Below are 144,179 nucleotides of genomic sequence, written 5' to 3' on the forward strand. Positions count from 1 at the left end.
TTAAGAATATTGGTGAAATAATCAACTATATACTTGTGATAACTTGCTAGTTTTATATATTTAAAAATAGAGATAGAAGAGATTAATTTAGAAATATTGTTTTTTTTTTAACCTAGATACATGTTGTTTTTCTAGAGTACAACACTTTCACTACTGCTTTATTATAGAAGATATCATTTTGTTTATTTTTTCCTTTTTAGTTTTTTGGTACTAGGGATTGAACCCAGAGGGACTTAACCACTGAGCCACGTCCCCAGCTCCCCCCACCCGCTTTTTTAAAATTTGAGACAGGGTCTCACTGAGTTACTTAGGGCCTTACTGCTAAGGCTGACTTTGAACTCGTGATCCGATTCTCCTGCCTCAGCCTCCCAAGTCCCTGGGATTATAGTTGTGCGCCACTGCGCCCAGCTGAAGATATCATTTTGAATCCATGTGTGATGCTGTTAATGGACACCTTATCTCAGATTATAAATTCCTACATGAATGACATTTTAATTTATCCTCAATGTATGGTGAGAACTGTACAATGTAGCCACTCATCACATTGCTTTTGAAGTGATCTTTTAAACATTTATTTATAAAACATCCAACTAAATTGTGTAACATGTATTTCCCCCCCTTTAAAACCAATTCTGTCAGGTGATCATACATTACAAATTAACATTGACTGAGGTAATGTCAGGCTAATGTGTGTGACAGGAGACCATAACACACATCATATGTTGCCTCTCTTTTCCTATGCTTCCTAGCACCCTTGCAAGCAGATGAGGTTCCCTGAGGAGTTCTGTGAAATTTAAGAGGCAGCAATTGTATCCCTTCTCAGCTAAGGTAGGAAAAAAAGCATAGGTGCAGGTATGTTTCTAGTACCACTTTGACAAGCCCCCATTCCACACAATGTGCTTATAAGATGGTGGGACCTCTACTGTCCTGGATTCCTGAGTGACCAGGTGCAATTGGCATCTATAAACCCATGGGGCGGGGGCACAGAACAAGTGAGAAATAAACATGTTGTAATTCACCACAGAGACTTTGGGGTTATTTTGTTATCACAGAATGATCTTGCTTACCTTCACTAGTTATACATCTTCTCTAAACAATGGAGAGAATGTTCTATCACATGAACTATTGTGTATTCTTGAATATAAAGTCACTCGCCTCGTATTAAGGGGCAGCTTGAGAATATCCTTATATTTCATGTATGTACCTTTTGCTCAAACTGGTTGTTTCTTTAAGTTCATGATAGGGTTCAGAATACACTACCCCTAGTATGGCAACTTGGCATTTGATAACACAGCAAGATCAAAGTCATGCTCTGGACTTTCGCCACCCTTATTCCCTGAAGCAGGCCACAAAACCTAGAAGGCATTTTCCAACTTTCTCCTGATATAGTCTGAATATCTCATATGAGAGGTGCCCACCCTATACCTGGAGGAAAAGAGCACCTTACCACCAAAGACACAGAGAAACCAAGAGGAATCTGAACCAACAGGCCTTGCTGTGTTCCCTGCAGCTCATCGCCATCAGATCACCTTACCTCAGTTCCATCACACTTACCCACAACTGTCTACTCTTCATCAAACTAGCATAAAAACATACAAGTTTACCTGTTCCTTTGGGTCTCCATATCCAAAGGTGTCACTGTCACATAAACTTATGTTAAATATAATTGTATGATTTTCTCTTGTTAATCTGTTTTTTTTTTTTTTTTTTTTTTTTTTTTGTTATAGGGGCCTTAGTCATGAACCTAGTGACGCTTCTGAAACTGTTACTAAAAGCCATAATCTTCATTTTCCTAATAGCTGGGGGTTGAAGTAGGAAGCTTAAAAAGAAAGTGCATATCATCCCCTGAATCTTCCTCTGCAACTTTTCCCTTTGTAAAACACTTTCTTCAATTATAAAGCAAAGCCTGAAACATAATAATAAATGAAAGAAGGCAGATACAGAAGGACAGATATTGTATGATTCCACTTACATGAAGTACTTCAAATAGGTAAATTCATAGAGAGAGTGGAAGAGAAGACACCAGGAGGTGAAAGGAGAGAATGAACAATTGGCTAATGGGCACGGGGCCTCTGAGATGATGAAAAATTCCTGGAAGTGGACAGTGGTAATGGTTGCACATTGTACTGAATGTTGCTGATTCATGAACTTACAAATGGTTAAAATGATAAATTATATGTGATGTAAGTTTTCCACAATAAATAGTCTAGTAGACACTAACCCAGGGAATCAAAGGATACTCATTTGGTCTTGCCAGATTATAAACTGCTTGAGGACAGGAACTTTATTTTGTCACTGTAAATATCACAGTGTCTGTTATAGTGTCTTGAACACAGTAAGACTCAATGAATCGGGGCGGAATTGAATTAAATGATGGCCTACAGGATTTTTCAATTTTATTCATCCTTGGAGGAAGGGAATAAGTGAATTTTCTGATGGAATTCAGGGGAATGCTTTTAAAGGCTTGTTTTCTTGGAACAGTTTGTGTGGACTTGCCAGTGTTTGACTGCAGGCTGACTGCTTTAAAAGCTGGGGAAAAAGCCAGGCAAAGCAATAAGAGAGAATTGATAGGTTGAAGGGTGAGTGATCAGAATTCAATCTGATGTGTGGCTCCGGCAAAGGGATGTTCAAAGGTTAATAGCACAAAGATATTGGCTTTGAAAAAGAACATTCTCTGAAAGAATTCAAAAGGACATGGGAACAAACTTGATTGAAATTGATTGTACAGAATCTCCAATGTGTGAAGAGAGGAGACCAGGGGAAAGCACTTAGGATGGATAATGTTCCTCTTTCGCTGCAGAAAAACAAGTGACAAAAGTAGCCCCTTTCAGAGCTGCTGAATTTTTCCAAAATTTATTCAAAATGACTTTTAGAGTCTTTCCTTTGACATCAGTGATATCTCTACATGCAAAGAGAAGGCAAAGTTGTTTTTCCGGGAGCCTACACCCTTGGGAAAATACACTACAGAATTTAGATTTTGCAGTGTAGACTGAAACACTATTTTATAATTGGAACTTAATTGAATAATAAGTTTCAAATTAGGTAATTTCTTACAAGTCATACACAAACATTCTTACTCTTAAAAATGTGCACAATGATGCAAGCACATTGAGTTAAAATGAAAAACTCCCTCCTGTCCTGTTTTTTTTTTTTTAAAAGAACAAGCTGAATAATATATTTCTACTGGACTACCCAATACAGAAGATAGTGTGATGTGGATGGAGAGTATGAATGACAAATAATACAAATATATTTTATTTGAAATAAAAATGCTTACATAGCTTTCTCTTGGAAACAAACTCTGGCTTGACTGTATTAAGCAAAAACAAAGCTGAAGCACAAACATCATTCTTGTTTGATACGTATTTGGAGACAGGTAGGAAGACACTGCTTGGTTTTACAAATACTGACCTTCCCTTAGGGCCTGGTCATAGAAGTGTAAACACTGTAAGTGAATCTACCCTTACCAGTGGTCCTATCACATCTAGGTTACTGATGTATTCTGGGACCACTCATATCTGCCAATATACCTGGGGAGGGCTGCTGTACCACAGTTATATTTGATTTCTTGGCAGGCAGGGCTGAAGAAGAGTAATTCGGAACAAGTTTCACATCTTATTTAGAAGAAAACACTAATATTCCCTTAAATGACTTCTTATAATAAAAATATGCTGTCTGGAAGTTATCTTTTCATTTTGTTTCATCTTTAGTTTTTGTGATTACAGAGTTTTTAGTACAATCCTGCCACAAAGTATTCAAGCATGATTTACCTATTATTCCTTTAGCACTTGGATTTTTCAAGCTTTATACTCTACTACAGGTACAGTATGTTAGCTCTTCTCGAATATCTAAAAAATAATAAATGGATAAAACTTGTCTAAAAAGGCAGATGTCTATAACTATAATGGTGCTAAATGGGAAGGAGACATTGTGGGAATGATAAAAGCAAATGTGTTCATGTTCAGGGAATGTGGTTCAAGACCTTGGATTTAAAAACAAGTTTCCTAGAGAAGCCAGTTATCATGGAACTTTCAGAAAACTCCTTTTGCCATCTCAAAATAAACCTGAAAAGCCTCAATCTGAAATTTTGAACATTACAGTTATGGGATGTTATAAATGACGATCAAAGCAGTTGAGGGAGAAGGATGAAAGCATCTTCCATTTAGCTAAGAGTTGTAGAATAGCCTCCTTAGCTGTTGGTGAATCAGCAAAAAGCATCAAAATAACAGAAATGCCTTGGTGCACAGGTAAAAAAAAAAGTACTGTGCATATTCTCTATCTAAATCAGTAACAGGACTTCATGCTAAGAAAATTTTTCTCAACAGTAAAATGACTCCAGGATAGATTGATCTCTCCCCTACACGAAATGTAGCAGAATCAACAACAAAAACACAAACGAAATAAAAAGAAAAAGACATTTACAAATAGATATAGTGACAGCAGAAAAGTACAAGGCAGAGAACACAAAAAGATTGAGACAATGCTATAGGTTCAACAGTGTTCCAGGAGGCTAAAAAATCTGTTACCTTTGAAAGCCCTAGCAAAATATCACTCTTATTTATAAATCATTTACTTATTACATAACCACATGTTGAATCCTTTTCTTTCTATGTATGAAAGAATCCTACACCAGCCTTTAAGCAGTCTGCATTTCTTTGCCAGTCTGGTAGCTGAGTTGGTTTGGTGTCGGTAACTGGAAGCTGCAGGCTCAAGGCCCTGAGTGTGGTTTCTGATGTTGTTTGATAGTTTCCATTAATTGCTATCTGATACCCATTTTCTGCATTCTTTATGATTTTAATAAACTCTTTGACAGTTTACTGTACCTTGTATATCTCTATGACTAACCAACTGAACATTGCCATCTTCCTGAGACTGAACCTGAATTTTGAGTCCCCAGCCACCTGGGTTATAGGTGGTGTGATAGGGAACTTCCACTCTGATCTCCAACAATCATTCCAGAAAATTTTAGACTAAAACTGGTGACTTTCAATACATGCAATAATACTCTGTTGCCCATCTACAGTTTCAGTGCAGAAGTTCAGGATTCTCTCCAAGACTTCAAACCTCCATCTACATCCTCTGATTGGGAATCACTTGCTTCTTTCCATAAGTGGTCAAACAAAGGAAATTTTGTTTCTCAGATCTAGAAATCTGCTATTAGCCAGGTTGGCATGCTCTGTTATTAAAAGCTGATCTTCATACATTATCTTTACAGGTTTGAATTGATTCGTGTTTTACCGGCAAGTGCATGTGCTTCTCCTCCATGAGATTGTCCTTATTAAGCATTGCTCAGACATCATTGAATACTTCATTAAACTTCCCTAGGGGTGCATGATGAATTTAGCAGCTGTAGATATCTTCTCCTCATCCGACAACCCTTGATCCTCCAAGTTGGACGTGTTGTATTGTCTTCTACCCTGTTAATTCTTCTTCTTCTTTTTTTAAATGGGGTGTCCACTGGTAAGATTTTGAGTGTATTCTTACAGATGATTATCTTATGTGTAAATATATAAATAGATTTTATTTATTTATTTGACACAAACTGAATAAAACTTTGCCTTTTTCTGAAATCCCACATTTTTTATTTTTTGTTACTAGAGATCAAACGTAGGGGCACTTAAACACTGAGCCATACTCCTAGAGCTTTTTCTTTTCTTTTCTTTTTATTTTGAGGCAGGGTCTCCATTAATTGCTTAAGAGCCTTGTTTAAGGCTGACTTTGAACTTGCTGTCCTCCTGCCTCAGCCTCGTGGGCTGCTAGGATTACAGGTGTGCACCATCATGCCCAGCTGAAACCCACTTTTTGTTGGAGTTTTTAAAAGTGTTTAATATAAGGAAAAGAGTAAGAACATCATCTCCATGACTAAAAACCCAATGTTTGTATAATAAGAAACTGAGTATACTTGGTTATTTAAAAGGATGAAATTCTATCAGATGATTTTCAAACTTTCCATGTAAAAGATATTGAAATTTTGTGATCATAAAGTAATAGTAAAATTTCGACACACTGCACATTAAAAAGTTTCACCACTTTGAAGTCACATCTTTATGTATAACACCATGAGTGAGGCAACTTGCTTGTTTTTCTTTGGCTAATGCCTTAAGAAATTTACTTTTTTATTAAGTATAAAATTTGGCATTTTCTTTCATCCTTTGTTTTGTGAACTGAGGACTCACACTTAGTTGAATTAATTGGCCAATCTAAAATATGCATAATATTGAAGTAAGATATTTTGAAGCTCTAAAACAATTAAATTGTTTAAATTTAAAAGACAATTAAATTAGCTGCAGAATTTTTATTTAAGTCAATAACTCTTGAATTAGAGCTGGGTTATACCTGTGTTACAGTGGGGATGGAAAAGAGGTGTTTCCTTCTGAGTTACTTTCTAATTGCTATGTTACAGATTTAAAAATATTTAGTTAGTTCTATAGATACTTGTGTTTAACTTGACAAAACCAGGCCCTTTAGGTTGTTGCTTGTTTTGTTTGAGAAAGGCATTCTGAGAGTTTGAACTACAGAAAACAGACGGCTCTGCTAGGCTATTCTCAGCCACAGAAGGCCTTCCCCACCTAATGTCATGGAGGCTCTAACAGGGTTCCTTGCCTCCTTGGATCTCAGTCTCCCCAGAGTTCAAAGGGCTGAATGGAGGTGGGGACAGAGGGCTATGGCTCTGGGAACTGGACTCTAAAACTGATACTGTGTCAGCTGACTTTTCTGTGAAAGGATCATCTGCATCTGGCAAAATATAAAGTTGACATCAATTTCAGTTTTGTTGCCTTCCTCTTTCTTGCTTCCTATGATTCTGATATAGGTGGTTGGCAACATACAGTGTTTCATTCATCAAAAAATATTGGAGGGCTGGGATTGTGGCTCAGAGGCAGAACGCTTGCCTTGCATGTGCAAGGCCCTGGGTTTGATCCTCAGCACCACATAAAAATAAATAAATAAAAAGGTATTGTGTCCAAGTATAACTAAAAAATAAATATTAAAAGAAGTATTGGTTGCTAATAATGAAATGTATGGCTATTTTTTGGTGTGTGTGTATGGCTGTTTTTAATTGTTTTAAAGTTAGACCTTATCCATCAGCATTTACTAAATGACTTATTTGTGTAAACAACTCAGCATTTATTTCCAGTTTTTCTGACCAGGGATAAACACATGTTTTGTATCCTTAGCTTTGAACTTCAGCCGAACCAGATAAGCAAAGAGATTTCAACATGACAGGTGATTGAGTGGCTTTTTTTTTTTTTTTTTTTGTCCTTTAGCTGAACTATCTGAGGCCAAAGGAGCTGATTCTTGAAGAGCTGATTTAAAGCTGTCAAGGTGTAAGAGGCCAGACTGAAAGGCAGATTAAGCAAAGCAAGTAAACCTGTTAATGATCTCTGCATCTGGTATTTTATAGCTTCCATAATGTATCTAATGGCTTTACTTTTCATGAGCTACAATCTGAAGGATGATGGCAAAACCAACTTGACTGGGAAAAGATGGATTCTGCATTCAACCAAGTGGGTCTGGAAATGTCTGAAAATGCAAATGACTACTCCCTTTGTTAATGAGGTTGCTATTTTTAAAGACACACACTAATGCAACCAAGCTGCTTCATAGTATAAGGTGACTTCTTTGCCATTGCTCCTTCTCATCATTTTTTCTTTTTATCACTCTTTTCCTCTTACACATTTTATTTTCTTCCTTCATGGAACATGTTTTATACTGTTGAATCTTGTGATTGTGTCATCTATTAAAATTAAATGAAATAAAGTAGAAAATAAAGTTGAGGGTTAATTATTAAATTACCTTAAATTCCACTAAATTGCAATACAATAGTAATTCTATTCATATTGTCTCCTAAGAAAATGTCCCCAGATTGGTGCAATATTGCTGATGGCTGCTCAGGTTAAAGACCTTCTGCAATGGAGTAGCTTTCAAACTCTCTGATCCTCAATCCACAGGTGCTTCTAATGCCGATTTCAACTGGCATTTGTCCAGAGCTAAAAATACAAATTTTATCTAGAGCCCAACACTATTTTGACAATATCATTTTCAATATTGTGACTTTTTAGCATAGGTTTTAATTGGAAAGCCTATTACTTTAAAAACTATTCTGCTCCTGCCCTTTAACATGATTTCTATCAAAAGAGTCCTATATTTTTAGAAGATTATAATGATTATTATGATTCATCACTGTCAGAAAGATCCAGAGTATCTCAAGGAGAGTGTGGGTAACTCCAGGGGACTCATAGGATGTCTACAGAGCCTTGCCAGACTGGAGCTTAAAGATCTGTTCTTGGGGTTAAACGGTTGAAATGACAAAAGAAAAGTGGTGAAGGGAAGAAGAGACAATTTTGTAAACAGGGTGAGATTGAAAATGACAACTGACTCCAGCAGTTTTTTTTAAAAAATAGTATTATAGTTTGTGTTACCTTTTCATTTTTTTTTAAAAAATAATGTTTGGAGGGAAAGCAATAAACTAAAAGGAAAGAAAAAAAGAAATGATGCATGCAGGATGCTGTGGGTCAGCAGTATGAGAGGTAGACACGGGCTTCCTACTTTTGGTAACCTATGAGTTGATAAAGGAGAAATTTACCAATTGCAATCATTCATATTTTATTTTTAAGTATCCATGACTTTTAGGAGCATCATTTTTATATAATTAAATCTGAAAGTAGAAAGAAGTTTTGAATTTTCAGAGCATTGTAGCTTAAATTTACATTGCATGTTAATACTTTGACATCCACAGTTTATTAGAGGTTCTCAAATATATTCTTATGCCTGATATTCATTATTTTCTATGTATGGTAAAATTAACAAGAGTATAGCTTTTCTTTCCCTCAATAGTTTTTTTTTCAATCAGTTAATATTATTTGACACTTACTTACATCTTTCAGGCTCAAGTAGTTATCGTATTTCTTATCACTCAACATCAAACCCAGTTACATATTCAAGAGACTTTTTGAAACTGGTCTCCATCTGTTAGACATACCCTCACTTGGCTGCGTCAATTTAATTTGTTATTTATGGATCTTTCTCTTCATTCATAATCATTTTGGTTTTTTTTCCACTGTCAAAGGCTGACATTTTTATATTGGCATGTGGAATTAAAATGTCTAAAATGTGGGTATTAGATTTTCCTTTGTGGTTAGAAAAGTGGTGGAGTTGGAATTCTATTTATCCTGCCATTGATTCTGATGAAAACCTGAAGCGCTGAGGCCCCTGCTCTAGACTAAAGAATGCCCACTGCTGGTCCAGTCAGAACAGGTCTGGAACACTCCTGAGGCGGCCTTCAGGGAGGGTGTTTGCATGAGGACTGAGGTGACTTCTTGGGAGAGTTCATTCTAAGGGAAGAAGAATTTGAATACTGCCTAGAATCTTCCTGTGTCCTCCTCAGCCTGTGGGTATGTACTGCTTCTTTGATATTAGAGGAGAGGTTCCAATAGCAGGGAAATCCATGGCCACAGATCACCATACTGCTTTGCACCTTGGTGGATCTGGTGAGAAGTGGTGGAGGTGCTTGTGGACATCACTGGGTTTGCATAATTGAGGTGGCTCTGTCTGGTGGTTACTGTGGCGGAAGTGGTAGTTGTGTGGTGGTGAATAGGACCTCATCCTCAACTTTGCGAGAAGATGCCCTGGTGTCTTCCAGAAATAATATGGGAGACTATGTAGGAGGCAGAGATATCGAAGAGGAACAGATAAGAGTTTGGAGTAGAATACTTGTTAAGATGAATTTACTATTCTGAAAAAAGAAATTGTTTAGGTACCATCCATTTCTTGGTATGGATGGTAGGTTGGGCTGATTTACACTGGCCTGAACATTAGAGAGATTTCTGAATAGGAATCTCTTAGGAACTGGTTTCAGTGAATGAGATAAACCTAGTTAACACTAGCTTTAGTGCTAGAGCACCAAAGTTTTAATAGTTTATCAACAGCTTACATTTCCAACAAGGAGTTCTTAGAGTGGGTTCAGTGGAAGCGGTGGTGAACTCCCCAGTGGCTACAGAAGAGCAATGTGGTTTTCTCAAGGGGGAAGTCAGTTCACCAGACCTAGAGCATACACGGGGGTTCCCACTGAGCAGAACTGCAGGCAGGAACCATGAAAGGCTCTCTAGGGACATACAGGAGACATGGCAAATAAAATAAAATAAATAAGTAAATAAAATAGCTTCTGAATTTTTAAAGACCAAAAGCACATAGGATCTTTTTAAGTGCAGATTTTTTCTTTTCTCACTTCACTACTGAATTTCTCAGCTATTAAAACAACAACCACCACCCTCAATTTTATATCCATGGGAAAAGGTATTTAGCGCTCCAAACATTTGATGAATAAATAAATAACTGTTGTTCCCTGAGGGTCTCTTCCACATTGTGAGATATGAAATCACAAGAGGCCCATCTTTGCTGCCTGCTTTGTGTTCATAAAGCTTCTCTTCCTCAAAAGGAATGTTTTATACTGACTGGTTTAGCTGCTACTGTGCTTGAAGCTAGGAGTTCCAGTACATGCGGTGCAACCTATTCCGGTGCTGTTACTCTAGTTTTTTCCTAGTACCCAACTTCTGTGTTCTCCTAACCTTCAGGGTCCAGATGTTCCTATCACCCCACTAGGGAGGGATTTGGAATTTTGGTCACATTTTGGATATTTTCTTCATGTGACCTAGAATGTGAGGAAAAAGCAAAATCTACCCTAACATTACGCACTCACTTATTGAAAAACAGTAGAAGCTGACAAACGTTTGGTTAAAAAGTTGGCCACTCAACAATTGATTTTTTACGTAGTCTTAGTCCTTCTACTCTTATTCATTCATTTCTTTTATAAGTGTGTGTGTGTGTGTGTGTGTGTGTGTGTGTGTGTGTGTGTGTTAGGGGAGAAGTTATAACTGGAAACAAGGAAGACATGGTCTCTGCTCTCTGGAGCTCTGCAAGCGAGGCCGACCATCGAGGACTTTGAGAAGGGGCAACTTGGCGTGCGCTGGAAGCTCAAGGCTAAGTCACTTAGCTCAACCTGTCTCACACTAAACTTTTCATTTCCCTTCCTATAGTTTCTCCCTCTGCTGTCCTCTGTTATTGTAGTTTTATTTCTCAGGGAGTGAAATCTTCAAGCCACCTTGGATTCTTCTCTCTTCCCTATCCCATAATCTCACCAGTCACTAGATCCTATAATTTGGAAAAGTGTCCCAGTGTGGTGCTATCAGGAGGTGCTGAAACCTTTAGGAGTGGAGCTTTGAGGGAGATATTTAGGTCATTTGGGGCATGCCCTTGAAGGAAAGTTCTTTTACTTTTGCTTCCTAACCATGAGATGAGCAGTTTTCTCCTGCACACGCTCTCTACCATTGCCATCCATTACCCCCACCAGAGGCTCAAAACAATGGGCCCACCTGATGGACTGGAACCTCCAGAAGTGTGAGCTAAATGAAAACCTTACCTCTTTATAAGTTAATTTGTTCAAGTATTTTGTTATAGTGATAGAAGGCTGATGAACACACTAGACATTCATTTTTATTAAGATATTGCAATTTAGCCAACAAATAATTTTGGTATTTATCATATACAAAATTTTCTTCATAGGAAACATTACTATATTCTTTCATTTCTGTGAATAGTACTTAGCTTGTTTGAGGGTTACCATGTACTAGGCACCATTTTAGGGGGTGTAAATATATTATTTGATTTTTGTGGCAACACTCAGACTGACACCCTTCTGATCCCCCTTTTACAGGTGAAGGGACTTATGTTTATTTTTATTCTTATTTTTTTAATTTTTTACTTGTTCTAATTAGTTATACATGGCAGTAGAATGCCTTTTGATATATCATGTATAAATGGAGTATAACTTCTCATTCTTCTGATTGTACATGATGTGGAGTTACACAGGTCATGTAACCATTTATGCACAAGGGGAAATAATGTTTGATTCATTCTACTATCATTCCTATCCCCCTTCTATCTCCCTTTCCTTCACTCCCCTCTGTCTAGTCAAAAGTACCTCTATTCTTCCCTAGAACCCTTCCCCCCTTATTGTAAAGTAGTATCCACATATTAGGGAAAATATTCGGCCTTTGTTTTTTTGGACTTAGTTTATTTCACTCAGCATGATATCCTCAAGTTCCATCCATTTACCTGCAAATGTCATAATTTCATTGTTCTTTAAGGCTGAGTAATATTCCATTGTATAAGATATACCACAATTTTCTTTATCCATTCATCTATTGAAGGGCACATAGGTTTGTTCCATAGTTTAACTATTGTGAATTGAGCTGCTATAAACATTTATGTGGAATGAATGTAGTATGCTGATTTTACATCCTTTGGGTATATGCCAAAGTGTGGGATAACTGGGTCAAATGGTAGTTCCACTTCAGTTTTTCTGAGGAATCTTCATACTTCTTTCCATAGTGGTTGTACCAATTTGCAGTCCCACCAGCTATGTATAAGTGTACCTTTGTCCCTCATGCTTGCCAATATTTATTGTTGCTTATATTCTTGATAATTGCCCTTATGATTAGAATGAGATGGAATCTTAGTGTAGTTTTGATTTGCGTTTCTCTAATTGCTAGAGATGTTGAATATTTTTTCAAATATTTGTTGATCAGTTGTAGTTCCTGTTCTGTGATGTGTCTGTTCTATTCTTTAGCCCATTTATTAATTGATTGATCTGGTGTTTTTGTGTTAGGTTTTCTGAGATATTTTTATATCCTGGGAATTAATGCTCTATCTAAAGTACTGGTGGTAAAGATTTTTTCCCATTCTGTAGGTTCTCTCTTCATGTTCTTGATAGTTTCCTTTGCTGAGAAGAAGCTTTTTAGTTTGAATCCATCCTATTTAGGGATTCTTGATTTTACTTCTTCAGGAGTCTTGTAAAGGAAGTCAGTTTCTAAGCCAACATGGTGGAGATTTGGGCCTACTCTTTTTTCTATTAGCGCCCATTTAGAGGGCCCACTGATGAGATGCTGAGGCAGATCTTGCTGGCAACTTTCCGTGTCCCTCATTGTGTTCTTCACTGTGTTCCTGTCAAACCACAAAATACTGGGCTGGCTGTGTACCCCAGGAAGCAGCCCACAGTCAAACAAATCCTTCAGCACCTATGGTTGAGGCAGGATGAGCAGCATGATTCTAGTGGGGCACCCCTCAAGTACCCAGACACCAAAATAATGTCAATCCTATTTGATATGGGTTATGACCCATACAAGACCTGGGGGTCCCTGGCCAAGAGGATGTCTAATACAGCCATGGCGACCTACTTGATCCTCTAGCACCAGAAAAGCCAGGGGCCAGGCTGCATGTTCCAGGGTTATGACTTCCCCATACCCATGGATCTTTCGCATTCCCCTGCCCTCCAAAAGAGGAGCCCCAGTGAGCCTGCCCTCCACACCCTCACTTTGCCCTGTGAGCTCCAGTGCCTGAGGAGCCCAAATAGTCAGGGCAGAAGGGCATCAAAAGGACCAGCCTGCCTGCCATCTACCTCTGCTGCCTGCCTGCAAGGACCCCCACACCTGATGTAGCCTCCAAGCCTGACTCTGGGGAACCTCATGACAACAGAAAGCTCTGGAAGTGGGTAACTGGGAGGATTGCTACCTGTGTCTGACAACTGTGCTGTTGCATGCCACCTGTCAGCAATAAGGTGGCTCCAATGTAAGAGGGCAGAAATGTGCCAGATTCCTAAACAGTGTGGCTCCAATGAGGGGACAGCTGACTCAGACAAACCAGTGGACAGCCAGAGCACCCTGTGCTCTGTGGATCCTGACACCTTGTGTGGACATGGGTCATGTGGACTCTGAACATCTGCAGCAGCAAGATGTGCCAGCGACCTCAGGTTCCTCTGCACGGGTTCCAGCTGAGACCACTTGTACATCCCTGAGGACACGAGGAGTCTCCTCTGCCCCCACCTGCAGAAGACATCAGAAGACTGTTGTCCCTGGGACGCTTCCCTCTGCCCTGTTCCTCTGTCCTTTCTCCCACTCTTCTGAGATGTTTCTTAATAAATTGCTTCAGAGAAAATGTATGATAAAATTATTATTCCAAAGATTAAAAAGTAAGCTGATTAAAAACAAGGAGGGACCTCAGGGTGAAGGCAGGGGCCCACCAGCTATCCTCCAAGGCCTGGACCACTGTTCCTCCCCATCAAGTGCAGACAGAGACTCACTTACCTTTAGCCAGAATAGCTGGGGACTCAGTAGAGCCGGTGTAGGTGGTCACTCACCTTGAGCCAGTGTGGAGCGTTCACTTGCTCTGGCCTAGTGCTGACAGACTCACTTCCCCTGACCTGGTATACATGGAAACCCTCCCTGGAGCCAGTGTAGACATGATTTACCTTTAGCTGGTGACCTTGGCCAGAAGGAATCCCTCCCTCTGGTGTGTGGTGGTGGCCACTGTTGGAGAAATCACATCTAGAAGGCATGGGAGACCATCGTGTTCTATGGCAGTCTCTTCATGATACTGTGTTCAGGGAAGGAGGATGTGAGTCAGTGGGTATGAACTGACTTTTAAAAACCATTTTAAATATGTATTTCTGCTGCATTCTTATCTTCACACTGCTGTGTAATCATCACCACTGAGCATTTCTAGAAATTTCCATTGTCTTATATTTAAACTCTGTTGCAATTAATAAATCCCTCCCCACTTCCCCACTCTTCTAGCCACAGGTCATCTCTATTTTCTGTCTATGTGAATTTGACTATTCTAGGTAGCTTGTATATGTGGAGTTATATAATATTTGCCCTTTTGCTTCTAAATTATTTCACTTAGCACAGAGTTTTTAAGGCTCATCAGTACTGTCGCATGTTAATCATACAATAAGTTGTTTTAAACTATAGTCACTGTATTGTATAACAGATTTAATGAAATTATTCCCCCTCTCCCAAGTGAAGTTTTGTATCATTTGACCCAAATTTCCCAATCCTCGTAGCCCTCTTAGCCCTCATCCTGGTAACCACTCTTCAATTTTCTGTTTCTATGATTTCAGTTTTTTAAAATTCCACATAAATGAGGTCAATGTGGACTTTGTCTTTGTGTACGTTTTACTTGGAGAATTCAAACATTCAATGTTATTTTCTTTGCCCTTTGACGCTGTTGAGTATGTTTACTGGCCCTCATTATTACAACAGAATTTACAGTGCTTAAAATTTTATATGACTGTTAGGATTTTCTTCTTGATTTAGTATTCTCTCCATGTAGAATGTGACTTACAAGTGACTATTAAAGCCTGTTGAATTGTTTTGTTACTGTGAATCTATTAACCCATTGATTCAACAAATATTTATCAAGCACTTAATATCATATGCAAGGTATTTTGGATATTTTATGTATGCAAAGGTGAAATATTAAAGGATGAATAATAGTGTACAAAAACAGAATAATAATCCATGTTGGGAGAATATATATCCCAGGAAAGGAAAGTTAGTTCCACAGGATATAATTTCTTTTTCAAAGTCATAAAGAGAACATATATCTAAAAAGGAAGAAAGATAAAGTAAGAATGAGAAATAAAGAATCAGAAGAAAGGGAGGATGGTGGCACTAGAGAAAAACTGAGGGTAGGGGCAGCACCACTTAAAAACTAAAAAGAATAGCAAGGAAGGGAAGAGATGGGACAAACACCAGTCATTCCCAGGAGGTTAAGCTTGAAAAAAACCGTGGAGTATTCAAAACTGAAAGAAACACAGAAATAGCTATGGAAAGTTGCAATACCAATCTAAAATATGAAGAAACTGTGAATTGAATAATGGACAAAATTAAAGGAAGAGTGAAAGAGAGAACAACAGAGATTGGCTGTTAGCTGAAGAAAAGAGAGAATCCAGGGAAACTGATAGGTAGCAAAAAAAAAAAAAAATATATATATATATACACACACACACACACGTATATAGTAACAATTAAAAATAATACAAAATAAGACTAAAATATACTAATCAAACATACTAGTTCACAAAAAATATAATCTGTGAAAAAGAATTGACTTAAAAAATGCTAGAATTGAGAAAAAATATGAAAATATATAAATGTCCACATACCATCAAGGCCACTATTAAACAGAGAAAAAGAATTAAAAAGAATTAAGTAAAACAGAAAAAAGAAAAAAAAAGAACAGGAAAACAAATCTTGATGAAAAGTTGAAGAATTCTTTCCATTGGATTTCAAAAGGTGAGAACTTCTCTTCTCAGTAGTTTTAGGTGGGGTCATCTGAAGCGTTATGCTCCCTTCTGGATTGCTAGAATGAGGGACGTAATCCCATAGGTGGAATTCCTGGAGGCAATGTTTAGGCTTAGGTGGGCTCTAGGCTCTTCACTGAATGCCAATTCGTCTAGAGATTCTAAATCAGCATACCTCCAGTGCCCAGTACTTGTTGGTCCACGCTGGAAAGACTGTACCCCAGGGGTCTCCACTGGGTTCCACTTGTGTGGTGGAGGAGCCAATTCTTAGTGCCCTATGTCACTTGGTGACCCCATATGTCCTGTACTTTTGTTCAGTCTGCAAACAATTTCTCCTGCCCCCCCCCCCACTTCCGAATTCCCAGCTGGATGCCTCTCTTTTAGCAGGTCCAGTTGGACTGGACATGGAGCCAGGTGAGTTTCTGCAACCAGTTGTACCTTGTGTAAACCTGTCTCCCAATTTGATTTTTCTCCTGGTCACTTAAGCACACTCTGTGTCATGTAGTGAGTGTTTCCTGGACCTGAATTTCAGGCCAAGCTTGGGTGTGCCAGGAGTCTGCTCTCTCAGGTATCCACTCATGTGCTGAGGCTGCAAAACGGTTCCTTCCTTTATCATCCACAAGCCACCTGGAGAGATGGTGGTTTCTTTACCTAAACACAAATATCACAATGCGTCTTTTCAGGTTTGTTGGGAAAACCTGAAACACTCTGTACCCAGACATGCCTCGGGCCTCCCCAAAATATGGGTTCCTTAATTCCCTCTACTATATTCATGTAGGGACCTCTCTGGCTGGTGCTTTCACTAGGGCCTTGGTAGCGGCTGTGCCTTGGGGAACTTTTCCTTATTTTATTATATCTAATCTCCTATGTCCCTGGTCTGCTTTGAGTGTCCAGTTTTAAATTCTAGTAAACCCCCTGCACACACACTTTTTTTTTTTTTTTTTTTTTTTTTTGCAGAGAAGGTGCCTGTCTGTATTCTTGGCTTCTTGCCCCAGAGTAGCCAGGAATGTGACTTCCTCTATTCTGCTATCTTGAAAAATAAGTGAAGGTATTTAAGCAAAGAAGAATGACTTTTGTTATTTCATATGCAAGTACATATAAAAATATAAAATATATAAATATTTCCAAGTTCACCAGTTAGTAAATAGAAGAGTTTGGTTTTGAAACTAAGTGGTCTAACTCTAGAATCTTACTTACCATGCAATACTGCTTTCCCTGTGCCTTGGTCATATCTTGTTAAAACCTTCTTATTCAGAGACTGATGTTTTATGCAAGAACTCCTAAGGCGAAGGAATAGGGTTCTGAAGTTCTGCTATTCCAGGATTGCCAATAGTGGACTCCATGGTTCCTCTCCAGAGCCACCTAGTGGGCCAAATTCACCTACGCACTGTGGCATTGGAGTCTATGCCCTGTGTGTAGAACGCAGCCGAATTTAGATCCAGTGGGGAAAATTGGACTCTTGCAAAAGAGTTTGAGGTATTTAAATATGCATCTGAAAGTTCCCCTAACTTTTCTTTTAATATGTATTTTTTTCTTTTAGTTGTAGGTGGACGCAATACCTTTATTTTATTTTTATGTGGTGCTGAGGATCTAATCCAGTGTTTCACATGTGCCAGGCGAGTGCTCTGCCACTGAGCCACAGTCCTAGTCCTCCTCCTAACTTTTCATTCCCTCTCCTTCTCATACTCCCTAATAAATGTGGGATATACAAAACAAAACAAAACAAAACAAAAACTACAAAATAGTCTCTGAACTCAAGGAACTGGAAATCTGCATGGGGTCAGGAGAGATAAGCTATATACTTGTGAAAAGTGGCAAACTGTGAAAACTTTGAGAGGGCCTAGTGGGAGGTATTCTGGTCATAGAGGGCTGGGCTTGATGGGAATAGTAGGACTGTAGCCCCCTCCTTGCCCTCTCTTCCCTGCCTGAGCTGAGTGGTGAACAGTCTTTTTCTCTGCCATGTGCTGTTGCCAGGATGAGTTGCTTTGCCACAGGCCCAAAAGCAATAGGGTCAATGAATTATGGACTGAAACCTCCCAAACTGTGAGCCAAAATAAACATTTTGTCTTTATAAGTTGATTATCTCATGTATTTATTACAGTGACAGAAATCAAATACCAAATAGCATTTTAATAACTATACTTTATTTAACAAGTGTTGATTGGGTACTGTGTTAGGCCTTAGGATAAAGAGATACAAGCATTTTCTGCTATAAGGAACTTGCAGTCTATAAGATAGGAATAAAGCAAGTGTTGAGAAGGTTAATTCTGGAAACTAAATAATATGCTACTGAATGATGTCTTCTTGCAGAAGACATCAAGGAGGAGATTAAAAAATTTTTAGAGGTGAATGAGAACATAGATACAACATATTGTAATCTCTGGGACACTATGAAAGCAATTCTAAGAGGAAAGTTTATTGCATGGAGCTCATTCCTTAAAAGAAGAAAAAGTCAACAAATAAATGACTTCACATTACATATCAAAGCCCCAGAAAAAGAAGAGCAAATCAACACCCAAAGCAACAGAAGACAGGAAGTAATTAAATTCAGAGCTGAAATCAATGAAATTGAAACAAAAGAAGCAATTGAAAAAATTGACAGAACAAAAATTTGGTTCTTCTAAAAAATAAATAAAATTGACTGACCCTTAGCCATGTTAACGAAGAGAAGGACTAACATACACGTGATGAAAAAGGAAATATCATGACAGACACTACAGAAATACAGAAGATAATTAGAAATTATTTTGAAAACTTGAACTCCAATAAAATAGAAAATATTGAAGGCATTGACAAATTTCTAGAGTCATATAATTTGCCCCAATTGAATCAGGATGATATACACAATTTAAACAGATCAATTCTGAACTGTAGTAATTATGTAGGTATTTAGCTGATGACAATATCTTAGAGGTCCCAGGATAGTACAGAGCTAAAGGTAAAAGGGAACAATAATTACTAGCCCTCCAGGAGAGAGAGACTGCAGGAACTATCAGAGGCAGGGAAGGCTCAAGGGAGGCCCTGAGAGCTAAACACAGTTCAGGCACAGAAAGAGGATTCCCCCTACCCCCACCCCACTGCTAGTCCCTTCAAGTGGAGCACAGCAGGCAGCCACAGAAGGAGGTAAGGTAGTTTTCAAAGGCAGCTTGAAATAGAACTGATGGAGCTGCTGTTGGTAGAGGTCCGTGGGGGACCAGGAGACCTGGGTTCAGTCTCAGGCCTGATGTGAAGTGTTCTGGTGGTGGACAGTTAAGCCCGTTGCTTCTGATCTGTTCTTCGCTTCTAAAATGAGTGGGTTGCACTAAGTGATTTGCAAATCCTATGTTCAAATCTATGATTGTGTAATTCTTCACTTGGAACATATGGATAATTCAAAAGATGAGAATTTGAATGAGGCTCATGAAAATTTGGAAAATACTATCTCTTTTCATGCCAGAGCAAGCAATGTGGGGGGAACATGCAACATTCTCTTGATTTGGTTGTATTAGGTATTTCTTTGCCCTAGGAAATTTTTTTTTAAATGTCTTGCAAATGTTTCCCTGGCATTTCCTCCTCCTCATCAAGGATTTCAGAAGGGACATTTCTCCCTAACATAGCACTTGCTTTTTTGTTGTTGGTATTGTTTCCGAAGGAGAAGTCTTCAAATACTCTTCTCCTCAGACTTGGAGAAGTACCTTTGACTTGTGGTTTTATGGACCTGTCACTTGGGGGGAACTTTCTCAGTCTGGTCCACAATTGTCCTTTAGACTTCTAAGCTCAGAGACTTTTGGTTTTGGAAAGGCCGTATGCCATCTACCAAAGACTACTTCAGGCAGGGATTGGGCTTCTTATAAAAATATATTGTGGTAGCAGCAGTGGAACTGAAATTATGATTTTGTAAAAGAATGAAGGCGGGAAGGAATTCTGAGCTTTTATTGGAGCATTTTATTTCAATAACAAAAATGGCTGTGTCAATAATCATGCAGCTACATTCATGTGTCACTTCATGGCAGGGTTTATGCCCCAACAAATGCATCATTAAGTGATTTCATCATTGTGAGAACATCATAGAGGTTCTCACACTAAGATAGCTGTGATGTTGCTAGGTGACATAATTGTGTGGGATTGGAAACTAAGGAGGAGATTAAAAAATTTTTAGAGGTGAATGAGAACACAGATACAACATATCGGAACATTGTGTATGGGGTCCACAGCTGATCAAAGTGTCATTACGTGGCACACGTCTATATTCTGATCTTTGTAGATATTCAAAATGCTGAAAAACAAAAGGCTAAAAGTGTTTCTTGTAGTTTTATTACCTGATTTATTATCCAGATTGGTTGATTAGGCTTAACAGATGAACAGTAAAACTATACTCGTTTTGTGTGATTGGCAGAAAGTGACATGACTCTTCTTTGTGCCATTCAGATAGAAGTAGGTTTGGGGTTCATTAAAATATTAGTGGGAACAATTTTTTTGTTCAGCAGGGTTTTTTTTTTTTCTCTTTTTCTCCTGCAGTTCTGCAGGCTGGAGAATGGTGGTGCTGCTACCCTATCCTTACTTTCCTCTTGAAAAGAAAGCTCGGGCTTTCTCCTCTCTGGATCATTAATAATGTTTGCAGCAAGGCAGAGGAAGGAGAAAGTGCCACTCGATATCATGATCAGGAAACAAGCCTAGGACTTTTAAAGGCTAAGGAAGGGGCTGCCAGTCTTTTCCTGGTTGAGGTATGCAAGTGTCCCACAAGGTTACCAGGTGCATTGGTTGGCTCTATCACAGGCAAATGCTAGATATGGGCTTCGGCTGCGGAGGCAGACGCTGACTCTAGCAGATTGGTCAGTGGAGGCAAACTTGGAATTTATCTAATTCATTTCAGTAAGCTCTCTGCCCCTGAAGCACAAACCGGGTCAAAAGCCTGCTTTCCTTTGAAGCAAAAACCAGGGGAAAACATGAACTAACTTCTGAAGAGAAGTACAAAGTGTAGAGCTTTGTGGAGTGTTAAGGCTTCTGAGTAGGGAAACTTACATGTTTTTGCATGCATGAAGGTAGAAGCTTTCCAAAGAAAGACCAGGAATTTGTACCTCTGCCTCTAGATGAAGGCAAATGTGCTTTGGGTGGCCCCAATCAGAGAACAGTTTCCCATTTCTCCCCACTTGGGACTTGCTGCTGGGTGGACAGTCACTAGGGCGTGGCTCTCTTTCCTCCTCCCTTCTGGGGTTGGAGGGTGGGCGACGTCCTCCTTCAGAGCTGTCACTTTGGCTCTTGTTCAGTGAAACCAGGCCATCAGCAGGCAGGTGGCTCTGGCACTATCCAGTTCATCAACTGTATTCAGATCATGTTTCTCAGGGATCTTTGGAGGATCTCTGCATGAACATGGAAACACATAGCGTTGCCTGGCTTCTTCCTCCCCGGAGCTTGTCATGAGATAGCATGGTTAGCTGTGTGTGTATCTGAATTAAAGTGCTTCGTGCTGTTATGGAGCCAAAAGAATAACAACAACAATAACAAAATAATTCTGACAGCTTTGAAGGCAGACCCTCTTGCTAGGTTTAAATCACAGGTGCCCTTCTCTGGCTAGCTCTATGGAACAATAACAAGGAAAAATACAAAAAATAAAAAATAAAAAAAAGCAGGCTGAGAAGCTGCGTGTTGCTCCTGTATGTGGGCGGGCTTGTCTGGGGAGTGTTTCCAGGGAACTCTGGCAGGAAGGTTCTTGTTCGTGAAGGATTTCCCCAGCGCTGCGCCACGGCAGGATAACAGATGGGCTTCTCTGTTATTGTAGAAGGGAAAATACCTTTTGTCTTCGCCAGTGCCCTTCACTGCAGGCAAACAAATAGCAGGGTCTTGCAGGCACCCCTTCTGCTCTTGGATGCAGTCTGTGTCATGAGGAGGCATCAGATATTTTTTTTTCCTGTAAGAATAGAAATAGTCTTTTCACAATATTCTGCTTCTGAAAGCTGTCAGCCATGAAAAGTGCCATGTCCTTGTTTAGAGACGAAGCTTCTGCAATGCTCCAGCGAAAAGCCAAAGGCATTTCATTTTTGAAATTGTCAGAAATATCCACAGGCTTCCACTTATGCCTCCCCCTTGCTCAGGTTGCTAACCTCATTCTTTCTATCTTTAGGCTTGGACCATATGTGGAGACCAGAGGCCTCCGGATACAGAATTGCAATTTGCAAAGGTCTTCCTTGTTCCAACCAGACCTTGGCACACTTAGAATGGAGGTCAACGATGTCGCAACCGCCATGGAAATTTTCCAAAATAGTCTGTGCTTTTGTTGGCAATTTTATATTCATCTCGATCTGTTGTATTGGTAATCTTATACACAATTTACTAGTATGAATTCTTCATTGAATTCTCATTACAACCTGGCAAAGTGAGTATCATCCGTTTCTCAATTTTAGTGGCTAATGTCCTCTGAGAAGGCCAAACCAAAGAAGCAATCGGTTGGTCTGTTTCAGTAGAAGCCGACACTGTTTGGTCTCCTACTGTGAAATGTTATGAACCTGGGATCACTGCTGGTTCTGCCTCCCCCCAATCTCTAGCTGAGGGAAGAGACTCACTATTAAGGTTTTGATATGAGGTATCCTCCAAGTGCTCATGTATGGGACAATGCAAGAAAGTTTAGAGGTGAAATGAATGGGTTATGAGAGCTGTAACCTAATCAGTGCATTAATCCGCTGATAGAGATTGACTGGGTGGTAACTGTAGGCAGTTAGGATGTGCCTGGAGGAGAAAGGTTGTTTGGGGAGTGCCTTTGGGGTATTTATTTTGTCAGTGGTGAGGAGAGTCTCTCTCTGCTTTATTCAGTGACCATATCCTGAGGCTCTTCCCTCTACCTTGATGTTCTTGCCTTATCTCAGGCTCTGAGGAACAGAGTTGACCATCTATGGACTGAGACCTCTGAAACCAGAAGACCCCAAATAAACTTTTCTTCTTCGTGTCAGGTCTTTTGGTTACAGCAGCAAAAAAAAAAAAAAAAAAAAAAAGCTGACTAAAACACTTAACATTTAATTGAGAAGGACAAAAACCTTTTCATTTGTAGAATTCTAGTTAGTAAGCTGTTGATTTAATGTATTAATCTTTCTAGATGCTTGTAAACTAGGTGTAGAATTGAACCTGGGGAATAATTCTATTGTTCTGTTATTTCCACAAAGTCACCCAGGCTTATTTGGAGAGTTGTTGAAAACTCTTGCAAACCTATTAGTTTATGAAAGAAAATGTTCAGAAAACATGTTTTAAACATTTGCATCTAGATTTTTCTGAATCCCATGAAGCCTGAATAGGAAAAAAAAATGCATTTACTACACAAATAGTGTAGTATGATAAAAAAAAATAAAGCTAGTCTTTTGAGAGGAACAAAACAAAGAGTTAGTTTGTGTGAAATTTTGTCATTCTTATGGAATCTTTTGATGAAGTAAGGGAGTTCTTTATTTTTCTCAACCTCTCCTGTGGGGAAGATATTAAGGACTACACAGAGCAGTACGGACAATGTTTCATTAATTGTCATGATTTTATTAATAGGGTTTGCATTTTATTTAGTTGACTCCTTTCTAGGAAGAGCTGAGTTGGTTGAGCAAATAGGCTGGTAAAGTTTTGGGGTTGTAGATCTCAGAGAGCAGGCTCCAGGGCCTACAGATTTTTTTTTTTTCCAAATTAATGTTTGGAAGAGGGTAGTTTTAGGTAACTTCAAGGGTTTTGTTTTGCTCACTGTCATTGTGAGGTTGGTGCCAGCACTGAGTTGCTTATAACAATAAGGAGGATTTTAGAAGAATAAATAAATTATGATGAAGTGGTTAGTGACTAGATCAGAAGTAGATAGAAAAGTGTTATTTCAGGAAAAAAAATTCTAAATGAAATTTTGCTGCATATTGTAAATTCTTTTCTCCCCTCCCCAATCTTCATTAAAGTTTACATTACTTGTTAATAAATTGGCTATTTCTTTGGGACTGTAAGAGAAAGCTAACTGTGACTTCACAGTGGGCATAGGAGCCATGACTGCCCATGGGAGATGAGATATATCTGTATGTCCAAGGCAATCAGTCCTTCACCCTCCTGACAGTTGCTGGAGATCTAGAGAAATGCCAAACTGATATATTTAATGGCCATATAGCAAGCATTCTTTACTGGATGCCTCCAGAACATTCTTAATTTATTAAATTTTTGCAGAAAAGGTATGATAGGCTACTTTCCCCCAAAGATATCACATCTCAACTCCCGAAACCTGCAAACGTTATCTAATATGAAAAAAAAAGTATCTTTGCAAATATAATTAAGTTAAAACCTTGAAGTGGATAAATTGTCCTGGATTATCTAGGTAGGTTCTAAATGCAGTGTATCCTTATAGGAGGGAGTTTGGGAGTGGGGTGAGGAGAGAGAGAGAGGGAGCGAGGGAGAGAGAGCGAGAGAAAGAAAGAGAGAGAATGGACAGAGGAGAAGGTGGTATGAAGATAAGGCAGAGAGAGATTTGAAGATGCTGGTCTTGAAGATTGGAATGATGTAGGCAAGGAACCATAAGTTGGAAGAGGTAAGGAATGGATTCTCTGCTAGAGCCTCCAGTAGGAGCACGGAGTTGTTGGCACTTTAATTTTGTACTGATTTAAGACTTCTGGCCTTCAGAACTATAAGAGAATAAATTTCTGTTGTTTTATGCTACTATATTTGTGATTGCCACCAGACCTTGGTATTTTGATAGTTGAGTTTAATGTTTTTGATACTTTTTTTTCCACATCTTAATGTTTCACAACTGAGAATGGTGTCAATACAAAGATTTATATTGATCTCACCAATTTGGGATCTGAGCTGATTGCAGATGGCTCTGTTCATTTTATGTTTTTAGAAAAATAGATGTTAGTTCAAAGTGGCTTCCTTGAGCTGGGTGCAGTGGTTCATGCCTGTAATCCCAATGGCTTTGGAGGCTGAGGCTGTAGAATCTCAAGTTCAAAGTTAGCCTCAGCAACTTAGCAAGATAAAATTAAAAATTAAAAAAAGTGACTCCCTTGGAGAACCTGAAACATGAGGAAGTGGTCAGAAAAATTAAACAAGGACTAATTAAAACCTTGAAGTTATACTACTTAGATGATTGGTACTTAAAAAGGGTGTTAGTAACCTAATAACTCCATTGAAAATTAATCAATATATATCTCATTTTGGGCAAAGTTTTCTCAGAACTCTCAGGGGAAAAGTCATAATTTCCAACTACAGTTTTCTCTAGAATGAGTACTTCAACTGCAGTGTGATCCAGTACAGCTCAGTATCACAGTCATGCCCTGAACACCTAGAACATATCAGACAGTCAGTCAGGTGTGGAGAATGCAGGATGAAGAATGCAGGGTTCCATTTCTCAGAAAATGAGAAAAGAGTCCCTTATTATGTCATTGTTAGATTATAAAGTCTGTCATTTCTGTGAAATAACACATGAGGTCAAAATTACCCTTGAGAATGCCTCGGGGAGACCCAGTGCTCAATACATCATCTCTCAGGTTAACACCAGACATTTTTCTTCCAACATTGAATCAGGCAATGGTTTCTTGAGTTAAGCATCTGAAGAAATATTTGACTTATATTTAAGGACCATGTAATAAAATGATTCTTTTTAACATTAGGGTCATAGTTGGTGAGATTTATAGAAATAGAGATTAGTTGGAAAAAAAAAAACAGTCCAACCATGTATTTCTTATTACATTCACTTTTAGGAACTCGCTCACTATGTGAATGATGGGTGGGATTCCCCTGCCATATGTCAGTTACAATCTGCCTCTTTACTTTTTGTCAAGTTGTATAGTGAAGTAGAAGTAAGCATTCTGTGATGACTTTTTTTTGTCATTTTGTTTGTTCTTTTAACATTTACTAATAGTTAATAAGGCAGAGTGGTAGGTATTGCTGAGGAAGCAGAGTGGATGGTTCTGCTCTTAAAGAAGATTGCTGTTTAGAAGGGAGATAAAACATGAATGTATTTTAGTTTATGACACATTAGAAGGTGATTATTGTCAACAAAGTTCAGAAAAGGGAGAGATTTCTGTTGGGAACTTCAGGAAAGACTTCATGGGACAGTGGTATTTTAGCTGGATCTTATATGAAGGATAGGAATTGGAACATGTAAATAATGATGGGAAATAACTTTGGAGGCAGAAAAAAAGAGTACATGAGGTGCAGAACATAGGTAAGCTTCGGGATGGAAATAACAGTTTTAAGACAGAATGACAAATGTCCACTTCTAGTCAAAGTAGGTATCTTGGTATGTTTGGACTGCTATAACAGAACACCATAGGTTGGGTAGTTTATAAGAAAAAGGAATTTATTTCTCATATTTCTGGGGAATGGAAAGTTCAAGATCAAGGTACCAGAAAATTAAGGTGGTAGCAGATTTGATGTTTAATGAGGTTCTACCTCCTGATACATTGATAGCATCTTCTCACTGGTCTTCACCTGCTTCGAGGGATGAAAGATATCTCTAGGGTTTCTTTTATAAGAGACAAATATTATTCATGAGGGGTCTTCTCTCATCATCTCATCACCTCTCAGAGTATTCTTCCTAATGCTATCAGTCTTTGGGTTAATTTTCAACACAGAAATTTGGAGGAGGACACAAATATTCAGACAAGACTTATATTTCCACCTAAAACAACTGATAAATGGGACAAATATATAAAACAGGGGCTTTCAAAGCACCAAACTCAGGCAATAAAGAAGAGTGATTTTTGAAAGATAGGAACAAATTAGGTAGTCCCTATAATTGCGTTAGTTTATGGCCTGAAGAGAGCTTCAAGGCTGAAGTGCAGAGATACTCACACTAAGCCAGAGGTCTGCGTAAGTGGAGCGGAATTCAGGCAGGTTAAGGGGGTAGAATACACAGGAAAAGTACTGGATGAAGCGAATTACACCAACAAAAAACTTTGGAGCTCCATAGAAATTACCCTTGAGACCCCTAAAGTGCAATAAGTAAAAGCAAGAATCAATAAATGGAATAGCATCAAACTAAAACCTTCTTCACAGCAAAGGAAACATTCAAGAACATGGAGAGGCTTCAGAATGGGAGAAAATATTTGCCACATGCATCTCAGATAGAGTATTAATTTTCAGGATATACAAAGCCCTCAAAACTTAACACCAACCCCCCCCCCCAATAACCCAATAAATAATTGGCTAAAGGAACAGGATTGACACTTCACAGAAGAAGAAATACAATTTAACAACAAATATATGAAAAAAAATGTTCAACATCTCTATCAACTAGAGAAATGCAAATCAAAACTACACCGAGATTCTATCTCACTCTAGCCAGAATGGCAATTATCAAGAATACAAGCAACAATAAATGTTGGACAGGATGTGGGGGAAAGATACACTTATACATTGCTGGTGGGACTACCAATTGGTGCAATTACTCTGGAGAGCAGTAGGGAGATTCATCAGAAAACTTGGAATGGAACCACCATTTGACTCAGTTATCCCACTCCTTGGTTTAAAATCAGCATACTGCAGAGATGTGGCCGCATCAATATTTATAGCAGCTCAGTTCATAATAGCTAAATTATGGAACCAACCTAGATGCCCTTCAATAGATGAATAGATAAAAAATGTGGTATATATACATAATGTAATATTACTCAGCTTTAAAGAAGAATGAAATTATGTCATTTTGTGGGAAATGGATGGAACTGGAGACTTTCATGCTAAGTGAAATAAGCCAATCCCCGAAAACCAAAGGCCACATATTTTCTCTGATATGTGGGTGCTAACACACAATAGGTGGGGGAGGAGAAGAATAGAATTTCATTGGATTAAACAAAGGGGAATGAAGGGAAGGATGGGTGGATGGGAATAGAAAAAACAGTAGAATGAAGTGGACATAACTTTCCTATGTTCACATGTGAATACATGACCAGTGTAACTCCACATCATATACAACCATGAGAATGGAATCCTAATTAGAGTAAGTTATAATCCATGTATGTATAATATGTCAAGATACACTCTATTGTCACGTATATCTAAAAAGAACAAATAAAAATGCAAATTAAAAATAAATAAATAAAACAAAGCCCATGCACAGCTTTAGAAATTACTCTTGAGTATCCTGCAGAGTGCTGATTGGCCACATGTACAAGAGGGAACCACCACGGTCAGCAAAAGAACTACCTTAACAGATCAGAAGGAATAATACCAGGAGTTCACAATGTGCAGGAGCAGTGTCTGTTTTCAACAGCCACACTGGAAAACCCCAAATCATGGGGCTTTGGGTCAAACAGTCAGAAGGAGCTTGCCTCTGTAGAGGGCAAAACTAACGCTACCTCTCACCTAGGCCAGCACAGTGTGGGTACCTTTCTTTACACTTCAGCCTGGAAACTGTCCAGGTCGTAAGCAAGCACAGTCATAAGGACAACCTCATTTGTTTCCTGTCTCCCTCAAATCACTCTTTCATTGCCTGATGTTGGATATTTTGAGAGCCACTGTTTTATATATTTTGTCGCATTTATTTGTTGTTTTAGGTCTAAAGTAAATTTTTGCTCTGCTTTATTAAAGCTTAAATGTAAGATTCAAAAGGATCAAAATAATGCCAAGATATTTAACTTCATTTCAAAGTTCAAGAATATTTATAAATATATAAGTATTCTTTTATTTTTATAAAATATTCTTTTATATTTTTATAAAATATTCAGCACCCAACAAGGTAAAAGTGACCTCTTGTCCTGTCTTCTACCATAGGTATCTCTTCTCTCTCCTCTGTCCATCCCAGAATGGTTCTGGAGTTAAAGATCTGCCCCAAGAAAGTCACAGACTGGTGTAAGTGGCTTACTTTTAGAAATGGTGGCACAGATAATGTGTTATAGACACATTTCCTGGTTAATAAAATGGACTAACATTCTCTTCATTAGTTCTTGGCTTCTGCTATCCCGCAGGATTTTATAAGAATGTGACTCATGGAGGTGGCGTGCTCTGAAAAGGATTGAGAAAAGGAACATTTAATTTAGTAATTTATTGGTTTTGGAAATGGAAGATGCTCTGGCATAGCATTCTCATTTCCTTTTATTATTCCAATTTTACAACCATGCAGACCATCTGTCTTCACAAGAAAAACTTAATGTGGAAGGCTGAACAATTATGAAGTAATGAAGATCTTGTAAAACAGCTATCAGTAAAACACAGGAGAGGCAGCACTTGTAAAACTGGAATGAATGTGAATCAGCAAAGCCTGCAGATGTGTGCTCTTCAATCCCAGGAATGCTACTTAGCTAATTTACAGACTTGTTGGCAATTCATTTTGAAAACATGGAAGAGAGAGCTGTTTGAGATATTTTGAAGTAGAATGGTTCTTGGCAGGTAGGCCCTAGTAAATCTAACTCATTGACTATGAAGACACCTGAACAGATGCTGAGATTACAAAGAGGGGGAGGGAGCAGAACAGTGACATAAGGAGCAGGTGAGTCCAACCTGCCTTTGAGTCTTTGCACTGTCATTTACTAGTTGTGTGATCCAGGCCAAATAATTTAATCTTTGGAACCTCAGTTTCCTCCTATGTAAATTGAAAGCAATAGTACCTACCTTAGAATATTGGTCTCAGATAAAGGAATTATCCTGAGCTCTTTTGTTATCAATCTATTTTGTTCAATTCAGGGAAGAAATCACAAAATGGCAAAGCGCAGCTTTTTTGATGTTACCATCTCTCTGTGTTACTAGCTTGTCTAAGGGTTATTTTGCTCAAATCTAGATGGAAATCATGGAGATGCAAGCAATACCATCTGAATGAGGATTTTGTGGGTCTTGTGTTCAGGCAGGAGGGAGATACAGCTCAGGCTGTGTCCTTGGGCTGCTCCCTGAGAATGTGAGAAGCGAAAGTTATATAAACAAAAAGGGCAGGCTTTTGCAAGTGTACAGTCAGCTGTTGCACATGTTTTAAGGATTTCTGCATTTATTTTGTTCTTTTTGCTTGGCCCAGGATTTGCATTTGACACAGCCATTTGTGTATATATGTTGGGGTGATCTGTGTTCAGCCAGTAAAAGATGGTGGAGGAGTTTGTTCACTACCCGAGGAAGGTCATTTGTGGGTCAAGTTCAGGTATATTGCACATGCAGACATAAGAAAGCTTGGGGGAGGAGTCAGCAGCTCCTGAACCAGCATCATTAGTGGAAATAATTTTTGAAAGTGTCTTGCGCTAAGTGGGAATCCTTGGTGGGAGAATCAAGGCCTTCTCTTCTTTGTCTCACTTTAATAAATGTTATATTGAAAGAGAAATAATACAAGTCCACATTAATCCATGTTTTTGGATGGGATTACAATTACAAAAGGTAAGGGGACTTCAGTAGTCCCATGTAAATTCACTGATATTGCACAAGTCACATTTTCTGGGTACCTAACTTTGTTTAAATGCACTGTTATAAGCAAAACAGAAGGGGCAAACCCGGTGGAAATGCTTTTCTTAAATATTTGCTGCTTTACTTTAAAATTCTCACTGTAAAATACATCCTGTGGTTGAATTGAGGTAGGCATATGGGTCATATTGATAGCTTAGCAGAGATCCAGGATCTCAGAGATACTTCATAGGACTTGCTATTCCAGAGAAGTAATGGCACATAGTTAAGAATCTGGTTCATCATGGATACTGGATTGCTTTCCAATATTGATTCTAACTATGAGAAAGTGATCATATGAGATTTCCGCTGAACAAACAAATCTGGACTATTGCCCCTATAAAGATTTAGAATTTAAACTTCCATGAGAAATAACTGAAGAGACATATAGACCAGGAACTTGATAAGGAGTGGCATATAAAACAGTGGGTTTTCCCATGTGGTATAGAGACAGGTAAGTTGGGTTTGGTTGGGTCTCAAAATGATTTTTGGATATTGGTGTAAAATATCCTAACACTCAGAGCTATTATGTAGTTGATATTCCTGGTAAAACTTTGTTACCTGTTTAACATGAAAGGACATACTGGAAATTGAAGGAAAGCAATCCTTTCACCTTTCCATCTTTGTGGTTTAAAAAGCTTCCATTGTACTCATTTTAGAAGTGAATGGAAAGTGACTGCTGAGGTTGGGGATATAGCTCAGTGGTAGAGTGCTTTCCTCCTATACCTGAAGCCCTGAGTTAGATCCCAGCACTGGGAAAAAAGGTACCTTCCAAAACTTTGCCTTGGCTGGAAAATGCTTGTGAGAAAAGCAGTGAGACTATCTGGGAAAGTAGAAAGTTTGGCTTTGGAGAACAAATGAAAAGGGATGATATATTTATAAGTTGCTAGTAAAAGACTTATAGCTTCTCAAAATAAGGAGTAGGCATGATTTATCATGACTAAAACCAGAGAGTATAAGAATTCAGGAGGGAGTGTGATTAGCAAACCTGAGGCTCAGGACAAAAGCAAGGGAATGTATGAATGAGAGCAAGATCTGGACTCTTAGGAAACAGTCTAGGTGGTAACATGACAGGTTGGCCAGATGGGCTTTGTCATCTACTTAGTGATCTAGAGAAATGAGTTTTGTCAGAGAGAAGCAGGCAACAAAGTCAGTCTAGGAAGTTAAGATCCAGGGCTGGGATCAGGGAGGCCTTGGGAGAGCAGCACTGGACAGCAGGTGAAGTTGAGGAAAAGTACTTCCCTGAGAGCAGAGGCTATTCATTCTCGGCCTGGATTTTTACTTCCTGTTGGTCACAGGGACTCTGGGCCCATGGATGTTAACTGTATTATTTTCCCTGGCTCCAAATAAGCAATCCTCAAGATCAAGGAAATATACTGCTCCTCATCAAAATATACTCTCCCAACTGAGCTATAGCCCCAACTTTCTTAATAAGACTCCTGTAGTGCAAGAATTAAAACCAAGAATCAATACATGGGATGGAATCAAACTAAAAAGCTTCTTCTCAGCAAAAGAAACAATCAGTGAGGTGAATAAAGAGCCTACACAATGGGAGCAAATTTTTACCACAAGCACATCAGATAGAGCACTAATCTCTAGGATGTATAAAGCACTGAAAAACCTTAACACTAAAAAAACAAAACAAACAACAACAACAACAAAACCCCCCCCACAAAAACCAAATAACCCAATCAATAAATGAGCCAAGGAATTGAACAGACACTTCTCAGAAGGATATACAAGCGATCAACAAACATGAAAAAATGTTCAACATCTCCAGCAATTAGAGAAATGCAAATCAAAACTACTCTAAGATTTCATCTCACTCCAATCAGAATGGCAACTATCAAGAATACAAACAATAAGTGTTGTCGAGGATGTGGGGGAAAGGGCACATTCACACATTATTGGTGGGACTGCAAATTGGTGCAGCCAATGTGGAAAGCAGTATGGAGATTCCATGGAAAACTGGGAATGGAACCACCATTTGACCCAGCTATCCCTCTCCTCGGTCTATACTCAAAGGACTTAAAAACAGCAGGGACATACCCATATCAATGTTTATAGCAACACAATTCACAATAGCTAAATTATGGAACCAACCTAGATGCCCTTCAGTAGATGAATGGATAAGGAAACTTTTGTGTATATACACAATGGAACATTACTCAGCATTAAAAGAGAATAAAATCATGGCATTTGTAGGTAAATGGATGAAGCCGGAGAATATAATGCTAAGTGAAGCAAGCCAATCCCCCAAACCAAAGGCTGAATGTTTTCTTTGATATGAGGATGCTGACTCATAATGGCAATGGATGGGGAGCATGGGAGGAATGGAGGAATTTAGACAGGGCAAAGAGGAGGAAGGGGAAAGGAGGGGACAAAAGGATAGGAATGATGGTGGAATGAGTTAGACATCATTACAGTACATGTATGAAGACACGAATGGTATGAAAATACTTTGTGTACAATCAGTGACTTGAAAAATTGTGCTCTATATGTGTAATATTGAATAAATTGCATTCTGCCATCATGTATAACAAATTAGAATAAATAAATAATTTAAAAAATGTACTCTCCGAATACAAATAGTTTTAATTTAGTAGTTTTAACTATGAAATGTACTACTACATACCCATCAGAATGGCTAGTATTAAAAGAACTAACAATACCAAGGGTGAGGAGAAACTGTAATCCTCATACATTACTATGGGAAGGTAAAATGACACATCTTTGGAGATTTTCTGACAGTTTTTTAAAAGGTTAAACATGCACTTCCCATCTGACCTAGGGATTCTACCCTCAGCTATTTGCCAAAAAAAAAAAAAAAATGAGGGCATATGTCCATATAAAGATTTGTGTAACAATGTACATGGCACTTTAATACATAATAGTATCAAACAGGAAAGAACCCAATATCCATCTACAGATGACAAATTGTGGAAAATTTATACCATGATAATTCTTAGTAATAAAAATGAACAGCATTCTAATACATGCAGTGGAATAAATGAATGAATCTCAAAAACATTCTGTTCCATTTAAGAAGTTATACAGAAAAGAATATATGCTGTATACTTCCATTTATGTGAAATGCTTGAAGTAAAAGTAAAGCTGATATCTAGTGAGAGAATGTAGATCAATGGTTACCTGAGAAAAGGGGTGGGGTGGTAAGTTATTGACTGCAAAGGGGCAGTTGGGAATTTTTAAAGTGATGGACAAGGTTTGAATCTTGATTTTATGTGTGACTATATAGGTGTATATTGGTCAAAATTCACAGCACTGTACAAATAATAGGTGCATTTTCTTATATGTAAATTTTGCCTCTATAAAATTGGTAATCCCCCCAATGTATCATGAATCATTTTATTATTCTTCCTTTAATGATTATTTATCATTATGCTGAATACAGGAGAACATAGGAGAATACACCACAGGAAATATTGCCGGGAGATGGGGAGCCTTCTCCAGTCTCATTTATATTATTGAATAAGAGAAGACAGGGATGCCCATAAGTGATCAGAACAGCTATCTCAGCTCTTATTTCCTGTTGTAAAATCAAATTACAAAACAGAAACTTCATTATAGTATTTTCTTTGACTCATCCAACAGGCATACTAAATATATTATAATGGAAACTCATCATAAATGCATTTTCCCTCTATCCTTATTTTTCATTTTGTGAGACAATGAACTTTATTGATTTTGTAAAAAGTATATAAACTTCATAAGAAATTAAAATAATAAAGAAAATGAAATAAAATCACTAAATAGCCCATTCAGTTATAAAGAATGTTCTCGGGGGGGCTGGGGTTGTGGCTCAGATGTAGAGTGCTTGCCTAGCATGGGTGAGGCGCTGGGTTCGATCCTCAGCACCACATAAAAATAAATAAATAATGTCCTCAATATTTGGTGAACCTGATTCTAGAGGTGTTTTAACACATATTAAGAAAAAAGTTACAAATAATTTAGAAACCAAGACCATGTGGATACCTGCTAGTTAAAATAAAATCTATTTAAAAAGCTTTCCTTGACATTCACTGGATTTTGCAAAAGAAATGAAGAAACTGATAGAATACAACTAATGCATTTTATATTCAGAGATTTTATTTTCTAAGAGATCCCTCTACAGATAAGACAATAGATTTGGAAAAGTTAAGATGTGAATTTGTGTGCATGCCCCTGTGGATATATGTGTACCTGCATGTGGTGTGTATATTTGCATGTGTCCCTGCTTTGCACATGCATATGCCTATTAGTGAGTATGTGTGCATGCAGGTGTGTGTGCATGCAGGTGTGTGTGCATGCAGGTGTGTGTGTTTGAAAAATGTCTTTTGGGTGCTGAAATATCAAAATTTTTACATAAATTTTGAAAATGTCTAACTTGCAAGACATGTCCTTGAGCCACGCTTTCTCTTGGAAATTTGTAGATGTCCATATAGTTTCTTTTTGATTATTGCTTTGGAAATAAGTACAATCATACTTTTCACTCTCTGTGACTTGTTTATTGATGTAAACCTCTATATGATGTCCTTGTATATTTAATATTCAGTAACTTTAATATGTGTTTCAACCTCGACCCTTCTGTCTTTTTTTTTTTTTTAAAGAGAAAGTGGGGAGGGGGGGGAGAGAGAGAGAGAGAGAGAGAGAGAGAGAGAGAGAGAGAGAGAGAGAGAATTTTTAATATTTATTTTTTAGTTCTCGGCGGACACAACATCTTTGTATGTGGTGCTGAGGATCGAACACGGGCCGCACGCATGCCAGTCGAGCGTGCTACCGCTTGAGCCACATCCCCAGCCCCCTTCTGTCTTTTTTCTAGCATGTGGTATACAAACTTTTAAATTGCAGGTTCAACTCTTTCTTGCTTTAAAGAAAAATACTAATAGTGTTAGTCAGCTTTTTGAGGCTGTATCCAAAATACATAACAGGAACAACTTGAGTAAGAAAGATTTATTTAGGCTCATGGTTTCAGAGATTTCAGTCTATGGTCAGCTGGCTCTGAGCAGAAATATCGTGGTGGAAGGGTGTGGCAGAGGAAAGCAGCTCAACACATGACAGGAAGGAGAGAGAGAGAGAGAGACAGAGACAGAGACAGACAGACAGACACAGACACACAAGGTATAGTCCCCAAGGGCACTTGCCCAAGGACTAGCTTCCTCCAACCCTGCTTCACTTGCCTACAGTTTTCTTCAACTGTCTGTAGTCCATTCAATGGATTAATCCATTGATGAGGTCTTAGTCCTCATGATCCCATCACTTCTCAAAGTCCCACCTCTGAATATTGTTGAATTGGGGATCACTTCAATACATGAGCTTTTGGGGGACATTTCAGATCCAAACCAGAACACTAACCTATATTTGATATGCCAATACTGACATTGGAAGGTAGTTTTTGCCATATTTCAGAAGTTTCCTTCCATTTCTACTTGACTTCAAAATTTTTATTTGAAATGATTATTGGATTTTATAAAGTATTTTTCTTTAATTTGATGATGTCTTATATTGATGGATTTCCTAAAGAAGCTATCTTTGCATTCCTAACAAAGTATTTCTTGGTTATGTTGCATTATTTTAATATATTGTTAGATTTAATTTGCTGAAACTTCATTTCAAACTTTTGTATGTATATTCATGAGGGAATTTGCAAAAGTTTATCAATATTGGTATCAAGGTAACATCAACATTATAAACAACTGTTCTTGTTTGCTGTGATCTGAAACTATTAGTTTTACTATTATAGGAGTGCTCTCTATATAAAGCTTCATTTTAACATGACTGAAAAAAAAACACCTATAAAACTACCTAGGACAGCTATTCTTTTAAAACAGCAGATTTTGGTGTGGTGGCACATGCCTATAAGCCCAGCTCCTTGGAAGGTTGAGTCAGCAAGGTTGTGAGTTCAAAGCCAGCCTCAGCAACTTAGCAAGACCCTGTCTCTAAATAAAATATAAAAAAGGCTGGTAATGTGGCTCAGTGGTCAAGTTCCCCCAGTACTAAAAATAAATAAATAAACAAACAAATAAAATTGTAGATTTAAAAAGTTGCTTTTTTAATACCTACTATGTTTATTGTTCTCTTCAGATTTTGTACCTTTTCTTGGGCCAATTTTGGCACTTTCTACTGTTAGAAATTAATCCATTTCCTCTAGCTTTACAAAAATATTGATGTATAATTGCAGTTGATATTCTTTTAGAAGTCTTTTGATCTCTTCTGATATCCTTTTATGATACTTATCTTCTGATAACCTACTATTGTTAATTGTTAGTATTGTTTTCTTCCTTTTTATTTTATTTTATTTCATTTTTTTTTTTTTTTGTGGTGCTGGGAATTGAGCTTGGCCTCATATTAGGCAAGTGCTCTACCACCAAGCTATGTTGCCAGCTCTTCTCCCTGTTTATTAGCCAGGGCTCCAGAGGTTTGTTTTGTTTTACTTCCCGTTTTTTAAGGAATTAGTTCTATTTATTTGTGGTTTCTATTATTTACACTCTCTCTTTGACAAAAGTTATCTTTCAACTTAATTTCTTCCTTTTGCTTCCTTTTGCTTGCTTTACTGCTTGAATTATAATTTATTATTTTGCATACTTAAATCACTTCTATTATTTCTTTTATTGATTTTTTTCTTATCTATTCTAGTTGCTGGCTTGAGTCATGAACCAAAGTTATATGTATGTTGAATACAGTTCAGGTGTGACTTTTTTGGTAATATCTTTACATTTTATTTCTTCCTCAAATCTGAAGGCTTGATGTTTCTCCACTAATGGTAACTCAATATTTTTTTTTCTTTGAGCCATCAAATCTCTCTCTCTCTTTTTTTTGAGCTCTTTTTCAAGAGTCAGTAAGCTTGCTATAGTTTCATTGGGGCTATAAACGACTATTACTCTGAAGTGTTCTAGAACTTATTTAAGAAAATTCCTCTTTTAAATTCCTTTCCTTTATTAGATTTTACCTGTGGAATCCCTTGGATAGGACCCTATCTTGTAAGCAGCAGAAATAGGCTGGCTACATGGTTTCTCCTTCAGCACCGCTTCCCGTTTTTCTGTGGTGTTGGAAGGGATCTCTCCAGTTGCATTTCTAATTTGTGTCCTTATATCTCAGTAGCCAATCATGTGATCAGTAGCAGTGCATTTGGCTGTAAGCTCAGTTTTGAGGAAGTCTGTGCTTTGCTCCTGACAGATTAGGGGCTCTGCACACTCCTTTGTCTTACTGCAGACTGCACAGGACTTTGCTGGTGGGCCTCAGAGTCTGTATTTAACTGGTTCTGTCTTCTTTCCCACTGAACCTTTGGAGAGCAATGGGAATAGAACTGGAATGGTCTTTCACCACCTACTGCATTTCCTTTCTAGTGGAAATGATGAAGAGAAAGGCAGTAGTGGAGATAAGGAAAAGAAGTTTGGGAAATCTATCAATCAGTTCTCTAGTCCTTGAATTATTAAGAAATCTGGATATACTTTGGAATAGAGAGGAGAGGCAGCCCATTTATATTGGAAGAAAATAACTTATTGGGATTGATGTTGTTTTATGAAGTCTCAGAAAGCTATGGCCCACTTATATTTCTATTTTGTCAGTTACAATGTTTCATATGATCAAGGTTGTGTTTATTCATCTCTGGTGTCGGGTTCATTGCTTCTCTTAGTGGAGATTTAGTGGGTGACTTGTATGATCTGTTTTGACATTAATAACCCAAAGTCCATGTCTTTTTTCAGATATAAACAAGTTAAATTCTTCAACTGAGCAGCCTTGAATAACTGCCACATTGAAGGCTGAGTGAACACGTGGCAGAGGCCTGAGACCAAGTAGAAGAGGGGTGTGCTATTGCTACTGGGTTCCAAATACACCAGTCTCTGCTTTGTTTGGTAATGCTGGGGCTGGATCCAGAGAAACACACTTATCTTCTGTTTGCTGGTTTGCTGTTAGGTCCTCTGACAGGCGGCACCAGAGATGACTAGAAGATTCGTGAGGGAGAATGAGTGTATGGTCAAATTTGCTTCTTGTTTCTATCAGTGTGATCCTAGCAGTGCCCCTTCAACCAGGAAGCATACTTGGTTCAAGTCTCCACCTTTTATTTTTGACATTCCAAGAACTGGTCCCATTATATCCCTTCAGATGTGCTAGTATCAGCTAGATAGTACCCCCTCTTTGGGGGTCTGAGTTCTAAGAATTAAACTTGATATTATGCATCCACACATGATGAATGTATCTTGAACAAAGTTTATCAGGTTTGATGTCAGTAACTTATCTTAAGTAGGAGTACAATAATTAACTCTAAGATAGAATAAAATCAGTAAATATTAAGGGGAAAAGGTGAAGAGAGTTGTGGGATTCTGATATTAAAGTTCCTATTTGGATGTTGTTTAGCTGCTTGTGGTAAAAATATAATTAACAAATTCTTTTTTTTTCTGATAGCTGCTAAAAACTATATTATTAGGATTCTGGAGTGATGTTTGACTATATTATGCAATAAATGTAACATGACAGCTGGTAGAATAGTAATGTAGAGAGAGATAAAAAGAGGGATCAAGAGTCAGAAACAAAATCCTCATACAGATTGAAAATATGAGCAGCTTCAGTACTTCCACAGGCCAACTCCTTTATGAGAAATATTTGACTAAGATACTCGGGTCCTAGATCAGGATTGCAAACCCTGGCCAGGGAGCAGTAGTAGCAGGGCCCGCCATTGGTGGTGGAGCACAGGCTAACCCATATCTAGGATGCCACAGAGAGAGTAGTGGAGACACTTGGCCCCAGGGCTTTATGTACTTGAAAGCTTAACATTATTATTATTATTATTATTAAAAAATGTATTTTAAGCATTATTAATTATTCTTTATAACTCAATTTTTAAAAATCTTTCAGTATGTGGGATTCTGATATTAAAGTTCCTATTTGGATGTTGTTTAGCTGCAATTCCACAAGCCTGGACTTTGGGGTTTTTCCTTAATGACTAATATATCTCCATCTTTTAATTGCATTGAAATATTGTCAGATGGCAGCTTAAAGTTTTCACATTACTTGGTGCATCTTGTTCTTCAGTATCCAGATGTTGTTTGTATTGAACTGTTGTTGCTTGGAAATTTTTCAGGTTGATATATAAACAGATACAAATATGCATATATGTGCATTTATTGACCATTTGATGACTAGTCCAATCACTTACCTTTCTGAATACATTGTTAGAAATTAATTTTCCTATAGTACATAATATTTTCGAATACTTCAAGATAATTTCCATTGTATTTATTTGTAAATTCAATATATACAAAATATTAAACTTTTAAGGAAAACCTCTAAATTCAATATATGCTATTAAAGAAAGGGAGCTGTTCTCTGTTAGTTCCTTGGCTTGAAGAGTACAGACTGACTGCCTTTTCGAGTTGTTTGTGTCAGTGATGCCAAGGTACTGGCCAATTTCCATGTTTTGTTCCATTTTAGACCCTGGGGAGCTGACACCTGTTTCTCCAGACGGATTCATCTGAACAGGGCGGCCCATGTGGTTGAATTTGAGTTTTTGAAGACCTATTTTTAATTTTCCCTGTTTATGGAGAATGTTTTGCTTATATGAATTTATTTATTAATGAATGCAACGAGTATAGTCAACTCTTGCCACATGCCAAGCTCTGTGCTGGGCTCTGAGCAGCAGTCAGCACTGGAGATAGATCCCTGAGTTCATGGAGCTAGCATTCTGGTAAGGAAGTACAATCAATAAAGTAGTATAAAACATGCTAAAAACGAATGTTCATTTTAATAAGTGCTTAGAAGAAAAGTGAATACATTATGTGACGATAACTGGTGCACAGGCAAGAAGTGAAAGGAAATATCAACAGCTGAGAATTAGAAGGATAAGTCCAGACAAAAAACAGGAAGAAGCATGGTCCAGCTTAGGCTGAGGAGCAAGTACTGAGGTTCAGAGGCAAGGAAGACCTTGGGATGCTTGAATAACAGAAAGGGGACAGGGAGACGGGACACAGGGAGCTAGTGGTATTCTGACAAATGTCAGCCACTGCCCAGGGACTTTTGGAAGTTTGTCATCGACTGTTCCCCTATTCTCAGAAAACTTGGGAACTGTAAAATATATCTGTAGAAGTTCCAGTATCCATTCCATTTTCTTCCTGTTCAGTTTATTTTAAATGTTCAAAGGTCTGAACATGCTCTAATAATCAGCTATTGTAACTTAGGGGAAAGGTTGTTTAGAATGATATCGAATGTTATCTGTGGTAAAAGGAAGTGAGAGCAAAGCTATTATCAAGAGAATTAGGGAAGGATTCCTTTTATCTCATCATATAGAGCTAACTTTGGTCCTATAATTTCTCAAGGTGCATAAAACCAAAATTTTGTTTTTGTAGATTTTAGTTATATTTAATGAGAGAAGGAGAAACCAACCTGAAATATGTGATATTCTAAGGTTTTAAAATAATGTTGTACACCTGATTTTAATTTCTTAATTTTGTAGTAATGGCAAAAAGATTGTTCTGGGAATGTGTTTAGAAATTGATGGTACTCAGCTGTTGACACTGTGTGATTTGGGGAAACAAAAAAATAACAGGCAAAACCTGATCTTGGTACTTAGTAACTGGGTGGCTGTGGACTTGTATTCTTCAATTAGGAAAAAATAATCATCATCCATTAAGTAGAAATATGCATAATGCCTTCTATTTGGATAACTCTTTCTTTAGAGGCCCTTAGCAGAGGTGTTCTCAGTGCACAACTCATGAATATATAAGATGGAGGGAAAGAGCTTCTCTGTATTTCAGGAAGAATTCAAAATTTTAGTGTCTCATTGACCTAACCAAGCTCAAAGGCAGCTCATATACACATATATTTTTGGATCAATTCAATCTCATCAAACTCTAATTTTGTGGCTGAATTTTAACTTAATTGTCTTAATAGGCATATAGATTTAACTGATGAACAGGTTAGGTAAGAAATTTAAATTTTGTGCTAGTTTTATCCTAACCTTAATTTTAGATTCACAAATCTTAAATAATGGCACCAGTCAGTTACTTACTTCACTCAAAGACTTAATCCTTGTGTTGTTGTTGTTTTTAACAGGAAAATTAGATTCATAGTATGGAAAATGAAAAATCCTGTGGTCCACTCAAGTCTAAGTTTGTGTGTTTTTAGTTGTTGTCTTGTTGGGGAACTTGATTTTCCAGTGTAGCAACACCACTTTCTGAAGACAGTGCAATAGAGAGCTTATGCATTTTGGTGTCAGCCCTTAAGAAACATCCCCAGTTTGAACTTTGTGGCTACCGAGTGCTTGAATCTTTCCTTACCTGGATTATGCCTTACTCTATCCATGCTATTCCCTCACTTTTGACTTCCCAACCATGGTTGCTTTTATGAATGCACAGTAGTTATTCCAGAGCCTGGTGCCTTGAGAGAAGACCCAGTCTGTTATGCAGCTATGTCTTGGCTCTCTGTCTACCACACTCTTAACCAACTCTCCCATTTTGCCTCCCTCACTTTACTCAGATCTGATGGTAACTTTTATCCCATGACCTGTATAGTGACTGGATAAAGTGAACAGGAATTCAGTAGACAAACTAGCCATTCATTCATTATATATGGGTTCTTATCATATTTGGATTATTTAGTAGTACATAAAGCACAAATAGTCTATATCCTCCTGAATCTGGTAGATTCCAGAGAAAACAGAAATCAAATGAACACAGAGAGAGCGTATGTAATTATTAAGTATATGTATGGGCAAAGAAGATTCCTCTGGAGGGAATAACACAGGTAATGGCTCTGAGTGTGATGTGGTCTTGCATGACAGGCCAACACAGGGGTGCTATAGAGTCTGCATGTCCTGTAGACTGTCCTCCTTTCCATTTCACCTTATTGAAAATCAAGCTAGCCCAGAGTATGGACTAGTATGGACTAGTGAGGAAGTGTTTAAGGCTTCTACCATGACTTTTCTCTTTTTCTTTTTTGAAGCCTCACATAATTTGGGCCAAATCTCCTAAGTGGGTGTATCTTGCCAGTTTTGTATCTCATGCACCAATTCCATCTCTCTACTGCCATTTTATCCAAATTGATTGCCCATTCTGTTGTGCACACATCTCAACCTAATTTCTAGGCTTTTCTGACACAACCTTGCTTTTTTGGTTTCCTGCCACATGTTTGTGTCTTCCTTTCTGGCTTGTCACCCTCCTGGACTGTCATTCTCTCTCTGTAGGCTGTTCCAAGGTGACATCTTGATAGTGTCAGGAGAATCCTGATGATAATTTAACTTTCCAGGGATGTTACAAACACAAATTCTGTATTCCAAATTATATCTCTCTCTGTGGTGAGAACCTGGGCAAGTTACTTAATCTGTCTGAGTCTCAGTTATCTCATCTATAAACAGATAATTGTAGCACCTCAGAAAGTTTTAGATTGCATTATAGGATTGCATTTAGAAAATTCTATTATGTAGTTAGTATATTGCTGGGCATACAATAAACTTTAATTAAATATTAACTAGTTTTCTATTATTAAAAAATTAAAAATAATATAAGTAAAAGGAGAGAAATATAAATTTTTAATCAGATGTAACAACTTAATGTTTATATTTTTTCTAGGAAAATGGGTATTTCCTTTAAAAAACTGCTCATTTTATAAGTCATATTTTGATTCTTGCTTTCTTTGTTCAACTAGGTTTTCTGAAAAAGTGATTTTTTACTGTAATATTTATCTTCACCTTACACATTGCTTACTTTACTCTGTTCATTCACAGAAAATAATTTGTGCTATTGACTTTGATGTACCCTGGAGAGTATTTTGCTATTACCAGCAAGATATTGCTCATTAAACATTCCAGCATTAATATTGAACCATTGTTCTCCATTGTATGATCTAAAAGAATAAAGGATTGCATTTGTTTAAAATAACCAATTTAGGGGCTGGGGTTGGGCTCAGTGGTAAAGCGCTTGCCTAACATGTGTGAGGCACTGGGTTCAATCTTCAGCATCACATAAAAAAAAAAAAATAAACAAAATAAAGGCATTGTGTCCATCTACAACTTAAAAAAAATTAAATAACCAATTTAAGCAAATATGGTGATTTGCATTGTAATTAGATACAACTGGGAATCCTGGTTTCTCTGATAAGTAAAGAACTTATAAATCATCCCTCTGAACAGACTGAAAATCAAGGACTTCATTGGAGAATCAAGGCCCCAGAACAAGCTGCCACTGTGTATACTGAATTGGCAAGTTGAGTAGAGACTGTGGGTTGGCTTACCTGAAGCAGAAGCTCTGGAGCCAGTAGAGACAGCTAAGCATTAGCTTCAAGAAACTGCAGGAGGCTGAGGGTAGAATAGCTTGGGTGTTAAAAACTCCAACTCTTGTGGGTTTTTATCTCCAAGAAACCCACCAGGTTTTCATGGTGAAGATTAAAGGAAGCCAGGCACAGTGGGGTGGCACATGCCTATAATTCCAAAGGCTGGGGAGGCTGAGCAGGAAGCTCTTGAGTTCAAAACCAGCCTCAGAAACTTAGGGAGGCCCTAAGCAACTCAGCATGACCCTGTCTCTAAATAAAATACAAAAAGGGCTGCGATGTGGCTCAGTTAAGTGCTCCTAGATTCAACCCTGGTACCAAAAGAAAAAAAAAATGACTAAAGGAAGATTCCCTTATGTTTGGGTAGGGGAATAGGGAAAGTAGTCATTTGGAAATAAGCCCAGAGTGTTCTCCACAACAAAGACCTATCTAGAAATGAAGAAGCTTTAACACTGTCTTACCTGATTTGGAATAAGAAAAATTATTGCCCAATTCCAGCCTCCTATACCCAACTACGGTCCTCTATAGCCTTCCTGTTCCAACTAAAGGGGAAAAAGCCCTGAACAGCCATGTGTCAGGGTTATAGACAAAGGATACAAGCTTGCTAAAATCCTGAGCCCTAATCATAGACTTCTCCTTCACCCACTTCTTACTTTTTCATTAGTAGGGCTTCTATATAGTAATGGGATTATAGCTGAGTAAACTGTAAAGCTCAAATCTACTTAAGAAGTTTCTAGGAATACTCAAGAGGGGATTCAAAAACAAGAACACTAGTGGAAATTTAGTTTTTGATATCTACAGCTAGAACAAACATTGAACATAGCCTAAATCCTTTCCAGATAAACAAACACCTCACACTGACAGCCTGTTTACCTTACCTGCTGTTACCTGGCACATCATATACAGCTTCCAACCAAACATTACACATTATGTTAAAAGGCCCACAAATAAAGAGATAAGCAAGCATTGGAACTAGACTTCAACATGGCAGAACTTTCTGGAGTCATGAGACAATCATCAATATATGATCAATATACAAAGGGAGATGATGGAAAAAGTAGACTCCAGAACAGACAACCAACTAAGAAAGAATCAAAAAGAAATTCTAGAACTGACAAAAAAATGAAAAATGCTTTTGATGGATTCATCAGTATGGGCATGGCTGAGGAAGGAAAAAGTGAGACTGCAGACAATTCAACAGAAACTTCCCCAAAGGAAAAACAAAGAGAAAAATATATATAGTGAAAGAAATGAACAGAGTACCCAAGAACTATGGGATGATTCCAGAAGGTGTAATATATGCATAATGGGAACACCAGAGAAGAAGAGAGAAAGGAAAAGAGAACATAAAATAACAATGACTGAGAATTTTCTATAACTAAAGAATGTATCCGAAAAGTCAGAGAATAAGGAACAGGATCAATACTAAAATATCAATATCCAGACCTATCAGATTCAAACTGCAGAAGACCAAAGAAAGATAAAATCTTCAACAATCTCTGGGCCAGGGAGAGGAGTACCTTATCTGTAGAGATGCAAAGATAAGAGTTAAATTTCTCATCAGAAACTAAAGAAGAGCATGGAGTAAAATATTTAAAATGTTGAAAGAAAGAACAAACAAATAAATCCACTAAGCTAGAATTTTGTATGCAACGAAGAAATTATCCCTCAAAAATGAAGAAGAAATAAAATCTTTCTCAGATAAACAAAAAAGTGAGGAAATTTTTCACCAAAACACTTCCCATGGGAAGGATGTGAAGGAAGCAGGATTGAAAAGGATGATTAACAATACAGGGATGCAGTTGGGTGGCAAGAATAACCTAATGTTGTGGCACAGTGGGATAACCATGGTGGACAACAATTAATTTTATGTGTCAAAATTGCTAGTAAAGAAGGTTTTGAGTATTCCTAACACAAAGAAATGATAATTGTTTGAGGTGATGAATATTCTAGTCACTCCAATTTAAACACTACACGTTGAATACATGTACTGGAATGTCACACTGTACTCCCTACACGTGTACAATTAATTATGTGTCCATTCAAAAAACAAGAAAAAAGAAACCCAAAGTTCTTTTGTGAGGAAGAAAATGATATAGTTTAGAAACCTGGATCTCCATAAAGAAAGTAAGAAAATCAGAAAAGGAGTAAATAAAAGTTCAATACAATCTTTATATAATCTTTATTTTTCATAATCCTATCTGAATTATACAATAATATATTCAGTGAACAGCTTATGGATAAAAGAATGGGATTGGAGGAATTTTGGGTATAGATAGTCCTCAACTTTTGATCTTTTGATGATTTGACTTATACTTTTTCAACTTTATGATGTTGTGAGAATGATACACATTTTTTGATCTTCTCTCTCTCTCTCTCTCTCTCTCTCTCTCTCTCTCTCTCTCTCTCTCTCTTCTCTCACTCTCTCTTTTGTTTTTGGTACTGGGGATTGAACCCAGGGGTGCTTAACCACTTAGCCACATTCCCAGCCCATTTTTTTTTTTATATTTTAGTTAGAAACAGGGTCTTGCTAAATTGCTTAGAGCCTTGCTAAATTGCTATGGCAAGCTTTGAACTTGCAATGGGATTATATGCTTGCTCCACAGTACCATGCACATTTTGATCTTCTCTTGAACTTTCTCTATGTAGTTCTATACCTGTAGTGATCCTGGGCATGGGAAGCGAACTGTGGCTACCAGGCTACCGAACAGTGATGATAAACACTCAATCCGGTGCAGTGTCCTGTGTTGCTAAGCTATAATATTCAGTAGGGTAGGCATATTAAATGTGTTTTCAAATTAATGATACTTTAACTCATTGTAAGTCAAGGGACATCTGTATTCTGTTATAAGGTACCACGTGTGAAGTGTTATTTCAAGTGGACTTAGGTAAGTTGTAAAAGTGCAATACAAACTTTGGGTAACAACACACACACACACACAGAGAATAAGAAGAAGAAAAAGAAGAGGAGGAGGAGGAGGAGGAGGAGGAACAATATGGAAAATCCTATCTGTTGCTTGATAGGAAAAAATCCCTTTTAATTCAAATGTGAACTCTTACGAGAATGAGCCCACATGATCATAAGATTCGGACACACGAAGAACTGACAAAGTCTAGAGATATCTAGAGGTGCCTGGCACTTTAAATCATGGTTTGGATGAGGCAGTTTGATATTGTACAAAGGAAATATGAAACTGGTTTTTACAAATTGGTGGGTACCCAGGTATCTTATGGGGAAGGGCTATTGAGAATTGGGAAATATTCAAGTCCAATCTCATGAAACTAAGCTTAGTTGAACATAGGTATGTAGTTCTATACCTCAAAACAGTCGGAAGATGTTAAGGATTCTTAACGTTAAAGTTCATGTGTTAAGCTGCTTATGTTTTTTAAAGAGAGAGAGAGATAGAAGAGAGAGAGAGAATTTTTAAATATTTATTTTTCAGTTTTTGGTGGACACAACATCTTTATTTTATTTTTATGTTGTGCTGAGAATCGAACCCAGCACCCTGTGCATGCCGGGCGAGTGCTTTACCTCTTGAGCCACATCCCCAGCCCCTGCTTATGTTTTTTATTAACTAAATAAAACCTCATTTTATAAAATGCTGAAATGACAGAATTAAGTCCATGTTTTTAATGTTCAATAATTTAAGTTACAGATTGATGATAGAAGAAACTATAGCTAGATCCAGGGACCTAAGAGATAATTCAAAGTCCTGTGTGCATAATATTCTCTAAAAGCAACGAATGGAAACAGCGTGTGTGGGATGCATTCAACTTTCATTCCTTGTCATAAATGTATGTAACACTGGAACATAAAAGTAGGGAAAGCTTTGCCCAGGTTCTTCAGTGACAAAAAGGATCAATCACATAATCCCCAGTATTCACACCAGGATCCTAAAAGCTTGGTTTCTGGTAAGGTAATCTCCACAGTTTTTAAGGCACCCTTTTATGCACATGTGGGTACAAGACATAACCCAACTCATGACATCAGACCGTTTATTGACAACACTTTAAATTCCACATTTCAGAGGTATGTTCTGGACCTCAGTGACAACATTCTCTTCTGGAGGCAAAGGGGTGTCCAGGGTGAACTGAAGTGGCTAATTTCCTGCTTTCTTTTTACATCTGAATTCTTAAAAATGGAAAATAGTTGCAAGCTGTCAGTGGTGGGCAGCTAGTGGTGGCCTTCCTCTGTGTAGCGTGTCCTGATTCGGTGGGGAGGAGAGGGCACCATGCTCACCAGCACCTCTGGGGTTTCCCTTCTCAGTCCTCCCTGGAGATCACAATACCCTGAGAAACTCAGAGTGGTGCAGAAGTCTTCTGTAAACTTATGGTGTTTTTTTCCTCCAAGACCCAAGCAGCCTCAAGCACTTTGTCATGTTCCTTTTACAATGCCTTCTTGCTGTCCTGCTTCTTCTCTTATTTATATCTCCTGTCAAAACTCAGATATGCCAATCAGTGGCTCGCCAACTCTCTCTGTCAGTCAGCTTTTGCCTTCTTTAGTGTGGATGAAATCTAATTTGTATGAATGCAGATCTTGTAGAACATGTATTTTTGGACTCTCCTATTCCTTTAATAAACCAGGTCCTGGAAAATGTCAATTATCTGTATATACTCAGTTCTCTATTTGCAGCCTAAACCAGGATGAACCAATATACTGTATCATAATTATTTTCAAGAAAATGATATGTATGCACCTTCATGGAATATTTCCATCCTGTCAATTTCATCTTCTGATGAAGTTTTGCATTTATTTTTTCTGAACTGTTATCCACAGATTTAATTACAAGTGAATCCTGTATCATTTTCTTTGACCTTGCTTATGGTAGTCATGTTTGCTGCTTGCAGTAATAAAATCACAGGGGAACTTTTCTCTGCTTTGAATGGCATCAATATTAGGAAGGGAACCTACATGCTTCTCACATCTCAGGAAAATGGAAGAAGGACATTTTCTCAACCCAAGCTTTAATATCAACATTGGTACAGTATGCATTAGAAAACCGAATTCTTAGTATTTTAAATTTGTTTTCTTCCTCATATAATGTTAAGGACTATATCATGCACACAGGCACCTGAACTCTTTCTTCCTAGCTGCTTTTGATGGTGGTGTTGATAATCTCTACCTTACAAAGTACTAAAGAAGTAGCACCAAAGAAACTACTTTTTTGGCTTAACCTTTCTGGTCATATAGGAGAAAGTGTAAAAGAATGATAAGATAGAGTATGAAGCCTGCTTATTTCTGTTACTAAGAAACTGTATGACCTTGCATAAGATATTGAAATGTTTTGAGCCACGTGTTTTTTATATGTCAGAGATTCGAGATTCCCAAGAATTCCAGTTGTTTATGACATTCATTTGAAAGGGTTAAATTTGCTCTTCAGATCATTACAAAGGATCTCTTTTTCTGCAGAAGAAACTTCAAAATGGACTCTTCTTTTTTTAAAAAATTTTTTAGTTGTAGATAAACACAATACCTTTATTTATTTTGTATGTGGTGCTTAGGATCAAACTCAGAGCCTCACATGTGCTAGGCAAGCGCTCTACTACTGAGCCTGAGCCCCAGCCCCAGCCCAACTCATCTATCTTTAAATAAAAATACTTGTCTAAATATAGATAACTGTCCAAATTTGGGGAAGGACTTTCCCTTGAGTCATCCATTTTTTCAATCTCATTGATTGAATTTATTTATTTCTTAGTAGTGCTCCATTCTTTAAATCTCATTGATTGAATTTAGTTATTTCTTAGTAGGTATGATGTCTAAATGAAACTTAAGTTTTTCCACCTGGCTTTCATCTCTGTCTGAAGTGGAGTTTAGTGTCCACAGTCTGCAGCTGAGGCTCCACAGGGGTTTTTCTGATTCTGTTTTTTTTTTTTTCTTTTTTTTTTCTGGGCATCAGAAGGCAGGGTTGTTAGTTTAAAGTTAAATCTCTTTTCTTTCCCTTGTGCTTAAACTCATTAGGCAAACACCTCCCACGGCAGAATTATATTATAAGCAAAAGAATTCACCTCTCCTTAAACAGAGTAAGAGGGAAACATTCACAAGGGCAATAGTTTCAAACCTTTTTTTCTCACATACTCACTAAAAGAATTGTGAAAACTTAGGTAGCTTCCTCCTCCAAAAATTTTACGTAGATAACTCTATTTTTTAAGGTAAGTTTAAATAGTCGAAAAGATTTGTAGTTTCTGGTGCACTGTAAATGCTGTATTGCTCTCTTAAATTTTTCCAGTGGAATCTAAATGTCTTAGAGATCTGATGCCCCCATCACCTATTTAAAACATATACAAGAAGTTTTCTTTAGCATTACTCTTATATCACTCCTTCTTTTCTTGGATTTTATTTCCATTCCTCTTCATTTAGATAATTTTATCCCAGTGTAATGTATTTTCTGCTTTTATCATTCACTGTGTCACAGAAAAGTGGGAGCTGAAACTTCAAACCTTGGTTTTTGTGTTTTGATGAAAGAAAATTTAGTCAGACACCAAAAGTCATGCAAGAGAACTTTATTATAAGTGACAATAGGGTGGAAGTAAAGTGAGGTGCATGTAAAGAACTCTCTCAAGAGAGGGGATCATCTCTGAGCAGAGAGCAGTGAAAACCAATGCTGTTTCTAAATGTATTACTGTTTGGCATTTGCCTTGAGAGCTGGGATCCACCTTCTGAATTCTTTGCCAGTCAGGAGTACAGCTCCTTTAAGATGGGTGGGGAGATGGAATGGGGTTTGACCCTAGTTCATCCTCTCTGGAACTGTCATGGGGGCCAACCTATTCAGGGATTCATCTACCAGTTGATCTTTTAATTGGAGGTCATAACTGGTTGGAAATTATCTTACCCTGCATCCCTAAAGGAATCTACCTTTCTTCTCAAACAATGGAGACACCTATAGCCATAATTTTGAACTTCACACCAATATCAATGGACCCTTGTCAGAGCTAGTCCCATTAATCCTTTTCTTTTGACATATTTCCCCAATTAGCTTCTTTTGCTTCTGTTTATTTTCTTCAAATTAAGTGCTACCATTTGCTTTCTCCTCCAAATTTGAAAGTAGTATGAAGATGACTCTGAAGTAATTTAGAGAACGCTTGTGACCTTGCCATTCATTTCACTGCTCGTTGCTAGCTACTACCTAATAACTGTACCTTGTGTCTCTGCAATAAAAACATTTATATAAATTGAGGTTAAGCTATTTAAAAAATTTCCTCTTACTGTGATGCTTTTTCTAAATGATTCAAAACCCAAAACAAAACAAGACAAAGCAATAACAAAAACCTCCTCTCATCTTATTTGAGATACTGTGACATTAAAATTTTTTCTTTTACAAAATTAATAGAAGAGCTAAAAATGTTTGACAACTGGCTTTGAAACATTAAAATTAATATATTTTAAAGGATATTTATCTTCTAATAAAAAGAATGTGAATTTTTTGTCCAGTTTTAAAATACATACATAAATAAAGTAAGTATATAGGATTGGAGTTTTGTTATAGCAATGTCATTGAATTTTTATATTCCCTCCAAATTATGCATCCAACTCACAGTTATATGTCATCAATAAAGTGTCAGCTGAGACCTTGATTAGGTTTTCCTTTAATTTTGTTGAAATTGAGGAATGGAAAGCTACCTGATTTCCAAGTGGATTCTTTATTCAGCCATTAGAGCCTCCTATTTCTCAGTTTCTGGAACAACTATCAAAATACTTTGTCAAGACTTACCAAATGATTATTCATTATATCTGCTATTCTTTACTTATAGGCACCTTGTTGAATTGATATACTTATAAAGGGATGGATAAAAGAAATATTATTAACTTGAAAATACCTTTTTCAATTGAGTACATTTTTGCTTTTGTTTTTTTTGGTGCAGGGGATTGAACTCAGGGCCTTGTGCATGCTAAGCACATGTTCTACCACTAAGCTACACCCTCAGTCTTAATTCAATACTTTCTAATAAAATACTTTTATCATTTCTCACACATATGTGCATATGTTACAACCTTGGAGTTTTAGATTTAACTCATTAAATTTATAGAAAGTATCTATCTTATAACCAATGTGCAAACCCAGTTTTTTCTGTTAAATCAAATTGTGCTTTTTCCCCTCCCTTAAAAATAATTACATTGTGTGTGTTTCTCTCCTACCCCCGAAATTTTCTCATTTTGGTACTGAAGAATCTTTCATTTAAATATGCTTTTTAGTATACCTCCAAGGGCAACAACCTTCCTTCTAAATTCTAATTGTAAAATATATAGGCATTTAAAACATGGAGTTTTGCCATGGTTAGTGCTTGGATGATATAAAGCTCTGAGACCTGTGATCTTAATGCTTTCTTTGCTTTTAATTTCTTTACAATTAAAAATCATTGATGATTTATTGGCACGTTCTTCTGTTAGGATGGTTGAAGTTCATAAAGTAGATAAAAACCAAGGAAGAGACAAAAGATGCATCCTACTGGAACTGTAAGTTGGTTGTATTTGCTACTGATCCAACTGGATAATCAATTAGTCTCCCCCTTTCTATCTCTTTCTTTTCATTCTTCTGAGGATTGAGCCCAGGGTCTTGTGCCTACAACTTGTGTAGGTAAATGTTCCACCACTGAACTACACCCTTAGACCTCTTAGTAAGAGTGGTAATTGTGAAGAGATAACACCTCAGCAATCCAGCGCCATCCTTTAGCCATTTTCAACCACTCTCTACAACATCCCAGGGAAGTAAGTTTATCTCAGGAAACTCCAGATGCAGTGATTATCAAAGTTGTTCATTTTATTTTAAAGTAGCAAACCTTTTTTTTTCCTTTTAAATGAGCATTTGAAAAGATTCAGGCATAACTGCTTTGTTGTAATTATAGAAGTGGGTGTAATGGTTAATCTTTGTTGTCCATTTTAACTAGATTGAGAGACACCTAGAAAATTGATAAAGCAATATCTGGATGTGTCTGTGAAGATGTTTCCAGAGATGATTGGCATGAGGTCAGCAAACTGAATGGACAAGCCCACCCTGCCTATGGGCAACACTGTTTAATATGCCAGGGGCCCAGATAGATCAAAATGCAGAATGGGTGGTTCACGCATGCTTTTGAACTGGGTGCATTTTTGCTTCTGCCATTACCTATGGACATCAGAGTCCACTTTCTTTAGACTTTGAATGTAGACTTGACTCAGCTCTCCAGGAGGTTTGTAGGCCTTAAACCTCAGGCTGGAGCTGCATCATTTGTCCCTTTAGTTCTGAAGCTTCAAGCTTGTCTCCTTGAGCTGAAATAATTCTACAGATTTCTCTGGCTCTCCATCCAGTCTGAAGACAGCGATAGTTATACTATTTAGCCTCTGATCATGTAAGTGAATTTAATAAATCCCTCCTATAATCATATATATTCTATTGACTCTGTTCTTCTGGAAAATCCTGACTAATACAGTGTGTCTAAAGTCCTGCTCACTTATCTATCCTTGAATTCTGGGAAACTAGGTTTAAAAAGCACTGTCTCAACGAGCTTTACTTGCTTCTGATGCCTTTGTTATAGATCACCAAGTGGTGGTTCTTACACTTGGGTTTCAATCAGAAATAACTGTGAGCTTTAAAAAATGTTGGTGGATGCCTGAGTCTATTCCTGGGAGCTTTTGTGTTTAAGTCTCTTGGGTTTCCTGGCTATGTGATTGTAATGTGCAACCAAAGTTGAGAATAGCCATACCAGAAGGATCGATCTCTCTCTCTCTCTCTCTCTCTCTCTCTCTCTCTCTTTCTCCCTAATGCAAATTTGATTATGTCACACTCATATCTTACATCCTTAAACTTCTCAGGCATTCTCAAAATGTGGTACCCAGACCAGCAACTTCAGTATTACCTGGGAACCTGTTGGAAATGCCAATTATCATGAATAGTGCTGCAGTGAACACAGGAGCGCAGATTTCATTTTGACATTTTGATTTTAATTTTCTTTGGATATACACCTGAAGTGGGATTGCTGGATCATATGGTAATCTATTTTTAATTTTTTGATGAAATTTCATACTCTTTTCCATAGTTGCTATAATAATTTATTTTTTAAAAATTTTTTTAAAGAGAGAGAGAGAATATTTTTTAATATTTATTTTTTAGTTTTTGGCAGACACAACATCTTTGTTTGTATGTGTTGCTGAGGATGGAACCTGGGCCGCACCCATGCCAGGCGAGCGCGCCACCACTTGAGCCACATCCCCAGCCCTGCTGTACTAATTTATATGCTCACCAACTTCTTTGTATCCTCACCAACATTATTTATGTTTTTTTAAAAATTAAAGCCGTTCTTACAAATATGGTTACATTGTGCTTTTGATTTGCATTTCTGTGATAATTAGGAATGTTGGGCATTATTTTCACATACCTGTGGACCTTTCACAGTCTTCTGAGAAATGTCTATTCAATTCCTTTGTTTGTTTTAAAATCAGTTTGTTTCTGGTTATTAAGTTATTTGAATTCCTTTTATATTTTGGATATTAATCCCCTATTGACTGTAGGAGTTGCATTTTTCCCCCATTTTCTTCGCTGTCTCTTCACTCTGTTGCTTGGATTGTTCAAAGGCTTTGTAGTATGATGCAATCCCATTTGTTTATTTTTGCCTTTGTTTTCTGTGCTTTTGAGGTCATATCCAAGAAATCTTTGTCCTGACCAGTGTTGTGAAATTTCCCCCATACTTTCTTCTAGTAGTTTTACAATTTTGGGTCTTATGTTTAAATCTTTTTAATCCATTTTGAGTTGATTTTATTTTTTATTCTTGCATATGGGGAGAGATGGGGGTCTATTCTCAATCTTTTTCATGTGAACACCCAGTTTTCACAGCACCATTTGTTGAAAAATAACCCTTATTGGGTTATCTTGATGCTGTTATTGCATATCAGCTGACTGTAAATGTGTGGATTTATTTCTGGGCCCTCTATTCTGTTTCACTGACCCACGTTTCTTTTTGTGCCAGTACCAAGCTGTCTTGATTACTTAAACTTTGTCGTAGATTTTATAGTCACATAGTGTGATGCCTCTAGCTTTGTTCTTTTTGTTTAAAATTGCTTTGGCTATTCAGGTTCTTTATGGTTTTATATAAATTTTAGGATTTTTTTTCTATTTCTGTGAAAAATATCATTGGCATTTTGATAGGGATTACATCAAACCAATGGGTCACCTTGAGTAGTATTCATGATAGTCATGAGATGGAATCAAACTAAGTGTTTATTCATTAACAAGTGAATGGGTAGAGAAAGAGGATACTGTGCATATACACAATGGAATACTATTCATTCTTTAAAAAAGAAGGACATTATCAACACAAATGAACCTGAAAGCCATGATGCTTAATAAAACATTTCCCACAGAAAAATGCTTCATGACCTTGGTTATATGTGAAATCTTAAAAAAAAAATCAAACTCATAGAGGCAGAGAATAGAATGGTGATTACTGGGGGTTAGGAGTGGAGGTGGGGAGGTGAGAATGTGGAGATGTTGGTTAAAGGGCACAAAGTTTCAGTTAGAAAGGAATAGGTTCTAGAGGTCTATTGTATAGCATATTGATTATAATTAATAATAATATATAGTATATTGCAAATTGCTAAGAGAATAAATTTTTTTTTAAAAAAGTTCTCATTACAAAAATAAGTATGTAGTTGATGAGTATGTTAATTAGTTTGATTTAATGATTTCACAACACATGTCAAATAATTGTATACCATAAATGTACAAAATTATTTATTTATAAAAATAAAAAATTTAAAAGGATATAGAAATCATTATGATAAACTTCAGATCTATTAAATCAGAATCTCTGGTTGTAGAATGCAGAAATTTGTGTTTTAACAAGTCCTCCATGTGATTCTAATACTTACTTATGCCCTGAGAACCACTGACCCTCAGGATAAAACCTAAATAAGGGAGGTGGGTATACAGGAATCTCCCTGTCTATAGTTGCCTACCTCCTGTGTGAATGAACTCTTTTTTTTTTTTTTAGTCATACCAATAGAGTATCCATTCTCCACTATCCCTTTTGTGGTAATAGTATTTTATGTTTGTTTATAAAAACATATAAAAATCTAATTTTTTCATGTAATCATAGTTTAATAAATCTACTATTTTGTTGTTTTTAAACTTTTCTTAAGTTAAGGAATCTTTAGAAAACTTAATTTAAGTGCAGAAGCCAGCTTAAGATCTGGGCTGGGATCAGAAGTGCATTTTAAAATGCCATAGTTAGTTTCTTATTGTGGGCAAAACTGCTACTCTGAGGACCATGGCTGGACACAGGGGAAAGTGGAGCAAATGGAGCACATCTTTCCTGATGACCATGTGGGCAAGTCTGGGGGTTTGTTTAAGGAAGGACATCTATGTGTCTCTCTGCCCCATCTTCTTCCTACATGGGTAAAGAACTAAGCCTAAAAGATATATTCTTCAGCATTGTAAAAATTTGTGAAAACACTTGGTTACTCAAGCATATTGTCTAAATTTTGTTTGCATTTTTTAAAAGCAACTGGGGAGAACATATGTGACAAATAACATAAATGTCAAGTAAGGCAAGCCTAGTTAAAAAACCTAAAAAAACAAAAAGCAAGTTCTTTTTGTTTGTGTCAGAATCAGCTTAAGTGATTGCAATTGATTCTTAAAGTAAGAATTGTTTTGTTTTAGAAAGAGATTAGTGAGTGTGAGATAAATATTAAAGCTTATTACTTTAATTATTTTCCCTGATATCCCTTATTCTTTTATACTTTCTTCACTGAATTACCTTGTCAACCTTGTCAAAATCAATTGCTCACGTGTACATGGGTCTATTTCTGAACTCTGTTACATTGGTCTATATGTCAAATCTTTCCTGACATCGGAGTGTCTTGATTAATGTAGCTTTTTCATAATTCAGAGAGTATAAGGCCTGTGACTTCGTCCTTTTCTAAAAAATTGTTTTGGTGATTCAAATTTCTTTACATTTTCATACACATTTTAGAATCCCCTTGTCAACATTTAAAAAAACAGCGTCCTAGGATTTTGATTGGGATGTTGAATTTGTAGATTGATTTGTGAGAAACTGACATCTTAACTACATCAAATCTTTCAATTTATGAATATTTATCTCTCTCCTTTTATTTAGACCTTTTAAATTTTCTTACACAAGTCTTTGGTTTTCAGATATGGATATTGCACACATTTTGTTAAATTTATTCCCAAGTATTTCTTGCATTTTGATGTTGTGGGTTTTGTAAATAGTATTCTAAAATCTTCCAGTTTTAGTCATTTTTTGCTAATATATAGAAATACTATTGTTTTCATAGATGATCTAAACACATAATCAATTTAGAAAGGCCTTGCTAAATCTGTGTCCTTGCTAAACTCATGTAATGGATTTATAAACAAAAAAACACTTTTTTAAAACACTTACTAGAGCTTTCTATGTTGACAGTGTAGAAAGTTTTACTTCTTTCTTTTTTGTACATATACATTTATATTTATTTTTCTTGCCTTATTGCACTGACAAGAACCTCTAATGTTAGATATTAAGTAGAAGTGATGAAAGCGAAGGTAATTGTCTTTTTCCTGTTCTTAGCAGAATACTTAGTATTTTACCATTAATTATATTAGCTATTACCTATATATTTTTAAAGTCAGCATGGAATTATGGTAGTTCCTTTCTATTCCTAATTTACTGAGAGATAGTTACCAATAATGGGTATTCAATTTTGTCAAATGCTTTTTCTAAATCTATTGAAATGATCACATGTTTTTCATTATATGTATTTTTTATTGTTGGTGTAGAGAATCTAGGATCTTTCCTTTGGTAGAATAAATCACCTTATGATATCAAGGGAAACTTAAAAAACTAAACCATCATTGATGACTTAACAGACCTTTGATTTAGAGTATTTCCTCTGTTGTGCTTCATGGCTTTGAAATGTTTTGATGAATAATAGGGTAATCCTTGATTTTTTTCCTTTTCTGTGATAATACTCTCCATTAAGAACCAATGAAATTGGATTATCTAAATTTAGTACCAGCATTCTTCTAGGCAAGATAATGAAATGTCATCTTTTGGGGAGAAAAGAAAAGGGAAATTAATATTGATTAAGAAATCACCATTCTTCTTTGGATTCTTTGCATGCAGTTTATCATTTAAACTTGTTCTTAAAACATAACTGTTAGCTAGGAGTCATCTTCATTTTTCAAATGAGAGAAACCCAGAGAAATTAAATTACATACTCATATAATGAATCAAATACATGCATTTTTCTTTTGAAATAATAAAATATTGTAGAATATTTGGGAATATGAATGAGTAAATTCCTAATTATCCCAGCAACATTATGGAGTAACTATTTTGGGGAAGAGATATTGATTTGTCTGTCTAAGCATCCATACAATCAACTGTTGTTTCATTAAGGATTTATATATACAATCTTTAATTCTTGTTATCTACTCGGAAATATAGGAAAGAAGTATAGGTAAAACACTTGACTTGGTACAATATACACTAGTAAATGGTAGCTATCATCATTGTCACTGCAATTTAATGTTTTGACCATGAACATTTTCCCCAAGGATACAGACACTATTCTCTACATCTTCTGTAGTTCCCAATAGTAGTCATCACTATTTACAATCTCCTTGTCAGCATTCTTAAAGTTAGAGGTAAGATTTTTAAGAAAGATTTGTTGATTCAATGGCTGGCTGATGAAGCACCTCAGGCCCTTAGTTTGACACAGCAGGAATACAACCTGTTCTGGCTGAGCATGAAGGAAGAGGAACGAGAAAGTCTGAAATATTTTGGTGATTGCAACAAACAGAATTTTGGAGCACATGGCATTGCCTCTTATTTGGAATATCCAATGCAGGAAAAAGGAAAGAACAAAGGAAATGCTCAGTTGTAGGAGCAGAGCTCTGTGTAGTACAAGGCTTAATGCAAAATACTGGTCACCTAGTATGTTTTGAATGTTTAATTAGCTAAAAGGTTCTCTATTTTTTAAAAAAATCACTTATAGATTAAAAAGAAAAGGTATTTGTAAAAAAATCATTAATATCTAGGATGTTGTATTCTTCCTTTACCATTCCCAATATATTGATTTATTTATTAACATTTTGCAAATACATTCAAAATATATTCAGTTATTCCGTAATTTCATGGCTCTATAAAATTCCCATTAGCATTTGTGATAAAGTACACAATAGAAATGAGAAAATAAATAACCTAAACAACTAGTTTCAGGATCTAAGTAATAGAAGACCCTCAGTATCTATGGGTTCTGCACCTGAGGATTCAACCTGTTAGACTGAAAATATTCAGGGGTCTGGTGTTGTAATTCCATGTTAGAGTACTTGCCTCACAGAGGAAGACTCTAGGTTCAACTACTACCACTGCAAAAACAAACAAGCAAACAAACAAATAAATAAAATATAAAAAAGGAGGGAACATTTGAGGAAAAAAATCACATCTATACTGAACATCTACAAATAATTTTTTCTTGTCATTGTTTCCTAAACAATACAGTCTGACTGTTATGGGCCAGGTTATATAGGCAAGGACCAAACAGACCCATTTTTTTTTCTTTTTTTCTTTTTTTTTTTTTAAATTTTTTATTGATTATTTAAAGCATTACATAGCTCATGATATATCATCTTTCATACATTAGACTCAAATTGTGTTTTGAACTCCCATTTTCACCCCAAATATAGATTGCAGAATCACATCTGTTACATATTCACATTTTTACATAATGCCATATTAGTGTCTGTTGTATTCTGCTACCTTTCCTATCCCCTACTATCCCCCCTCCCCTCCCCTCCCCTCCCATCTTCCCTCTCTATCTCCCCTGCTGTTGTTCAATTCTCTCCCTTTTTTTTCCCTCCCCCTTGCCCCTCATAGCCTCTTATAATTTTATGTATCCTTGAAGGTCTCCTACCATTTCCATATGCTTTCCCTTCTCTCTCCGTTTCTCTCCCCCCATTCGTCTTTGTTTACTGTAGTCTTTTCCACATGCTCTTCCTTCCTGTTCTGTTCTTAGTTGTTCTCTTTATATCAAAGCAGACATTTGGCATTTGTTTTTTAGGGCTTGGCTAGCTTCACTTAGCATAATCTGCTCTAATGCCATCCATTTCCCTGCAAATTCTATGATTTTGTCATTTCTTAGTGCTGCATAATATTCCATTGTGTATAGATGCCACATTTTTTTTATCCATTCATCTATTGAAGGGCATCTAGGTTGGTTCCACAGTCTAGTTATTGTGAATTGTGCCGCTATAATCATTGATGCAGCCGTATCCCTATAGTGCGCTCTTTTAAGGTCCTCAGGGAATAGTCCGAGAAGTGCAATAGCTGGGTCAAATGGTGGTTCCATTCCCAGCTTTCCCAGGAATCTCCATACTGCTTTCCAAATTGGCCTCACCATTTTGCAGCCCCACCAGCAGTGTACAAGTGTACCTTTTTCCCCACATCCCCGCCAACACTTGTTGTTGTTTGACTTCATAATGGCTGCCAATCTTACTGGAGTGAGATGGTATCTTAGGGTGGTTTTGATTTACATTTCTCTGATTGCTAGAGATGGTGAGTATTTTTTCATGAACTTGTTGATTGATTGTATAACAGACCCATTTTTTAAAAAAATATTTTTAAATTGTAGATGGACACAATACTTTCATTTAATTAATTAATTTATTTTGATATGGTGCTGAGGATCAAACCCAAACCCTTATACTTGCAAGGCAAGGGCTCTGCCACTGAACCACAATCCCAGCCCCCAAACAGATTCCATTTTGTCCTGAGACTCCACATCATGTTCTGCACCCATCAACATTTGCTTAGCATAGCTTGTTTGGCAACACAAAATGGCAATTATACAATGTAAAAGTGTTCTCTCTTGGGTTCCCATTTTTCTTGGACAATGTACTCTGTCAGAGATTGCTAGATGTTAATAATTATTCTTTAATTTGTGGTCAACTAGGGACGTTGTAACCCACTCCCTTTTCTGCTTATGATTTTAGATCTCATGACATTTGCTTATGGTTTTGAATCACAGCAACAGCCGCTTATGCTTTAATATGGTTTTGAACTATAAAAGGTGTACTCAAACCCTGGGAAAAGGTTGAAGGGTGTAATTTGCAGCCTACCCTTTGGCCCGCCAGCTGGGGGATCCAGCCCACCAACTGGTGAATAAAGTGTCTATCTCTTGCTTTAAGATTGACTCAGCGGTTTATTGCAATCTCACCTTAACATGACAACTTTTACATAGAATTTACTTTGTATCAGGTATTGTAATTAATCTAGACATGATTTAAAGTATACAGGATATGCATAGGTAACATGGAAATACTATGTCATTTATGAAATAAATGAGCATCCTGGGTGGGGATGGGTTAGGGAGTATGTCCTGGAACCAACACACTCACAAACTCTTCCCTAACATTTTAATCCTGGTGACATTATGTCTGATGATAAATATGGCTATAATGACAAGCATGATGCATTGCACTGGAGGGAAAATGAGTTTATTTGGGGACCCAGAAGGCTGTGGAATGCATGTGGTCTGTTTCTTTGTAATCCAAATATATGGCTTTTTCTCTGCAGCCCTTTGTATCAGCTGATGAAGACATTTATTCTTCCTATTTTCTCAATTACTGTCCTTGTCCAGAGTCACTACCCCATTTTGCAGTCTCTCTAGCATTTTCTTAGCTCTGGATCGATCCTTTAAAAATATTTAAGTTAGTTTTAGTGTTATTTTATACTATTTTTTTTTTGGCTATTTTATGGTCCCTCTAAGTTTCTAAGCATATGAGATAATAAATGCTACTATGATTAAATACAAGTCTGTGCTGGGTTTGATATTTAATGTTTATATTTATCTTAAGTGACTTTCAATTGGTCCTTTTTAGATATACATAAAGATGAAATTCACTGTGGTATTTTCATATATGTAAAAAAAGTGATAAATAGAAGGAAGATCTGTGGAACGGAGGAGGAAGGGGCACTGGGAGACAGGAGGGAAAGGGAAAAGGAAGGACTGGACACTGAGATGGAGCAAATTATATTTCATGCATGCATGATTATGTCAAAATGAACTTCACTATTACGTGGAAATATCATGCACTAATAAAAACCTTAAAAAAAACTTTCAAGTTAGTTTAGTTTCATTTCATAGATGATGCAACTGAGGCTGAGAGATATTTTAAAATAATCTGTTTAAACTAAGTGGTAGATGAAAGAGTTGAGGCCAGCTTCAAAGTTTCTCTAGTTTGAATATGTTCATTTTAATGTATCTCCCATGAGATCTCGCGGGGTCTTCCTGTTCTTCTGTTTAAAGTTTGACCAAATGATTGCCAAGATATTTTTGTTCCTTGTGAACCTATAAATTTTATGAATTCTAAGATTAATTAATCAAGATTCTGCAGGGAAATATAATTTTGGCATTTATCCTTCTGATTTAAATATACTGGACCAGGTGGGTACCCTTTGAAAGAAAAAAGGCTTTCCTCACATGTGAATCCATCATACATGTACACATGAATATAGATATATATGATATCTTCCTTAGTGTTGAATATTTAAAACATAACCAAGATTTTGGCAATAGCTTTCTTTGAAAACAACAACAAAAATTGTTTTGATTACTTTTTGATAATTGACATTACAAAGATTAAGTACCTTTCCCAAGTGCTAGAACAAATAGATAGGCTGTCATTAATTTCATTAATTTCTATTAATCATTTCTATAAATTGATGGTCTTTCCCAAGGAGCAACATTTAAATATATTAATGTAAACAGATTTATTTCAAAAGTCACTCTTATGTAAATCTTAATTTCTCTAGAATTTAAAGTAAATCTAATTATGAGCTATTGAGTTCACTTTGGTGGAGGAAGGCAATGTACCCTGCTATTGAAAGACTTTATCTTTAATTTTGAGAAATAAGTTGGTGAACAATGCCCAATTTAGTTTAGAATAATTTCTGTAGTCAATGAAAAAATAAAATATAAATCCTGTTTCTGAGGAAAGCATATTCAGAGAAGACTCAGATGAATGCTGGGCCTTGATAGAAAGGCTCTTTCAGGTTTTTAATTGAAATGTGACTTCAATAAGGGGTTGACAGAAATCACCTTTGAGTTCTAGATAAATCCAATGTCATGGAAAGCTGTTTAAACAGATTTCCAGAAAAGAGATAAAAACTTCCCCCTATCCTGTTTATTCCAAAATAGGACAGTTCCAGTGCAACTTCATTTATCTGACAATTGAATTTTTAATGGATATTTGGGTTTTATTGGTAGTAAAGTGGGATTATTTCTATTTTCTCAGATTTTTAAAGCCTATTTTCTCCTATAGCTATATAAATGCAAAATAATAAGACAATAATATCAATAGCTGGTATAAGGGATTTTATTTTAGTTATTAAAGTAAAACACTCACTTCTAAGGTTGTTTGTTTCTCAGTGAACTAAAAGATAGATCTTTCTGAGCAAGATCTTAATGTTTGCAATCATTTCACCCTTGCCATACGCCTTGGGGCAGATGCTGCACAGCATGATATGTACATTGGGAAGGAAGAATAATGGGTTTCCTTCTTACTTTATTGCCGGAATAAAGCTTCTTCTACTTGGTGCGAATCAGCAATACGTGCCTGGTGTTTTGTCATCTCCTCCCTTCAATGTGATTTGAACCTTTGCTTCTACTTCATTTGTAGCTATAAGAAAGGAAATTCTGATTCAGTGGAAGGTTTACATTAACTATAGAAGCATAGTAAGAGGATCTTCTTTGGGGAAGAGAGGACCAAAGGTCTTGGAACTTACAAATTTTGTTCCCCATCCATCCATGCCCAAGAAAACTCTGAGATGCATAATGGAGATTTTACTAGTTATAATCTTTGGAAGGGAAGAGAAGTTTAGAAAAAGGAAAAGAATAGTGTGACTAGAGGAAGAAGTTGGGTTTCAGAGCAATGATAAGAAGATACTCAGCTGATCTCATGGGAAGTTCTGAAACTGGGATGCTATTTCACAAAGCAAGTAAAGAAGCTTGTTATGATTTGGATGTGAAGTGTTGGCCAAAAGCTCATCTGTGAGACAATGAAAGAAGGTTTAGAGGAGAAATTATTGGATTATGAGAGCCTTAACCCAATCAGTGAATTAATCCCCTATAGGGACTAATTGAGTGGTAACTGAAGGCAGATAGGGTGGGACTGGAGGAGGTGGGTCATTGTGGGAATGCCTTTGAGGTATCTGTTTTGTAAATGGCAAGTGGAGTCTCCCTCTCTCTGCTTCTTGTTCATCCTGTGAGTCACTTCCTTTCACCTCACTCTTCAGTCATGATGTTCAGTCTCACCTCCAGTCCTGAAAAATGGAGCTGGCTAACAATGAACTGAGGCCTCTGAAACTATAGCTCCAAATACACTTGTCTTCCTCTAAAATTGTTCTTGTCAGAGCTTTAAGTCACAGCAGCAAAAAAGATGACTAGAACAGTTCCACCTTTTGGTCCTCTTTTCACCAGTCACTGGATGCAGACTGCCCAAGAAGGAGCTATAGGGGTGAAGATCTATCTTTGGCTGAAGCAATTTTTGGAGAGTTGACAGTTGGGGGCTGTTAGCCACAGAACCCCTGTGAGCTTTACATCCTTCAGTCCCATAGCTTTGAAGATGTGGGGAGTATACTAGACCATTCACTTGCCCAGGTATTATTGATGGGTCTCCAGAGCTATTAGTTTTGGATTGAGATTCAAGATGGGAGCAGTGGGTGAGAAGGATGTATTTTTTCACAGGCAAACCTACAAAAACAAAACAAAACAAACAAACAAACAAACAAAAAACCCTGAAGGTGCTTATATAAATAAATTACTTTTGATTTCTTCTATTTTGAGATCAAATGATTGAATCACTTTTCCATGTTTGCTACATCTGATTGCATATTGTTCTTTTTATGACTTTAATTTTTTAACCTAGCTTTATCTGTATAAAAAATTTAAGGAAATTTGGAGACTGGCTCAGGGCCTTCTTCCATCCCCAGGGATTTTCTAAGGCCTTTTGAAAACAACTTGGAAGCTCCTGGAACAGTTTCTCACAAATCCATCATTAAAACCTGCAGCAGAGATATCCAGGGATTAATTACCCCATGCCCCCTCCCTTCCCCTCCAACCTCTCTGCCCCATCCAGAGTTTGTCTATTCCTCCCATGCTCCCGCTTCCTATCCCACTATGAATCAGCCTCCTTATATCAAAGAAAACATTCGGCATTTGGTTTTTTGGGATTGGCTAACTTCACTTAGCATTATCTTCTCTAACTCCATTCATTTACCTGCAAATGCACAGCCACAACAATGTTTATAGCAGCACAATTCACAATAGCTAAACTATGGAACCAACCTAGATGTCCTTCAATAGATGAATGGATAAAAAATGTGAGATATATATATATATATATATATATATATATATATATATATATATATATATATATTGTGTGGAATATTACTCAGCAATGGAATATTACTCAGCAATAAAAGAGAATAAAATCATGGCATTTGCAGGTAAATGGACTGCTAACCTTTAATGAAAATGTTTTATTCTACCCTTTCCAAGGGCCTAGAAAATTTTACAGATATCATGAACCTCAGTAAATTCCATTTAAATGAGTGAATATATAAGTAAATAGCTTTAATTTGGTCATTTTGAAGGCTTGCTATCAGTTTTAATTATTCAAGTATTTCTGGGCATGAACCGTAATATTTAAAGAAAACAAATAGCAAAAACAATTCTTTCCCCTTTCCTTAAAAATTTCCTACTTAGAGTTTTTTTTTTTTCAAAATTTGCAACTGTAAACAAGTGATATGTCTCATCAAGAGTGTAATAGTTGTAAACTCACTTGTTTCTGGGTAAATATGTGATATTGTGGAATTCCACTTAGCTGATTTTATATGTCACTGTCTCCAGAGGATGGAAATTAGGGCCTGGTGTTCTTACTCTCCTTTTCCCTGGATTACTAGATTTATCTTTTTTGATGAAACATTTTACTTATTCTATTGATACACAAAGTTAATTCTAATGATGCTGCTAATTATTTCAGGGAATTGAGATATATGCAGGGTGAGAGAGAGAAATCTAGTTTCATCCTTCAGTATAAGTGTATCCAGTTGTCCCATCATCATTTGTTAAAGAATCTGTCTTTTCTCCAACATGTGCTTTTAATGACTTTGTCAGGGATCAGGTGACTGTACTTATGTGGTCTTATTTCTGGCTTGAGTGCTGACATGGAAAAATAGGTTCATATTAGCTCTTAAATCCCCCTGACTCTGGAATGTGATCAGTTGATGGACTGAAATTTTTACTCAGCATAACCTTCAAAAATGTGGTTTTCTACATTTGTTCCCATGATTTACACATTTGAAATTAGCAGTTTATTTTAATCAGGTCTTCAGGTGTAGCGGGCATGTCTTATAATTAAGACAGTCAAGAACACATTTATAATGAGAATTTGTCAAAGTTGGACCAGAAAGACTTAATTTTTTCAGAAATCAATATAGTTCTGAACCTTTCATTATCAAGATCCATACAAATCATTCAAATCTACAATTAAGTGCCTTTCATGTCATTATTTATTTGCCAACATTTTATCTTTTGTCCCTGTCTGCCAACAAAATATCTACTCTTGGAATAAACCGAGCCTTAACTGTCCAACTAAATGACAATGTATCATTGGAAGAAGTAATGGGTTACATAGCACCATTTCTTCTTGTATGGTCTTAGAAACCCATTCTGCTTTTATATATTGGTTTTCTCTGAAGGTGGGTATGAGAAAAATTAAGCAGATTTTCCAGCTTAATTTTTTAAATTACATTATCAATTTTCATCAAAATACCAATGGCATTCTTCACAGAACTAGAAAATAATAGTACTAAAATTCATTTGGAAGAGTAAAAGACCCAGAATAGCCAAGGCAACCCTAAGCAAAAAACAAAAAAGTAATACAGGAGGCTTCAAATTATACTGCAGAGCTGTAGTAACAAAAACAGCATGATACTGGCATAAAAACAGACACATAGATGAATGAAACAAAAGACAATGAAACAAATCTACACAGATACAGTTATATGATCCTTGACAAGGCACCAAAAATATGTTGGAAAAAGCTTCTTTAACAAATGGTGCTGGGACAACTCGATATCCTTATGTAGAAGAATGAAAATAGATTTCTATCTCTGACTACATGAAAGTCAATTCAGAACGAACCAAAGACCTAGTAATTAAACCAGAAAGTTTACATCTGTTAGAAGAAAACATAGGATCAACACCTATGGCCCTATGGTCCTCAAGCACCCTTCACTGTAAGCTTGGTCAAATCCATTAACAACTTGAACATGACGCCAGTAGATTGGGCTAATATGTGTAAAGCTGTGCTAAATGGAGGACAATACCTGTTATGGAAGGTTGCCAATGAGGAATTTTGCAAGGAGACGGCTAGGCGAAATGCAGCAGCTGGTTATCCTCAGAGAAATCTAGATATGTTGTTAGGAAAGGGACCTTATGAGGATCACCAGCAAAAAATTGCATATGATCCTGGTGTATACGCACAAATTGCTGCAGAGGCGGTTAGGGCATGGAAGACTTTATAAGGACATGGAGGTTTACAAGGTCAATTATCTAAGATAATACAAGGAGCTAATGAATCTTACGCTGAATTTGTAGATAGGCTTATTCAAACAGCTACCAGAGTTTTTGGAAATACAGAACAAGCAATGCCATTAATAAAACAACTGGCTAATGACCAAGCGAATCGTTGGTGCAGAGAAATCATTAGACCATGGAAGCATGAAGATTTAAACACATATATTAAATTATGTAGAGACATTAATGAACAAGAGCAAGTCATGGCAGCTGCAGTAAAACAGGCTTTAGATGCCAGAGACATTAATGAACAAGGGCAAATTGTGGCAGCTGCAGTAAAACAGGCTTTAGATTCCAGGCCAAGAACATGCTACAATTGTGAACAAACAGGACATTTTAAAAGGAATTGCCCCATAGGAGGAGGGTTTAACAAAACTAGGTATCAAAGGAGTAGAATACCGGATATTTGCCCATGATGCCGTAGAGGGAGATATTGGGCTAATGAATGCTGTTCTCAAATCACCATAGAGGGTACTCCATTATCAAAAAACGAACAAGGACCAGGTGTTTATCCACGATATCGTGGAGAAAGGCATCGGGCTCCATTGCCAAAAAATGGACAGGGGGGCCCAATGCTCCAGGGCCCAAAACCACAAATATACGGAGCACTGGAGGAACCCAGCAACCCCATCATGGTAGTGCCCAGGACACATTGTCCATCAGATCCCTCATCAGACAAACCAGAGGGAGTGCAGGGTTGGACATCTGCACCTCCACCAGAGCAGTACCAACTCCAGAGATGGGAGTTCAAATCATTCCCACAGGGGTAAAAAGACCTCTTCCCAAAGGAACAGTAGGCTTATTATTGGGACGCAGCTCTTCTACTCTAAAAGGACTTATGATAAGTCCTGGGGTAATTGATCCCGATTGTGAAGGTGAAATAAAAATTATAGCCAGTTCTCCAAAGGGTATATCAATAATTTCACCAGGAGATAGAATAGCACAGTTACTAATAATACCCAACCTACATGATAAATTTTCCAGTCGTACTGTAGAAAGAGGTTCCAAGGGATTAGGCTCCACAGGTGTAGATTGGGCTATGCTTTCTTTAAATTTAGATTCTCGCCCCATGCTAAAACTAAATATTCAAGGACATGAATTTAATGGGCTACTGAATACAGGTGCAGACCTTAGCATCATCTCTCATCAAGAATGGCCAAAACATTGGCCATTACAACAAGCCACTCAAACGCTTCGAGGCCTAGGAGTGGCGACTAATCCCCATAGAAGTGCAATGGTATTGGATTGGAAGGATCCTGAAGGATATGAAGGAACTATACAGCCATATTTATTGGATCATCTTCCCGTAAATTTATGGGGACAAGATGTCCTAGATCAATTAGGTTTGACATTAACAAATAACATCAATCAAAATGCACCCACTATTATGACTAGACAAGGTTTTAGGAAAGGAAAAAGATTAGAAAAACAAGAACAAGGTATAGCAGCACCAATACAAATAGATCAAGGGACAGACAGACATGGGTTGGATTTTCACAAAGGGCCACTGAGACAATAAAAATTACATGGAAATCAGAAAGACCAGTATGGGTTCCTCAGTGGCCCCTGACTAAAGAAAAGATACAAGCAGCCCATGATCTGGTCAAACAACAATTAGTGGAAGGACATATACAACCTTCTGTATCTCCCCATAATACTCCCATTTTTGTCATCAAAAAGAAATCTGGTAAATGGAGATTATTGCAAGATTTAAGAGCCATTAATAATGAGATCGTTATTATGGGACCTGCTCAATCGGGGATTCCTCAATTGTCTGCTTTGCCAAAAACCTGCACAGACAGGTGCAGGCAATGACATCCTCAATAGGACTCTTAAAGCTCACGAAATAATACCAAGACTTAATAAATGAGGTGGCATCAAATTTAAAATATTTTGAGTAACAAAAGAAACAAGAGTGTGAAGAGATAATCTACAGAATGAGAGAAAATCTTTGCCAGCTACTATTCTGAAAGAGGATTAATATCCAAAATATGTAAATAACTTGAACAAATTACCACCACCACTACCACCAAAAACCTGAACCCCCAAAACCAAACCAAACAACAACAAACCCAATCAATAAATGGGCAAATGAACTAAACAGATATTTATCAAAAAAAGAAATGCAAATGGCCAACAAATACATAAAAAAAATTCCTTAGCAATCAGGCAGATGCAAATAAAAACTATACTGAGATTTCATTTCACTTCAGTTATGGTGGCAGTTATCAAGAATAAAAATAATAAATGCTGGAGAGAATGTTGGGGAAAAGGGACACATTTATGCTCTTGGTGTGATTGTATAACCATGATGGAAAACAGTATGAAGGTTCCTCAAAAGACTAGGAATGGAATTACCATGTGACCCAGCTATACCTTGCCTCAGTATTTATCCTGAAGAATTAAAGTCAGCATACTATAGCAATACCTGCACAATTCATAGTAGCCAAATCATGGAACCAGTCTAGGTGTCCATCAATGAATGAATGGATAAAAAAACTGTGGTACACAGTGGAGTTTTATTCCACCTTAAAAAGAACTAAATTATGTCCTATGCAGAAAAATGAATGGAACTTGAGAGCATTAAGTGAAATAAGTGAACTCATAAAGACAATGGTCATATGTTTTCTCTCATATATGGCAACTGGAGAGGAAAAAGGAAAAAAAAGGTGCGTGTGTTGAGGGAATCTCATGAAAAGAGATGGGAGACCACAACAATAGAGGAAGAGGACCAAATGAGGGTGGAAAGGAGGTAATAGGGAATAAAACAAACCAAATTATTTGTTATATTGTGCAAATATGTAATAACAAATCCCATTACTATGAATAACTATAATGCATCAACTAAAACAAATTAGAAAGAGAGCTGGTGGTGTAGCTTGATGGTAAAGAGCTTGCTTAGCATGTATAAGGCTCTGGGTTCAATCCTCAGTATTGGGGGAAAAAAGATTTTCTATATTTCATGGTTCTGGTTATTGAAAATAATTTTGTTTCGTTTTATTGCTTCCTGGTATTACTTAGTTGAAAGGAAGATAAAAGTCTTAAAATCTTATTTATTTATTTATTTGCAGTGCTGGGGACCAAATCCAGAGCCTTGCTCATGCTAGACAAGTGCTCTATCACTGAACTTTAACCCCAGCCCTAAAATGTTGACATTTAAACCAATTACGGGCTCTGGTCTTAAAATCACGTAGGATGGTTGCAAGGATGGATTTAACATCATTACAAATCTTCTGCATATTTAAACTTTTGTTTTTCTCTGTCATTGATTATTTTGGATAATACTCTGTCTATAGTAATGATATAAAATTCTTTATATATGAGAGGATCAGGGTCCAGGCCAGGATTATAGCTCAGTACAGCATATGTTTATCTTGTGGGAGGGTTTGAGTTCAATCCTAGTACCCAAAACACGAAACAAACAAAAAACTGTGCATAGAACCTATAGGGGACAACTATACAAGTTCCATATTGTTATAACTTACTCTATGTTGTTTATCATCTCACAATCAATTGTAGACAAATCCCTTGGAAAAACATTTTACTTTATTTATTAAATTTTAATTGATAGTTACAATTGTATATATTTATAGATAGTCCATAAATCCAACATGATGCTTGGGTAGATGTGTACATTATAGAAAGGAGAAATCAAGATAATTAACAAACGCATAACCTTATATTTTTATTTATTTATTGGTAAGAATATTTAAAATCTACTCTATTAGGAACTTTCAACTATATAATTCACTGGCTTTTTTATTGTATAAATTTTAATTTTTAAATAAGTAAATATCGTCTATATAACTCACTGAAGCAAAAAAAAAAGTCAATAAAAACCATATCCCATGCCATAAAGCAAAGTTACTAAATTTAAAAGAATTGAAATTATACTCAGTGTCTTCTTTCACTGCAAAGGACTCAAACTAGAAAATAGTTAAGATAAAGAAAATCTCCAAAACCTTGGAAAATAAGCACAATTGTAAATAATCTATGGGTTAAGGAAGTTTAAAAGGAAATAAAATGGACCACGGAACTAGTGAAAAATCAACATTTAAAAATTTGTAGAATATATCTAAAGCAATAGGTGGAAATCGATAGCATTAAAAACACATTAGAAATGAAGACTGGGCACAAATTAATAATCATTTTTACCACCTGGGAAATCTTGGTTGCTGGGGGATGGGCGGGGGTGGTGAAAGACAAACAAATCAAGTGGAACAAAGAATTAATGAAGACAAGAGCAGAGAGTATAAAAAATAGAAACAACGAAAGAAATCAATGGGACCAAGAGCTGCTTTCTTGAAATAATAAAATTCACAAATTTGTAATAATATTGATGAAGTAAAGAATACACACATTTTCAATATCAAGTATTAAATGGAATATTTATTGTGACAGACCCTGAAGACATCAACAATTTAATAAGGAAATAGCATTACTGTGGTTCGCCTATGATGTATCTCCTTCACCCAAAGCGTTCATGTATTGGCTGCTAGTTCCTCAGTGTGGAGATGTCGACTGGTAGAGAGGTGGACTAAGTGAAAGGTTACTGGGTCATTGGGCATCAGGACTTGGCAAGACCATACTCACTAATGATATGCACTTTCTGATAACCCCAGGAAATCATACCATTGTATGGATTGATGTGGAAATGCCATATGACAAACTTCAATACCTATGGATTAAAAACTCTTAGAAAAATAGGAATAGAGTATGTCGTGATTAAATTGTATCTCTCAGAACATGTGTATGGGTTCTAATCCCACACCTAGGAATAAGACCTTTTATTTCCAGAAATGGCAATATTTTGATGTAATTCTCTAAGATGGAGTCATAAGGGTATAGGGCAAACTTCTGCTCATTCAGTGGGCCTTGTGTCCTCATACAGACAGCAGGGCAAGCTCTGAATTCACTGTGACTTGAATCCATTTATGATTATCTTCACTTTTATATAATTGACTTTTTATGTAAAATATTTGAATTTCCAACCTCTTCATTTTAGGAATGTCCTATAGGTATTTCTGTGCAGTTTACATGGGCATTCCTTTTAACATGAGACAGAGAAACAACTCGGATGTGAAACTGTACTAGCATAGCTTTAGTAACAGAAAATGCTGTTCTTGTGAATCTCTACCCCTGTCCCCTTAGATACTGGTGTCATGTTGTAATGCATATGCATTGTGTGCAGAACTATATGGAGAAATTATGAGGAACCTTTACCTACTCTCACCCCACAAATGTTAATACCGTGTTCTACGATGTTATAGGGAACAGAGCATTTTGTTATAGCATCACCATGTGAGTGAGGTGCTACCATCCTTTTGACACCAGTTATTCAAAGCTGGATGAAAGGGAATTGAATACCTTGAGTGTGGCTATGTTGTGGTCTTTCTAGGCCAAAAGTTATTACCGATTTTTAGATTAAAAATGAAAAGTACACCGAAGTTCCATACAAATTATAATTTCTAAATAAGTATATATCATTCTCTATAACCTAATAAAGCAAAAAAAAAAAAAAAAGGTCTGGAATTCTTCCTTCTTCCTATACTGAAAAAGGACAAAGTTCTGGAGGCCCAAAAGGAAGATGACCACTGTGGGTTATGGCTAGATACGACTAGGTGATTACTTGCTCTGATGTCAAAAGGAGCCATGTGAGCAAGTTTCAAAGTGTAGGTAAATAAGAGAGGGGCTGTGGGTGGGTTTTTGTCCACAAGTACAGGAAGCTCTTGGTGGTGACATGTCAGACTTCCAGATAGTTAGCGTGTTTGGTTGTTCGCGGTTGGTAGTGGTGGTCTTTGGATATGGTTATTTGATCTGGGTTTGTTGTTTTGTCTTGTTTTTGCTTCTGCTTTTGATTTGTTATTTTGGTCTGTTCTTTTCTTTTCTTTTTTTAAGCTAGCCTCCTTAGTTGGTGTTCCTGCTGAGGATGTATAGCCAGAGTAGTGAGAGTAATGTAGTGTTGCAGGGGCCCAGCTCCTGCCATGAGTCCATTGTCAGGGAACAGTATGAGGTCCTGAAGGACCTTGTTCATGGCATGTTTGGTAAAAGTACCCTGCCAACGCCTCACTGGGGCAGAGGTGGCAGTGAAAGTCCTGTGGAAGGTAGCACAGAACCTTGCAGTCATCTCCGAACCAGAGGTGAAGAGGAGCCTGGAGCATCTCAATGTGATTCAGTTATTTCAGGTTACTGAGACCCACAGGAATAGCTACATCCTGATGGAGACCCAGGTGGGGGAGAGCTACACAACCATGTCCTGAAGGGTGATCTGCAGGAAGAAGAGGCCTGAAGACTTTTCAGGCAGATAGCGAGTGCCATGAGCTACTGCCATGGCCAGGGCATCGTGCACCAAGACCTGAAGCCAGAGAACATCGTGATGGATGGCAGAGGCAACACCAAACTCATGGAAGTTGGCTTTAGCACCGGGTTTAGCACCCTGAACAAGTTGTGGGGCACTGTCTCATACTTTGCCCCTGAACTTGTCCTGAGGCAAGCATATGAGGGCCTCCCAGTGGACATCTGGAGCCTGGGTGTCATTCTGTATTTTATGTTGACAAGGAAGCGCCCACTTAGGGGACCCACTGTTGAGATGCTGAGGCAGATCTTGCTGGCAACATTCCATGTCCCTCACTGTGTTCCTGTCAAACCATGGAGGCTCATCCACAAAATACTGGCCGTGTACCCCAGGAAGCAGCCCACAGTCAAGCAAATCCTTCAGCACCTATGGTTGAGGCAGGATGAGCAGCATGATTCTAGTGAGGTACCCCTCAAACACCCAGACACCAAAATAATGACAATCCTATTTGATGTGGGTTATGACCCATACAAGACCTGGGTGTCTCTGGTCAAGATAAAGTTCAGTACAGCCATGGCAACCTACTTGATCCTCCAGCACCAGAAAAGCCAGGGACCAGGCTGCATGTTCCCGGGGAAGCCTGTTGCCGTGTCAGGCGACTATATCAGTCAGGGTCACTCCAGGTGAACTGGGCTGGCACAAAATAATCACAAACAGACAAAATACCTTTTTCTTTGAGTCCTGTGATGGCTCCTCAGCCACAGCACCCACAAGGGAGGCAAGGGAGACAAGAAAGAGAGGGAGGAACACGATTTGAAGCCCTTTTATTGAAGGGAAAACACTCTACCCTAAACGAGGGAGGCAAGGGGTCAGGTTTCAGGGGGTTGAGGCTAGCTTCCTGATATCTTGTGGTGAGCTGATTGACCGACATCTTAGAAGGCCGCACACCTCTCACTGGTTAACGCCCACTCCTAGAGCTACACTTCTCTTGCAAGCAGTGTCAAGTCCACATGCATTGCAGAGGGTGCAATGCCAGTCTAGTACCCCTTTCTTCTAGACTTAAAGAGGTGTGCTGAGCTCCTGTTTAGGGTGGCCCCAACAGGGGAACGGGAAAGATCCATGGGGGATCCACCCATGGGGGATCTATCCTCCTGAAGAGGAGCCCCAGTGAGCCTGCCCTCTGCACCTTCCCCTTGCCCTGTGAGCCTCCAGTGCCTGAGGAGGCCAATCAGGGCAGAAGGGCATCAAAAGGACCAGCCTGCCTGCCATCTACCTCTGCTGCCTGCCTTCAAGGACCCCCACACCTGATGTAGACTCCAAGCCTGACTACTCTGGGGAACCCCATGACAACAGAAAGCTCTGGAAGTGGGTAACTGGGAGGATTGCTACCTGTGTCTGACAACTGTGCTGTTGCCTGCCACCTGTCAGCAATAAGGTGGCTCCAATGTAAGAGGGCAGAAATGTTGTTCCAGATTCCTAAACAGTGTGGCTCCAATGAGGGGACAGCTGACACAGACAAACCAGTGGACAGCCAGAGGACCCTGTGCTCTGTGGATCCTGACACCTTGTGTGGACATGGGTCATGTGGACTCTGAACATCTGCAGCAGCAAGATGTGCCAGGTACCTCAGGTTCCTCTGCACGGGTTCCAGCTGAGACCACTTGTACATCCCTGGGGACACGAGGAGTCTCTTCTGCCCCCATCTGCAGAAGACATCAGAAGACTGTTGTCCCTGGGACGCTTCCCTCTGCCCTGTTCCTCTGTCCTTTCTCCCACTCTTCTGAGATTTTTCTTAATAAATTGCTTCAGAGAAAATGTATGATAAAATTATTATTCCAAAGATTAAAAAGTAAGCTGATTAAAAACAAGTGGGGGGGGGCTGGGGTTGTGGCTCAGCAGTAGAGTATTTGCTTAGCACATGCAAGGCCCAGGGTTTGATCCTCAGCATCACATAACAATAAATAAATAAAATAAAGATATGATGTCCATCTACAACTAAAAAATAGATATTAAAAAAAAAAACAACAATAAGGAGGGACCTCAGGGTGAAGGCAGGTGCCCACCAGCCATCCTCCAAGGCCTGGACCACTGTTCCTCCCCATCAACTGCACACAGAGACTCACTTACCTTCAGCCAGAATAGCTGGGGACTCAGTAGAGCCGGTGTAGGTGGTCACTCACCTTGAGCCAGTGTGGAGCATTCACTTGCTCTGGCCTAGTGCTGACAGACTCTCTCTTCTTGACCTGGTGTGGATGGAGACTCTCCCCTTGAGCCACTGTAGACATGGTGACCTTTTTAGCTGGTGACCTTGGCCAGAAGAAATGTTTCCCTCTGATGTGGGGACATAGTGGTGGCCACTGTTGGAGAAATCACATCTAGAAGGCATGGGAGACCATCGTGTTCTATGGCAGTCTCTTCATGATACTGTGTTCAGGGAAGGAGGATGTGAGTCAGTGGGTATGTACTGGCTTTTAAAAACCATTTTAAATATGTATTTCTGTGGCATTCTGTATCTTCACATTGCTGTGCAATCATCACCACTGAGCATCTCTAGAAATTTTCATCGTTCTGCATGTAGACTCTGTGACAATCACTCCCCTTAATCTCTTTTTTCTGTCTATGTAAACTTGACTATTCTAGGTAGCTTGTATATATGGAGTTATATAATATTTGTCTTTTTTCTTCTGGATTATTTCACTCAGCACAAAGTTTTTAAGGTTCATTGGCACTGTAGCATGTTAATCATACAATATTTTGTTTTGAATTATAGTCACTATGTTGTATACTATATCTACTGAAATTATTCCTCCTGTGCAAGTGGAACTTTGTTATCATTTATTAAAATTTTCTAATTCTCACAAGCTTCTTAGCTCTCATCCCTGGTAACCACTCTTCAATTTTCTGTTTCTATGATTTCAGTTTTTTAAAATTCCATTTAATGAGATCACATGGACTTTGTCTTTGTGTGCATTTTACTTGGAGAATTCAAATATTCAATGTTGTCTACTTTGCCCTTTGTCTTTGTTGAGTATGTTTACTGCCCCTTGTTATTATGACAGAATTTACAGTGCTTAAAATATCTTATGACTGTTAGGATTTTCCTCTTGATTTAGTATTCTCTCCATGTAGAATGTGACTTACAAGTTACTGTTAAAGCCTGTTGAATTGTTTGGTTTCTGTGTATCTATTATCCATTGAGTCAACAAATATTTTAAAAGGACTTAATATATGCAAGGTGTTTTGGGTACTTTGTTTATGCAAAGGTGAAATATTAAAGGATGAATAATCGTGTACAAAAGCAAAATAATATTCCATGTTGGGAGGATATACTCCCCAGTCTTTTTCAAAGTCACCAAAGAGAATATGAATCTAAAAAGAAAGAAAGAAAATGTAAGATGATAAATAACATTATCAGATGAAAGGGAAGATGGTAGTACTAGAGAAAAACTGAGGATAAGAGCAGCACAATTTAAGAATGAGAAAGAATACCAAGGAAGGTAAATGACGAGACAAGGAGATTAAGCTTGAAAAAACTGTAGAGTATTCAATATTGAAAGAAACACAGAAATAGCTATAGAAAGCTATAATACCAATCTAACATATGAAGAAATTATGAATTGAATAATGGACCTAAGAAAGAGCATTCAAAGAAATTTTGAATGAATCTTTTCTTTTTTTTCTATATATCTGTTCCTCCCATTTTTTTTTATTTATTGGCTGTTCACAACATAACAAAGCTCTTGACAAATCATATTTCATACATTAGAATCAAGTGGGTTATGAACTCCCATTTTTACCCCAAATACAGATTGCAGAATCACATCGGTTACACATCACATTTTTACATACTGCCATATTAGTGACTGTTGTATTCTGCTACCTTTCCTATCCTCTACTATCCCCCCTCCCCTCCCCTCCCATCTTCTCTCTCTACCCCATCTACTGTAATTCATTTCCCTCCATGTTTGTTATCCCATTCCCCTCATAACCTCTTATATATAATTTTGTATAACAATGAGGGTCTCCCTCCATTTCCATGTGATTTCCCTTTTTTTCTCCCTTTCCCTCCCGCCTCATGTCTCTGTTTAATGTTAAACTTTTCTTCCTGCTCTTCCTCCCTGTTCTGTTCTTAGTTGCTCTCATTATATCAAAGAAGACATTTGGTATTTGTTTTTTAGGGATTGGCTAGCTTCACTAAGCATAATCTGCTCTAGTGCCATCCATTTCCCTGCAAATTCCGTGATTTTGTCATTTTTTAGTGCTGTGTAATACTCCATGGTGTATAAATGCCACATTTTTTTTTTATCCATTCATCTATTGAAGGGCATCTGGGTTGATTCCACAGTCTAGCAATTGTGAATTGTGCTGCTATGAACATCGATGTGGCAGTATCCCTGTAGTGTGCTCTTTTAAGGTTTTCAGGAAATAGTCCGAGAAGGGCAATAGCTGGGTCAAATGGTGGTTCCATTCCCAGCTTTCCCAGGAATCTCCATACTGCTTTCCAAATTGGCCGCACCCGTTTGCAGTCCCACCAGCAGTGTACAAGAGTACCCTTTTCCCCACATCCTCACCATCACTCTTTGTTGTTTGACTTCATCATGGCTGCCAATCTTACTGGGGTGAGGTGGTATCTTAGGGTGGTTTTGATTTGCATTTCCTTGACTGCTAGAGATGGTGAGCATTTTTTCATGAACTTGTTGATTGATTGTACGTCCTCCTCTGTGAAGTGTTTGTTCATGTCCTTGGCCCATTTGTTGATTGGGTTGTTTGTTTTCTTATTGTCTAATTTTTTGAGTTCTTTGTATACTCTGGATATTACGGCTCTATCTGACGTGTGTGGAGTAAAAATTTGTTCCCATGATGTGGGCTCCCTATTTACCTCTCTTATTGTTTCTCTTGCTGAGAAAAAACTTTTCAGTTTAAGAAAGTCCCATTTGTTGATTCTTGTTATTAACTCTTGTGCTATGGGTGTCCTGTTAAGGAATTTTGAGCCCATCCCCACAATCTGTAGATCGGAGCCAACTTTTTCTTCTATCAGACGGAGAGTCTCTGATTTGATATCTAGCTCCTTTATCCACTTTGAGTTGACTTTTGTGCATGGCGAGAGTAGGGGATTCAGTTTCATTTTGTTGCATATGGATTTCCAGTTTTCCCAACACCACTTGTTGAAGATGCTATCCTTTCTCCATTGCATGTTTTTAGCTCCTTTATCAAATATAAGATAGTTGTAGCTTTGTGGATTAGTCTCTGTGTCCTCTATTCTGTACCATTGGTCCACCCACCTGTTCTGGTACCAGTACCATGCTGTTTTTATTACTATTGCTCTGTAATATAGTTTGAAATCTGGTATCGCTATACCTCCTGATTCACACTTCTGCTTAGAATTGTTTTTGCTATTCTGGGTCTTTTATTTTTCCATATGAATTTCATGATTGCTTTATCTATTTCTACAAGAAATGCCATTGGGATTTTAATTGGCATTGCATTGAACCTATACAGAACTTTTGGTAATATCGCCATTTTGATGATGTTAGTTCTGCCTATCCATGAACAAGGTATATTTTTCCATCTTCTAAGATCCTCTTCTATTTCTTTCTTTAGGGTTCCGTAGTTTTCATTGTATAGGTCTTTCACCTCTTTTGTTAGGTTGATTCCCAAGTATTTTATTTTATTTTTTTTGAGGATATTGTGAATGGAGTGTTTTTCCTCATTTCCATTTCAGAAGTTTTGTCGCTGATATACAGAAATGCCTTTGATTTATGTGTGTTGATTTTATATCCTGCCACTTTGCTGAATTCATTTATTAGTTCTAGTAGTTTTTTTGTAGACCCTTTTGGGTCTTCTAGGTATAGAATCATGTCATCTGCAAATAGTGATAATTTAAGTTCTTCTTTTCCTATTTTTATGCCTTTAATTTCTTTTGTCTGTCTAATTGCTCTGGCCAGTGTTTCGAGAACTATATTGAATAGAAGTGGTGATAGGGGGCATCCCTGTCTTGTTCCAGATTTTAGAGGGAATGCCTTCAATTTTTCTCCATTCAGAATGATGCTAGCCTGAGGCTTAGCATAGATAGCTTTTACAATGTCGAGGTAAGTTCCTGTTATCCCTAGTTTTTCTAATGTTTTGAACATAAAGGGATGCTGTACTTTGTCAAATGCTTTTTCTGCATCTATCGAGATGATCATATGGTTCTTATCTTTAAGTCTATTGATGTGGTGAATAACATTTATTGATTTCCGTATATTGAACCATCCTTGCATCCCAGGGATGAATCCTACTTGATCATGGTGCACAATTTTTTTGATGTGCCTTTGTATCCGATTCGCCAGAATTTTATTGAGGATTTTTGCATCTAGGTTCATTAGAGATATTGGTCTGTAGTTTTCTTTCTTTGAGGTGTCTTTGTCTGGTTTCGGAAGCAGGGTGATGTTGGCCTCATAGAATGAATTTGGAAGAGCTCCCTCTTTTTCTATTTCCTGAAATAATTTGAAAAGTATTGGTATTAATTCTTCTTTAAAGGTTTTGTAGAACTCCGCTGTATACCCATCCGGTCCTGGGCTTTTCTTGGTTGGAAGTCTTTTGATTGCTTCTTCTATTTCATCTATTGATATTGGTCTGTTTAAGTTGTGAGTTTCCTCCTGACTCAGTCTGGGCAAATCATATGACTTAAGGAATTTATCGATGTCTTCACTATCTTCTATTTTATTGGAATATAGGTTTTCAAAATAATTTCTAATTGTTTTCTGTATTTCTGAAGCGTCTGTTGTAATATTGCCTTTTTCATCCCGTATGTTAGTAATTTGAGTTCTCTCTCTTCTTCTCTTCGTTAGTATGGCTAGGGGTCTGTCGATCTTATTTATTTTTTCAAAGAACCAACTTTTTGTTTTGTTAATTTTTTCAATAGTTTCTTTTGTTTCAATTTCATTGATTTCTGCTCTGATTGTAATTAATTCTTGCCTTCTGCTACATTTGTTATTGTTTTGCTCTTCCTTTTCTAGGGCTTTGAGATGAAGTGTGAGCTCATTTATTTGTTGGTTTTTCCTTTTTTTGAGGAATGACCTCCAGGCGATGAATTTCCCTCTCAAAACTGCTTTCATTGTGTCCCATAGATTCCGATATGTTGTGTCTGTATTTTCATTTATCTCTAAGAATTTTTTGATTTCCTCCTTTATGTCTTCTGTAACCCATTGATCATTCAGTAATGTATTGTTCATTGTCCATGTGATGTAGGATTTTTCCTTCCTTCTTTTATCATTGATTTCCAGTTTCATTCCATTATGATCTGATAAGGTGCATGGTATTATCTCAACCCCTTTATATTTACTGAGGGTTGCCCTATGGCATACTATATGATCTATTTTTGAGAAGGTTCCATGTGCTGCTGAGAAAAAAGTATATCCACTTGATGCTGGTTGATATATTCTATATATGTCAGTTAAGTCTAGGTTACTGATTGTGATATTGAGGTCAATAGTTTCTTTATTCAACTTTTGTTTGGAGGATCTGTCCAATGGTGAGAGAGGTGTGTTGAAGTCACCCATGATTATTGTGTTGTGGTCTATTCGATTCTTGAACTTGAGGAGAGTTTGTTTTATGAACATCGCAGCGCCATTATTTGGTGCATAAATATTGATAATTGTTATGTCTTGTTGGTCAATGGTTCCTTTTAACAGTATATAATGTCCTTCCTTATCCCTTTTGATTAACTTAGTCTTGAAGTCGATTTTATTCGATATGAGAATGGCCACCCCTGCTTGCTTATGAGGAGCGTGTGCGTGGTATATTTTTTCCCAACCTTTTACCTTGAGCCTGTGTATGTCTTTTCCAATCAGATGTGTCTCCTGGAGGCAGCATATTGTTGGATTTGTTTTTTTAATCCATGTTACCAGCCTATGTCGCTTTATTGGAGAGTTTAAGCCATTAACGTTTAGAGTTACTATAGATATATGGTTTGTACTTCCTGCCATGTTTGATTACTTATCTCTTTTTTTTCCCCTAATTTAGATTGTTTCTCCATGATTAGCTTTCCCCCTGTCCTCTGTCTTTACCGAGGCACTTCCCGCTGATGGTTTTGGTTATCGTTTTCCATTTCTTCCTCGTGTAGAGTTTTGCTCAAGACGCCTTGCAATGCTGGTTTTCTGGCTACAAATTCTTTTAGCTTTTGTTTGTCATGAAAGATTTTTATTTCGCTGTTGTATCTGAAGCTTAATTTTGCTGGATACAGAATTCTTGGTTGGCATCCATTGTCTTTCAGTGTTTGAAATACGTTGTTCCAGGATCTTCTCGCTTTCAGCATCTGTGATGAAAAATCCGTTGTCAACCTTATTGGTTTACCCCTAATTGTAATCTGCCTCTTTTCTCTTGTAGCTTTTAATATTATCTCTTTGTTCTGTATATTGGATAGCTTCATAACAATGTGTCTTGGCGTTGGTCTACTGTGATTTTGTTTGCTCGGTGTCCTGTATGCATCTACAATTTGTATATCTGTTTCCTTTTTTATTTCTGGGAAGTTTTCTGTAATTATTTCCTTCAGCATGTTACTCATTCCCTTGGCATGAATTTCTGTGCCTTCCTCTATCCCGATGACTCATAAGTTTGATTTTTTTAAATTATCCCAAATCTCTTGGATGTTTTTCTCGTGATTTTTTTACCATTCTATCTGAGTTGGCTAGACTCTTTTCAAGATGATATATTTTATCTTCATTATCTGACGTTCTGGCTTCTACTTGCTCCACTCTATTGGTGATACTCTTGATTGAGTTTTTAATTTGGTTTATCGTTTCCTTCATTTCTAGAATTATTGTTTGATTTTTTTAATAATCTCTATCTCCTGATAAAGATGCTTAACTTCTTCTTTTATCTGTTTATGTAATTCCTTTTCAATGTGTTCTTTAAGGTTCCTTTCCATCTGTCTAAGGTGTTCCTTGAGTTCTTTATATGGCCATTTTTCTGATGACTCCAGGTCCTCCTGAATATTTAGGCTGTCTTTCATTGTTTGTACCCCTTTTCTTCCTTGCTTTTTTATGCTCATGATACTTCTTGTTCTGTTTGACTGCTGAGTTACTGTTTACTCTTATAAATTTATTTGATGCTTGGGAGGAGAGGTATTAGAAGGGAAGGGAAGAAGTGACTAAATAGAGTGATTGTAGGCAGGTGGAATTCAAGAGAGGGGGAATAAGAAAATTGAAAAGAAATGAAAAGACAAAAGAAAAGAAAGTGAAAAGAAAGAAAGAAAAAACGAAAAAATAAAAATTTTAAAACAAACAAAAAAATTATAATGATAATAGAAAAATGGAAATTGGAGTTTAAAAAATAATAATAATAATAGAATAAAAAGAATTAAAAAAATTGAAACCATTAATAAGAAAGTTAAAGAACAACAACAACATCAACTACAAAAAGTGAGAATAAAAAAAAATACTAATAATAATCATTAAAAAAATAGTTATAATAATAAATGCAGTCATAGAGCTCGATTAACTTCTCTTCCAGTAGGTGGAGCTATGCCCACTGGGCCAGGCCTCTCCTCGTGATAGGTGGGAACCAATCACTGTGCCTCAGCTCTTCTTCCCAGACTGTGCGAGTCTCCAGTCCTGAGTGTCTAGTTCCTTCTCTTGTGGTTCCTCAATCCAGGCCCCACTCACCTGTGACGCTTACCACATTACTGGCTACACGCCGGGTCTGCTGCTCCTGGGAGCCCTGTTTTCACGGATGCCTGGGCACACCCTTTCTGTTTGCCTCCCTCGCACCCTAAGTTTGTAGGGCTTGGGGCTGAGGACCCCCAGCAAATTTGTTTGCCCTTAGGTAGCAACTCCCCTAGTAGCTGGTGCAAGGGACCTCTGTTGTCAGCCCTGGTGGGAGCGATAGCCGGGGTTCTGCGTCGCTAGTCCCACGTCACTCCTGATTCCCTGGGTCTGGCTATGGTGCTCAGTTGGCTTTTACCTCTGTGAGATCAGGTGGGCCGACTAGTTATTTAAGCAGGATCCTTAGTGCTGAGTCACGAGAAGCAGGCGATCCGGGGCTTAAATGCAGCAAATTCGTGCTCAGTGTGTGTTTTCTGAGGGGCCCAAAGTGTACGCCATAGCTCCACGTCAGCTCAGCATTGCCTAGTAATCCTGAGCAAATAGGCTTTAGATAATTTACAGCTCCCTATGCCCTCGCAGTTGAAGAGGTCAGAGACTTGATCCCTCCGCGTCTGCCGTCATGTTAGACCTCCTCAATGATATTCATGTTACCCTTACAGTTTCCTGGCATAAGCAAGATCTTGGGGTTATACAAACTGCTGCTTCTGTTTCCAGTCCAGTTTTCTAGAACTGAAATCCTGCTGCCTTCGCCTCCACCTCTGGTCCGCTCTCTTTGGCGCCGCGCTTGTCTGTGACCTTAGCAGCGCCGCCGCGGAGGGCCCAAGTGGCTGCCGCCGCGGGGGGCCCAAGCGGCTGCCGCCGTGCCTGTCCCCTCGCAGAGGGATGCCGAATGACCCCAGAGCAGGCTATGCCCCAAGGTGCAGCAGGGAACAGGTGACCAAGGCACTTGAGGCCGTGGACCAGCCTTCGGAGGACAGGGTTCGGCACGCAGCCCAGTTCCAGTCTCTAGCTGCGGTAGCTGGACCGTGTAGACAGGGCCATCAAGACAGCATGCAGAAAGCAAATGGCGGCTCCCGCGGAGTGGATTTTCGGCCCTGAAACTACAGCCCCGCCAAAAATTCCAATCCACTAACTCTCCCTGTATAGACAATATTCAAAAAAAAAAAAAAAAAAAAGGGCGGGGTGTACTGAGCTTTCTTTGCCTCAGGTACTTACAATCCACTGCTGATTGCCCCTTCAGCTTCTCTGCCGGGAGCGAAGTGAAAGAGGAAGCAGATGGGCGCAAAGCGCCCGCAGTTTTGAGCAGGAAAGCGTCCGGGAGCCAAGCGTCTCTTTTTCAATCTCTTTGTTTTTTCTGCTGCTTGGCTGGGTGGTCCACTACAGATTAATGGTGAAAGGAGCTCTAAGAAGCTGGGCGAAGTCTCTATTAAAGCCGCTGTTCTGAGCACCAGGCTCAGCACTTCAGCTACCCCCTTACGCAGCGGCCATCTTCCTCCATTCTATATCCCCTGAATGAATCTTTTCTGAAATGAAGAAAACATTTTATTTTTGTACTGAGAACTTTTTATACTTAATTTAAAATTTATCAGCATAAACAATATGAACTTATTTATGTGCTTGTTATGCATCAGGTGTCCCAATGAATGATGTGTAGTCAAGAGAAGATCTGAAAATATGCCAGCAGGTCTCACTTCCAAGACATCTTCTGCCAGTACTTCACTAACTACAACTTGATCAATCTCTGAAACTTCTCTAATTAGCATAATGCATGTGAGTAATGACATTGAGGAAGTTAGTGGGTTAATTGACATGGTTGAAAGTTAGAAATGAGCTCTTGTGTTTGAGATTAAGGTGGTCAAAATTTGTGGGTTGTTTAAAATATTTTACAGATAACTTTTTACATTTCTGTGAATAGAGGGAATAATCTATAAAGCTCTGTATTTTTCACCTGTGGGAATAAAAGCCATGGCTTTATCCCTAAACAGTGTGTCCAGTTATTGAAGATATTTTGATGCCAATACCATGCTGTTTTTGTTACTATGGCTCTTCTTTTTTATTGGTGTAATCAAAACAGTTTCTGATTATCTTCTGTATTTTAATAGTATTGCCATGATATTTTCTTTATCATCACAAATTTTAGTTTTCTCTCTCTTCCTCTTCATTAGCATGGCTAAGGATTTACCACATCTATTTATTTTTCTCAAAGAAGCAACTCTTTGTTTTGTCAAATTTTTAAACTGTTTCTTTTGTTTCAATTTTATTGATTTCAGCTCTGATTTCAATTATTCCTTGTCTTCTATTGATTTTGGTGTTGATTTGTTCTACTTTTTCTATGGCTTTGAGATGTAATATTAGTTTATTTATTCATTGACTTTTTATTCTTTTGATGAATGAGCTCCATGCAATGAACTTTCCTCTTAGCACTGCCTTCATAAAGTCCCAGAGGTTTTGATATGTTGTATCACTGTTCTCACTTACCTTTAAGTATTTTTTAACTTCATTGATGATTTCTTCTTCTATCCATTCATCATTCAATAGCATATTATTCATTCCCCAGGTGTTAGAATAGCTTCTAACTTTTATTGTATTGTTGATTTCTAATTTCACTCCATTATGTTCTGATCGAATGCAGGGTATTACCTCCTTTTCTTGATATTTGCTAAGAGTTGCTTTGTGGCATAAGATATGGTCTACTTTAAAGATGGATCCATGTGCTGCTGAGAATGTGTATATGTTTATTGATGAATGAAATATTCTATATATGTCTCTTAAGTTTAAATTATTGATTGTATTATTTAATTCTAGTCTTTTTGTTTAGTTTTTGTTTGAAGCATCTATCCAGTAGTGAGACAGGTGTGTTAAAGTCTCCCAGTATTATTGTGTTGTGGTCTATTCAATTCTTGAAGTTGAGAACAGTTTGTTTGATGTACATAGATGCTCCATTGTTTGGGGCATAAATATTTATGATTGTTATGTCTTATTGATGATCATTCCCTTAAGCAGTGTGAAATGTCTTTCTTCGTCCCTTTTGATTAATTTTGGTTTGAAGTCTACTTTATCTGATATGAGGATAGAAACCCCTGCATTTTCAGGGGACCCATCTGAGTGATATGTTTTTTCTCATCATATAACCTTAAGTCTGTGGATGTCTATGCCTATGAGGTGAGTATCTTGGAGAAAGCACATTATTGGGTCTTGGTTTTAAGATGTAATCTGCCAGTCTATGTCTTTTGATTGATGAATTTAGGCCATTAACATTCAGGGTTATTATTGAGATATTACTTGTATTCCCAGTCATTTGGCTTATTTTTATTTATTTATTTATTTATTTATTTATTTATATATGACAGCAGAATGCATTACAATTCTTTTATTATGTAATTTTAAAAATTTATATATGACAGCAGAATATATTATAATTCTTAATACATATATAGAGCACAATTTTTCATATCTCTGGTTGTATACATAGTATATTCACACCAATTTGTGTCTTCATACATGTACTTTAAAAAGTAATGATCACCACATTCCACTATCATTAATTACCTCATGCCCCCTCCCTTCCCCTCCAACCCCTCTACACTATCTAGAGCTCATCTATTCCTCCCACGCTCCCGCTCCCTATCCCACTATGAATCAGCCTCCTTATATCAAAGAAAACATTCAGCATTTGGTTTTTTGGGATTGGCTAAATTCACTTAGCATTATCTTCTCTAACTCCATCCATTTACCTGCAAATGCCAAGATTTTATTCTCTTTTATTGCTGAGTATTCCATTGTGTATATGTGCCACATTTTTTTTTATCCATTCATCCACCAAAGGGAATCTAGGTTGGTTCCACAGTTTAGCTATAGTGAATTTTGCTGCTATAAACATTTATGTGGCTGGGTCCCTGTAGTATGCTATTTTTAAGTCCTTTGGTTATTTTTTAATTTTTTAATCTGAATTAGCTTCAGATTAGCTTCCTTTGATTGACTGTTCCCTTAGTGTAGTTCCTCTCTTTGCTGGTCAACTTTTTTTTTTTTTCATTTCCTTTTCATAGAATATTTTGTTGAGAATATTCTGAAGTGCAAGCTTTCCAGTTGTGAATTCTTTTTACTTTTATCTTGGAAAGTTTTTATTTCTTCTTAAAATCTGAAGCTTAATTTTGCTAGATATGGGATTCTTGGTTGGCATTCATTTTCTTTCAGAGCTTGGTATATGTTATTTAAGGACCTCCCAACTCTGAGGGTCTGGGTTGAAAATCAGCTGAGATCTGAATTGGTTTTCCCATATATGTAACCTGCTGTTTTTCTCTTTCAGCCTTTAACATTTTACCTTTATTCTATATGCTAGAAATTTTCATTATAATGTGTCTTGATGTGGATCTGTTATAAGTTTGTACACTTGTGGTTCTGTCAGCCTCCTATATTGGATTTTCCATTTCATTCTTTAGATTTGGGAAATTTTCTGATATTATTTCATTGAAAAGATTTTGCATTCCTTTGGTTTGTTTCTCTGCACCTTCATCTATCCCAATAAATCTTAAATTTGTTCTATTTATGTTATCCCATAATTTTTGAATGTTCTGTTTATGATTTCTTAACATCTTCTCTCTGTGGTCAACTCTATTTTCAAGATTATATATTTTATTTTCATTGCCTGTGGTTCTGTCTTCCAAGTGGGCTAGTCTGTTGATGAAGATTTCTATTGAATTTCTAATTTGGTTTATTGTGTTTTTTTTTTTTTATTTTGAAGATGTGTGTGTGTACGGTCTTTTGTCTTCTGTATTTTCTCTCTGCTTTAATTCCTTATGCTGTTCTTTACTTTGCAGATCAGTTTAACTATGTACATTCCAAACTCCTTTTCTGACATTTCTTCCATTGTGGTATGATGGATTTTGTTACTGACATATATCGGTTTATTTGGGGTGATTTGTTCCCTTGACTTTTTCATGTTATTTGTGTGTCTACTCATCTAAAAAATGGATCTGATGCAGTAAATTTCTACCCTGTGGACCTATAGTGTCCCTGAAGTTTTCCAGTAACTCACTTTTGGTGTGGGGAGACAAATAATAACAATAATCAATGCAAACAACATACAGAATTAAACCAAACAGTTTCTACTATGACTTCTACAATGTTAATTATCACAATAAACAGTCATAATATGATCAATTATTGCCTACAGGAAAAATAGCACATTTGCAAATCAGTTTATAATTTTGGATGGTGGACACTCAGATATTTCAGAAAACCAAAACATGTGCTGAACATGCACAGAAAGACAAATATGGTGTGTCTTTCCTTCATATGTGAAATGTAGGGGTGGGGGGAAAGAAACATGAAAGTGGCAGAGAGACTATTAGAGATGAGAAAGGGAAATGGGGGAGGGAACAGTATGGGAGGAAATTTGGGATATGATCAAAGTACATTGTTTGCATGTATGGATGTGCCACAATAAAACCCTTTTCCTGTATAATTAAAATGTACACAAAAAAGATTTCTGAACAAAATGAGATTTGAAACAATGTTAGACTATTAAGAATATATTGATATTTTTTAAAAAAGCTATTGACATTGTAATAACAATATTTACAATATCATCAGATTACTATTATATGAAAAATAAGATATAATTGTATTGCATATAGAAACTCATCAAAGAATGCCAAAGATGAATTTAGAAAATTTGTAGCTAGTTGTAAACCCTTCCCAGTCAAGAATATAACAAATTAGGCATTCACTAAACTTAAGAAATTTGAAAAAATTACTGTGGGTATTATGGTTTGGATATAAGGTATCCCCCCTAAATTCCTATGTTAACTCAAGAATATTCAGAGGCAAAATGATTAGATTGTAAGGGTTGTGTGTTATTTTAAGTTTCTCTTGCTGTAATCAAAATACCTGACCAGAACAACTTAGAAGAGAAAATGTTCATATTGGCTTGTCGTTTCAGAGGTTAAGTTCATGATGGCCAACTCCACTACTCGGCTGAGGTGAGGCAGAGCACATGGTGGAAGGGTGTGGCATAATCACAGCCAGGAGCAGAGAAAGAAGGAGGAAGGGACTTCAGGAAGATGAACCCTTTCAGGGCATGACTCAGTGACTCACCTTCTCCAGCCAAATGCCTCCTGCCTATAGTTACCACCTAGTCAGTTCATTCAGACTAGGATGGACCAATTAGGTTGAGCTCTTATAATTCAGTCATTTTACTTCTGAACATTCCTGCATTAAACCAGGAGCTCTGGGGAGACACCTCATATCCAAACCATAGCAAGCTATAACCTAATAGAACCATCCTATTTAAAATGGATTATTGGGTGGTGACTGTAGGAAGATGGAGCGTGACTGGAGGAGATGAGTCACTGGGGTTGGGGGGGAGGGGGTTATTCCTTGGAAGAGTTAATCTTCCCTGAAGTCCTTTCGCCTTTCTCTCCTCCCCTCAACTTCCTGGCCACCACAAAGTGCTCATTCACCGCATCCTTTTGCCATTGTGTTCTGCCTCACCTTGGGTCCAGAGAAATGACAGCTGGCCTTGAACTCAATCTCTAAGAACATGAGCTCAAAATAAACATTTCCTCTTCTAAGTTGTTCTGGTCAGGTATTTGGTCACAGTGACACTAAGCTGAGTAACACAATAATAAACCAAAAGAAAAGATGTAATAAAGATTAAAGTAGGAATCAAAAAGTAGAAAAGAGAAAATTAATAGAATTTATAAATGATTTTGAATATGTATATATACACAGAAATGTATTATTAGCAAAATAAGGATGAAATACTCATGACAATAATAATCCTTCTGTAACCCGTCTTGTGATTGTAACTGGTTTCTATAACTACCTTCTTCCACTACCCATTCTGTGTTCCCTTTGTTTCAGTAAGCATCTCAGCAGGTTCTTTATCTCATAAAGAAACTCAAACATTCATTCCTAAAGGTTCTACACCATTAGTATTTCATTCTGTGTTAAGTTGTGATTTTTCATTACAGGGCATGGTCATACACTCATCTGTCATTTCACAATGGGGATATGTTCTGAAAAATGTGTAATTAGGCAATTTTGTCATTGTTCAATCATCATAGATTGTGCTTTTATAAATGCAGATGGTCTAGGTCAATCACTCCACATGGCCTTTTGATGCAATCAAGAGACATGTTAATTACCAGATGCATGAGGCCGCTGCTGGCATAGCACATCATATTGTTTTACAGTGACCTTTTTGTTTTAATAAGTAGAAGGATCACATTCTAAAATAATGGTGAAAAGTATAGTGTACTGAATGCACAAACTATAAACATAATTGATTATCATCATTGTCTAACATTGCATACTGTATGTAATTGCATGTGCACTTAAAAGGGTGCCTGAATAATAGAAACTATTTAATACTCACTAGTACCATTATAGTAATGCTATTATTATCTTGTTTACATAGTATAATTATTCCAGTGGGGGGGCGAGAGAGAGATAAATTAATTCAACTAAAGAATGAATACATATTTTATAGAACATATATTTTTAGTATTTGTCAGGAAATGGGGGTTGGTGGGCCTGTATAAAGGATTATCCTTGAAAATATGAAGGCATGTACTTTGAAGGGAGACTATAAGAAACAAAGCCATTTATTGGTGTATCCATTGGGGAGGATGTGTATTTCTTTATTTGCTTTTCTATTCATCCATTCATCCATCTGTCCATCCCTCCATCCACTTATTCAATTTCTTATTCTTTTTGGCAACACATTTTGGATGTTTATTATGTATGAAAAGCTTTACATTTCAAATCTTTGCAGCTTCATAATATCCTTATGAAGTAGTATTTTAAGGCTGGCAAAATCAGGGGTAACCCCCTCTTTGTGCCAGGTTCATCTTTTCGTTCTTATTGGATGAGCAGCAAAATGGAAAATGTTGAGTAATACATTTTAGGAGGAGATTTAAGGATTGTTCTGGCATTCCATATTAAATGTTACAACATTAGTCTTAGCCTCTGCTTGTAAAATGGCTTATTTCCCCCCATGTCTGAAGAGGCGAGAACCCTCCGAATTTTGAGTAGTTGAACACAGAACTTTTTATTGGAAATTATATATTCTGGTTTAAAGAGTTCTGACTTCACTTTTGTACCTCTTAAAGAAGACATAATTGACAATTGTTTGTTCAATTATTAATATTTTCTCACTTGAGTTAGACTCAATATTTTCTTATTTAAGCTAGTGCCTGGTTACTCTCTGTTCTTTAGAAACCATGGAAGATAAGCCCACGGTACAATTTGGGCACATAAATTCTCATAGGAACTTTGTGAAATTGCATGCTTTTTAAATTTAATAATGTTGAATTTATCTTTCTAAGTAAGTTTCACCTAGGTCTTGGAGGTGATTTAAGAAAAATAGTTAACAGTTGAAAAAATGTAGCTTACTTATTTTTCTTCAAAGAAAAAAGAAGTCATAGATTCAGGAAGCTAGGCTGCACAGAGGATTTGACTATGTATCTTCTGGAATAATTAATGGGAAAATGTAAATATTGCTTTTTTCCCCTGTCCCCATCTTGCTATGTCTTCTTTCTTTAAGAGGAAAAAAATAGCTTTAAATAAATTATTCCTTCTTAAAATATTCTCTCTTGTCAAAATCCATATGAGTTCCACATTGTTGGCCTTGTTCTCAGGTACAACACCCACTATAATGACAAGAAAGCCAAGTATCCTTAGTCAGCACAATATGGTTGGAAGAACTTTCCTCAAACGGCTACTGGGTCAGCCAGAGGAGGAACCTAGGGTTCTCCCAGTGCCTCAAAATGAGACCTGGAGAAAAAGTGAAAAGTCATATGGGGAATAATTGGATCCAGATATTTGACTTCTGTCTTGCTCTTAAACTCTCTCAGCTTCTCAGTCTCTCAGCAGCTCAGTTAATTTTTAATTAACCCATTCTTTAAAAAATTTATTTGAGCCTTCTCTGTGCTGACTGCCATAGATAGGAAAGGGGTAAAGTTAGTAATATTATCAAGAGCTTACTTGAACCAGGGATGTTTCTAGATGTAGCAGCTAAAAAGTTGACCAATCAGCAATAAAACAGCAAATAACCTGGTGATAGGTACAAAAGTTATCTGTGTCTAATGCAGGTTGTTGATCAGGGTAAGCTTCAGAGAAGAGATGAATCTAAAAATCACATTGGAAAAATGTTGTTAAGATGCAGTCACTTTTCTGTGTCACTTTTCTTGACAACATGAACCAGTGATGGACTGGTTGGTGTAAGGCTCTGGTTTCCTGCAGTATACCAAACCCCTAGAAGGAGAGAATAGAGGCTTCACAGAGGCAAAGATGACCCAAGTGGTGGATAGGGCAGGTTTTGGTGCCAAAGAAGTATGTGCTTATGAGTCTGCTCTTTTTGAACACACCTCTACAGAAATTCAAACAGGGCAGCTACAAAGCAAGTAGTTTATGAGATGAACAAAATTAATGAATATTTTGCCTCAAACTTGCCAAGTCTTCCTGAGGTCTCATAATATCTGGATATCCTCAAGTATCGGACTCCCAAGAAAGTCTTTTAGTAGAAGACCTCTTACCTTTTGTCAACTGAGAAAAAATTGGCTTATCAATTAGGGTTTCAGCTTGAAGTAGCTTGCATATCCATGATCATATTAGCATAATGAACGGGGGTTTTTAAAAGATCATATTTACAAGATAGGACAGGGTAGAAAAACCATAAGTGGTAATGTGTTATTTTAGAACTAGGGAGAGTGGAGCTGCTTCCACTTCTAGGAATCAAAGAACAAGGGAAGAAGTTGTCACTGGAACCAGACGTGAGTCCTATAGAGAGGGCCACATTGAAAAGAGTTGTGACTTGCTACTCCACAGAGAGGAAGCACAAAAATGACTATTCCAACTTCACTTTCTTCACTGTACATCATCCCTTACTGGGTCTCTCTATTTGCCAAACACTAACCAGAATATGAGGGTAAGGAAGCCCATTGATGTAGCCCAAGAAGTCAGTCCCCTGGAGCAGAGGGTGGGGTGGAGAAGAGTGGAGAGAGGACATGAAAGACAAATGGAAGTTACACGGGTAGGTGGGACCCGTCATCTTGTGTGGGTTTTCTTTCCGTCTTTGTTTGCCACCCTGGCAGTGCACTTGAAAGAGGGTGCCCAACCAGACAGATGGAGAGTAAAGGCCCCAAACCTCACTGGTTTGTAACCTCTTTAGGGCTTCTTTTAGAAGTTTGGCACAATTGAAATAAATGTGACTCAATTCAGCTTGTCAGAGAGATAGGTCAGCGAGCTTGGTATTGGGCTGTGGAGCAAGAAACCAAGTCGGCCTTATTGAAGAAAGAACAGTTAAATCATGATTATATGAAAACCTTTGTTCAAATGAAGTGTTACCATAAAGTTCTGGGTCTTCACAGGTGAAGGTGGAGCTGCTCTGGATGAAGTGAGCATGAAATGAAGGAGAAAGGGAGTGTGGAGGCCTCCAACAACTTTTGGCTAGTGCTCTGGGGAGCACAGTTTAAAAACATCTGGTCCTCTGAAAGCTTCCCCTCATCCTCCCAGGGAAACCACGGTTCAGTGAGCAGAAGTCTATTGTCCAGGTCACCCAGGGAGCTAGTGGTCACTTCACTACCAAAGCCAGATTGCCCCACTCCTAATCTCAAGTTTTTTTTTTTTTTTTTTTAAATCTTAGGCTGGTACTATATCAGAGCTTGATTGTTTTTTCTTTTAAGTGCAAAGTTCTGTATGTACAAGCTGTCTATTCCATAATATATTTACTTCTTTGGTGCTGGGCAGGAGAGCCTGTGCTGTTTGCTCATAGACATCAAGGGTGCAAAGATCCCTGGCTTCCTTGAAGTTGTGGCCCTCTATGTGGGTGGTTAATGTGAGCACCATATCCTTTGGTGTGGTGTCCTTCCAGTCTGATGTGACTTGGAATTGCTACATTTTTTTTCACAGTAATTCTCTTAATTATGTTTTCTGAGTCCTAAGTATGACACTGGCTGTCATTTTGTCATCTTAACTTTGCAGATACTGACTTTCAAGGAGCTACTTGTGCAGTTTCCTCATGCTGCCCCAGAGGGTTGCATGGAGCCCTGGTAATGCAGCTGCACAGCCAGGACTCTGCCCACCCTTAGGTTTGGTGGGTGGCCTTCTAGTCCTCTGAATCCTTACCCTTAGAAATAATTCTTTTTAAAAATGAAACTGAGCTTATCTCACTTAAAGCAAACCAAAATTAAACTTTTAGAATAACACTTTTGTACTAAATTCTTATCATTTAATGTTTCTTCACTATCTACTTTGAATCTAAGGTGAACTTTCTCGTATCAGAAGCAGGACATAGTCACTCTTGGCTCAGTTTCCTGTTATCACCTTTCCCCAGTTCTTCAATATGGTCAGTCAATCTGGATATCTGTTTCATGCATCTGCCTCCTAGGGGCTACCTCCTTCTGGGACACTTCTTTCACCTCCATACCCTCAATGGGCTATGCAGATATGCTGCAGTGGCCATCTCTTTATGACAGTGTGACTTCACAGAACCATGCCTGCTTGCTTTAAATGTAACAATTAGAATTCCCCATAGGACACCTGCTTGGATTAGGCCCAGGACCCATGTTGAGTCTGGCCCACAGATTTCTCACTTTGTGTCTCTTGCTCTCCACTTACTGGTTGGTCTTGGATACCTCCCTGCTTCCTGTTGCCCCATGGAGTGTCCTTCCCTTTTCTCTCTGGGATCTGTAAGTAATGAAGTGCTTCTGTTGCTGCATGTTTTTGGTGAGTTGCATATTCTGTGTCTCTCCTGATTGACATACCCATTGGGGATCTCCCAAAGAGTGGCTGTTTTTGTAGGAATAAAATGGACACATGTCAGACAAGAGCCATGAGGGGTATCAGCCAGGATGAACAAGGATCCCATGAAAGAAACTTCAAGACCCAATTAGATTAAAAAAATACAACTTTATAGAAACTAGATTCCGTGCTACAATTATTTATAAATTGTACCATGTTTAAGTCTCAAAAAGATTTTAATTATTTATTTTTATTTTTAAACTATTAAGGTAAAATATAAGATTTTATTATTCAAATAATCTTAATAAATAAATAGACTTCAAAAATATAGTGTCTTTCATTCATAGTCTTTTATATTTATATCTGTAGTTGAAATGGAAAACTAATATATATATATATATATTTCTCACTGATGAATCTCAGCATTGTTTCAACCCAGCCAGGCCTTTGTACCAAGCAAGCATAAAAAAATCATTCTTGTGATGTCCTCCTTTTCTATCTGCTGAAATTCCTCAGGGCATTTTAACTTAATATGTTTTTGTCTTTCCTTCTTTCTTTCTCAGGAAGGAAAATAAAATTCCCGGGGTTTTATTGCAGGTGACAATAAATTTTCAGCATCTTCTAGCAAAAAATTTTACTTTGTTATCTTAAATCTTTTATACCTCTTTGAAAGCATATCATTGTCAATCTGTATACTTCAGCATTTTACATATTTATTGGCTTATTCAATAAATATTTTTCTCTGCTTATTAGTTGTCAGACATATTCTAGGTTCCAGGGATATTAGAATACCAGGAATATGAGTTGAATAACAAGGGAAAATCTCACAGACTCTTAGTCAAGATGGGATAAACTATGTTCTGATGAAAAAAAAATGTACATCCCAAAATTCCAGTGACTTAATGCAACAAAAATTTATTTCTTACTCACATTATAGTCTTATAACTCCACCATAATGAAGTTCTTTGTTTTCAGCTACATGAAAAAAAAAAAAAAAACAGAGAGATTCCCTACTTAGTTGTGCTACTTTGTATGAAACTGGTATTATTACACCTTGTTGGTGAAGCAAAATCCCATTCTTTGGCAAGAAAGGTTTGGAAAACATTGGGGAAACATGGAATATGGTGGGTGCTATTATCTTCACCACACCTAGTACAGGGAGCAAGAGCTGCATCTCTGAGGAATAGACATATATTTAAGCTAGGACATTAAATAATGGTGAGGGTAGCCAGGCAAGGAATATGTGGAAAATATTTCAAGCAGAGGGAAATGCCTATGTAGAGTCTGTGAGGTGAGACAGAGCCTGACACATTTGAGGGACTGCATAATGACCATGTGGCTGCACTGTAGGAAGAAGGAGGAGTAAGGACTCATGCTGAAGAGTGGCTGAAGCCAGATCAAGAAGCACCAGGTCTTGCAGGCAATGTTGAACATTTTGAATCTTCTGTATAAAATTTAATAGAAATCCACTGAAGAATGAAGCAAGGAAGTAACTTTGGGAATTTTGTGTTTTAAGTTATTACTCTGTCACATGAAGAATTTATTGGAGAAGAAAATAATAGGTCTTAGAGACCTGTTAGGATATTTTTCATAAGCCAAGAAGAGAGGTGATAGTGACTGTGAAAAAGAAAGATGCTAGGTTTGAATATGGTTTGAGTGTCCCCCGCCCAGGGTCTATGGATGCCATTATTGGGAGATGGTGGAACCATTAAGAGGTGGAGCCTATTGTGAGAACCTTGTGTCATTGGGGGATGTGCCTTTGAAGGGGATTAAGAAGTTCCTGTGCAACTTCTTAGTTTTTGTGAGAAGGTGGTCATTGAAGTATCCAGCATGGCTCCTCCCTCTCTCTGCTTCCTGTCTCACCATGTGATCATTCCTCACACAAGCTCCCACCTTCCACCAGGGGGCCTTTACCAGAGCCTGTGCTATGCTATGCTGTTTGAACTTTCAGCCTCCAAAATAGTAAGCTAATTTAACCTCTTACCTTTATGAAGTTAGCTGCCTCAAGCATTTCAATATAGCGATGAAAAGCTGACTAATAAAGAAAGAGCAACGAAAGTGAAGAGAAATAGATGTATTTGTGAAATCTAGGAAATAGATTTGACAACGTGAGTGACTGATTGTATGTGGAAGGTTAAGGAGAGAAGGTATCTGATAACCTTAGGGTTTCTGCAAGAGCAACTCCTGAGCTAGGAAATATAGGAAGCACAAAAAAACAACTTTGTTAGGTGTAGGAGTGAGCAGTAGGGGACCAAGGAATCATATATATTTAGTCTGAGACTTGTATGTAGGGGTTTCTGTTAAATGTCTAAATGGAAATGTTGACAAGTAATTTACATATATTTTATGGAAATCCAAATAGATGGGTGAACTAGAATTATAGAATGGAATTCCTTGATTTATAGGTAGTCATTAAAACCACAGAACAGGTTGGGATTACTTCAAGTGTAAGAAGAAAAGATGGTTCAAGATGAACCTGGAAAAACTAAAAGGTTAGGAAGAATTGGAGGAGGAGTTATCAAAAGAGTGAGAATAAATAGCTAGAGAGACAACTGAAAACCCCAAAGGATATAAGGTAGTGTAAGGATCATGTTTTACAGATTTCCTCAGAGGAAGGCTGACGAGGCTCAAGTAAGGGCTCCAGAAAGATAATGTCAGAAAATGTCATTTAGTGTCAATGGATCAGGCCCACAGAAGTCCTCAATGACCCAAAGAGAACAAGAACAGCTCTGGTAGACAACAACTCTGATATAGGTTTTGGAGTTAACTTACAGCTGTGTTTGTGAAATCCCTGAAATTGCATCTAGCAACTGCATTTTTAAAATAAATAACTATTTATTTTAGAACATTGTTTAATCTATAGAACATTGTTTAATAGAATTGGATCGTTAATGGTTTCATCACTTAGATTTATACAATTGGCATAGATCTCCAAAGTCAAACGTTAATGAACAACATTTTTTTTTGGAAAGTTTAGAAATTAGCATTCCATTGGAACAACTGTGATATAAAGTGAAAATACGTATCTTGTTTCCAGTTTGCCTTTTTATTTACAATTATAAAGTGCAGAAAACCAGAGAAGTCGGAACAGTAGGAATTATCAAAGGGATGAATTAGAGGGATAGTCCTCCAAGGCAAAATTAATTATGTGTAGCCTGGATAAGAAAATAAGAAAGGGAACTTAATAATCCTGAAGTCATGACTATAAAGAAATATCTAGAGAATGCTGGTGGGTGGCTCTTGATCTTTATGGAGGACTGAAAGGAGAATTGAGCTAGAATTTCTGTAAAAGATGTTGGTTTGATAATAAAAACTTTTAGACTGCAAGTGATTTAAGAAACAATAGGTGGTTAGGAAGAAAAATAGGAATTTCCCATCTTACAATACATTTAGCAAGAGCTGGCAGATGTTTGAGTTCTGTCATTCTTCAATGGGTTTTACTGGGGATGGGGGTCATATTGTACATCTCTGAGAGACCTCACTGAAAGGTGAAGGTCCTGAAAAAGACCATTGTGCTCTCCAACCTCCCCTCATAGCATCCTTCAGCCAGACCCTTAGATGATAAAAGACCCAGAAAAACTCAGAACTTTCAATGTTCAGGAGGCCTGGGATTTGGGAGGTTTGGGGCCTTTGCTTATGCCCTGTTTAGTGAAGTTGGTTCAATACACAGTACAGTGCGTCTCACCTCTTTGAAATGTGCATCATTCCCTTCTCTATGAACCTTCTTCCAGAGGGAAATGGACCTGTTTACCCAGGTTCTCTGGGGCTTTTGAGTTACTTCCTTTGATATCCAAATAACAGTAATTGGAGTGTGCAGCTCACATGAGGCAGAAGCCTACTCCCCATTCCCATGGTTTCTGAGGATCCCATAGAGTGCTCACGAGTCCTGGGAGTGCTCACGAGTCCTGGATCCTCCCGTGTGCTGGGATTCTTCCCTTTGAACCAATGGGCTGGGCTTCTCTTGCACTTTCTTTGACTGCCTCCAGAAAGCCTTTTCATATTGTTGAGGTGCTTCCTCGTGTCCCATACAACACTTCCTTCAATGTTCCCCAATCAATGGACACAGAATATTTAAAAATAGACTTTACTGAGTTTTGGGACAATAAGGAGGAGTAGTAGGAGAGATGGGTTATGCTGCAGGAAAAGGAAGCAAACATGAATACTTTGCTGCTTCTAGACTAAATGCAGCATCTGGACCTGCTACTGACTCTTTGCCCCTTGACTCTGTATTGCATGTTGATGGAGGACACTGATCCTCCAAAAGGAGAGTTCCCTTTCCCATGTCCACTTTCCTGGGTCCCAGGGCCCCAGGGCCCCTAAGCCTTTTCTGATCCTCTTTATGAGAAAGCAATACACAGGTCACCTCATAGTCATCATTTTTTCACATTATCTTTGCAGAGCAATTTAAAACTTAGTTACTTACTGACTCATTATGTAGCATTTGCTGTCCTTTGCAGAGTCAAAGCACACTCAAGTGTTTTGTTGTGTATTTTTCATCAGTAAAGCCCTGGCCCTCAAAATGCCCTTATGATTTTGAGATGCCAAATCATTCTTAAAGGTTTCAAAGGTCCAAAGCCAAATTACTAAGCAGATACATGGTCAAAGCACTTGAACTTTCCTTTCCCTGAGTCAGTTGCTGCAGCTTTCAGCTAGTAGAAAATTTATTTCCAAGAAAATATATGTTTGAACTTCCAGAGGTTAGATGAAATTTTTATCCATTATGTTAGTATTATGATATTGAATAATCAACCTTGTAGTATTACTTAGCAGAGGAGAAAGTGCAGACAAAAGCATAGTCATACAAAAATTTCTAGTACTTTGGGTGGGTTAAAGGGAGGGAACTTCATTTCAATCTGCCACATCCATCTATCCCCACGTCTTAATGTTGCCTCCTTATGTCTCTCCAATCTGTCCCTTCTATCCATTCTGCAATTATCTGCTTTAAGGCAGCCTATGCTATTTTTGTATTTTCAGCTCTGAACTAAGACTGGCAAATAAGAGGTGTGCAAAGACGGTGGCTTGCTTAGATGGATGGAGGAATGAAGGAGAAGGAATCAGTTATGCCAGAAATTCGGGGATAGAATCTTAGGTGGCTAGTGCTGGGGACTGCTTTTATTTTAGCAGAAAGAAGAGAGTCAATGTAGGACTCAGAGGAACAAGGTGAAATTGCAAAAGGTAGACTGGAAAGTCTGCCATGGATTTTTACAGATCACTTAGGCAGTAGAAGGAAGCATGACTCAAGATCTAAAGATAGAAGTTTTTATTTTTACATGCTAAATTTGAGCTATTAAGAGGATGAGGGAATAAATGATAACCAGAACCATTGTCTATTAGATACTTGCTGGTGCCTAACATACCAAGTATGAAATGACCATCTCATTTCATCCTTGTAGTAACTCTATACAGATAGATTAAATCACCCCCATTTTATAAAGAAATTATCTACCTTGCCGATTTTTTACATGTAAAAGATGGAAGCAGGATTTGAACCCAGATCTGTCTGAATCTAGATATTGCACATTTATCCCCTGTTCTGGTTATTAGCATGTAAAAAAACATGCGTATACTTCATCTCCCTTATCTTAGTGTGTCCTGGTTATCATATTTGGAAAAAGGAAGCAGCACATGGGAAAAAAAATGTAAATTTAAAGAAAAATTTTAAATGCAGGAAGGATGGGCTCTGGGAAATCATATTCACAATTTGCTTAGGGTTTTCGTAATTATTCTAGGGAATGAAATAAGATTTTCAATAACTATACATAAGGTAAACATTTAATTCTCCCCAAAATCTATTTTATAGATATTGAGATGAAGGCTCAAAGAACTAGTAGCTTATACAGGCTCAAAGAGCTAATATCTTAAAACTGGATTCAACCTTGACCTGACCTGTCAGTCGTCAGGGCACATTCCTGCCATCGCTCCCTTGATAGCAACCTTTTGTGTAACAGCAAGCATTCATCATAGCTAGATTCATAATATTTTCTGGTAAAAGGATAGCATAGAGCTCATGTAACTCAATTCCTTCTTGTTGTACTTGAGGAAATGGGGTATTACAGAAGCAAATGGACTAGACAGTGATCAGAGAGTTTGTTAATGGAAAAGCTATGCTTTTTGCCCAGGTTTCTTGCTTTTATTTGCCACCAGAATTAACTGTCATTTAAATTTCAAGGACATTCTTTGACCAAGGCTGTATCCATATCTGTTTACTAACCTAGCATAAGGGTGAGTTTTCTGCTGCCTTGGGGCAGCTGTCTCTCAGGGAAAGCATATAACAGAGCCTTGGGCTCTGATCCATTTTGTTTGGTGGTGTCAGGTATGGGGAATTAGATATTATTGACTTGCTTGCAGGCATTCTGTTAGCACTTTGGGAAAAAATCTGCCTGTCAGCTGCTTCAAAATGAAGACTAATTATTTTCCATTCTCCAGTCACAGACATCACAATATGATGGTATATTTGCATTCAAATACTGCAAATATTTGACATGCACTATATACTAAATATTTGAATTCACTCAAGCAAAGTGGGTATCTCTGGGGAAACTAATATCTGCTGAGTTGGAGAATTCAGGGGTTTTATGAAGCAAAGGAAACACTGATGAAATTAAACTAACTTGGGAACAACAGTCAAGCTTCCTTTCAAAGATAATCCTCTGTGTCTAAATTATATATGTATTATTGTCGCTTATTTGCATGGCCAATTATAGGGATGTTTCTTATTGTGAGATGCAATAATTTTATATAATTGCAGCAGCTTCAGCAGTTTTGAAGGAGGTTTCCCTAGCAGAACAAAGTCACAGGGAAAACAAATTATGTTGATTTACTAGCAATTCTGCAAATGGGTTGTCTGGGGGAATCAGGGGGAGTCTTTTATGGAGCACAAAGAAACTGCTCACTATTTGACATTTTAAATTGCTTACTTGGAATATGCAAAACTGCAGACTTCTAATTGCATGTTGTCGCCTCTAAGGAGCCACCATTTTGCACTTGGATTAGAAGACTTCCTATGTGATGATTAAAGAAGAGGAATGATACTCATTTAGCCCACTCATAAAGGGCAGGGCAGAGGCTATAAACATCGAAAGCAGAGGAGAGCAAGTCTGTAGTAAATTCCTGTTTAAATCTGCTCTAGTAGCCCCACAATGTACTGAAATTAGCTTATTTGAATAGTGTCACTAAATGAGCAGCATGAAAAAAGAAAACAATTGGCAATTTAAGAATCACCTAATCTCATAAAACCCAGGACTAGGCAGGATTTAGGGATCGCCTAGGCGAACCTGCCATTTAGTCTGCAGGCAGTTGGCCCTGTCCAGGAGCTCACGGCTGTGTAGGGAAGGAGTCAAGGCTGAATCTTGCTGGCAAGTGGTTGAGATCCCATGGAAGTAGAGGATTCCTGGCAGGAATAGATGTTTACAGAATTTTACAAGTGATGTATGGAATTTTATTTATTTCCAATTAGATCGAAGAAACTGACCAGGGTGTTTCTGGAATGGCCAATTGTGGCTATTCTCTGCAGAGGACCTGGGAGCCGCTCTCTTGACAAGGCACTTGCATACTGTGAACTCTCACAGGGGGACTTGGGGCAAAGAAGTCCCGTGGCCTCCAAGGATTGGGATGCACTTTTGTTTGTGTGGAGGTATAAAGATTTGAGGCTGCTGCTTTCCTTCTAACTATTTAAGAAAATTTGACTCTCTTCAGGGAATTCCTGTCCTGAGGCGGTAGAGTGCAGGTAATAAATTTCTGTCTTATTTATTTAAATAGAACCATGTCCAGGGTGTGTGTGGGGGTGTGTTCCCAACTTAATGCTTTTAACTCTTTATCAGTATGATTTATGGGGGAACTTTTGTCATTTTGTCATATATTTATATGCAAGTTTAGAAAATTTTAAAGGGCACAGTCTCCATCTGAAATTCTTCTTCTGCCCTGTCTAGCATGGCAATGACTTACATGTGAAAAAAAAAAAAATCTCAACAAACATTTCTAAATGAATAGCTACATCCCTGACCATCCTTGGGTCTCTTCCTCCTTGGATGTCTCCCAGTGCCTTCGACTGTGGGAAGAGGTTAGGTTCATAATTTCTCTTCCCTTTGGTGTACTGGGCAGTGGGCCTGGGGACCTCTGCTTTGTTCCTGCCATTCCCTTGGCCACTACTTTCTTCTCCCAGGCCTTGCATAGTAGAGAGAAGCTTGAAAGCTGCCCCCCCCCCAGAAGTGAAGCTGTGGGCATATCATTTTCCCATTTCTAAGGGTAGAAATAAAAGTCGCTGCTCAGATAGTACAAACTATGCTTATCATACATCTTGTGAGTTTGCTTAATGGGAAACAGAACTGCCATCAGACTCAAAGAATTAGGGACCTTTTCCATGACCCCTCAATTTCTTTCCCCCAAAAGTCTTGTTGAAACAATGAACTGTCTTTAGTTTTTCTAATATTACTCCTTTACCCTTAACATTCAAACTGTGTACAATCATCATTGCTTTTGGCAATCTCTCTGTGAGATACATTTAAGGCTAATTTTCTGTAGGTCAAATTTTTATTAAATTTTTTTTCTAAGAAAACTTAATCTTATATTCTTAAACAAAACTTGTAAAGAAATACCCAGCTTTCTTAAATTCTGCATGTATTCTGTGTATATTCCTGTTTTGATCAGAGTCAGATGATCCCATGCTGCCCTTATAATTCTCAGGTAAGTAAGTAAGTAGGAGAAGTAAGTCAGTACAGTGCAGGAGCATAACAAGTAGAGTTAAAGTCAAGCTCCGGTAAAATTGTCATTGAAGAAACTTAAGAGAAAGCTTAAGATGGAAGAGAATGGAGGACTAAATAGAGAACAGAAGGGAGGATTGTCATTTGTGAAAACTGATTCAGGCTGTGTTTAAGACAAATGAGGAATTCACCTCAGGTGTAAGGTGTGGGAAGGACTGAGTTTGCCAACGTTAGCTTACTATTAAGGCATGCAGCTTGAGAGAAACCTGACGTCCTGTCGGCTACTTGGGCATTAAAAATGGCCCAAGCTATTGACACCCTTTACTCTCTAAGCATAAGTAAGGACCGACATCACTGTATTCTAATAATTTTATAAACCAGAGAACAAAGGAGCCCCAAACAATGAATATTCATCCTTGACAATGAGCTCATGTTTAAAAATTACAAATTACATGAGACCCAGGAGATCCAACCAACAGAATAATGACCATTTTAAGACCAAAATAAAAACATTTTTTTCCAAGTTGTATTGTGTTAAAATACATATATCAGAGGCTGGGGTTGTGGCTCAGTGGTAGAGTACTTGTCTAGCACATGGGAAGCTCAGGGTTCAATCCTCAGCACCACATAAAAATAAATAAAATAAAATAAAGGTATTGTGTTCAACTACAACTAAAAAAATAATATTAAAAAATACACATAACATAAAATTTATATCCAAACTTTTTTTGAGGGGGAGTACCAGGGATTGAATTCAGTGACACTTGGCCACTGAGCCACATCCCCAGCCCTATTTCGTATTTTATTTAGAGACAGAGTCTCACTGAGTTGCTTAGGGCTTCACCGTTGCTGGGGCTGGCTTTGGACTGAGATCCTCCTGCCTCAGCCTCTGGAGCCACTAGGATTACAGGCATGTATCACCGTGCCAGGCTATCTGAACCATTTTTAAGTGTGTGGTCCAGTGTTATTAAATACACTCATAATATTTGTGATGCAACCATTACCACTATTCATCCCCATAATTATTTGTCTTGAAAGACTGAAACTCTATACCCATTAAACAAGGGCTTCCTCTGGATTCAGTCCTCAGTACCACAAAAACAAAAAAGAGCTGCCCATCTCCATTCTACTCACCCCTAGATACTGCCATACTACGGCCTGTGGCTGTGATTTGGACTACTGTAAATACCTCAGGTAGGAGGATCACACAGCACTTGTATTTTTGTGACTGTGCTATGGTTTGAATGTCCCCTACAAAACTCATTTTGAAATTTAATTGCCACTGTAATCAGTATTGGAAAGAAGGACCCTGAATAGAGATTAGATCATGAAGCTTCTACCCTCATGGATGGATTAATGCCATCACTACGAAAGTGGATTAGTTATCCCAGAATGGGTTCCTATTAAGAAGGGTAAGTTCAGTCTGAATTTCCTCTCTCTGCCTCACATGCGTGCTCACATTCCCTCCTACCATGTTATTGCTGCTCAGTGTTGGACTTTCCAGCCTCCAAATAAACTTCAAATAAAATATGAACCAAATAAATTTCTTTGTTTATAATTTACTTGTCTGTGGTATTCTGTTATAGCAGCAGAAAACAGAATAAGGTGGGATTTCTATAAACAAAACAAAACAATAAAAACCTGGTAGAATTTTGTTTACTAATACGTTAAAACAATAGATCAATTTGAGAAGAACAACTGACATCTTAATACCATCACATCTTTCAGCCAATGAACAGGATGTAAATTTTCATTTATTTTCACTTAGCACAATATCCTCGAAGTGCATCCGTGTTGTAGCATTTGTAAAAATTTCCTCCCTTTTTAAGGCTGAATAATGCTCCATTGTATGTGGATAATACATTTTGCTTATCCACTCCTTTGTGATGGATGCTTCCATTGCTTCCACATTTTAGCTACTGTGAATTTTGCTGGCTAAACATGGCATACAAATACTTCTCTGAGAGCATGTTGAAAATTCGTTTGGCATATATTTCAAAGTGGAATTATTGAAACATGGTAATTCTGTTTTTAATTATTTTGAGTAACTGTCACAGTGTTTTCCACAGCCAAGTATGCCACTGCAACCCTCCCACCAACAGTGCACATGACTTCCAGTTTCTCTCCATTTTTCGAACACTGTTCTGGGCTGTTGTTTTGATAACAGTCATCCAAATTCGTGTGAGGTGGAACGTCACTCTGTTTTTCACTTGCATTTCCCTAATGATTAGTGATGCTGAGCATCTTTTCATGTGATATTGATTCTTCACAATATTTGTCTATTAAATATTTTAATGTCTATTAAATATTTCTTTGCAATGTATAATAGGCCTATTAAAGTTCTTTGTCCATTTTTCGAATCAGGCTTTTTGTTCATATTACACAAATAGACCACCATTTTTCATGTCTCTGGTTGTACACAAAGTAGAGTCACACCATTCATGTTTTCATACATGTACTTAGGGTAATGATGTCCATTTCATTCCACTGTCTTTCCTATCCCTGTGCCCACTCCCTTCCTCTCCTTCCCCTTTACCCTATCTAAAGTTCATCTATTCCTCCCATGCTCCCCCTCCATCCCCATTATGAATCATCCTCCTTATACCAGAGAAGACATTAGGCATTTGGTTTATGTGGATTGGCTAACTTCATTTAGCATTATCTTCTCTAACTTCATCCATTTACCTGCAAATGCCATGATTTTATTCTCTTTTAATGCTGAGTAATATTCCATTGTGTGTATATATTATATTTTCTTTATCCATTCATCTACTGAAGGGCATCTAGTTTGGTTCCACAGTTTAGCTATTGTGAATTATGCTGCAAAAAACATTGATGTGGCTGTGTCCCTGTAGTGTGCTGTTTTTAAGTCCTTTGGATATAGAGGAGTGGGATAGCTGGATCAAATCGTGGTTCAATTCCCAGTTTTCCAAGGAATCTCCATACTGCTTTCCATATTGGCTGCACCAATTTACAGTCCTACCAGCAGTGTATGAGTGTGCTGTTTTCCCCACATCCTTGCCAAAACTTATTGTTGTTTGTATTCTTAACTACTGCCATTCTGACTAGAGTGAGATGAAATCTTAGAATAGTTTTGATTTGCGTTTCTCTAATTGCTAGAGATGTTGAACATTTTTTTTCATATATTTGTTGATTGATTGTATATCTTCTTCTGAGAAGTGTCTATTCAGTTCCTTGGCCCCTTTATTGATTGGGTTATTTTTTTTAAAAAAAATTAAAGACTTTTGATTTCTTTATATATCCTAGAGATTAGTTCTCTATCTGATGTGCATGTTGTAAAAATTTGCTCCCAAGATGTAGGATGTCTATTCACTTCATTGTCTGTTTCTTTTGCTGAGAAGAAGTTTTTAATGTAAATCCATCCCATTTATTGATTCTTGATATTAATTATTGCACTATAGGAGTCTTATTAAGGAAGTAAGGGCCTGATCCAACATGATGGATATTTGGGCCTACTTTTTCTTCTATTAGGTGCAGGGTCTCTGTTTTAATTCCTGGGTCCTTGATCCACTTTGAATTGAGTTTTGTGCATGGTGAGAGGTAGGGGCCTAATTTCATTTTGTTGCATATGGATTTCCAGTTTTCCCAGCACCATTTGTTGAAGAGGCTATCTTTTCTCCAATATATGTTTTCAGTGCCTTTGTCTAATATAAGATAACTGTATTTATGTGAGTTTGTCTCTATGTCCTCTATTCTATACCATTGGTCTACTAGACTATTTTGGTGCCACTACCATGCTGTTTTGTTATACTCTGTAGTACAGTTTAAGGTCTGGTATAGTGATGCCACCTGCTTTTCTCTTCTTGCTAAGGATTGCTTTAACTATTCTGGGTCTCTTATTATTCCAGATGAATTTCATGACTGGTTTTTCTATTTCTATGAGGAATGTCATTGGGATTTTGATTGGAATTACATTAACTCTGTATAGTGCTTTTGGTAGTATGGTCATTTTGACAATATTAATTCTGCCTATCCAAGAACAAGGGAGATCTTTCCATCTTCTAAGGTCTTTTTAAATTTCTTTCTTTAGCATTCTGTAGTTTAGATGCACAAAAAGCATTTGACAGAATACAGTGCCCCTTCATGCTCAAAACATTAGAAAAACTATGGATAACAGGTACTTATCTCAAAATTTTAAAAGCTATCTATACTAAGCCTCAGGCCAACATCATTCTAAATGGAGAAAAATTGAAAGAATTCCCTCTGAAAACTGGAACAAGACAGGGATGTCCTCTTTCACCACTTTTATTTATCATAGTTCTTTAAACACTGGCCAGAGCAATTAGACAAAAGAAATTAAAGGGATATGGATAGAAAAAGAAGAACTCAAATTTTTGAGTTCTATTTTGACTTATGCTTTCTTCTAAAAGTTGGCACTATTTGCCGACGGTATGATTCTATACATAGAAGACCCAAAAAATTCCATCAGAAAATTTCTAGAACTAATACGTGAATTCAGCAAAGTAGCAGGATATAAAATCAACACCCATAAACCAAAGGCATATCCGTATATCACTGACAAATCCTTTGAAAGAGAAAGGAGGAAAACTACCTCATTTATAATAGCCTCAAAAAACATAAAATACTTGGGAATCAACTTAACGAAAGAAGTAAAAAACCTGTACAATGAAAACTACAGAACACTGAATCAGGCTGTTTTTGTTGTTGTTGCTTAGTTAAAGGTGTTCTCTATATATTTTGGATATTAATGCTGTAATATATATATGACACACAAGTATTTTAACCACATTCTGTGGATTGCCTTTTTACTCTGTTGAAATTGTCTTTTATTTTCCCTACCTTTTTTTAATTGGTGCATTATAGTTGTACATTTTGATGGATTTTGTTGTGACATATTTGTACTTGATATTGTCTATTGATGAGCAGAACTTTCCAAGTTTCATGAAGACCAAAATGTCCTTTTTTTTTTGTTGCTGTTTTTGGTGACAAATCAAAGAAATTAGTGCCAAATCCAAAGTTGTGAAATTTTGACTTATGTTTTCTTCTAAGCATTTTGTAATTTTAAGTCTGTGAAACATTTGGGGTTAATTTTTTAGATGCAATGTTAGATAAAGGTCCATTTTCATTCTTTTGAATGTGAATATCCAATTTCCCCAGCACTATTTGTTAAAAAGACTGTCCAGATGGTGTTGCTAAATTTCCACAAATTTGTGGGTTTTCCAGTTTCCCTTCTATTATTGATTTTGAACTTCATCCTGTTATAGTTAGAGAAGATTCTTTGTTTGATACCCATCTTTTAAAATCTATTGGATCTTAATTTGTGTCCTGACCCAAACTGGAGAATGTCTCCCGTGCACTTGACAGAATTGTGTATGCTGTCTTTGTTGGGTAGAGGGTTCTCTGTGTGTCTGTTATTTCTGGTTGGTCATCTCTGTTCAGTCTACTATTTCCTTACATATCTTCTGTCTGGTAATTCTATCTATTGAAAATAGGGTATTGAAGTTTCCATCTATTATTGTAGTACTGCCCATTTCTTCTTTTAGTTTTGCCAGTTTTTATTTTATTTTTTGATAGTCTGTTACTAGGTGAGCAAATGTTAATAACTGTTGTATATGTTTCCTGTATTATGTATTCTTTTGCTCATATACAATGCTCTTTTTGTTTGTTTTATTCTTGTGATCTTTTTTACTTACGGCCTATTTAATCTGATGCAATGTAGCCACTCTGCTTTCTTTTGGTTATTGTTTACATGGAATATCTTTTGCCATCCTTTCACTTTTAATCCATTTGTTTCTTTGACTCTAAAGTGAGTCTCTTGTAGATAGTGTATAGTTGGATCCTGTGTTTGTATCAATTCTACTATTCTGTCTTTTGATTGCAGAGCTTAATGCACTTGCATTAAGTTGATTCCCAAGTATTTTATGTTTTTTGAGGCTATTGTAAATGGGGTAGTTTTCCTCCTTTCTCTTTCAAAGGATTTGTCAGTGATATACAGAAATGCCTTTGATTTATGGGTGTTGATTTTATATCCTGCTACTTTGGTACCTTTAGTCCTTTGATAAGGAAAGACTGACTTCTGTCATTTTGCTATTAGTTTTCTATATGCCTTATAGATTTTGCCTTTCATTTCCTTCATTACTATCTTCTTTTGTGTTGTTGACTTTTTTGTAACAAAATGTTTAAATCCTTTCTCATTTCTTTCTTTCCTTTTTTTTGCATAGTCTATAGCTATTTTTCTTTGCAGTTACTATGGAGATTACATTTAACATCCTAAAGTTATAACACTATAATTTGAATTTATACTAGCTTAATTTCAATAACATACAAAATTTTTTGCTCCTTAACAGCTTTCTCCACCCTTTTATGTTGTTTTTACAAAATTGAATCCTTATATACTATATGTCTCAAAGTATAAACTAATAATTTTTAAATGCATTAATTTCTTATGTTGTGTAGAAAACAAAATGTGTATTTACAAACCAAAGCTGCAATAATACTAGCTTTTAGGTTACTAATATTTTTTTAAAGTATCAATCTCTTAAAGCTTTAGAAAACAAAATGTCAAGTTATAAACCTTTGCTACAATAATACAAGCTTTAGTAATTGTCCAGGTATTTATTTTTATTGAGGTCTTAATTTTTTAATGGCTTTAATTCTTTCTGGTGTCCCTTTGATTCATGTATAGAAGTTCCTTGGGCATTTCTTCCAAGCCAGGTGTGGTTGTAATATTTCTTCTGCTTTTGTTTATCTAAGATGTCTCAAATTTTCTCTCAATTGTGAAGGACATTTTGCCAGATATAGGATTCTTGATAGATTATTTTTTCCCTCTCTCTCTTTTATTCCTTTTAATACTTTGGATATATTGGCCCACTGCCTTCTGGATCCAAAGTTTCTAGTGATCAACCTGCTAATTGTCTTGTTAAGGATTCCTTATATGTTAAGAGACACTTCTTTCTTGCTGTCTATAAGATTCTTTTTCTTTGACTTTAAATAGTGTGATGATAATGTGATGATGTGCTTTTCTTTCAGTTCTTCTTACTTGGAGATTTTGTTTCTTGAGTGTTCATATTCATATCTTTCATCATTTGGGAATTTTTCAACCATATTTTTCCTATTCTCTCTGCTCAATTCTCTACTACTTCTGGGGCACTCAATGCGTATGTTGATCTGCTTGATGTTTTCTGACATTTATTCACTTTTCTTTCATCTTTTTTTCTTTATATTCCCAAGATAATGCCTACTGTCCTATCTTAAAGTTCACTATTTTTTTTAACATCAGTAAGGGTGTTTTGCATCTCCAGAATCTCTTCTTTGTTTTGTTTTAGATTTTTTATCTCTTTATCATAATTTCCATTTCACCCCTCCATATATCATTCTCTTGAGTTTTTGTACATCTTCTTTTACTCCTCTGAGAATCTTTAAAGCAGTTGCTATTATGGTTTAGAATCACTTGTTTGCCTTTTCACCTTCCACCATGCTATGATGTAGCATAAAGGCCTGCCCTGGATTTCCCAGCCTCTAAAATCATGAGCTAAGTAAACTTCTTTTATTTATAAATTACTCAGTCTCTAGAATTTTATTATAACAACAGAAATGAACTAAGACAGTCTTTATCTAGTAGACCAACCATCAAGTCTTTTTCAGGGACAATACTTATTTTCTATGGAAGAGTTTATACTTCCCTGTTGCTTGTATGCTTGTTATTTTCTTTTTGTAGAAAACTAGACATTTGAATCTAATAATGTAGTAACTTTGGAAATAAAATTCTTGATGCTTTTTAAATTGTTTATCTTATTATATAGATTGTCTCCATGCCAAGGATCCATTTAAGATATACAATTAAAGTCTCTGTAGGTTTCTGCTGAGTCTGTATCCTCACCTGGGTAGGCACAATCATTTTCTAATCTGAAAATCAAGTCTTTTTTATTGCCCTAGTTTTTAATAGCTGGTTCCCAAAATGAGAAAAGAGAAAAATAAAGGAAGGACAGAATATCACTAGTCCTTTAAATCTCCTGAAAGTCACTTCAATCAGATAGGGAGGGATTTGTAACAATTGTGAGCAGGGAGTACAGCAAAAATGACTGCGTACTTCTGTCTGTACCTGTGTGTTCAGCCATCATTAGTCAGAGCCTAGATCCCTAATGTTTGTAGACAGGATGCTATTTGTCTTCCGTGACTCCTGCATGTGGTTATAAAGTACTAAAGGACCCTGTACAGCAACTTGCTATGGGGCCAGGGGTGAGAGATGGGTATCTGCTACTATGCCAAGATCTGTAATTGATCAAAATTAACTGCCTTCCCCTGAAAGTCACAAGATTTCAACAGACTCTAGAGTTCCACGAGAGTTGCCTTAGACAGATTCTGCCTGTGCAATTGTTGGGTAGGAGGGGAGATGGATTCCTGGTGCTTCCAACTCTGCCAGCTTCCCAGGATCTCAAGATCTAAACATTTTAAATCAAAATATATAAAATGGGAATATTTAAAATGATTATAGAAATAAAGGAATAAGTAGAAAATATACTGAAAAAAAAAGTAGTATGGAAAAGACCAAATGGATTAGAAAAAAAATAACCAAATTGATTTTGTAGGAATGAAAATCTAAATGACAATCTAAAGCATGGGATTGGGTGGAGAAGAAGAATTAGTTGAACTAAATTATCTCCATAAGGAAAATTCCTAGAAAGTGTGACAGAGAGAAAAGATGGTGGTGGAAAAATCTCTAGCAGCAAGAAAAGGCAAGCTTCAGTAGGCAAGCATGATTCAAGTCTTTTCTTGAGTATGTTTCCTGGTGTTCCATTGGGCAAAGAGATGGAAGGTATAGGAGTTTGCAGCTATCTATAGGTGTGAATATGGAAAGATGTGATTCACTGATGCCATTGCTTTAAGTGTTTGCCTCGGGGCAGTTAAAATTTTAGCCAAAGTTAATATCTCAATTAATCATAAGTTGTGGACAAATAAAATCTAAGCCTTCCAATTCCCTTAAGATTATAAACCTCAGCCTTTTCTTAGATCATGGTGGTCTATTTGAACTATTCACTAGTGAGGACTTAGTCTGGATGGGCAGCCAATCTGAATCCTTCAGGTAAAAACAAACTTCCACGAAAACATCTTCTAACCATTGGTCCATTTTAGCCAGAAGGATTGTCTTCCATGGCCCCTCAAATGTGCTCCTTTGGAGAGCTTGCTTTGGAGGCAATGAATTATTGCTTCTGTAGAAGGATCAAATGACTAACCTCCATTCATATCTCACTGCCACAGACAAAGAATCTCTTGACCTCTTTAGAAGAAAGATGATGCCTTCTAGTATTTTGGACAGTTCAGCCCACAAGAATATAATTAATCATTACTTTCTGGGTCAGCTCCCGAAACAGCTCCTTTATCATCATCCATCTATTTCTAGAAGAGATCTTTACATTCCACTTTGTTAAAAAAAAAAAAAGAAGAAGAAGAATGTGGCAGCCTTTTGTTGGAGTGGGACAAGAAATTTGGAAGAGCATTTTTGAAGTTGGGGGAAAATTTTAAAAACCCAAAAAACCCATAAGTGTTTTTGTGAAGTTTCTAAGGTTATTTTTTAGGATACTTGTGTGTTCAGAAAATTGTCACTTATGTAGACTGAAGTGGACATTTATGGCCACCAAATATTGCTTCTTTACTTTTTCCCAACAGCCCCAGATTTCCATATGGGAGCTTATGTGTTTTCTGGAGTACTGGCTCTATCCCTGGCTTCAGAGCTAGAAGCTGAGATTATAGACAATGAGTAGGGTTTTGTCCACTGGCCTTCGTTCACATGTGGGGAGGTAACTTAAGTGAATATAACTGCATTGAATTTGGGGAATATAGGGACAATTATATTTTGTCTCCTGTAAGAGGTGGGGATAGACCTGTAGCCTGCACAGCTGCTGATAGCTCTTTCTCAGGATCAAAAGAGAAGCCAGAAAAGAGGAAGAAAACCATGCTGGGAGGCAGAGCAGCAACATAGAAAGCATTGCCATCCAAGCTGACATCAGGGAGCTGCTGAATCCAGTTTGTCTCAAGCAACTTTTTAGTTAGAAGAACCAAGACATTCCCTTTTGTGTCATCTAGTTTGAGTCAGGCTATTTTTTGTGTAACCTCAAGCATACTCATTAATTTACAGCTGACCCCCAAAGAGAAGATAGAATTTTCAAGCTGTGAAATCCTTTTCAGGATACACAATGAGGAAGACGAGAGTGAAAGGATGATGATGAGGGAGGTGAAATTATAACCCAGAGAAGAGGAACTTTACCTATATGCTGCTCCTGTGTAAGAAGGATCTTGACAGATGGCACTTCATGGTGCAAGAACTATCCATGGTGAAAACACACAGAAATGGAACTATGTTTTTTTGGTTTTTTTTTTCTGGATTAAGATCTGTCTGTGTCTGGGTCCAGTCTGCCTCAGAGTTTCATCTATACACAGAATCATTTGTATTAAAATTAATAGACATTTATTGAGCATACATTATGTACCAGATATGTGGAATACAGAGAATAATTAAAAATTCTCTCTACTCAAAAACTCAAAAAAAGTGAAAAGAGGGGGAAATAATTACAATGCAATGTAGTAAATCTATACCTAGTGTTAAAAGACGATTAGTGGAATAATAGTTTCCACCTATAGTTTAGACAGTACTTCCTAAATGCTCATTCATTGCTATTTTTCCCCCTGTGGAAAAATTAAAAAGTACTAACAATCCCATTCATGAAATTTTCACAAAATCAGATCCACAGTGTTGAAAATATATCATCTGTCCTAAAGTTATAGTCTTCTTTCTTATTCTTGGTCCTAACTTGTCCTGTGTAATTTGAAATGAATGTGTCAGATCTTATTTGGAAAAATAAAAGTAGACAATCATATATTATGTCTCCTTTTCTTTTTTAAAATAATGTCTGTATTACAAAAGTTTGGTAATCACTTGTCCTTGAGTTCACAGGTCATTTTAACCATGTACATCCTGAACTCCTTATCTGTCATTTCTTCCGCTGTGGCTGCCAATGATTCTAATGATGTGGTGTCTTGATTTGTTTGGGGCACTTTCTTCCCTGTCTTTTCATGTTACTCATGTGTCTTTCTTCCCAGCTCTCTGGGTCTGGAGTGTTATTGGTTTTACCCTATAGGTTTTTAGTACTCTTGTAGGGTTCCAAGATCTCTCCTTTGTGGGGAAGGACAACGTTAACAGATCCTAATATCCACAATATACCACCTATGAACAATTTGTTGTTATTAAGATGTTTACAGTTTAGTCTCAATGTACAAAAATGTTGGATTCAATCATTATCTAAAATATAGTCAGTAGTTTTGTAAAAAGGTTTACAGTTTCTCACAATGGACAATGAAATGGGGCTGGGACATAGGATTATATGTTGAGGAGGTAGGATGTGAGGAAATAGAGTTAATATACCTTAGGAAGTGTGAGAGAGAAATCTAATGAAGAGGGTTAGTAGCAAGAGAATAGACAGGAAGTAATTTAGGGTAGGCAAGTACTTGGGAAGACAGTAGAGTACATAAAACAAACATACATATGTATTTAGAAAAATACAGGTGTTAAAATAATGAAATTTGGAGGGGGGAAGAAAAATGAAAGAAGAAAAAGGAAAATGAAAAAAGGGCAGAAACAACACCTCTACATTATATTATTCAGATGACTCAGTTCTCAAAATCCTACTTCATGCAAAGTTCTTGGTTTTACATATGTTGGGGATGTGAGAGTCTGAGGATAGAGGGGTAAAAGGAAAAAAAAGTACTCAAAGGAAGAAACCAGGGTTGTAGCTAGATTTACAGATCCCTATCTTTCCTGCTTCTTTTCTCCCCAATAGGTGGGGTTTGTCTATTGTAAGGCAGTGTCTCTGCCCTCAGGATGGTGGAGGTAACCAGAGTGGGAAGACTGGTCCTGGAGCAGGGCATCTGGATGCAAGGAGTGGCACCCGCCAGTCCCTGCAAGGAGACTGCAAACTCACGGGTCTATTTTGGGGACCCTTCATATGACTTGAGTCCTCGGTTCTATCTCCCTACCTTGCCGGAACATTTCCCAGGTCCTGGTCTCTCTGTTAGGCTGCAAACTTTAGCCCCATCTCCCTCTCCCCTAGCAGTTCCCCATTGAGGAACCTCTCACACCAGGCTCCCCTGGGTGGGTCCCTGGTTGCACTGCACACCTGTGTTGGGCAGCTACTGTGTTGGGTTACCTTTGCTGGGGAGGTGAGGAGGTTAGAAACCTGGTACCTGGCTGCTGGAGATCTCATCTTGGAGCTGACCCCAACTAATATGGTGAGAATGTGGAGCCAAGATGGAGGCAGTTTGCCTTCAGCGCCAGGGTATCTGGTGAGGTGAGGGGACCGGGTCAATCTCGTTGTGCTGTGGGTAGGTAGCAACTGAGTGACCTGAGTGGGAGCAGAGCGAAGTCTTGGAGATCTGCAGATGTTTTGGTAGGTGATTCTGCTAAGGCACTAGGGAACCCTACATTGGCTAGAACTTCGGGCTTTGGGTCCTGTTCAAACACTGGGCATCCTGCTCTATAGCTGAGGGTGGAGCCCTGCACTGGGTCACAGCGCTGGTAATTTCTGCGGACAGCAACTGTATAGGGGTCTCCTAACACTCTCAGAGATGCACTATTCTGACTAGGTGAGATCTGGATCACAGAGCGAGCGACACAGGATGCTGCCTCCCTCTGGCCCACCATCTTGTCCCTCCTGGTAATCACTTGTTTAGGGTATAGTTGAAGAAGGTTTGGTGTAGAGGTTTATTCTGAAATAGGTCTTGCAAAACAAAATTTCAACAAACAAGGAAAGAGGACAAGGAGCTCTTTATAAAGAGATGTGGAGGTATGAAGTGGTGGGTCCTGTTTGGGTAGCAGTATCTGTTTTGGCCTATTTTAAGATGACAGATCCTATATGGAGGGTGTGGCAAGCATGGAAGTTGAAATAACTGCCTTGATTAAAATATTAAAAGACCTTGAATGTCACACTAAAGAATTTACATTTGATATACTAAGCATTTGAAGCCACTGAGGCATTTTAAAGTAGGGAAGTAACATGGTTAAACATGTGATTTAGAAAGATAAATGAATAGGGAGATGTGTCAGTTTCTTTGACAGTTACATTTTTCATGGAACTGAAAGTAGAAGCTACTATGTAAATATAAAGAATAAATCTCTTAAGAAGTCTCCTATCTATCAGCAGAAGGAATTGGTTAGTGATTCATGCAAAAATATGAATCTCAAACTTGGCAACAGCTGGTGATTTTAAAACAGGAAGGGGAACAACTACTCCCCGCCACCCCCCCCCCCCATGACTTCAAAGCATTGCCTCCTTCCAGTAGATCATTCTTTCATTATATCTTATAGTTAGGGGTTTTCCTGACTGGCATGTTGTACTGAAAGAATACCTGTTGCTCTGTCCAGAAGTCAAACCGTGTCTCCAATAGTGTACCCTGTGACTGTTTGGAAGAACGAGGGTGAGATAATCTTGTAGAATCTGAGTCTCGTTAAGGAGAGAGTCTAGGAGAGAGTTGCTGGTTTCATTTCCCTCCTCTAAATGAAAATGAAATCAAAGAGCAACCAAGCTGCCACATGTCCCCACACCTCTACATTGATTTAATGTGAGAGATAATCTAGTGAAAAAGAAAATGCCTTGAGGCTCCAGAGAATCATTAGGGTTCCAGGTCCTTGCTTGTTAGCTATGTGATCTTGACCGAGCATCTTAGCTGTTTGGTCTTCATTTCATTCATGTGTCTACAAAATATCATAAAATTGTTAGGAGGTTGAATAAAATGGCATAAATGAAGCCCAGTTCCTGGCCCATCATGAATGCTCATAGACTGGAGGTGACATCTCATGACAAGAGAGGCCTGCCAGTCTCATCTTACATTTTCAGGGTCCAGCACCCATTTGCTTATGTAACTACCACATGTCTAAATACCAGACATTTGTAAATCACAATAACATTAAATGAACACATTATTTGTATCCAGTTTGGCCCGTATACTTCTATAGTACAAAGTGTAAAACTATATATAAAGCAATAGTTCATAAGAAATAACTGTGAACACTGAAAATTCAAATTAATTAAATATTTGCCAAAGACCATAACTTTTACTGTGAAGACTCCCTGATGGGGGCCACTGGGCTAGGACAGGAGGAGAGGAGGGAAAGGGATTTTCCTTTCACATGTAGACTAGCTCATGCTCCCTCCCAGACTCCCCTGACTTCTCCCTCTTTATGGGGGTGGTGGGGAGACTCTCTTATTCCTCCTGAGGCTCAGTTGCTCACTCATGTAGCCACCCTTGGCCTGCCATCTGACCACTTTGTGAAGGTCCCTGGGGTTATAGCATCTGGATTTGTCTTAATCTCCTCAGTCCTATTCAAATTACTTCTTATCACAAATTGCATCACTACTACTCCCCCCAACAGCATTACCCTTTTAAATTCCTCAAAGGGACCTGTAGCCGGAAGGACAGGCTTTAACATCCCCTCTAATCCTTGGCCCATAGCTCCTCTTTATTTTTCCATATCTGACTCTGTCATGGAACAGACTCGTCTGTGAAAGCACACGGACTCTCCAGTTCACAGGTCCAAGCTCTCTCCATACACATTGCAAATGGCAGCCCTGTGTGCTCAGGCCAAGGGGTTTACAGATTGGTGGTATGTCAGAAAGCTGGACCAGGGAAGAAATATTAGCTGGATCTGGAATTGGGGTTAGGACCACTGGGGCAAAGTCACCGTACCCCAAGCATTAGAGAGAAAGTGGTCATGGCTGCAGGTGGACACATTTCCCTGGCTCCCATCTCCATTGAGAGACTTGTGGATGAAGGGGGACAACAGTGGGGTTCTCTAAACTCTTCAGCCAAGCACAGGGAGCTTGACCAGTTTCAGGTACAGTTTTGTACACTATTCTTTTCCCTGTTTCTCCAATCCCTTTTCAATGCTTCTGGTCTTTTTTCTTCTTTATCTTTATAATGTTTTGGGGGGATAGTACTGAGGATTGACCCAAGGGCCTTGCACCTATTAGGCATGCACTCTACCACTGAGCTACATCCCAGCTATTTTTATTTTGAGACAGGTCTCACTAAGTCCCTGAGGCTGGTTTCAAACTTATGATCCTTTCAAGTTCCCAAGTAGCTGGGATTACCCATGTGGGCCACAATGCCTGACAATTGTGGTAGACTTTTTTCTTCATGTTCCACTTGTTGTTAGTAAAACTAAGTCTCCGCTTCAGCCGGTGGGTGGGGTCTGTTTAAGCTGTGGGCTTCTGCAACAAGAAAGCTCATTTTAGTGTTAGCAGCTAATCACAGCAGGGGATATCTGAGAGCATCAGCTCTAAGGGGCACAACCACTCAAGCTGAATTCTTCTCTGCTACTACTGAATGGTGTGTTGTAGCTCTAATGGAGGACTATACCTTCCAGGGTTGTGGCAGACTCCAGCAGTTCATTGCCAATTTCTTTTCAGATTCTTGTCTCACAAAGAATGAAACCCACAGATAATAACAGAAGGCAAGAATGAAAAGAATAGAATTTAAGTGAGAAAAAGAAGTAGAGTTCTTAGTAGCCAAGAGGGGACCTGAGAGCTAGTTTCATTTAAATGTTCTAATCTAGGGGTTTATGTAGCTTCTGGGTAGGGACATTGATCACAATCCATGCTAAACATGTATTGGAAAAGGCTGTTGGTTTTCCCTTTACTCAGGTATGTCCCTATTCCCATTATCTGGGAACAAAGAGGTTGCCTGGGATGTTTATATAGGTTAATATCATTGAATGGCCTCTACATTAAAATCCTTAATTGGGACCCATTAACTATTTTATCTTATTCATTACTCTCTTTTCTCCACTTCTTTGTACACTCAAATGGCTATTTGTTCCCTTCCATATTTTGGGGCTTGCCATTGTGGAATTTCTAAAATTATTTTTCCTAGCATGTTCATAATAATTATTGAAGTGATATTTTTTCTTTACTCCCTATCTCCACCTATAATTGAAATACAGACTATGACCCAGGAATCCACTCTTCATTATAACACAGAGTGGGACGTGTAGCAGGATGCTCATGCTGTGTGGCATGTGATAGTGGAGAGCTGCAGGCAGTATGGAAGTCTATTATAAGAACAATGTGGTGGGTGCACATATGGGGTGCTATGCATCACTTAAAAGTCATTGAAAGATTTATATAAAGCAACATATATGAATTATAACAAGATACGTTGGTGCAAGAAAAAGTAGCAAATAAAGAATACCTTTTTGTAAATAAAGCTTCATACATAAAAGCAATACATTTTACAAGAACAAGAAAAATTGAGGAACCTCACTTATGATAGTATGTTATGGCCTTTAGACATGATAGACTCAATTCCAAGCACTAGAAATTATTATTTTTTTCCTGTGGACAATTCATGTGTGGCCACTGAATTCTTATGTCCTTAGCCCAGCATCCTGTGCCTCCATTCCCTGTTTCTTGCTATTACAACCTTCTTGGTATTCATTCTTGGATCTTCTGTAGACTGGAGGTAAAGCCACAGAGGAAGTTACCTGAGGACTCTGGAAGGGCTTTGCTACCTGCAGGGTGGGAGTCTCTGCTGCTTGTCCTAGAGTGCTCCTCTTCTCAATGATGGGCTTTTAAATGTAAAGTTGTTTGGGGCTTCCCTTTTCCCGCTCTCTCTTCCACTTTAGTTTTTGCCCCACTAAACTGAAATAAAAATGAAATGACCAGTGGGAATCAAAATGAGAGTCAACTAACTGACCTGGGCTAGTATAAGGTTTTGTGCAGTGATCGCCAAGGTTGGGTGGGTAGCAGAATCCATTGAGCTGTTCAGAGAAAGAAATGTCTATTTACTTTATATCTTATCCTTAATTTTTAATTTTTATTTTTTGCTTTTTTAACTATAGCTATAATAGATTAAAATATTAATTTAATATGCAAGCTAAGGGATAGTTGGCCACTAACCATTTTAAGGAGACATTTGTTTACCAGGACCCCTGGTAAAGAATGATTTGGCATTGCTCTACCTTAGTGGAAAATCATGCATTTTTCCATGAACTTTTTTGAGTGATTTGTATCTTTTTTTTTTTTTTTACATTTTTTTTATTGGTTGTTCACAACATTACAAAGCTCTTGACATATTATATTTCATACATTAGATTGACATGGGTTATGAACTCCCAATTTTACCCCAAATGCAGATTGCAGAATCACGTCAGTTACACATCCACAATTTTACATAATGCCATATTAGTGACTGTTGTATTCTGCTACCTTTCCTATCCCCTACTATCCCCCTCCCCTCCCCTCCCATCTTCTCTCTCTACCCCATCTACTGTAATTCATTTCTCTCTTTGTTTATTTTCCCATTCCCCTCACAACCTCTTATATGTAATTTTGTTTAGCAATGAGTGTCTCCCTTCATTTCCATGCAATTTCCCTTTTCTCTCCCTTTCCCTCCCATCTCAAGTCTCTGTTTAATGTTACTCTTTTCTTCCTACTCTTCCTCCCTGCTCTGTTCATACTTGCTCTCATTATATCAAAGAAGACATTTGGTATCTGTTTTTTAGGGTTTGGCTAGCTTCACTAAGCATAATCTGCTCTAATGCCATCCATTTCCCTGAAAATTCTATGATTTTGTCATTTTTTATTGCTGCATAGTACTCCATTGTGTATAGATGCCACATTTTTTTTATCCATTCCTCTATTGAAGGGCATCTGGGTTGGTTCCACAGTCTAGCTATTGTGAATTGTGCTGCTATGAACATCGATGTGGCAGTGTCCCTGTAGCATGCTCTTTTAAGGTCTTCAGGGAATAGTCCGAGAAGGGCAATAGCAGGGTCAAATGGTGGTTCCATTCCCAGCTTTCCCAGGAATCTCCAAACTGCTTTCCAAATTGGCCGCACCAATTTGCAGTCCCACCAGCAATGTACAAGTGTACCCTTTTCTCCACATCCTCGCCAGCACTTGTTGTTGTTTGAATTCATAGTGGCTGCCAATCTTACTGGAGTGAGATGGTATCTTAGGGTGGTTTTGATTTGCATTTCTCTGACTGCTAGAGATGGAGAGCATTTTTTCATGTACTTGTTGATTGATTGTATATCCTCCTCTGAGAAGTGTCTGTTCAGGTCCTTGGCCCATTTGTTGATTGGGTTATTTGTTATCTTATTGTCTAGTTTTTTGAGTTCTTTGTATACTCTGGATATTAGGGCTCTATCTGAAGTGTGAGGAGTAAAAATTCGTTCCCAGGATGTAGGCTCCCTATTTACCCCTCTTATTGTTTCTTTTGCTGAAAAAAAACTTTTAAGTTTAATTAAGTCCCATTTGTTGATTCTAGTTGTTAACTCTTGTGCTATGGGTGTCCTATTAAGGAATTTGGAGCCCGACCCCACAATCTGTAGATCTGAGCCAACTTTATCTTCTATCAGACGCAGAGTTTCTGATTTGATATCAAGCTCCTTGATCCATTTTGAGTTAACTTTTGTGCATGGCGAGAGAAAGGGATTCAGTTTCATTTTGTTGCATATGGATTTCCAGTTTTCCCAACACCATTTGTTGAAGATGCTATCCTTCCTCCATTGCATGCTTATAGCCCCTTTATCAAATATAAGATAGTTGTAACTTTGTGGGTTAGTCTCTGTGTCCTCTATTTTATACCATTGGTCCACCCGCCTGTTTTGGTACCAGTACCATGCTGTTTTTGTCACTATTGCTCTGTAATATAGTTTGAAATCTGGTATCGCTATACCGCCTGATTCACTCTTTCTGCTTAGAATTGCTTTTGCTATTCTGGGTCTTTTATTTTTCCATATGAATTTCATGATTGCTTTATCTATTTCTACAAGAAATGCCGTTGGGATTTTGATTGGCATTGCATTAAATCTATAAAGAACTTTTGGTAATATCGCCATTTTGATGATGTTTGTTCTGCCTATCCATGAACAGGGTATATTTTTCCATCTTCTAAGATCTTCTTCTACTTCTCTCTTTAGGGTTCTGTAGTTTTCATTGTATAAATCTTTCACCTCTTTTGTTAGGTTGATTCCCAAGTATCTTATTTTTTTTGAGGATATTGTGAATGGAGTGTTTTTCCTCATTTCCATTTCAGAAGTTTTGTTGCTGATATACAGAAATGCCTTTGATTTATGCGTGTTGATTTTATATCCTGCCACTTTGCTGAATTCATTTATTAGTTCTAGTAGTTTCTTTGTAGACCCTTTTGGGTCTTCTAGGTATAGAATCATGTCATCTGCAAATAGTGATAATTTAAGTTCTTCTTTTCCAATTTTTATGCCTTTAATTTCTTTCGTCTGTCTAATTGCTCTGGCCAGTGTTTCGAGAACTATATTGAATAGAAGTGGAGATAGAGGGCATCCCTGTCTTGTTCCGGATTTTAGAGGGAATGCCTTCAACTTTTGTCCATTCAGAATGATGCTAGCCTGAGGCTTAGCATAGATAGCTTTTACAATGTCAAGGTAAGTTCCTGTTATCCCTAGTTTTTCTAATGTTTTGAACATAAAGGCATGCTGTACTTTGTCGAATGCTTTCTCTGCATCTATCGAGATGATCATATGGTTCTTATCTTTAAGTCTATTGATGTGGTGAATAACATTTATTGATTTCCGTATGTTGAACCATCCTTGCATCCCAGGGATGAATCCTACTTGATCATGGTGCACAATTTTTTTGATGTGTTTTTGTATTCGATTCGCCAGAATTTTATTGAGGATTTTTGCATCTAGGTTCATTAGAGATATTGGTCTGTAGTTTTCTTTCTTTGAGGTGTCTTTGTCTGGTTTCGGGATCAGGGTGATGTTGGCCTCATAGAATGAATTTGGAAGAGCTCCCTCTTTTTCTATTTCCTGAAATAACTTGAAAAGTATTGGTATTAATTCTTCTTTAAAGGTTTTGTAAAACTCCGCTGTATACCCATCCGGTCCTGGGCTTTTCTTGGTTGGTAGTCTTTTGATGGCTTCTTCAATTTCATCTATTGATATTGGTCTGTTCAGATTGTCTATATCCTCCTGACTCAGTCTGGGCAAATCATATGACTTAAGAAATTTATCGATGTCTTCACTATCCTCTATTTTATTGGAATATAGATTTTCAAAATAATTTCTAATTGTCTTCTGTATTTCTGTAGCATCTGTTGTAATATTGCCTTTTTCATCCCGTATGTTAGTAATTTGAGTTCTCTCTCTTCTTCTCTTCGTTAGCATGGCTAAAGGTCTGTCGATCTTATTTATTTTTTCGAAGAACCAACTTTTAGTTTTGTTAATTTTTTCAATAGTTTCTTTTGTTTCAATTTCATTAATTTCCGCTCTGATTTTAATTATTTCTTGCCTTCTGCTACATTTGCTGTTGTTTTGCTCTTCCTTTTCTAGGGCTTTGAGTTGGAGTGTGAGCTCATTTATTTGTTGGTTTCTTCTTTTTTTGAGGAATGACCACCAGGCGATGAACTTTCCTCTTAAAACTGCTTTCATTGTGTCCCATAGATTCCGATATGTTGTGTCTGTATTTTCGTTTATCTCTAAGAATTTTTTGATTTCCTCCTTTATGTCTTCTGTAACCCATTGATCATTCAGTAACATATTGTCCATTTTCCATGTGATGTAGGATTTTTCCTTCCTTCTTTTATCCTTGATTTCCAGTTTCATTCCATTATGATCAGATAAAATGCATGGTATTATCCCCACCCCTTTATATTTACTGAGGTTTGCCCTATGGCATAATATATGGTCTATTTTTGAGAAGGATCCATGTGCTGCTGAGAAGAAAGTATATCCATTTGATGATGGTTGATATATTCTATATAAGTCAGTTAAGTCTAGGTTATTGATTGTGGTATTGAGTTCTATAGTTTCTTTATTTAACTTTTGTTTGGAGGATCTGTCCAATGGTGAGAGAGGTGTGTTGAAGTCTCCCATAATTATTGTGTTGTGGTCTATTTGATTCTTGAATTTGAGGAGAATTTGTTTTGTGAGTGTCGCAGCACCATTGTTTGGTGCGTAAATATTGATAATTGTTATGTCTTGTTGGTGAATGGTTCCTTTTAACAGTATATAATGACCTTCTTTATCCCTTTTGATTAACTTAGTCTTGAAGTCGATTTTATTCGATATGAGGATGGCCACCCCTGCTTGCTTACGAGGACCATGTGCGTGGTATATTTTTTCCCATCCTTTCACCTTCAGCCTGTGTATGTCTTTTCCAATCAGATGTGTCTCCTGGAGGCAGCATATTGTTGGATTTATTTTTTTAATCCATGATACCAGCCTATGTCGCTTTATTGGAGAGTTTAAGCCATTAACATTCAGAGTTACTATTGATATGTGGTTTGAACTTCCATCCATGTTTAATTGTTTATCCTTTTTTAAAAAAAAAAAAAAATTTAGTTTGTCTCTCCATGATTGTCTTTCCCCTTGCCCTCTGTCTTTACTGCGGCACTTCCCACTGATGGTTTTGGTTATTGTTTTTCATTTCTTCCTCGTGTAGTGTTTTGCTCAAAATGCTTTGCAATGCTGGTTTTCTGGCTGCAAATTCTTTTAACTTTTGTTTATCATGAAAGATTTTTATTTCGTTGTCATACCTGAAGCTTAATTTTGCTGGATACAGAATTCTTGGTTGGCATCCATTGTCTTTCAGTGTTTGAAATACATTGTTCCATGACCTTCTTGCTTTCAGTGTCTGTGATGAAAAATCCGTGGTTAACCGTATTGGTTTACCCCTAAATGTAATCTGTCTCCTTTCTCTTGTAGCTTTTAATATTTTCTCTTTGTTCTGTATATTGGATATCTTCATAACAATGTGTCTTGGCGTTGGTCTACTGTGATTTTGTGTGCTCGGTGTCCTGTATGCATCTTCAATTTGTATATCTGTTTCCTTTTTTATTTCTGGAAAGTTTTCTGTAATTATTTCCTTCAGTAAGTTTCTCATTCCCTTGGTTTGAATCTCTGTACCTTCTTCTATCCCGATGACTCGCAAGTTCGGTTTCTTAATGTTATCCCATAATTCTTGGATGTTTTTCTCGTGATTTTTTACCAGCCTTTCTGAGTTGGCTAGACTCTTTTCAAGATGGTGTATTTTGTCTTCATTATCTGATGTTCTGGTTTCTACTTGCTCCACTCTGTTAGTGATACTCTCAATTGAGTTTTTAATTTGGTTTATCGTTTCCTTCATTTCTAGAATTATTGTTTGATTATTTTTTATAGACTCTATCTCCTGATAAAGATGCTTAACTTCTTCTTTTATCTGTTTGTGAAATGCATTCTCAATGTGTTCTTTCGCTGCTTGAATTTGCTGTCTTGTATCCTCTTTAAGGTTCCATTCCATCTGTCTTAGGTGTTCCTTGAGTTTTTTATATGACCATTTTTCTGATGACTCTAGGTCCTCCAGAATATTTAGGCTGTCCTGCGTTGTTTGTACTCCTTTTCTTCCTTGTTTTTTGAAGCTGCTCATGTTGTTTCTTGTTCTGTTTGACTGCTGAGTTACTGTTTACTCCTATAAATTAGTTTGATGCTTGGGAGGAAAGGTATTTGAAGGGAAGGGAAGAAGTCTCTAAAGAGAATGAGAGTAGGCAGGTAGAATTCAAGAAAAAAGGGGGGATAAGAAAAATGAGAAGACTAAAGAAGAAAAAGAATAGGAACTAAAAAAGAAAAAGATTTAAAAAAAATAATAATAATAATTAAAAAAATTTAAGTTAAAATTAGTAGAAAAAAAATTTAAAAAATATTTTGTAAAAAAAAAAATTAATAAAACAACAAGAAAGAAAAAAATGAAAATGAAAGAAAAACCTAAATCAAAAAAAAAAAAAAAAAAGGAGAAAAGAAAAAGAAAAAAAAACCTAATAACTGCAGTCTTAGAGTTTGATTAACTTCTCTTCCAGTAGATGGCGCTGTGCCCACCAGGTCAAGTTTCTCCTGTCAATACGCGGGAACCAATCACTGTGCAGCAGCTCCTCCCAGACTGGGCGAGTCTCCAATCCTGAGTGTCTAGGGCCTCCTCTTGTGTCTAGTCACTTCCCACTTTTTCTCTAGCCAGGCCCCTCTCACCACAATACTGGCTACACGCCAAGTCTGCTGCTCCCGGGAGCCCTGTTTTCATGAACGACTGGGCACACTCTTCCAGTTTGCCATTCCCTCAGACCCTAAGCTTGTAGAGTTTGGGGCTGAGAATCCTCAGCGGCTTTTACTTGCCCTCTGGTATCCACTTCCCGTAGGTGGTGCAAGAGGCCTCAGCAATCAGCCCAGGTGGGAGCGGTATTTCCGCTTGCGAGACCCGCACCACCTCTGATTCCCTCGGGCTGGCTGAAGCACTCACAAGAGAGCTGGGAGGTGCCCTTAGGGGAGAGCTGGGAGGGGCTCTTAGAGTTTTCCCGATGTGTGGAGAGGCAAGGCTATGGGATCACACACCTGTTTCAACAAAGTTATCTCCGCAGCAGTCTGATGACACGGTTTCCCTTTGCCGGGAGACTAATTCTACGGGTGGGTCCTTCTCTCCCAAGCCCCGTTTCAAACCTGTGGCCACTACTTATGAAGGCTCGGTAGGCATTTACCTTCGTAGGATGAGAAGGGCTGACCCGTTGTTTCAGCGGGATGAATTAATGCCGAGTCATAGCTGTTTGTCTGCGGGAAGCAGGTGACCGGGAGTTTGAATTCAGCGGGCCAGAGCTCAGTGCGTGTTCTCGGATCACTTGGATTTTAAATTGTCGCTCATCTTATCAGCTGTTTCATTTAATTCGGCAGCTCAATCGCGCGGTGAAGCGTCTGCTCTGTGGTGCTCTGTGGGAGGCGGCGGCAGCGGCGGCGGCAGCGGCAGCAGCCTTCGGGACCCCCGGGGAGGGGGTGCGGGTTGGGGGAGGGGAGGCGGCGCCTCAGGCCACGCGGTCCGGGTACCGGACACGCAGGAGAGCGGGCGGGGTGGGGGAAAGAAGTTGAGATCAAAATTTAGAGACTGAGCTTGGGAGGAGAGACGGCTGGGGAGAAAGAAGCAAGGTGGAAAGGCGGAGAGGAGAAGGGGAGGGAGAAGGAGAAGGGGTTGATGGAGCCGGGCGGCTCGGGCTGCAGCCTTACTGCTCGCGCTGAAGTCCTGCTGTACTCCCTTCACCTTGGCTGGATTAGTGGCTGATTCACTCCACCTAGGCCCCTATCATGACACGGTGCTGGGTTTTTGTCGACAGATCTCCTTTAATGATCTTTACCTCATCTTTTCAGACGCCGCGGCGCGGGGCTCAGAGCGGCTTACTCACTTCCCGCCGCCATCTTCTCTCGATTTGTATCTTTTTGAGGGGTGGTGAGCAGGAAGGACTTACAGACTTGCCCTAAAATACTGAATGACTGTTTAAAATCTGTTAGTTTCTGAACATTTTCTTTTACTTGCTCCTGTAATATTTCTCAGTTGAGAGGTGCTTTTGGATGAGATAATTCTCATTCAAGTTTTGGATGAGATAATTCTCCCTCCTGTGGGACTTCCTGGATATTGTAAGAAGATTAGTATCCCTGGGCTTTTATGTATTAAAAGTCAGGGATGCTTACCCCTTCATGATGATAATTCAAAATGCCCCTAAGCATTTTGTTAGCTCTCTGGGGAAGTCTTTACCCTCCTCTTTGACAACTGTTTCCCCTGATCTTTGCCTGCCCTTTTCCTGCCTTTACGAACACCCATTCTTCCATAGCTACACCACCATACTGTCCATGACTATACCAACCCACAAAAACTTCTCCTTCCTTTGAATGTACAATATCATTTATTTTGTCCTTAAGTATTATCTTGTGGTATCTTTTATATTATCTTATGCTTTCAAGACTTTCATATTTCTATGCATTACTTCTCCAACCAATTTACAAGCTCTGATGCCCTTGAGTTGGGGGAGGGGAAGTGAGTGGCTTCCACAATGTTCCTGATCAATGAATGTCTCCCTCTGAACAAGTTTCTGGGGTGGAAGTTGGATTAAGGAAGGTTTGCAATAATGGACTCCAAGCAATTTAGGAAAGCATTAGAAATTTCACTGTGGATTGAGAACTTTACATGTCTCTTAGGGGTTTGAATATAGCTTTGTACATTTCGGTAGAGTTAATTTCAATAAATACTTGTTGGATAAATAAAAGTTGTAGTGACCAGCCATTTTTGAGAATTTAGCCAAAACAAATTTCCTCTCTCACTGTAGTAATGGGAACATTCCCATTTCTTCAAGACAAAAGTCAAGAGTGTTCTCTGCCATAATGTCTATGTCTTAGCATTAAAAATCACCCAGGACTTGGGTAACATTTTTGCTAATCTCAAAGCTTTTTTCCTAATATGATAAGTGAGGAGAAAGGCAGGGATAATTTAAATATGTGTAGTTTCTTTCCATTTTTTTTTCTTTTTTTCAGGAGCATCTTGGAGGAATCTGGCCTGCTTTGAATGACCTTTCTACCACTTCATGCTTGTTACTTTGAGTCTAACAGCCAATTAAATTTGCATGGGGAAAGAATCTACAAGAGAGTATCTGGTGGAAAGTAGAGAAATGCTGGGAAACATTTAATAAGTTGTCAGTGTATAAATCATCAAAGATCAGGCCTTGTAAGCTTGTTAAGTTTAGGGAAGAATCAGCAAGATTCACTGAATTAAGGGGTGCTCACAGCTGTGTCTGAGTTGGTAAAGGTATAGCAGCAGAACAGTAGGATTCTGGTTCCAATTCTACCCACCAGAGAAGGAGGAAGTGCCAGGTTTCAAGGAGGACCCAGTGATTTTTTTTTATTTGCTCCAAACAGTGATGATACATCAAAACTCTCATATTTTTAAAATGTTGGGCCTTGACATGGATGAAGTTTCTTTGTAGTGAACTCTGCAGTGCATTCAGTTTGTTCCATTAAAATAGATGCATTACAACCAGAAACCATGGTAGGTCTACAGAGCTGAAACTGAACTAGTTGCAAAATTCTCTTCAGACTATGGATAGTTGTAAAAAACAGGTTGGATTCAGGGAAGCAGAATAATAGGAGGCAAGCTTGAGTCCCATTTCTTTTCTTTACTAATCTCCCCCAGTCACACTGGCCCATTTGCTGTGTCTCAGTTCCCCAGCCATGCATGGGCACTTTTGATTTTCTCTGTCTTCATATTATTCACCCAGATAATCACAGGTGGCATCCACTTGCTTCCTTCCAATCTTTACTCAACACTTTCAATAAGACCATCCCTGGACACCCATCTAAAATTTGCTCTTCAGTCTCCCAAGCTATCTATTCTTCTTTTTGCTTTATTTTTTATCCTCCAAGCTCATATGAGATTGAACAGATTGTATAATATACTCATTAATCTTTTACTCCATCCCAGTTTCCTAAACCCAGAATATTACCTCTATGAATGGGAGACTTTATCTGCTTTGTTCATGCTGTATTCTTAGTAGTTAGAATCATTTCAGTTATCTAGTGGGTTCTTAATAAATAATGGTTGAAGGAGTTTCATGACTGGCCTTCTTAACTCTGAGCAGCTCCTCACTGATTCAGTTTCTGTTCTGCAGGCCTAAAGCTCAGCCCTACCCTCCACTCACCTCAGCCTGACCTTGTCCATCTCCTGGGCTGCCAGTACACCAGGCTTCAAGTTAGATATCTATTCTCCAGCTTTTCCCTTTCTCTCTTCTCAATTCAGCATACAACCTTCCAAAACATTTTTTTGGTTTTGTTTTGTTTTTAAATGCTGGTAACTCCATAGATGCACACAGGGCTAGCTAAAATAACAAACAATGGTGATGTTAGCAGTTATGATTCTCTCGAAATACAAATATTATCCATGATTCCCAGCAAAATTTGGAGGACCTAGGCTTGTATCTGTTTTTACTGTCTTCCAATATTTGCTTTCTAAAAGTCTATGAAAGAGTCCTGATATTTGAACGTCTTTCCACATTCTTTTTGCCTGAAGTCCTGTAAGTTCAGCTTCCCTTTCTTCTCCTTTCTACACCATCTCAGGACAACCCTTGATTATCTTGTTAGGTGAGAATACTAGGTAAGAATAATGCTGAGTGTAGGGCAGGCCCCAAATGGCTATCGTTAGACTCCCTCATGGAAGCTTCCAGCAGGCTGTTTTCAGTGTGAAGTCAAGGTCACCAACACCTGATTCAACATGTGTACTCGGGTCACAAACATTAGTTCATGGGCATGTGCGCCCTCTTGTGTATCCTGTTGGCATGTGCCTTCTTTGTCTGGACTCCATATCAAAAAGGACTATGGAATTTGCTCTGGGGGGCTAAATGGACCCGGCTATGGGCTGATGCAGGAGCTAAGGGCTGGCTAGAGGCTGCTGCTGCCTCTGAATAACAATTTCTACCATCCCAACTGTGTCTTACATCTTCTTCTACCTGCTGGGATTCCAACTCTGTTTTCCAGGTCTGAACCTCCACCCCAAACAGAAAAAGCCCCTGATGGTGGTCTCTAAGGTGAAATCCATTTACCTGCCCCAGACTTCTGTCCCAAATTTTCTGACCCAGCAATTTGACTTCTAGGAATTTGGTAAACAAATGGACTAGAATTCATGGCTATGGCTGATTCCACAGGGATATTTATAGCAGTTAAATTAAGTATGGAAAACTCTAGAAGTAATCTGAGGACTGTTTAAATAAATTATGGTATGTTATAGGATTCTATATACCTATTTAAAATGATGAGGCACTTTCAAGGAATATCTGAATATCTAATCTTGTATAGGCAAAAAATACTCTGGAAAGAAGGGTACTGGTTGCCTCTGATGAAGGGTATTGAGGGATAGCTAGTTCATTGTGTACTTCCTTTATTCAGGTCTTCTTTTGTATATTTCAGGAGAGTTTTGCAAATTTCTTAGTAAAGATCTGCACATACTTTGTTGGGTTCATGTTCCTAAGACTTCTTGATTCTATTATGAATATTTTTCCTTTGATCTTTTCTTATCAATATGTTTATATTTAAGAATGCTAATATATTGATCTTGAATTCCTTCCAGCACTGTTGTTGAGCCCTGAATTGTTTATGGGATACATAATTTTCTTAAATTCAGATTCTTTTGAATTTTCTACTTAGTCAATTATATTGTTTGTAAATGACAATTTAGTCTCTTCTAGTTCAGTCCTCCTTTTTCTTTGCCACATATTTGTTTTCTTTTCCTTTGTTGGCTGAGTTAAATGTTCTATATCCCTTCTCCAAACTCTCTTGTTCCTCTTTGCTGGCTTGGAAGTGGTTAACTCTTCAGTTTTTTTAACATGCATACTTTATTATTTCTAATGCAACCTACAGTTATTCTGCCCCAACCAACAGGCATTCACAGACAGTAGAAGGATGGGAATCTCCATGAAGGGGATGGGTTTTTGGTTGGGCCTCCATTGTGGGTTCTTAAGCAATAATCAGGAGAATCAATGCCCCTGTTCCCTGGGGAAGATGTTGATAAAAAGAGAATCAGTTAGTGAACAAGCTTACCTAGCAAATGGAAGGAAGCCAGGAAACCAAACAAAGCAACTCACACAAGACTCAGTTCAAGTTCCATTTTCTCCAGCTCCTCCAACCACCCAGAATCCTCTGATGACAACTTCCTGTTTAACTAGGGGCTTCCCAGTTAAACCCCTAATGGGTTTCTCATTGTCTTAAAAATGTAAGTTGTTTGAAGCTTCTGGAAATGCTAGAGTATGTACTGCACTTCTGTATTATTTGAGATATAGAATTGAAATATGAGAAATCAAAAAAGTGTATCTTTCCATTCAGAAGAGAACTGTGTTATGGAATTGTATATAAGTTTCTTCCTATTTACCCCTCAGTAGAAGCCAGCTACGGATATCAAGGTTTCCAAAGGAAGAGATCACCTGCGGCTAAAATCACTTTATGTATTCAGGTGCTCTGCTTCAAATTACCTTAATGTGCTCTGGTAAGAATGTGAAGGTTAAAAAGTGTTTTAGACTTAGTGAGCCAAACTCAGAATCGTATTAATTGATGAAATTAGCCTGAGGAGGGCTTAGATAAGATTAAATTTGTCCCTTCTTGTAAATTAGAGACATCCTCTGTGGTGTTTTCTTGACATTCAATTCAAAGAAGCGAAAACTCTTAAGGTTAAATGGTTTTATTATAGCAACAGGGGCTGTCTTAACTAGAAAGTGCATTCGCTTTACCCCAAGGCTTTTCTTAAATATGAAAGTTTGTACAACATTTTATAGAGATTTAATTGAAAGATTAAAATATGTTTATTAGAAACAGCATATTTTCTTGAACCACAGATGCCATGTTACACTTCAGCTGTAAATGACCTACCTCACTAGTTTTTTCTTTCCTTCCTTTGATTCCCAAATATAAAAATATATTCCATAAAAAACAGGGAGGAGAGAAATCAGTTCTTTTAGCTCCTTTCTCCGACAGCTGCTGGTGTTGGGATAAAGATGCCCCAGCTGCTTCTAATTCAAATCTAATTCAAAGCTTTGTTTCCTCTAAATCCTCATGCTAGGCTGTGGCAGGTGTTCAATTCATACCTGTTGATTGACTGAATTGAAATTGATTAACTCTCTTTAATAAGGAGCCTGGAGAATGCAGACTTTTCCTCTGATGTTTTACAGGAGGATGTCTACCCCTGCATTTGGAGTCACATCCCTGCTGGACACACTCTTAAGGCTTGTGGTGAAGATCCAATTTATTGCCCTGAAAATATACCAGGTAAGGCTCCACAGTTCTAATTAAACTCTTGTTTTGAGTTTAAAGTGAATTAAACACAAGGTAGTAACAATCACTGTAGGGTTATTACCTTATAGGCTCTTTTTAAAATCTGAATTTGTAGCCAATAATCTCCTGAAAAAGAATGCCACCGAAGTAGAGGCTGCTGCCACCTCTGCTTTGCAGGTTCTTGTTTGTTCCCTTTGGGGTGACATTTGGTGTGGCCCAGAGTCACTGCTGTCAGCCGGATCCTCCAGGGCAGCAGGGTCTTGTCTGACTTGTTTTGTCCACAAGCTGTTCTATCCCCCAAAGACTGACAGCAAATAGACTCCTGGCTGAATCACAAGTGGGGAGCGTGACAGGCTGACATTCCTCAGAATTTCTACAGGAACCATTCAAACTGCTGTGCCTTGGGCTCTGCTCAACCTTCGATAAAAATATTTAGGAAAACAACTGAAATCCCATTCCTGTCCAAATGTAGCAGAAAAGTTTGATTTCAGGTAGTTGAAGCATTTTTCCCAAAGAAGTGCTTATGTGAATTAAGTGTGTATACAAAAACAGCCAATGTCCATTACTGAAATGGAAATGTGAAGAAATCAATTTGTTTCTGTTTAGAAAACACTTCTCTTTAGGTTCTTGAAATAAGCCAGGAAATAAGAGGTATTTTGTGTGTGTGTGTGTGTGTGTGTGTGTGTGTGTTCTGTTTTGTTTTAAGAGCTAGATTGAGTTAGAGGGTTAGATTATAAACCCAAGGAAATGTAATTTTTTGATTTATTTAAAATTAATTAGATGTCAATTGTTTGAAATCATCCACCTATGAATCATCATAAATGTGAACAGTCACATTCGTGATTTTAATGGAGGAGGCATACAGAAAGAGGGGACCAGGACAAGAGAATATGCTTCTGGTTAAAGGAAAAGGGTCAGATGGTTGTGAGGTTCTCCTGGTTCACACTGTGAACCATGAACCTTCTCATCAGAAGTAATTAGCTCATGCTTCCATTTCCTGATTTTTATTATTATTATTTTTGTGTGAAATCTGGAGAAACTTCCAAGAGGTTGTTAGAGCTCCAGGCATGTGCAATACAGGAAACGGGGAAATAAGTGGTGATGTAATGTTTCAAGCAGGACTTCTTTATAGATGATGAGTTTTTTTCCCCAATTTTGTTTCATGTGAAAAAATGTATTTAAACAATGAAGGGAGAGAAAGAAAAAATGAAAAAATATCTTAAGTCTTAATCACCCAGATAATAGTGATGGTTGTCATTTTTAAAGATGGGAGATATTGTGAGTATTTATGTGCTGGGATTGATCCAAGGGGTGGGGGGAGAAACTGATGATGTAGCAGATAGATGGATGATCTTTGGAGCTTTGCACTTGACTAGGTGAGAGATGAGATCTGGTCTGTAGGTGGAACAGGTTGACTGAGATAAAAATATGGACAGTTCATCTTTAGAGAGAGAAGTTATGCTAGTCAGATGGATGCTGACTTAGGTGCATCTATATGAAGTCTATTTAATGCTCATATCATAGTCAAGTGCAGGTAAGACAGCTCTCTTGGGTACCTTCTAGAACTCAGAGTTCTTCCATGCTGTGAATCTCTTATACTGGAATACTTTACTTCCAGCCACATAGGTGCAATAGAAAGATTAAGCCAAGACTCTCAAGGGAGATTTGAGGAGCCAGTGTAGAAAAGGCTTCTATTACTTTCTCTCATATTCCTGTAGCTACTACCAATGTGCTAACCCAATCACAAGGAAAGCTGGAAAATGCAATTGTCCTGTGTTCTCAGGGAGGAATAAAGAGAATTAAAGAGCTTCAACCACTCTTTGTCACAGGAAAGAAGGCAGAACATAGGAATGCAAATGATCTTTGTTAGTAGAAATAGTTGTGTAGAATGTGTGCAAATTCTCTTCATGTCTCAATGAAATAGGAAGTTAGTATAGAAGCAAGCCAAAGAAAGATTTGAGAAAAGAGGGAATGGTATGAAATGGTCAAGTTAAGAGGATAGAGTGCCGCAGTCCGGCTGCAGCAAAATAACTGGGGGGGGATGACGAGCAACTTGTGTACATTGATACAGCAGGAGTGGGAGCCGTTTATTGTAGGACAGGAGGGGAATATATACATTACACACAGCTTATCTTAATTAACATAAACTAGATACAGCAGTCAACCAATAAGGAATCTCCACACTTAATGGCTCGCTGGCGTTACTTCACAAACCACTCCCTCTGGCAAAATGCCAGGCACCATCTTGACTTGTTTACAGATCCTAACAATAGAGAGTAAATGGCTCATGAAAATGCTATAGAGTACCTCTGAGAGAATTGTTGTGAAGGGCTGGGCTGAGAGGTTGTGGCTGTTTTAGGTCTGTGGAGCTAAGAGTGGGAAGATGAACTAGAAGCTGAAGTTCCATGTACACATATGTCTGTCAGTCTGACTAACAGCCTTGATCTTCAGAAAGCCTTAATTTAAAGATCACACAAGGTTCTTTGTTGGACAACTCTAACCTGAAGCTGTATCTGGAAAGGAATTATGGGAGATGTAGTCAAGGCAACAAAGTACAATGTAGTATATTTGGCTTTCTTTTCCATAAGCCCCCTATCTATCATGATCTGATGTATTATGTATTTACTTTCTTTTTGTTTTCTCATTGTAAAACTACACAATGATGGCAATTTACTTTATTCTCTGCTCCCCAGCACCTAGAAAAATGTCAAGTACAGAAAGTGTTTGTTGAATGAGTATTTTGGACATCCTTCCAGGTGTCTTTCTATGTGTCTATATACCCACACACCTACACACATTGATAGAGGGATGAAATTTTACAAGAATGGGATCATACTCTATACTTACAACTCTATAAGTATTTGGTTATTTCATTTATTATGAAGTGAGACATATTTCAATAACTATTGATGACTATCACATTTTAAGATTGCTATAAAGAATTCCTTGATGTCTGTAACAGTCTCATTAATTGTTCATGTAGCTAATTATACTAATGTAATTAATTGGTCCCTAACTGGTAGACATTGTGGTAGCTTCTCTGTAGGCTGATAAGGGATGGTTAATGGAAATCATAGAAAGATCTAGTTTGGATTCTTTTAAATAAAGCTAAAACAATAGACTTCCTCAATACCATCTCAGATTCATTAATTTATGCAAGTATATCTTGAGCCTTTCCCTAATCATCTAGCGGGTACTGTGGGTGTTATGATTTTGATATTATAGGTGTCCTTCAAAAGCTCATATGTGAAAAAAGTTTAGAGGTGCAAGAAAGTTTAGAGATGAAATGACTGGGTTATGAGAGTCTTAACCTAAAAGTGCATTAATCCCCTGATAAGGATTAACTGAGTAGTAACTGCAGCCAGGTAGGTATGATAGGTCTGGCTGGAGGAGGTGGGTCATTGGAGGTTTGCCATTGTAGTCTCTTTTTGTCTGTAGTGAGGAAACTCACTCTCTCTCTCTCTCTCTCTCTCTCTCTCTCTCTCCCCCCCTCCCTCTCCTCTCTCTGTCTCTCTCAGCTTCTTGGTGGCCATGTCTTGAGTCACTTTTCTCCACTACACTCTTTTACCATGATGTTCTGCCATATCTTGGGCACAAAGCAATGAATTTGGTCATCTTTGGACTGAGACCTCTGAAACAGTGATACCCAGATGGACTTTTCTAAAATGGTTCTTGTCAGGTCTTTTAATCACAGTAGCAAAAAACAACAACAACAACAACAAAAAAAAACCTAACTAAAACAGTGGGTTGGGCACCAGTGTGTGGAATGGGTTTTATTCCTCAGAAGGTCTTTATCAAATGCCAGGCTAGACAGAAGTATTTAATAATATGCACTAAGAAGCAAGAAATATAAAACTCATAGTGTTCTGACTCTTAAAACCTCAGATGCCTATGTACCTTGGTTTCTACAAATTTTCTTCATTGATCCACTAATAGATATAAGAGAAATGGGACAATAAAAGCTGAAGCTATGGTGTTTTTTGGAGTCAGCATTTGGAGCCCAACTATATAATCTCCTACTGCAACATAAACTGCAGGCCTAGATTGGGAAACTGATCCATAAGCTCAAGGAGGATTGAGCATAATGCTCTGAATTTAGGGCTGAGAAACTTCAGAATCTCTTTGTCACTTAGTAAAGCATCATGGATATCCTTCAAAGAATTTACAACATTTACAATGCATCCAAAACACCTAGTCCTTACCACTGACCAATTAAATCAAGTGTCTGAGAAGGGAGCCGGGACATTGGCCTCTGCGAAATCTGAATACAGTGAGCAAGAAACACCACAGATAATTCATTTCTTCAGCTTTGAATCAGCGACTCGGGGGGCCTATGACTATGTGAGGAAAGGGAGAGTTGGTTTTGGAATACACAGTCAGATGATGTCAGGAGCAGCTGAAGCGGAAACCTGGCTAGAGTCTAGCCATCAGTTACCAGGCAGCACCTGCTGTATCCATGCTTGGAAGGCTGGAGCGCAGTCGGCTGAATCAGGAGCAGATTCCCAGAGTGTGGTTTGCCCCTGGGCTCATATTGGTGGCCACAGCTTTCCTTGGTTTGCATGATTCAGTCTTGCCTTACATGCTCTTTAGCCCACTGCTTTCTGCTGTCACAGAATGCAGCTGAGGCTTCAATTGTGAACATTTCTAGCAAATAATACATTATGCAGAGAGTGTTTTATTCCCCAGATAGAAACCACTGAGAGATCTTGTAGTAAATTTTGAGAAATATTAACATTTGTATGTTCCTTATTCAATTGCCCAAAGGCTTTGTTTCATTTTGTATTCCCTGAGAAAAATATATTGAACATCTATAGTTTGATTCCACTTTTACAAAAGCTAAGATTATCAAATCATTTTTTAAAAAAACTCAATATCCTGGTATTTCCTCAAGAAAGGCACGGAATCAAATACACCAGTATTAAACAATTGGTATTTTGGAGTGGGAATCTTGAATTGTGTTAATAGTCACAGGGAACACATTTTGGTTCCTTGTGTTCAATGAAAAACCTAAGTGGAAAGAAGGCTTCTTAAAGAAGACAGTGTGGAATCATGCTACTCAAGTGGCTACAGACTATTCATTCATTCAACATGTGTTAAGCAAGTCATTACCATGTCCTAGATACTGTCCGGGCACTGTTCTGGGTTCTGGCCCAGCAGATCAAAGGGCAAATTCTCTGCCTTCTCTTGTGGATAAAACAGATATTAAAGAAATACATACAATGGCTGGTCGTGAGAAACTGCACTGAAGCAAGCTGAAGGAGAGTGTGGGGACAGAGGATGGGGTGGTGGTCAGTGTAGGCCTCACTGAGAAGGCACCACTTTGGTTAAGACTGAAGTCAAGTGAGAAAGCAGCCATGGAAGAAGTTAGTTCCAGGCAAAGGGAATAACATGTTCTAAAGACTAGGAAGAAGACAGGATGGCTCCGGAGGAGAGAATAATGGGGTGATGTTAAAACACTGCAGGCCCAGGTGAAGCAGTCTCAGTGTCTGGTGGTGAAGACACTTATGGGTTTTTCTGACTATGATGGGGGGAGGGGGAGGCAGTCACTGAGGCTGGTGAGCTGGGGTAACAGAATTTGCATTTGAAAATGATTGCTTGAGATATTGTGTGAATCAACTATTCAGGAACAAAAATAGAGGGCAGGGGACATGTAGGAGTCTGTTTTATTAATCCTGAGAAAAGAATCTAGGTGAACACTGACCTCTTTAACATGTTGGCTAATCTCCTCTGTTGTTGTTTGTTCTTTGTTCCTCTTGGGCATGAAGAAAAATCCAAAAAGAAGCCTCTCTGAGGTAATAGCTATGGACTGATTGAAGATACAGCAACTGAAACAGGTTGTATAAGAGTCGGAGCTACCTGATCATGTAATTTATTTTTGCCCTCCTGGCATGTCAAGTCCACTCACACAGGTGTGTCACTTCAGTTTTATGCTGAAGTGCTTCTGATCTCATGACTCAGAATATCAGATAACATAAAGCTTATAATGGGCAGCTTAATTGTGCAGATAGTAGATGCCAGTACACATGCACATTTCTCTATTGGAGCATTTTAGCTCTTTAGGAGTTCTTTTTCAAATGGTGAGTAGATACCTGTTATAAGAATCCCAGAGATTTGTACATTAACTTTCCTATTTGGCTTGGCAGACTTTACAGAAATTTCATCAATCATAGACATCTTTAAGGTATTCTTATCTGCTGGATCATGCAACCCAAGCTGTTGAGGGCCACAGCCCAGTTGGGATGACGCATGGCATTTTTGCCAGAAGTAGTGGTTGAGAGGTGACGCCAGCGATCATTAAGATGATGACTTTTGAACTCAACGAGTTCCCATTGAGTTCCGGTTGAGGTTGAGCTCTCGCGGGGATTCCTGAAGAGTTCCCGTTGGTTGGGGAAGTTCAGGTGGTGGGAGTTCCGGTTGATGTGTGGTGTTCCTGGAGGAGCTGCGTGGGTGGCGTTCAGGAGAGTTCCCAGGGAGTGTTCTGGTGGAGTTCAGAAATAAAGTTTGTTCCTGCTTGAGTGGCTCGTGATTTGTGCCCAGCCGGACTGTGGCACCAAGCTGTTTGTACCACAGCTTGATCTAATGTAGAACTGAAGCCAGAATTAAAGACATGTGGTCAGTGAAGATAGGTAAGGGTGGATTCAGAGAATGGAAGCAATTTAGGTCTGAGAAGTTGGAGACCTTAATATCCTGAGGGATTGAAATGCTAATGTCTCCAGAGCCCTTCATTCCTTATCAAAATAATCTGTCCCTACTCCAACCTGTTGCTAAGGTAACCTGTCCCAAGGATTATCCCTCCCTATGGGGAGGTATAAAAGTTGTTAATTAATGCACCCTGGGTTCACTTCCAGCCTGGATCACTCCATTTGGTCCTTCCCCCTTTCCATCTGCTTCTCACCTTTTGGCCCTCCCACCTGGGCTAGTCAGCAGGAAGGAGAGAAATAAGGGGAAGGGAGTAGGAGAACAAAGGAAGTCTAGGACATATAAAAAGGCAGAGCACCCTCACTTCTTGGGACACCAGGATACCAGCTATGGCCTCCTTCTCCCTCCCTGGAGAAGTCTGTGTTACCCCTTTTTAAGTAAACCCTGTTTTATACGCTTGCCTCAGAGGGCTTCATTAATGTTATACTTTCTTTTGAATTGAACCCTATTAAAAAATTGTAGTCTTTTGGTATTTGATTAATAAGACAGAGCAGTTTTTCAAAGTCCAAGTCTACATTGCCTCCCCAAACAAAGATCTCTATTAAGTACTATGGTTTGTTCTTAGCAGTAGAAATTATAAGATAAAATAATATGTGGGAAGTCCCTGGTCCATGGGACTCCAGAAAAACCACACTGATGTAGCTCTCTGATGTCAAGTAGGTGGCTGTTGAGAGCCACAGCCTAAGGGGCCCCAGCAAACTTCCAGCTGCCAACTGATTGGTTCCTCTGCGGTGATGCTCATTGGGCTGTTTCCCCGCCCTTTCAGACCAGGGAGCTGCTCATTGGGGACTTTTTTTAGCTCTGCCCATGCGACCCAGCCAATCAGCCTCAAGAGAAGGAGGAGTGGGGGAGGTTGAGAGGCTTGTGGGAAGCCGGTGGTGGCAGTTGGGCTCTGAGAGTTTTTCCTGAGCAGCTGTGTGGTGTGGTGTGTGTGTTCTAAAAAGTTCGCTTCTTTTGACAAGTGGCTCCTGAATTGTGCCCAGCCAGACTGCGGCATTTGGTGGCTCCCACGGGGAACGACTGAGGGTAAGTGATAAGGTAAACTGCTCGCCCCTGAGGGCAGGGCGTGAGGATGGGTAGCTATTTTAAGATTTTTCTTTTGTTTTGCTTCACTTTTGTTTTAAGTTGCCTGTCCCTGGAGATGTGTAAGATGGAAGAAAAACCGCTCACATCTGAGGAACAGATAGGGAGAAAGGACGGATGGACATTTCAGGAGGATAGAAAGGCTATAATGATTTTCTGTTGTTCCAATTTTGTTTCATTCTGTTTCAGTTTTGTTTGGCGTTATCTTGTTGGGTTGTATTATAGTTATAGTAGAAATATTCAAGTAAAAGAGAAGTTCTCTTGAGCTAGTCAGACAGAGGAAAAAATTCAAGTAAAAGAGAAGGCCTCTCAAGCTAGTCAGAGGAAAAAATTCAAGTAAAAGAGAAGGTCTCTCGAGCTAGTCAGAGGAAAAAATTCAAGTAAAAGAGAAGGCCTCTCAAGCTAGTCAGACAGAGAAATAAAGTTTAGAGCAGAAAAAACCATCAGGGGAAAATTTACAACAAGAGACTGCTACTAACAACTTTCTATCACCAGAGGATGTAAGTGTCCAACCAACAGCGCCACCTCTATAGGAGACTGCGACTAACACAATAGAGACAATAAAAATTACTTGGAAATCAGAAAGAATAGTAGGGGTTCCTCAGTGGCCCCTGACTAAAGAAAAGATACAAGCAGCCCATGACCTGGTCAAACAACAATTAGCGGAGGGACATATACAACCTTCTGTATCTCCCCATAATACTCCCATTTTTGTCATCAAAAAGAAATCTGGTAAATGGAGATTATTGCAAGATTTAAGAGCCATTAATAATGAGATGGTCGGGCTGGGGATGTGGCTCAAGCGGTAGCGCGCTCGCCTGGCATGCGTGCGGCCCGGGTTCGATCCTCAGCACCACATACCAACAAAGATGTTGTGTCCGCCGAGAACTAAAAAAAATAAATAAATATTAAAAATTCTCTCTCTCTCTCTCTCCTCTCTCACTCTCTCTTTAAAAAAAAAAAATAATAATGAGATGGTTATTATGGGACCTGCTCAATCAGGGATTCCTCAATTGTCTGCTTTGCCAAAAACCTGGTATGTTTTAGTTATAGATATTAAAGATTGTTTTTTTTTTCAATTCCAATTCATCCTGAGGATAGTCCACGTTTTGCATTTACTATCTCTGCACTGAATCATGAAGGTCCTGATCAGAGATATGAATGGAAAGTACTCCCTCAAGGGATGGCTAACAGCCCAACTATGTGTCAAATTTATGTTAACAAAGTAATCCAGCCACTTAGAAATCAAAATCCTGAACTACAAATATTTCACTATATGGATGATGTATTATTAGCACACAAAGATAAAAACACATTGCTAGAATGTTATGCCACACTTACAAACTTATTAAAAAATTATAATCTAGAGATAGCAATATATAAAGTAAAATTAAATTTTCCAATTAATTATTTAGGAGTTCTATTATCCTCAATCATGGTCCATCCACCAAAAATTCAAATACGAGTAGATCAACTCAAATCACTTAATGACTTTCAAAAGTTATTAGGAGACATAAATTGCATAAGGCCTTATCTAGGTATACCAACAGGAGAGTTGGGACCTTTATTTGATATCCTAAAAGGTCCATCAGATCCAAATGCACCCCGAATGTTAACGCCTGAAGCAAGAAAGGCATTAAAAATCATTGAAACATTTATGGAAAATATGCATTTGGATAGAATTGATATAAGTTTGCCCTTATTATTTATTATACTACCAACAAAAAATATTCCTACAGGAGTATTTTGGCAAGAAGGTCCATTATTGTGGATACATTTATCTTATTCTCCTAACACTATTCTTACTAGGTATCCTGAGGCTGTAGGACAATTAATACTCAAAGGAATAAAAGCAGCAAAGGGAGTGTTTGGGATTTCTCCCAATAAAATTATTACTCCATATACTATGAATCAAATTGATGAGTTAGCTAATGAGTTAAATACTTGGGCAATAATCATGTGCAAATCTAATGTTTCATTTGATAACCACTTACCATCTAATCCTTTATTGTCTTTTTGGCCATTGCACCCTGTAATTTTTCCAAAAATGACAAGAAAAACACCTATCATGAATGCTCCAAATATATTCACTGATGGGTCAAATAATGGTACAGCACAATAGTTACACCTGATCAAACTTTTATATTTTTAGTACCCAAACAATCAGCTCAAAAGGTAGAGCTTAATGGAGTATTACAAGCTTTTGTGATGTTTAAAGATTCTGTGTTTAATTTATTTTCTGATAGTCAGTATATAGTTAATGCTATAGTATCCCTTGAAGATGCTGGTAGGATTTCCCCTTCTTCTACTGTTTTCTCTTTGCTTTTCATATACAAAGTCTAATCTGGGACAGAAAAGATCCATTCTTTATAGGACATATCAGGGCACATACAGGATTGCCTGGAGCCCTTAGTTTGGGCAATGATTTAGCAGATAAAACTACACATGACATACATATTTTCTCTACACTAGAAGAAGCTACAAATTTTCATAAAAAGTTCCATGTCAATGCTAATACTTTACAAAAGCATTTTAAAATAACTAAGGAACAAGCTAGACAAATAATAAAACAATGTCAAAATTGTGTGACCTTTTTACCACAAGTTAATCTTGGAGTCAATCCTAGAGGAGTGATACCTAACCATATTTGGCAGATGGATGTCACACACTTGCCAGAATTTGGAAAATTAAAATATTTGCATGTTACAGTTGATACTTCTTCTGGATTTTTGATGGGCTCCCTTCATGCCGGAGAAAAAACTAAAGATGTTATAGCTCATTGCTTACAAAATTTTGCCACTGTGGGCATTCCAAAACAGTTAAAAACAGATAATGCCCCTGGTTATACTTCTACCTCTTTTAAACAATTTTGCTCATCATTTGGCATTACTCATATAATAGGAATCCCATACAATCCACAGGGACAAGGCATAGTTGAAAGAGCTCATCAAACTATTAAAATGTACTTATTAAAGCAAAAAGAGGGAATTGGGAAGGGGTATATATTCCCCAAAGATAAACTTAAAATAACCCTTTTTACTCTAAACTTTTTAAATTTGGATTCATCAGGACTTAGTGCTGCGGAAAGGCATATGTGTCCAAAAAATGTACATAAGCCCAAGGTAC

At 37.8% G+C, this 144,179-nt stretch overlaps 1 pseudogene across 1 annotated transcript; it reads right to left on the bottom strand.

Moving 5' to 3' along the window:
- Positions 1–4,607: 4,607 nt before the first annotated feature.
- Positions 4,608–73,467, bottom strand: LOC308652915 (F-actin-capping protein subunit alpha-1-like; annotated as a pseudogene). Its single transcript has 2 exons — positions 73,395–73,467; positions 4,608–5,377 (listed from the first exon to the last, which is right to left on the bottom strand). The product of its transcript is annotated as an F-actin-capping protein subunit alpha-1-like (transcript).
- Between the last annotated feature and the right edge of the window lie 70,712 nt (positions 73,468–144,179).

Source organism: Spermophilus citellus (assembly GCF_964194105.1).
Source record: "Spermophilus citellus genome assembly, chromosome: 1".
Lineage (NCBI taxonomy): Eukaryota > Metazoa > Chordata > Mammalia > Rodentia > Sciuridae > Spermophilus > Spermophilus citellus.